Source organism: Scyliorhinus torazame, chromosome 21 (assembly GCF_047496885.1).
Source record: "Scyliorhinus torazame isolate Kashiwa2021f chromosome 21, sScyTor2.1, whole genome shotgun sequence".
Classification (NCBI taxonomy): Eukaryota; Metazoa; Chordata; class Chondrichthyes; order Carcharhiniformes; family Scyliorhinidae; genus Scyliorhinus; species Scyliorhinus torazame.
The window spans coordinates 85,162,145-85,291,279 of NC_092727.1; the positions used below are offsets into that span (position 1 = coordinate 85,162,145).

Genomic DNA, 129,135 nt, shown 5'->3' on the forward strand with positions numbered 1-129,135 from the left:
CTCTCTGATCCCTAGCGAGTCTCTACCTGATCCCTAGCGAGTCTCTCCTTATGCTGAGCGAGTCTCTCCCTGATCCCTAGCGAGTCTCTCTCTGATCCCTAACGAGTCTCTCCCTGATCCCGAGCGAGACTCTCTCTGATCCCGAGCGAGTCTCTCCCTGATCCCTAGCGAGTCTCTCTCTGATCCCTAGCGAGTCTCTACCTCATCCCTAGCGAGTCTCACCTTATGCTGAGCGAGTCTCTCACTGATCCCTAGCGAGTCTCTCCCTGATCCCTAACGAGTCTCTCCCTGATCCCTAGCGAGTCTCACCTTATGCTGAGCGAGTCTCTCCCTGATCCCTAGCGAGTCTCCCCCTGATCCCTAACGAGTCTCTCCCTGATCCCTAGCGAGTCTCTCTCTCCTCCCTAGCGAGTCTCTCTCTGATCCCTAGCGAGTCTCTCCTTCTGCTGAGCGAGTCCCTCCCTGTTCCCTAGCGAGTCTCTCCCTGATCCCTAGCGAGTCTCTCCCTGATCCCTAACGAGTCTCTCCCTGATCCCTAGCGAGTCTCTCTCTGATCCCTAGCTAGTCTCTCCTTGATCCCTACCGAGTCTCTCCTTATGCTGAGCGAGTCTCTCCCTGATCCCTAGCGAGTCTCTCCCTGATCCCTAACGAGTCTCTCCCTGATCCCTAGCGAGTCTCTCCCTGATCTCTAGCGAGTCTCCCCCTGATCCCTAGCGAGTCTCTCTCTGATCCCTAGCGAGTCTCTCCCTGATCCCTAGCGACACTCTCGCTGATCCCTAGTGAGTCTATTCCTGATCCCTCGCTAGTTTCTCCCTGATCCCGAGCGAGACTCTCTCTGATCCCTAGCGAGTCTCTACCTCATCCCTAGCGAGTCTCACCTTATGCTGAGCGAGTCTCTCCCTGATCCCTAGCGAGTCTCTCCCTGATCCCTAACGAGTCTCTCCCTGATCCCTAGCAAGTCTCTCTCTCCTCCCTAGCGAGTCTCTCTCTGATCCCGAGCGAGTCTCTCCTTTTGCTGAGCGAGTCCCTCCCTGTTCCCTAGCGAGTCTCTCCCTGATCCCTAGCGAGTCTCTCCCTGATCCCTAACGAGTCTCTCCCTGATCCCTAGCGAGTCTCTCTCTGATCCCTAGCGAGTCTCTCCTTGATCCCTACCGAGTCTCTCCTTATGCTGAGCGAGTCTCTCCCTGATCCCTAGCGAGTCTCTCCCTGATCCCTAACGAGTCTCTCCCTGATCCCTAGCGAGTCTCTCCCTGATCTCTAGCGAGTCTCCCCCTGATCCCTAGCGAGTCTCTCTCTGATCCCTAGCGAGTCTCTCCCTGATCCCTAGCGACACTCTCGCTGATCCCTAGTGAGTCTCTTCCTGATCCCTCGCTAGTTTCTCCCTGATCCCGAGCGAGACTCTTCCTGATCCCTAGCGAGTCTCTCCCTGATCTCTCGTGAATCTCTTCCTGATCCATCGCCATTTTCTCGCTGATCCCTAGCGAGTCTCTCCCTGACCCCTAGCGAGTCTCACCCTGATCCCGAGCGAGTCTCTCCCTGATCGCTAGCTAGTCTCTCGCTGATTCCTGGTGAGGCTCACCCTGATCCCTAGCGAGTCTCACCCTGATCCCGAGCGAGTCTCTCCCTGATCCCTAGCGAGTCTCTCCCTGATCCCTAGCGAGTCTCTCCCTGATTCCTGGTGACTCTCTTCCTGATCCCTAGCCAGTCTCTCCGTGATTCCTGGTGACACTCTCCCTATTCCTAGCGAGTCTCTCCTTATGCTGAGCGAGTCTCTCCCTGATCCCCAGCGAGACTCTCCCTGATCCCCAGCGAATCTCTCCCTGATCCCCAGCGAGTCTCTCCCTATCCCTAGCAAGTCTCTCGCTGATCCCGAGCGAGTCTCTCGCGGATTCATGGTGAGTCTCTCCCTGATCCCTAGCGAGTCTCTCCCTGATCCCTAGGGAGTCTCTCCCTGATCCCTAGCGAGTCCCTCTCTGATCCCTAGCAAGTCTCTCGCTGATCCCTAGCGAGTCTCTCCCTGATCCCTAGCGAGTCTGTCCCTGATCCCTAGCGAGTCTCTCACTGATCCCTAGCGAGTCTCTCCCTGATCCCTAGCGAGTCTCTCCTTATGCTGTGCGAGTCTCTCCCTGATCCCTGGTGAGTCTCATCCTGATCCCTCGCGAGTCTCTCTTTGATCCCTAGCCAGTCCCTCCCTGATCCCGAGCGAGACTCTCCCGGATTCCTGGTGAGTCTCTCCCTGATCCCTAGCAAGTCTCTCCCTGATCCCTAGCGAGTCTCTCCCTGATCCCTAGCGAGTCTCTCCCTGATCCCTAGCGAGTCTCTCTCTGATCCCTAACGAGTCTGTACCTGATCCCCAGCGAGTCTCTCCTTATGCTGAGCGAGTCTCTCCCTGATCCCTAGCGAGTCTCTCTCTGATCACTAACGAGTCTCTCCCTGATCCCGAGTGAGTCTCTCTCTGATCCCGAGCGAGTCTCTCCCTGATCCCTAGCGAGTCTCTCCTTATGCTGAGCGAGTCTCTCCCTGATCCCTAGCGAGTCTCTCTCTGATCCCTAGCGAGTCTCTCACTGATCCCTAGCGAGTCTCTCACTGATCCCTAGCGAGTCTCTCTCTGATCCCTAGCGAGTCTCTCACTGATCCCTAGCGAGTCTCTCTCTGATCCCTAGCGAGTCTCTGCCTGATCCCTAGCGAGTCTCTCCTTATGCTGAGCGAGTCTCTCCCTGATCCCTAGCGAGTCTCTCCCTGATCCCTAACGAGTCTCTCCCTGATCCCTAGCGAGTCTCTCCCTGATCCCTAACGAGTTTCTCCTTAAGCTGAGCGAGTCTCTCCCTGATCCCTAGCGAGTCTCTCCCTGAACCCTAGCGAGTCTCTCCCTGATCCCTGGTGAGTCTCATCCTGATCCCTCGCGAGTCTCTCTTTGATCCCGAGCGAGTCTCTCCCCGATCCCTAGCGATTCTCTCACTGATCCCGAGCGAGACTCTCCCTGATCCTTAGTGTGTCTCTCCCTGATCCCTCGCGAGTTTCTCCCTGATCCCGAGCGAGACTCTCCCGGATTCCTGGTGAGTCCCTCCCTGATCCCTCGCGAGTCTCTCCCTGATCCCTAGCGAGCCTCTCCCTGATCCATAGCGAGTCTCTCCGTGATCCCTAGCGAGTCTCTCTCTGATCCCTAACGAGTCTGTACCTGATCCCTAGCGAGTCTCTCCTTCTGCTGAGCGAGTCTCTCCCTGAGCCCTAGCGAGTCTCTCTCTGATCCCTAACGAGTCTCTCCCTGATCCCGAGCGAGTCTCTCTCTGATCCCGAGCGAGTCTCTCCCTGATCCCTAGCGAGTCTCTCTCTGATCCCTAGCAAGTCTCTCCCTGATCCCTAACGAGTCTCTCCCTGATCCCTAGCGAGTCTCTCTATTCTCCCTAGCGAGTCTCTCTCTGATCCCTAGCGAGTCTCTCCTTCTGCTGAGCGAGACTCTCCCTGTTCCCTAGCGAGTCTCTCCCTATTCCCTAGCGAGCCTCTCCCTGATCCCTAACGAGTCTCTCCCGGATCCCTAGCGAGTCTCTCTCTCTGATCCCTAGCGAGTCTCTCACTGATCCCTAGCGAGTCTCTCCGTATGCTGAGCGAGTCTCTGCCTGATCCCTAGCGAGTCTCTCCCTGATCCCTAACGAGTCTCTCCCTGATCCCTAGCGAGTCTCTCCCTGATCTCTAGCGAGTCTCTCCCTGATCCCTAGCGAGTCTCTCTGATCCCTAGCGAGTCTCTCCCTGATCCCTAGCGACACTCTCGCTGATCCCTATCGAGTCTCTTCCTTATCCTTCGCAAGTTTCTCCCTGATCCCTAGCGAGACTCTTCCTGATCCCTAACGAGTCTCTCCCTGATCTCTCGTGAATCTCTTCCTGATCCATCGCGAGTTTCTCCCTGATCCCTAGCGAGTCTCTCCCTGATCCCTAGCGAGTCTCACCCTGATCCCGAGCGAGTCTCTCCCTGATCCCTAGCGAGTCTCTCCCTGATTCCTGGTGAGGCTCTCCCTGATCCCTAGCGAGTCTCATCCTCATCCCGAGCGAGTCTCTCCCTGATCCCTAGCGAGTCTCTCCCTGATCCCTAGCGAGTCTCTCCCTGATTCCTCGTGACTCTCTTCCTGATCCCTAGCGAGTCTCTCTGTGATTCCTGGTGAGACTCTCCCTATTCATAGCGAGTCTCTCCTTATGCTGAGCGAGTCTCTCCCTGATCCCCAGCGAGACTCTCCCAAAACCCCTGTGAGTCTCTCCCTGATCCCCAGCAAGTCTCTCCCTATCCCTAGCAAGTCTCTCACTGATCCCTAGCGAGTCTCTCCCTGATCCCTAGCGAGTCTCTCCTTATGCTGAGCGAGTCTCTCCCTGATCCCTAGCGAATCTCTCCCTATCCCTAGCAAGGCTCTCCCTGATCCCGAGCGAGTCTCTCCCGGATTCATGGTGAGTCTCTCCCTGATCCCTAACGAGTCTGTACCTGATCCCTAGCGAGTCTCTCCTTATGCTGAGCGAGTCTCTCCCTGATCTTTAGCGAGTCTCTCTCTGATCCCTAACGAGTCTCTCCCTGATCCTGAGTGAGTCTCTCTCTGATCCCGAGCGAGTCTCTCCCTGATCCCTAGCGAGTCTCTCTCTGATCCCTAGCGAGTCTCTACCTGATCCCTCGCGAGTCTTTCCTTATGCTGAGCGAGTCTCTCCCTGATCCCTAGCGAGTCTCTCCCTGATCCCTAACGAGTCTCTCCCTGATCCCTAGCGAGTCTCTCCCTGATCCCTAACGAGTCTCTCCTTATGCTGAGCGCGTCTCTCCCTGATCCCTAGCGAGTCTCTCCCTGAACCCTAGCGAGTCTCTCCCTGATCCCTGGTGAGTCTCATCCTGATCCCTCGCGAGTCTCTCTTTGATCCCGAGCGAGTCTCTCCCCGATCCCTAGCGATTCTCTCACTGATCCCGAGCGAGACTCTCCCTGATCCTTAGTGTGTCTCTCCCTGATCCCTCGCGAGTTTCTCCCTGATCCCGAGCGAGACTCTCCCGGATTCCTGGTGAGTCCCTCCCTGATCCCTAGCGAGTCTCTCCCTGATCCCTAGCGAGCCTCTCCCTGATCCCTAGCGAGTCTCTCTCTGATCCCTAACGAGTCTGTACCTGATCCCTAGCGAGTCTCTCCTTCTGCTGAGCGAGTCTCTCCCTGTGCCCTAGCGAGTCTCTCTCTGATCCCTAACGAGTCTCTCCCTGATCCCGAGCGAGTCTCTCTCTGATCCCGAGCGAGTCTCTCCCTGATCCCTAGCGAGTCTCTCTCTGATCCCTAGCAAGTCTCTCCCTGATCCCTAACGAGTCTCTCCCTAATGCCTAGCGAGTCTCTCTCTGCTCCCTAGCGAGTCTCTCTCTGATCCCTCGCGAGTCTCTCCTTCTGCTGAGCGAGTCTCTCCCTGTTCCCTAGCGAGTCTCTCCCTAATCCCTCGCGAGCCTCTCCCAGATCCCTAACGAGTCTCTCCCTGATCCCTAGCGAGTCTCTCTCTCTGATCCCTAGCGAGTCTCTCACTGATCCCTAGCGAGTCTCTCCGTATGCTGAGCGAGTCTCTGCCTGATCCCTAGCGAGTCTCTCCCTGATCCCTAACGAGTCTCTCCCTGATCCCTAGCGAGTCTCTCCCTGATCTCTCGCGAGTCTCTCCCTGATCCCTAGCGAGTCTCTCTCTGATCCCTAGCGAGTCTCTCCCTGATCCCTAGCGACACTCTCGCTGATCCCTATCGAGTCTCTTCCTTATCCTTCGCAAGTTTCTCCCTGATCCCTAGCGAGACTCCTCCTGATCCCTAGCGAGTCTCTCCCTGATCTCTCGTGAATCTCTTCCTGATCCATCGCGAGTTTCTCCCTGATCCCTAGCGAGTCTCTCCCTGATCCCTAGCGAGACTCACCCTGATCCCGAGCGAGTCTCTCCCTGATCCCTAGCGAGTCTCTCCCTGATTCCTGGTGAGGCTCTCCCTGATTCCTAGCGAGTCTCACCCTGATCCCGAGCGAGTCTCTCCCTGATCCCTAGCGAGTCTCTCCCTGATCCCTAGCGAGTCTCTCCCTGATTCCTGGTGACTCTCTTCCTGATCCCGAGCGAGTCTCTCTGTGATTCCTGGTGAGACTCTCCCTATTCCTAGCGAGTCTCTCCTTATGCTGAGCGAGTCTCTCCCTGATCCCCAGCGAGACTCTCCCAGATCCCCTGTGAGTCTCTCCCTGATCCCCAGCATGTCTCTCCCTATCCCTAGCAAGTCTCTCACTGATCCCTAGCGAGTCTCTCCCTGATCCCTAGCGAGTCTCTCCTTATGCTGAGCGAGTCTCTCCCTGATCCCTAGCGAGTCTCTCCCTGAACCCTAGCGAATCTCTCCCTGATCCGTAGCGAGTCTCCCTTTGATCCCTAGCGAGTCTCTCCCTGATCCCGAGCGAGACTCTCCCGGATTCCTGGTGAGTCTCTCCCTGATCCCTAGCGAGTCTCTCCCTGATCCCTAGCGAGCCTCTCCCTGATCCCTAGCGAGTCTCTCCCTGATCCCTAGCGAGTCTCTCTCTGATCCCTAACGAGTCTGTACCTGATCCCTAGCGAGTCTCTCCTTATGCTGAGCGAGTCTCTCCCTGATCCCTAGCGAGTCTCTCTCTGATCCCTAACGAGTCTCTCCCTGATCCCGAGCGAGTCTCTCTCTGATCCCGAGCGAGTCTCTCCCTGATCCCTAGCGAGTCTCTCCCTGATCCCTAGCGAGTCTCTACCTGATCCCTAGCGAGTCTCTCCTTATGCTCAGCGAGTCTCTCCCTGTTCCCTAGCGAGTCTCTCCATGATCCCTAGCGAGTCTCTCACTGATCCCTAACGAGCCTCTCCCTGAGCCCTAGCAAGTCTCTCTCTGATCACTAGCGAGTCTCTCCCTGATCCCTAGCGTGTCTCTCCTAATGCTGAGCGAGTCTCTCCCTGATCCCTAGCGAGACTCTTCCTGATCCCTAGCGAGCCTCTCCCTGATCCCTCGTCAATCTCTTCCTGATCCCTAGCGACACTATCGCTGATCCCTAGCGAGTCCCTTCCTGATCCCTCGCAAGTTTCTCCCTGATCCCAAGCGAGTCTCTCCCTGATCCCTCGTGAATCTCTTCCTGATCCATCGCGAGTTTCTCCCTGATCCCTAGCGAGTCTCTTCCTGATCCCTTGCGAGTCTCTCCCTGATCCCTAGTGAGTTTCTTCCTGATCCCTCGCGAGTTTCTCCCTGATCCCTCGCGAGTCTCTCCCTGATCCCTAGCGAGTCTCACCCTGATCCCGAGCGAGTCTCTCCCTGATCCCTAGCGCGTCTCTCCCTGATTCCTGGTGAGGCTCTCCCTGATCCCTAGCGAGTCTCACCCTGATCCCGAGCGAGTCTCTCCCTGATCCCTAGCGAGTCTCTCCCTGATCCCTAGCGAGTCTCTCCCTGATTCCTGGTGACTCTCTCCCTGATCCCTAGCGAGTCTCTCTGTGATTCCTGGTGAGACTCTCCCTGATCCCTAGCGAGTTTCTCTGTGATTCCTGGTGAGACTCTCCCTGATCCCCAGCGAGTCTCTCCCTGATCCCCAGCGAGTCTCTCCCTATCCCTAGCAAGTCTCTCCCTGATCCAGAGCGAATCTCTCCCGGATTCATGGTGAGTCTCTCCCTGATCCCTAGCGAGTCTCTCCCTGATCCCTAGGGTGTCTCTCCCTGATCCCCAGCGACTCTCTCTCTGATCCCCAGCGAGTCTCTCCCTGATCCCTAGCGAGTCTCTCCTTATGCTGAGCGAGTCTCTCCCTGATCCCCAGCGAGTCTCTCCCTGAAGCCTACCAAGTCTCTTCCTGATCCCTGGTGAGTCTCATCCAGATCCCTCGCGAGTTTCTCTTTGATCCCTGGCAAGTCTCTCCCTGATCCCGAGCGAGACTCTCCAGGATTCCTGGTGAGTCTCTCCCTGATCCCTAGCAAGTCTCTCCCTGATCCCGAGCGAGCCTCTCCCTGATCCCTAGCGATTCTCTCCCTGATCCCTAGCGAGTCTCTCTCTGATCCCTAACGAGTGTGTACCTGATCCCTTGCGAGTCTCTCCTTATGCTGAGCGAGTCTCTCCCTGATCCTTAGCGAGTCTCTCTCTGATACCTAACGAGTCTCTCCCTGGTCCCGAGCGAGTCTCTCTCTGATCCCGAGCGAGTCTCTCCCTGATCCCTAGCGAGTCTCTCTCTGATCCCTGGCGAGTCTCTACCTGATCCCTAGCGAGTCTCTCCTTATGCTGAGCGAGTCTCTCCCTGATCCCTAGCGAGTCTCTCTGTGATCCCTAGCGAGTCTCTCCCTGATCCCTAGCGACACTCTCGCTGATCCCTAGCGAGTCCCTTCCTGATCCCTCGCAAGTTTCTCCCTAAACCCTAGCGAGACTCTTCCTGATCCCAAGCGAGTCTCTCCCTGATCCCTCGTGAATCTCTTCCTGATCCCTAGCAAGTCTCTCCCTGATCCAGAGCGAATCTCTCCCGGATTCATGGTGAGTCTCTCCCTGATCCCTAGCGAGTCTCTCCCTGATCCCTAGGGTGTCTCTCCCTGATCCCTAGCGACTCTCTCTCTGATCCCTAGCGAGTCTCTCCTTATGCTGAGCGAGTCTCTCCCTGATCCCTAGCGAGTCTCTCCCTGAACCCTAGCGAATCTCTCCCTGATCCGGAGCGAGTCTCCCTTTGATCCCTAGCGAGTCTCTCCCTGATCCCGAGCGAGACTCTCCCGGATTCCTGGTGAGTCTCTCCCTGATCCCTAGCGAGTCTCTCCCTGATCCCTAGCGAGCCTCTCCCTGATCCCTAGCGAGTCTCTCCCTGATCCCTAGCGAGTCTCTCTCTGATCCCTAACGAGTCTGTACCTGATCCCTAGCGAGTCTCTCCTTATGCTGAGCGAGTCTCTCCCTGATCCCTAGCGAGTCTCTCTCTGATCCCTAACGAGTCTCTCCCTGATCCCGAGCGAGTCTCTCTCTGATCCGGAGCGAGTCTCTCCCTGATCCCTAGCGAGTCTCTCCCTGATCCCTAGCGAGTCTCTACCTGATCCCTAGCGAGTCTCTCCTTATGCTCAGCGAGTCTCTCCCTGTTCCCTAGCGAGTCTCTCCATGATCCCTAGCGAGTCTCTCACTGATCCCTAACGAGCCTCTCCCTGATCCCTAGCAAGTCTCTCTCTGATCACTAGCGAGTCTCTCCCTGATCCCTAGCGTGTCTCTCCTAATGCTGAGCGAGTCTCTCCCTGATCCCTAGCGAGACTCTTCCTGATCCCTAGCGAGCCTCTCCCTGATCCCTCGTCAATCTCTTCCTGATCCCTAGCGACACTATCGCTGATCCCTAGCGAGTCCCTTCCTGATCCCTCGCAAGTTTCTCCCTGATCCCAAGCGAGTCTCTCCCTGATCCCTCGTGAATCTCTTCCTGATCCATCGCGAGTTTCTCCCTGATCCCTAGCGAGTCTCTTCCTGATCCCTTGCGAGTCTCTCCCTGATCCCTAGTGAGTTTCTTCCTGATCCCTCGCGAGTTTCTCCCTGATCCCTCGCGAGTCTCTCCCTGATCCCTAGCGAGTCTCACCCTGATCCCGAGCGAGTCTCTCCCTGATCCCTAGCGCGTCTCTCCCTGATTCCTGGTGAGGCTCTCCCTGATCCCTAGCGAGTCTCACCCTGATCCCGAGCGAGTCTCTCCCTGATCCCTAGCGAGTCTCTCCCTGATCCCTAGCGAGTCTCTCCCTGATTCCTGGTGACTCTCTCCCTGATCCCTAGCGAGTCTCTCTGTGATTCCTGGTGAGACTCTCCCTGATCCCTAGCGAGTCTCTCTGTGATTCCTGGTGAGACTCTCCCTGATCCCCAGCGAGTCTCTCCCTGATCCCCAGCGAGTCTCTCCCTATCCCTAGCAAGTCTCTCCCTGATCCAGAGCGAATCTCTCCCGGATTCATGGTGAGTCTCTCCCTGATCCCTAGCGAGTCTCTCCCTGATCCCTAGGGTGTCTCTCCCTGATCCCCAGCGACTCTCTCTCTGATCCAAAGCGAGTCTCTCCCTGATCCCTAGCGAGTCTCTCCTTATGCTGAGCGAGTCTCTCCCTGATCCCCAGCGAGTCTCTCCCTGAAGCCTACCAAGTCTCTTCCTGATCCCTGGTGAGTCTCATCCAGATCCCTCGCGAGTTTCTCTTTGATCCCTGGCAAGTCTCTCCCTGATCCCGAGCGAGACTCTCCAGGATTCCTGGTGAGTCTCTCCCTGATCCCTAGCAAGTCTCTCCCTGATCCCGAGCGAGCCTCTCCCTGATCCCTAGCGAGTCTCTCCCTGATCCCTAGCGAGTCTCTCTCTGATCCCTAACGAGTGTGTACCTGATCCCTTGCGAGTCTCTCCTTATGCTGAGCGAGTCTCTCCCTGATCCTTAGCGAGTCTCTCTCTGATACCTAACGAGTCTCTCCCTGGTCCCGAGCGAGTCTCTCTCTGATCCCGAGCGAGTCTCTCCCTGATCCCTAGCGAGTCTCTCTCTGATCCCTGGCGAGTCTCTACCTGATCCCTAGCGAGTCTCTCCTTATGCTGAGCGAGTCTCTCCCTGATCCCTAGCGAGTCTCTCTGTGATCCCTAGCGAGTCTCTCCCTGATCCCTAGCGACACTCTCGCTGATCCCTAGCGAGTCCCTTCCTGATCCCTCGCAAGTTTCTCCCTAATCCCTAGCGAGACTCTTCCTGATCCCAAGCGAGTCTCTCCCTGATCCCTCGTGAATCTCTTCCTGATCCCTAGCAAGTCTCTCCCTGATCCAGAGCGAATCTCTCCCGGATTCATGGTGAGTCTCTCCCTGATCCCTAGCGAGTCTCTCCCTGATCCCTAGGGTGTCTCTCCCTGATCCCTAGCGACTCTCTCTCTGATCCCTAGCGAGTCTCTCGCTGATCCCTAGCGAGTCTCTCCCTGATCCCTAGCGAGTCACTCCCTGATCCCTAGCGAGTCTCTCCTTATGCTGAGCGAGTCTCTCCCTGATCCCTAGCGAGTCTCTCCCTGATCCCTAACGAGTCTCTCCCTGATCCATAGCGAGTCTCTCCCTGATCCCGAGCAAGTCTCTCCTTATGCTGAGCGAGTCTCTCCCTGATCCCTAGCGAGTCTCTCCCTGATCCCTAGCGAGTCCCTCCCTGATCCCTCGCGAGTCTCTCTCTGATCCCGAGCGAGTCTCTCCCTGATCCCTAGCGAGTCTCTTTCTGATCCCTAGCGAGTCTCTCCCTGATCCCTAGCGAGTCTCTCCTTATGCTGAGCGAGTCACTCCCTGATCCCGAACGAGTCTCTCCCTGATCCCTAGCGAGTCTCTCTCTGATCCCTAGCGAGTCTCTCTCTGATCCCTAGCGAGTCTCTGCCTGATCCCTAGCGAGTCTCTCCCTGAACCCGAGCGAGTCTCTCCCTGATCCCTAGTGAGTCTCATCCTGTTCCTTCGCGAGTCTGTCTTTGATCCCTAGCAAGTCTCTCCCTGATCCCGAGCGAGACTCTCCCGGATTCCTGGTGGGTCTCTCCCTGATCCCTAGCGAGTCTCTCCCTGATCCCTAGCGAGCCTCTCCCTGATCCCTAGCGAGTCTCTCCCTGATACCTAGCGAGTCTCTCCCTGATCCCTAGCGAGTCTCTCTCTGATCCCTAACGAGTCTGTATCTGATCCCTCGCGAGTCTCTCCCTGATCCCTAGCGAGTCTCTCCTTATGCTGAGCGAGTCTCTCCCTGATCCCCAGCGAGTCTCTCCCTGAAGCCTACCGAGTCTCTCCCTGATCCCTGGTGAGTCTCATCCTGATCCCTCGCGAGTCTCTCTTTGATCCCTAGCAAGTCTCTCCCTGATCCCGAGCGAGACTCTCCCGGATTCCTGGTGAGTCTCTCCCTGATCCCTAGCGAGTCTCTCCCTGATCCCTAGCGAGCCTCTCCCTGATCCCTAGCGAGTCTCTCCCTGATCCCTAGCGAGTCTCTCTCTGATCCCTAACGAGTCTGTACCTGATCCCCAGCGAGTCTCTCCTTATGCTGAGCGAGTCTCTCCCTGATCCCTAGCGAGTCTCTCTCTGCTCCCTAGCGAGTCTCTCTCTGATCCCTAGCGAGTCTCTCCTTCTGCCGAGCGAGTCTCTACCTGTTCCCTAGCGAGTCTCTCCCTAATCCCTAGCGAGTCTCTCGCTGATCCCTAACGAGTCTCTCCCTGATCCCTAGCGAGTCTCTCTCTGATCCCTAGCGAGTCTCTCCCTGATCCCTAGCGAGTCTCTCCTTATGCTGAGCGAGTCTCTCCCTGATCCCTAGAGAGTCTCTCCCTGATCCCTAACGAGTCTCTCCCTGATCCCAAGCGAGTCTCTCCCTGATCTCTAGCGAGTCTCTCCCTGATCCCATGCGAGTCTCACTCTGATCCCGAGCGAGTTTCTCCCTGATCCCTAGCGAGTCTGTCCCTGATTCCTGGTGAGGCTCTCCCTGATCCCGAGCGAGTCTCACCCTGATCCCGAGCGAGTCTCTCCCTGATCCTTAGCGAGTCTCTCCCTGATCCATAGCGAGTCTCTCCCTGATACCTGGTGAATCTCATCCTGATCCCTAGCGAGTCTCTCTGTGATTCCTGGTGAGACTCTCCCTATTCCTAGCGAGTGTCTCCTTATGCTGAGCGAGTCTCTCCCTGATCCCCAGCGAGACTCTCCCTGATCCCCAGCGAGTCTCTCCCTGATCCCCAGCGAGTCTCTCCCTATCCCTAGCAAGTCTTTCCCTGATCCCGAGCGAGTCTCTCCCGGATTCATGGTGAGTCTCTCCCTGATCCCCAGCGAGTCTCTCCCTGATCCCTAGCGAGTCTCTCCCTGATCCCTAACGAGTCTCTCCCTGATCCATAGCGAGTCCCTCCCTGATCCCTAGCAAGTCTCTCCTTATGCTGAGCGAGTCTCTCCCTGATCCCTAGCGAGTCTCTCCCTGATCCCTAGCGAGTCCCTCCCTGATCCCTCGCGAGTCTCTCTGTGATCCCGAGCGAGTCTCTCCCTGATCCCTAGCGAGTCTCTTTCTGATCCGTAGCGAGTCTCTCCCTGATCCCTAGCGAGTCTCTCCTTATGCTGAGCGAGTCACTCCCTGATCCCTAACGAGTCTCTCCCTGATCCCTAGCGAGTCTCTCTCTGATCCCTAGCGAGTCTCTCTCTGATCCCTAGCGAGTCTCTGCCTGATCCCTAGCGAGTCTCTCCCTGAACTCGAGCGAGTCTCTCCCTGATCCCTAGTGAGTCTCATCCTGATCCTTCGCGAGTCTCTCTTTGATCCCTAGCAAGTTTCTCCCTGATCCCGAGCGAGACTCTCCCGGATTCCTGGTGGGTCTCTCCCTGATCCCGAGCGAGTCTCTCCCTGATCCCTAGCGAGCCTCTCCCTGATCCCTAGCGAGTCTCTCCCTGATCCCTAGCGAGTCTCTCTCTGATCCCTAACGAGTCTGTACCTGATCCCTAGCGAGTCTCTCCCTGATCCCTAGCGAGTCTCTCCTTATGCTGAGCGAGTCTCTCCCTGATCCCCAGCGAGTCTCTCCCTGAAGCCTACCGAGTCTCTCCCTGATTCCTGGTGAGTCTCATCCTGATCCCTCGCGAGTCTCTCTTTGATCCCTAGCAAGTCTCTCCCTGATCCCGAGCGAGACTCTCCCGGATTCCTGGTGAGTCTCTCCCTGATCCCTAGCGAGTCTCTCCCTGATCCCTAGCGAGCCTCTCCCTGATCCCTAGCGAGTCTCTCCCTGATCCCTAGCGAGTCTCTCTCTGATCCCTAACGAGTCTGTACCTGATCCCCAGCGAGTCTCTCCTTATGCTGAGCGAGTCTCTCCCTGATCCCTAGCGAGTCTCTCTCTGCTCCCTAGCGAGTCTCTCTCTGATCCCTAGCGAGTCTCTCCTTCTGCTGAGCGAGTCTCTACCTGTTCCCTAGCGAGTCTCTCCCTAATCCCTAGCGAGTCTCTCCCTGATCCCTAACGAGTCTCTCCCTGATCCCTAGCGAGTCTCTCTCTGATCCCTAGCGAGTCTCTCCCTGATCCCTAGCGAGTCTCTCCTTATGCTGAGCGAGTCTCTCCCTGATCCCTAGAGAGTCTCTCCCTGATCCCTAACGAGTCTCTCCCTGATCCCTAGCGAGTCTCTCCCTGATCTCTAGCGAGTCTCTCCCTGATCCCATGCGAGTCTCACTCTGATCCCGAGCGAGTTTCTCCCTGATCCCGAGCGAGTCTGTCCCTGATTCCTGGTGAGGCTCTCCCTGATCCCTAGCGAGTCTCACCCTGATCCCGAGCGAGTCTCTCCCTGATCCTTAGCGAGTCTCTCCCTGATCCATAGCGAGTCTCTCCCTGATACCTGGTGAATCTCTTCCTGATCCCTAGCGAGTCTCTCTGTGATTCCTGGTGAGACTCTCCCTATTCCTAGCGAGTCTCTCCTTATGCTGAGCGAGTCTCTCCCTGATCCCCAGCGAGACTCTCCCTGATCCCCAGCGAGTCTCTCCCTGATCCCCAGCGAGTCTCTCCCTATCCCTAGCAAGTCTTTCCCTGATCCCGAGCGAGTCTCTCCCTGATTCATGGTGAGTCTCTCCCTGATCCCCAGCGAGTCTCTCCCTGATCCCGAGCGAGTCTCTCCCTGATCCCTAGCGAGTCTCTCTCTGATCCCTAGCGAGTCTCTCGCTGATCCCTAGCAAGTCTCTCCCTGATCCCTAGCGAGTCTGTCCCTGATCCCTCGCGAGTCTCTCACTGATCCCTAGCGAGTCTCTCCCTGATCCCTAGCGAGTCTCTCCTTATGCTGAGCGAGTCTCTCCCTGATCCCCAGCGAGTCTCTCCCTGAAGCCTACCAAGTCTCTCCCTGATCCCTGGTGAGTCTCATCCAGATCCCTCGCGAGTTTCTCTTTGATCCCTGGCAAGTCTCTCCCTGATCCCGAGCGAGACTCTCCAGGATTCCTGGTGAGTCTCTCCCTGATCCCTAGCGAGTCTCTCCCTGATCCCTAGCGAGCCTCTCCCTGATCCCTAGCGAGTCTCTCCCTGATCCCTAGCGAGTCTCTCTCTGATCCCTAACGAGTCTGTACCTGATCCCTTGCGAGTCTCTCCTTATGCTGAGCGAGTCTCTCCCTGATCCTTAGCGAGTCTCTCTCTGATACCTAACGAGTCTCTCCCTGGTCCCGAGCGAGTCTCTCTCTGATCCCGAGCGAGTCTTTCCCTGATCCCTCGCGAGTCTCTCTCTGATCCCTGGCGAGTCTCTACCTGATCCCTAGCGAGTCTCTCCTTATGCTGAGCGAGTCTCTCCCTGATCCCTAGCGAGTCTCTCTGTGATCCCTAGCGAGTCTCTCCCTGATCCCTAGCAAGTCTCTCCTTATGCTGAGCGAGTCTCTCCCTGATCCCTAGCGAGTCTCTCCATGATCCCTAGCGAGTCTCTCCCTGATCCCTAGCGAGCCTCTCCCTAATCCCTGGCGAGTCTCTCCCTGATCCCTAGCGAGTCTCTCTCTGATCCCTAACGAGTCTGTACCTGATCCCTAGCGAGTCTCTCCTTATGCTGAGCGAGTCTCTCCCTGATCCCTAGCGAGTCTCTGTCTGATCCCGAACGAGTCTCTCCCTGGTCCCAAGCAGTCTCTCTCTGATCCCGAGCGAGTCTCTACCTGATCCCTAGCGAGTCTCTCCTTATGCTGAGCGAGTCTCTCCCTGATCCCTAGCGAGTCTCTCCCTGATCCCTAACGAGTCTCTCCCTGATCCCTAGCGAGTCTCTCTCTGCTCCCTAGCGAGTCTCTCTCTGATCCCTAGCGAGTCTCTCCTTCTGCTGAGCGAGTCTCTCCCTGTTCCCTAGTGAGTCTCTCCCTGATCCCTAGCGAGTCTCTCCCTGATCCCTAACGAGTCTCTCCCTGATCCCTAGCGAGTCTCTCTCTGATCACTAGCGAGTCTCTCCCAGATCCCTAGCGTGTCTCTCCTTATGCTGAGCGAGTCTCTCCCTGATCCCTAGCGAGTCTCTCCCTGTTTCCTAACGAGTCTCTCCCTGATCCCTAGCGAGTCTCTCCCTGATCTCTAGCGAGTCTCTCCCTGATCCCTAGCGAGTCTCTCTCTGATCCCTAGCGAGTCCCTCCCTGATCCCTAGCGACACTCTCGCTGATCCCTAGCGAGTCCCTTCCTGATCCTTCGCAAGTTTCTCCCTAATCCCTAGCTAGACTCTTCATGATCCCAAGCGAGTCTCTCCCTGATCCCGCGTGAATCTCTTCCTGATCCCTCGCGAGTTTCTCCCTGATCCCTAGCGAGTCTCTCCCTGATCCCTAGCGAGTCTCACCCTGATCCCGAGCTTGTCTCTCCCTGATCCCTCGGGAGTCTCTCCATGATTCCTGGTGAGGCTCTCCCTGATCCCTAGCGAGTCTCACCCTGATCCCGAGCGAGTCTCTCCCTGATCCCTAGCGAGTCTCTCCCTGATCCCTAGCGAGTCTCTCCCTGATCCCTAACGAGTCTCTCCCTGATCCCTAGCGAGTCTCTCTCTGATCACTAGCGAGTCTCTCCCAGATCCCTAGCGTGTCTCTCCTTATGCTGAGCGAGTCTCTCCCTGATCCCTAGCGAGTCTCTCCCTGTTTCCTAACGAGTCTCTCCCTGATCCCTAGCGAGTCTCTCCCTGATCTCTAGCGAGTCTCTCCCTGATCCCTAGCGAGTCTCTCTCTGATCCCTAGCGAGTCTCTCCCTGATCCCTAGCGACACTCTCGCTGATCCCTAGCGAGTCCCTTCCTGATCCTTCGCAAGTTTCTCCCTAATCCCTAGCTAGACTCTTCATGATCCCAAGCGAGTCTCTCCCTGATCCCGCGTGAATCTCTTCCTGATCCCTCGCGAGTTTCTCCCTGATCCCTAGCGAGTCTCTCCCTGATCCCTAGCGAGTCTCACCCTGATCCCGAGCTTGTCTCTCCCTGATCCCTAGCAAGTCTCTCCTTATGCTGAGCGAGTCTCTCCCTGATCCCTAGCGAGTCTCTCCATGATCCCTAGCGAGTCTCTCCCTGATCCCTAGCGAGCCTCTCCCTAATCCCTGGCGAGTCTCTCCCTGATCCCTAGCGAGTCTCTCTCTGATCCCTAACGAGTCTGTACCTGATCCCTAGCGAGTCTCTCCTTATGCTGAGCGAGTCTCTCCCTGATCCCTAGCGAGTCTCTGTCTGATCCCGAACGAGTCTCTCCCTGGTCCCAAGCAGTCTCTCTCTGATCCCGAGCGAGTCTCTACCTGATCCCTAGCGAGTCTCTCCTTATGCTGAGCGAGTCTCTCCCTGATCCCTAGCGAGTCTCTCCCTGATCCCTAACGAGTCTCTCCCTGATCCCTAGCGAGTCTCTCTCTGCTCCCTAGCGAGTCTCTCTCTGATCCCTAGCGAGTCTCTCCTTCTGCTGAGCGAGTCTCTCCCTGTTCCCTAGTGAGTCTCTCCCTGATCCCTAGCGAGTCTCTCCCTGATCCCTAACGAGTCTCTCCCTGATCCCTAGCGAGTCTCTCTCTGATCACTAGCGAGTCTCTCCCAGATCCCTAGCGTGTCTCTCCTTATGCTGAGCGAGTCTCTCCCTGATCCCTAGCGAGTCTCTCCCTGTTTCCTAACGAGTCTCTCCCTGATCCCTAGCGAGTCTCTCCCTGATCTCTAGCGAGTCTCTCCCTGATCCCTAGCGAGTCTCTCTCTGATCCCTAGCGAGTCTCTCCCTGATCCCTAGCGACACTCTCGCTGATCCCTAGCGAGTCCCTTCCTGATCCTTCGCAAGTTTCTCCCTAATCCCTAGCTAGACTCTTCATGATCCCAAGCGAGTCTCTCCCTGATCCCGCGTGAATCTCTTCCTGATCCCTCGCGAGTTTCTCCCTGATCCCTAGCGAGTCTCTCCCTGAACACTAGCGAGTCTCACCCTGATCCCGAGCTTGTCTCTCCCTGATCCCTAGGGAGTCTCTCCATGATTCCTGGTGAGGCTCTCCCTGATCCCTAGCGAGTCTCACCCTGATCCCGAGCGAGTCTCTCCCTGATCCCTAGCGAGTCTCTCCCTGATCCCTAGCGAGTCTCTCCCTGATTCCTGGTGACTCTCTCCCTGATCCCTAACGAGTCTCTCCCTGATCCCGAGCGAGTCTCTCTCTGATCCCGAGCGAGTCTCTCCCTGATCCCTAGCGAGTCTCTGTCTGATCCCTAGCGAGTCTGTCCCTGATCCCTAGCGAGTCTCTCGCTGATCCCTAGCGAGTCTCTCCCTGATCCCTAGCTAGTCTCTCCTTATGCTGAGCGAGTCTCTCCCTGATCCCCAGCGAGTCTCTCCCTGAAGCCTACCGAGTCTCTCCCTGATCCCTGGTGAGTCTCATCCTGATCCCTCGCGAGTCTCTCTTTGATCCCTAGCAAGTCTCTCCCTGATCCCGAGCGAGACTCTCCCGGATTCCTGGTGAGTCTCCCGCTGATCCCTAGCGAGTCTCTCCCTGATCCCTTGCGAGCCTCTCCCTGATCCCTAGCGAGTCTCTCCCTGATCCCTAGCGAGTCTCTCTATGATCCCTAACGAGTCTGTAACTGATCCCCAGCGAGTCTCTCCTTATGCTGAGCGAGTCTCTCCCTGATCCCTAGCGAGTCGCTCTCTGCTCCCTAGCGAGTCTCTCTCTGATCCCTAGCGAGTCTCTCCTTCTGCTGAGCGAGTCTCTCCCTGTTCCCTAGCGAGTCTCTCCCTAATCCCTAGCGAGTCTCTCCCTGATCCCTAACGAGTCTCTCCCTGATCCCTAGCGAGTCTCTCCCTGATCCCTAGCGAGTCTCTCTGTGATCCCTAGCGAGTCTCTCCCTGATCCCTAGCAAGTCTCTCCGAATGCTGAGCGAGTCTCTCCCTGATCCCTAGCGAGTCTCTCCATGATCCCTAGCGAGTCTCTCCCTGATCCCTAGCGAGCCTCTCCCTAATCCCTGGCGAGTCTCTCCCTGATCCCTAGCGAGTCTCTCTCTGATCCCTAACGAGTCTGTACCTGATCCCTAGCGAGTCTCTCCTTATGCTGAGCGAGTCTCTCCCTGATCCCTAGCGAGTCTCTGTCTGATCCCGAACGAGTCTCTCCCTGGTCCCAAGCAGTCTCTCTCTGATCCCGAGCGAGTCTCTACCTGATCCCTAGCGAGTCTCTCCTTATGCTGAGCGAGTCTCTCCCTGATCCCTAGCGAGTCTCTCCCTGATCCCTAACGAGTCTCTCCCTGATCCCTAGCGAGTCTCTCTCTGCTCCCTAGCGAGTCTCTCTCTGATCCCTAGCGAGTCTCTCCTTCTGCTGAGCGAGTCTCTCCCTGTTCCCTAGTGAGTCTCTCCCTGATCCCTAGCGAGTCTCTCCCTGATCCCTAACGAGTCTCTCCCTGATCCCTAGCGAGTCTCTCTCTGATCACTAGCGAGTCTCTCCCAGATCCCTAGCGTGTCTCTCCTTATGCTGAGCGAGTCTCTCCCTGATCCCTAGCGAGTCTCTCCCTGTTTCCTAACGAGTCTCTCCCTGATCCCTAGCGAGTCTCTCCCTGATCTCTAGCGAGTCTCTCCCTGATCCCTAGCGAGTCTCTCTCTGATCCCTAGCGAGTCTCTCCCTGATCCCTAGCGACACTCTCGCTGATCCCTAGCGAGTCCCTTCCTGATCCTTCGCAAGTTTCTCCCTAATCCCTAGCTAGACTCTTCATGATCCCAAGCGAGTCTCTCCCTGATCCTGCGTGAATCTCTTCCTGATCCCTCGCGAGTTTCTCCCTGATCCCTAGCGAGTCTCTCCCTGATCCCTAGCGAGTCTCACCCTGATCCCGAGCTTGTCTCTCCCTGATCCCTAGGGAGTCTCTCCATGATTCCTGGTGAGGCTCTCCCTGATCCCTAGCGAGTCTCACCCTGATCCCGAGCGAGTCTCTCCCTGATCCCTAGCGAGTCTCTCCCTGATCCCTAGCGAGTCTCTCCCTGATTCCTGGTGACTCTCTCCCTGATCCCTAACGAGTCTCTCCCTGATCCCGAGCGAGTCTCTCTCTGATCCCGAGCGAGTCTCTCCCTGATCCCTAGCGAGTCTCTGTCTGATCCCTAGCGAGTCTGTCCCTGATCCCTAGCGAGTCTCTCGCTGATCCCTAGCGAGTCTCTCCCTGATCCCTAGCGAGTCTCTCCTTATGCTGAGCGAGTCTCTCCCTGATCCCCAGCGAGTCTCTCCCTGAAGCCTACCGAGTCTCTCCCTGATCCCTGGTGAGTCTCATCCTGATCCCTCGCGAGTCTCTCTTTGATCCCTAGCAAGTCTCTCCCTGATCCCGAGCGAGACTCTCCCGGATTCCTGGTGAGTCTCCCGCTGATCCCTAGCGAGTCTCTCCCTGATCCCTAGCGAGCCTCTCCCTGATCCCTAGCGAGTCTCTCCCTGATCCCTAGCAAGTCTCTCTATGATCCCTAACGAGTCTGTAACTGATCCCCAGCGAGTCTCTCCTTATGCTGAGCGAGTCTCTCCCTGATCCCTAGCGAGTCGCTCTCTGCTCCCTAGCGAGTCTCTCTCTGATCCCTAGCGAGTCTCTCCTTCTGCTGAGCGAGTCTCTCCCTGTTCCCTAGCGAGTCTCTCCCTAATCCCTAGCGAGTCTCTCCCTGATCCCTAACGAGTCTCTCCCTGATCCCTAGCGAGTCTCTCTCTGATCCCTAGCGAGTCTCTCCCTGATCCCTAGCGAGTCTCTCCTTATGCTGAGCGAGTCTCTCCCTGATCCCAAGCGAGTCTCTCCCTGATCCCTAACGAGTCTCTCCCTGATCCCTAGCGAGTCTCTCCCTGATCTCTAGCGAGTCTCTCCCTGATCCCTAGCGATTCTCTCTCTGATCCCTAGCGAGTCTGCCCCTGATCCCTAGCGACACTCTCGCTGATCCCTAGCGAGTCTCTTACTGATCCTTCGCAAGTTTCTGCCTGATCCCTAGCGAGACTCTTCCTGATCCCTAGCGAGTCTCTCCCCGATCTCTCGTGAATCTCTTCCTGATCCATCGCGAGTTTCTCCCTGATCCCTAGCGAGTCTCTCCCTGATCCCATGCGAGTCTCACTCTGATCCCGAGCGAGTTTCTCCCTGATCCCTAGCGAGTCTGTCCCTGATTCCTGGTGAGGCTCTCCCTGATCCCTAGCGAGTCTCACCCTGATCCCGAGCGAGTCTCTCCCTGATCCTTAGCGAGTCTCTCCCTGATCCATAGCGAGTCTCTCCCTGATACCTGGTGAATCTCTTCCTGATCCCTAGCGAGTCTCTCTGTGATTCCTGGTGAGACTCTCCCTATTCCTAGCGAGTCTCTCCTTATGCTGAGCGAGTCTCTCCCTGATCCCCAGCGAGACTCTCCCTGATCCCCAGCGAGTCTCTCCCTGATCCCCAGCGAGTCTCTCCCTATCCCTCGCAAGTTTTTCCCTGATCCCGAGCGAGTCTCTCCCGGATTCATGGTGAGTCTCTCCCTGATCCCCAGCGAGTCTCTCCCTGATCCCTAGGGAGTCTCTCCCTGATCCCTAGCGAGTCTCTCTCTGATCCCTAGCGAGTCTCTCGCTGATCCCTAGCGAGTCTCTCCCTGATCCCTAGCGAGTCTGTCCCTGATCCCTAGCGAGTCTCTCACTGATCCCTAGCGAGTCTCTCCCTGATCCCTAGCGAGTCTCTCCTTATGCTGAGCGAGTTTCTCCCTGATCCCCAGCGAGTCTCTCCCTGAAGCCTACCAAGTCTCTTCCTGATCCCTGGTGAGTCTCATCCAGATCCCTCGCGAGTTTCTCTTTGATCCCTGGCAAGTCTCTCCCTGATCCCGAGCGAGACTCTCCAGGATTCCTGGTGAGTCTCTCCCTGATCCCTAGCAAGTCTCTCCTTGATCCCGAGCGAGCCTCTCCCTGATCCCTAGCGAGTCTCTCCCTGATCCCTAGCGAGTCTCTCTCTGATCCCTAACGAGTGTGTACCTGATCCCTTGCGAGTCTCTCCTTATGCTGAGCGAGTCTCTCCCTGATCCTTAGCGAGTCTCTCTCTGATACCTAACGAGTCTCTCCCTGGTCCCGAGCGAGTCTCTCTCTGATCCCGAGCGAGTCTCTCCCTGATCCCTAGCGAGTATCTCTCTGATCCCTGGCGAGTCTCTACCTGATCCCTAGCGAGTCTCTCCTTATGCTGAGCGAGTCTCTCCCTGATCCCTAGCGAGTCTCTCTGTGATCCCTAGCGAGTCTCTCCCTGATCCCTAGCGACACTCTCGCTGATCCCTAGCGAGTCCCTTCCTGATCCCTCGCAAGTTTCTCCCTAATCCCTAGCGAGACTCTTCCTGATCCCAAGCGAGTCTCTCCCTGATCCCTCGTGAATCTCTTCCTGATCCCTCGCGAGTTTCTCCCTGATCCCTAGCGAGTCTCTCCCTGATGCCTAGCGAGTCTCTGTCTGATCCCTAGCGAGTCTCTCCCTGATCCCTAGCGAGTCTCTCGCTGATCCCTAACGAGTCTCTCCCTGATCCGTAGGGAGTCTCTCACTGATCCCTAGCGAGTCTGTCCCTGATCCCTAGTGAGTCTCTCGCTGATCCCTAGCGAGTCTCTCCCTGATCCCTAGCGAGTCTCTCCTTATGCTGAGCGAGTCTCTCCCTGATCCCCAGCGAGTCTCTCCCTGAAGCCTACCGAGTCTCTCCCTGATCCCTGGTGAGTCTCATCCTGATCCCTCGCGAGTCTCTCTTTGATCCCTAGCAAGTCTCTCCCTGATCCCGAGCGAGACTCTCCCGGATTCCTGGTGAGTCTCCCGCTGATCCCTAGCGAGTCTCTCCCTGATCCCTAGCGAGCCTCTCCCTGATCCCTAGCGAGTCTCTCCCTGATCCCTAGCGAGTCTCTCTATGATCCCTAACGAGTCTGTAACTGATCCCCAGCGAGTCTCTCCTTATGCTGAGCGAGTCTCTCCCTGATCCCTAGCGTGTCGCTCTCTGCTCCCTAGCGAGTCTCTCTCTGATCCCTAGCGAGTCTCTCCTTCTGCTGAGCGAGTCTCTCCCTGTTCCCTAGCGAGTCTCTCCCTAATCCCTAGCGAGTCTCTCCCTGATCCCTAACGAGTCTCTCCCTGATCCCTAGCGAGTCTCTCTCTGATCCCTAGCGAGTCTCTCCCTGATCCCTAGCGAGTCTCTCCTTATGCTGAGCGAGTCTCTCCCTGATCCCTAGCGAGTCTCTCCCTGATCCCAAACGAGTCTCTCCCTGATCCCTAGCGAGTCTCTCCCTGATCTCTAGCGAGTCTCTCCCTGATCCCTAGCGAGTCTCTCTCTGATCCCTAGCGAGTCTGCCCCTGATCCCTAGCGACACTCTCGCTGATCCCTAGCGAGTCTCTTACTGATCCTTCGCAAGTTTCTGCCTGATCCCTAGCGAGACTCTTCCTGATCCCTAGCGAGTCTCTCCCCGATCTCTCGTGAATCTCTTCCTGATCCATCGCGAGTTTCTCCCTGATCCCTAGTGAGTCTCTCCCTGATCCCATGCGAGTCTCACTCTGATCCCGAGCGAGTTTCTCCCTGATCCCTAGCGAGTCTGTCCCTGATTCCTGGTGAGGCTCTCCCTGATCCCTAGCGAGTCTCACCCTGATCCCGAGCGAGTCTCTCCCTGATCCTTAGCGAGTCTCTCCCTGATCCATAGCGAGTCTCTCCCTGATACCTGGTGAATCTCTTCCTGATCCCTAGCGAGTCTCTCGGTGATTCCTGGTGAGACTCTCCCTATTCCTAGCGAGTCTCTCCTTATGCTGAGCGAGTCTCTCCCTGATCCCCAGCGAGACGCTCCCTGATCCCCAGCGAGTCTCTCCCTGATCCCCAGCGAGTCTCTCCCTATCCCTCGCAAGTCTTTCCCTGATCCCGAGCGAGTCTCTCCCGGATTCATGGTGAGTCTCTCCCTGATCCCCAGCGAGTCTCTCCCTGATCCCTAGGGAGTCTCTCCCTGATCCCTAGCGAGTCTCTCTCTGATCCCTAGCGAGTCTCTCGCTGATCCCTAGCGAGTCTCTCCCTGATCCCTAGCGAGTCTGTCCCTGATCCCTAGCGAGTCTCTCACTGATCCCTAGCGAGTCTCTCCCTGATCCCTAGCGAGTCTCTCCTTATGCTGAGCGAGTCTCTCCCTGATCCCCAGCGAGTCTCTCCCTGAAGCCTACCAAGTCTCTTCCTGATCCCTGGTGAGTCTCATCCAGATCCCTCGCGAGTTTCTCTTTGATCCCTGGCAAGTCTCTCCCTGATCCCGAGCGAGACTCTCCAGGATTCCTGGTGAGTCTCTCCCTGATCCCTAGCAAGTCTCTCCCTGATCCCGAGCGAGCCTCTCCCTGATCCCTAGCGAGTCTCTCCCTGATCCCTAGCGAGTCTCTCTCTGATCCCTAACGAGTGTGTACCTGATCCCTTGCGAGTCTCTCCTTATGCTGAGCGAGTCTCTCCCTGATCCTTAGCGAGTCTCTCTCTGATACCTAACGAGTCTCTCCCTGGTCCCGAGCGAGTCTCTCTCTGATCCCGAGCGAGTCTCTCCCTGATCCCTAGCGAGTCTCTCTCTGATCCCTGGCGAGTCTCTACCTGATCCCTAGCGAGTCTCTCCTTATGCTGAGCGAGTCTCTCCCTGATCCCTAGCGAGTCTCTCTGTGATCCCTAGCGAGTCTCTCCCTGATCCCTAGCGACACTCTCGCTGATCCCTAGCGAGTCCCTTCCTGATCCCTCGCAAGTTTCTCCCTAATCCCTAGCGAGACTCTTCCTGATCCCAAGCGAGTCTCTCCCTGATCCCTCGTGAATCTCTTCCTGATCCCTCGCGAGTTTCTCCCTGATCCCTAGCGAGTCTCTCCCTGATCCCTAGCGAGTCTCACCCTGATCCCGAGCGAGTCTCTCCCTGATCCCTAGCGAGTCTCTCCATGATTCCTGGTGAGGCTCTCCCTGATCCCTAGCGAGTCTCACCCTGATCCCGAGCGAGTCTCTCCCTGATCCCTAGCGAGTCTCTCCCTGATCCCTAGCGAGTCTCTCCCTGATTCCTGGTGACTCTCTCCCTGATCCCTAGCGAGTCTCTCTGTGATTCCTGGTGAGACTCTCCCTATTCCTAGCGAGTCTCTCCTTATGCTGAGCGAGTCTCTCCCTGGTCCCCAGCGAGACTCTCCCTGATCCCCAGCGAGTCTCTCCCTGATCCCCAGCGAGTCTCTCCCTAATCCCTAGCGAGTCTCTCCATGATCCCTAACGCGTCTCTCCCTGATCCCTAGCGTGTCTCTCTCTGATTCCTAGCGAGTCTGTCCCTGATCCCTAGGGAGTCTCTCCTTATGCTGAGCGAGTCTCTCCCTGATCCCTAGCGAGTCTCTCCCTAATCCCTAACGAGTCTCTCCCTGATCCCTAGCGAGTCTCTCCCTGATCCCTAGCGAGTCTCTCTCTGATCCCTAGCGAGTCTCTCGCTGATCCCTAGCGACACTCTCGCTGATCCCTATCGAGTCTCTTCCTTATCCTTCGCAAGTTTCTCCCTGATCCCTAGCGAGACTCTTCCTGATCCCTAGCGAGTCTCTCCCTGATCTCTCGTGAATCTCTTCCTGATCCATCGTGAGTTTCTCCCTGATCCCTAGCGAGTCTCTCCCTGATCCGTAGCGAGTCTCATCCTGATCCCGAGCGAGTCTCTCCCTGATCCCGAGCGAGTCTCTCCCTGATTCCTGGTGAGGCTCTCCCTGATCCCTAGCGAGTCTCACCCTGATCCCGAGCGAGTCTCTCCCTGATCCCTAGCGCGTCTCTCCCTGATCCCTAGCGAGTCTCTCCCTGATTCCTGGTGACTCTCTTCCTGATCCCTAGCGAGTCTCTCTGTGATTCCTGGTGAGACTCTCCCTATTCCTAGCGAGTCTCTCCTTATGCTGAGCGAGTCTCTCCCTGATCCCCAGCGAGACTCTCCCAGATCCCCAGTGTGTCTCTCCCTGATCCCCAGCGAGTCTCTCCCTATCCCTAGCAAGTCTCTCCCTGATCCCGAGCGAGTCTCTCCCGGATTCATGGTGAGTCTCTCCCTGATCCCTAGAGAGTCTCTCCCTGATCCCTAGGGAGTCTCTCCCTGATCCCTAGCGAGTCTCCGTTTGATCCCTAGCGAGTCTCTCGCTGATCCCTAGCGAGTCTCTCCCTGATCCCTAGCGAGTCTGTCCCTGATCCCTAGCGAGTCTCTCAATGATCCCTAGCGAGTCTGTCCCTGATACCTAGCGAGTCTCTCCTTATGCTGAGCGAATCTCTCCCTGATCCCTAGCGAGTCTCTCCCTGAACCCTAGCGAGTCTCTCCCTGATCCCTGGTGAGGCTCATCCTGATCCCTCGCGAGTCTATCTTTGATCCCTAGCAAGACTCTCCCTGATCCCGAGCGAGACTCTCCCGGATTCCTGGTGAGTCTCTCCCTGATCCCTGGCGAGTCTCTCCCTGATCCCTAGCGAGCCTCTCCCTGATCCCTAGAGAGTCTCTCCCTGATCCCGAGCGAGTCTCTCTCTGATCCCTAACGAGTCTGTACCTGATCCCTAGCGAGTCTCTCCTTATGCTGAGCGAGTATCTCCCTGATCCCTAGCGAGTCTCTCTCTGATCCCTAACGAGTCTCTCCCTGATCCCGAGCGAGTCTCTCTCTGATCCCGAGCGAGTCTCTCCCTGATCCCTAGCGAGTCTCTCCCTGATCCCTAGCGAGTCTCTAACAGATCCCTAGCGAGTCTCTCCTTATGCTGAGCGAGTCTCTCCCTGTTCCCTAGCGTGTCTCTCCCTGATCCCTAGCGAGTCTCTCCCTGATCCCAAACGAGTCTCTCCCTGATCCCTAGCGAGTCTCTCTCTGATCACTAGCGAGTCTCTCCCTGATCCCTAGCGAGTCTCTCCTTATGCTGAGCGAGTCTCTCCCTGATCCCTAGCGAGTCTCTCCCTGATCCCTAACGAGTCTCTCCCTGATCCCTAGCGAGTCTCTCCCTGATCTCTAGCGAGTCTCTCCCTGATCCCAAGCGAGTCTCTCTCTGATCCCTAGCGAGTCTCTCCCTGATCCCTAGCGACACTCTCGCTGATCCCTAGCGAGTCCCTTCCTGATCCCTCGCAAGTTTCTCCCTGATTCCTAGCGAGACTCTTCCTGATCCCAAGCCAGTCTCTCCCTGATCCCTCGTGAATCTCTTCCTGATCCATCGCGAGTTTCTCCCTGATGCCTAGCGAGTCTCTTCCTGATCCCTTGCGAGTCTCTCCCTGATCCCTAGTGAGTTTCTTCCTGATCCCTCGCGAGTTTCTCCCTGATCCCTAGCGAGTCTCTCCCTGATCCCTAGCGAGTCTCACCCTGATCCCGAGCAAGACTCTCCCTGATCCCTAGCGCGTTTCTCCCTGATTCCTGGTGAGGCTCTCCCTGTACCCTAGCGAGTCTCACCCTGATCCCGAGCGAGTCCCTCCAGGATCCCTAGCGAGTCTCTCCCTGATCCCTAGCGAGTCTCTCCCTGATTCCTGGTGACTCTCTCCCTGATCCCTAGCGAGTCTCTCTGTGATTCCTGGTGAGACTCTCCCTATTGCTAGCGAGTCTCTCCTTATGCTGAGCGAGTCTCTCCCTGATCCCCAGCGAGACTCTCCCTGATCCCCAGCGAGTCTCTCCCTGATCCCCAGCGAGTCTCTCCCTATCCCTAGCAAGTCTCTCCCTGATCCCGAGCGAGTCTCTCCCGGATTCATGGTGAGTCTCTCCCTGATCCCTAGCGAGTCTCTCCCTGATCCCTAGGGTGTCTCTCCCTGATCCCTAGCGAGTCTCTCCCTGATCCCGAGCGAGTCTCTCCCTGATCCCTAGCGAGTCTCTCCCTGATCCCTAGCGAGTCTCTAACAGATCCCTAGCGAGTCTCTCCTTATGCTGAGCGAGTCTCTCCCTGTTCCCTAGCGTGTCTCTCCCTGATCCCTAGCGAGTCTCTCCCTGAGCCCAAACGAGTCTCTCCCTGATCCCTAGCGAGTCTCTCCCTGATCCCTAGCGAGTCTCTCCTTATGCTGAGCGAGTCTCTCCCTGATCCCTAGCGAGTCTCTCCCTGATCCCTAACGAGTCTCTCCCTGATCCCTAGCGAGTCTCTCCCTGATCTCTAGCGAGTCTCTCCCTGATCCCAAGCGAGTCTCTCTCTGATCCCTAGCGAGTCTCTCCCTGATCCCTAGCGACACTCTCGCTGATCCCAAGCGAGTCCCTTCCTGATCCCTCGCAAGTTTCTCCCTGATTCCTAGCGAGACTCTTCCTGATCCCAAGCCAGTCTCTCCCTGATCCCTCGTGAATCTCTTCCTGATCCATCGCGAGTTTCTCCCTGATGCCTAGCGAGTCTCTTCCTGATCCCTTGCGAGTCTCTCCCTGATCCCTAGTGAGTTTCTTCCTGATCCCTCGCGAGTTTCTCCCTGATCCCTAGCGAGTCTCTCCCTGATCCCTAGCGAATCTCACCCTGATCCCGAGCGAGACTCTCCCTGATCCCTCGCGCGTTTCTCCCTGATTCCTGGTGAGGCTCTCCCTGAACCCTAGCGAGTCTCACCCTGATCCCGAGCGAGTCTCTCCATGATCCCTAGCGAGTCTCTCCCTGATCCCTAGCGAGTCTCTCCCTGATTCCTGGTGACTCTCTCCCTGATCCCTAGCGAGTCTCTCTGTGATTCCTGGTGAGACTCTCCCTATTGCTAGCAAGTCTCTCCTTATGCTGAGCGAGTCTCTCCCTGATCCCCAGCGAGACTCTCCCTGATCCCCAGCGAGTCTCTCCCTGATCCCCAGCGAGTCTCTCCCTATCCCTAGCAAGTCTCTTCCTGATCCCGAGCGAGTCTCTCGCGGATTCATGGTGAGTCTCTCCCTGATCCCTCGCGAGTCTCTCCCTGATCCCTAGGGTGTCTCTCCCTGATCCCTAGCGAGTCTCTCTCTGATCCCTAGCGAGTCTCTCGCTGATCCCTAGCCAGTCTCTCCCTGATCCTCTCCTTTGGATCCTCGCTGTCTTCAGGGGATGTCCCGGAGGACTGGAGAATAGCCAATGTTGTTCCTCTGTTTAAGAAGGGTGGCAGGGATAATCCCGGGAACTACAGGCCGGTGAGCCTTACTTCAGTGGTAGGGAAATTACTGGAGAGAATTCTTCGAGACAGGATCTACTCCCATTTGGAAGCAAATGGACGTATTAGTGAGAGGCAGCACGGTTTTGTGAAGGGGAGGTCGTGTCTCACTAACTTGATCGAGTTTTTCGAGGAGGTCACTAAGATGATTGATGCAGGTAGGGCAGTAGATGTTGTCTATATGGACTTCAGTAAGGCCTTTGACAAGGTCCCTCATGGTAGACTAGTACAAAAGGTGAAGTCACACGGGATCAGGGGTGAACTGGCAAGGTGGATACAGAACTGGCTAGGCCATAGAAGGCAGAGGGTAGCAATGGAGGGATGCTTTTCTAATTGGAGGGCTGTGACCAGTGGTGTTCCACAGGGATCAGTGCTGGGACCTTTGCTCTTTGTAGTATATATAAATGATTTGGAGGAAAATGTAACTGGTCTGATTAGTAAGTTTGCAGACGACACAAAGGTTGGTGGAATTGCGGATAGCGATGAGGACTGTCTGAGGATACAGCAGGATTTAGATTGTCTGGAGACTTGGGCGGAGAGATGGCAGATGGAGTTTAACCTGGACAAATGTGAGGTAATGCATTTTGGAAGGGCTAATGCAGGTAGGGAATATACAGTGAATGGTAGAACCCTCAAGAGTATTGAAAGTCAAAGAGATCTAGGAGTACAGGTCCACAGATCACTGAAAGGGGCTACACAGGTGGAGAAGGTAGTCAAGAAGGCATACGGCATGCTTGCCTTCATTGGCCGGGGCATTGAGTATAAGAATTGGCAAGTCATGTTGCAGCTGTATAGAACCTTAGTTAGGCCACACTTGGAGTATAGTGTTCAATTCTGGTCGCCACACTACCAGAAGGATGTGGAGGCTTTAGAGAGGGTGCAGAAGAGATTTACCAGAATGTTGCCTGGTATGGAGGGCATAAGCTATGAGGAGCGATTGAATAAACTCGGTTTGTTCTCACTGGAACGAAGGAGGTTGAGGGGCGACCTGATAGAGGTATACAAAATTATGAGGGGCATAGACAGAGTGGATAGTCAGAGGCTTTTCCCCAGGGTAGAGGGGTCAATTACTAGGGGGCATAGGTTTAAGGTGAGAGGGGCAAAGTTTAGAGTAGATGTACGAGGCAAGTTTTTTACGCAGAGGGTAGTGGGTGCCTGGAACTCACTACCGGAGGAGGTAGTGGAGGCAGGGACGATAGGGACATTTAAGGGGCATCTTGACAAATATATGAATAGGATGGGAATAGAAGGATACGGACCCAGGAAGTGTAGAAGATTGTAGTTTAGTCGGGCAGTATGGTCGGCACGGGCTTGGAGGGCCGAAGGGCCTGTTCCTGTGCTGTACATTTCTTTGTTCTTTGTTCTTTGATCCCTAGCGAGTCTGTCCCTGATCCCTAGCGAGTCTCTCACTGATCCCTAGCGAGGCTCTCCCTGATCCCTAGCGAGTCTCCCCTTATGCTGAGCGAGTCTCTCCCTGGTCCCTAGCGAGTCTCTCCCTGATCCCTAGTGAGTCTCATCCTGATCCCTCGCGAGTCTCTCTTTGATCCCTAGCAAGTCTGTCCCTGATCCCTAGCGAGTCTCTCACTGATCCCTAGCGAGTCTCTCCCTGATCCCTAGCGAGTCTCTCCTTATGCTGAGCGTGTCTCTCCCTGATCGCTAGCGAGTCTCTCCCTGATCCCTAACGAGTCTCTCCCTGATCCCTAGCAATCTCTCCCAGATCCCTAGCAAGTCTCTCCTTATGCTGAGCGCATCTCTCCCTGATCCCTAGCGAGTCTCTCCCTGATCCCGAGCGAGTCTCTGTTTGATCCCCAGCGAGTCTCTCGCTGATCCCCAGCGAGTCACTCTCTGATTCCTGGTGAGTCTCCCACTGATCCCTAGCGAGTCTCTCCCTGATCTCTAGCGAGTCTCTCCCTGATCCCTAGCAAGTCTCTCTCTGATCCCGAGCGAGTCTCTCCCTGAACTCTAGCGAGTCTCTCCCTATCCCTAGCGAGTCTCTCCCTGATTCCTGGTGAGTCTCTCCCTGATTCCTGGTGAGTCTCTCCCTGATTCCTGGTGAGTCTCTCCCTGATCCCTAACGAATCTCTTCCTGATCCCTAGCGAGTCTCTCCCTGATCCCGAGCGAGACTCTCCCTGATCCCTAGTGAGTCTCTTCGTGATCCCTCGCGAGTCTCTCTTTGATCCCTATCAAGTCTCTCCCTGATCCCGAGCGAGTCTCTCCAGCATTCCTGGTGAGTCTCTCCCTGATCCCGAGCGAGTCTCTCCCTGATTCTTAGCGAGTCTCTCCCTGATCCCTGGCGAGTCGCTCTCTGATCCCTAGCGTGTCTCTCCCTGATCCCTCGCAAGTCTCTCCTTATGCTGAGCGAGTCCCTCCCTGATCCCTAGCGGGTCTCTCCCTGATCCCTAGTGAGTCTCTCTCTGATCCCCAGCGAGTCTCTCCTTGATCCCTAGCGAGTCTCTCTCTGATCCCTAGCGAGTCTCTGCCTTATCCCTTGCGAGTCTCTCCCTGATTCCTGGTGACTCTCTCCCTGATCCCTAGCGAGTCTCTCCCTGATCCCTAGCGAGTCTCTCTCTGATCACTAGCGAGTCTCTCCCTGATCCCTAGCGAGTCTCTCCTTATGCTGAGCGAGTCTCTCCCTGATCCCTAGCGAGTCTCTCCCTGATCCCTAACGAGTCTCTCCCTGATCCCTAGCGAGTCTCTCCCTGATCTCTAGCGAGTCTCTCCCTGATCCCAAGCGAGTCTCTCTCTGATCCCTAGCGAGTCTCTCCCTGATCCCTAGCGACACTCTCGCTGATCCCTAGCGAGTCCCTTCCTGATCCCTCGCAAGTTTCTCCCTGATTCCTAGCGAGACTCTTCCTGATCCCAAGCCAGTCTCTCCCTGATCCCTCGTGAATCTCTTCCTGATCCATCGCGAGTTTCTCCCTGATGCCTAGCGAGTCTCTTCCTGATCCCTTGCGAGTCTCTCCCTGATCCCTAGTGAGTTTCTTCCTGATCCCTCGCGAGTTTCTCCCTGATCCCTAGCGAGTCTCTCCCTGATCCCTAGCGAGTCTCACCCTGATCCCGAGCAAGACTCTCCCTGATCCCTAGCGCGTTTCTCCCTGATTCCTGGTGAGGCTCTCCCTGTACCCTAGCGAGTCTCACCCTGATCCCGAGCGAGTCCCTCCAGGATCCCTAGCGAGTCTCTCCCTGATCCCTAGCGAGTCTCTCCCTGATTCCTGGTGACTCTCTCCCTGATCCCTAGCGAGTCTCTCTGTGATTCCTGGTGAGACTCTCCCTATTGCTAGCGAGTCTCTCCTTATGCTGAGCGAGTCTCTCCCTGATCCCCAGCGAGACTCTCCCTGATCCCCAGCGAGTCTCTCCCTGATCCCCAGCGAGTCTCTCCCTATCCCTAGCAAGTCTCTCCCTGATCCCGAGCGAGTCTCTCCCGGATTCATGGTGAGTCTCTCCCTGATCCCTAGCGAGTCTCTCCCTGATCCCTAGGGTGTCTCTCCCTGATCCCTAGCGAGTCTCTCCCTGATCCCGAGCGAGTCTCTCCCTGATCCCTAGCGAGTCTCTCCCTGATCCCTAGCGAGTCTCTAACAGATCCCTAGCGAGTCTCTCCTTATGCTGAGCGAGTCTCTCCCTGTTCCCTCGCGTGTCTCTCCCTGATCCCTAGCGAGTCTCTCCCTGAGCCCAAACGAGTCTCTCCCTGATCCCTAGCGAGTCTCTCCCTGATCCCTAGCGAGTCTCTCCTTATGCTGAGCGAGTCTCTCCCTGATCCCTAGCGAGTCTCTCCCTGATCCCTAACGAGTCTCTCCCTGATCCCTAGCGAGTCTCTCCCTGATCTCTAGCGAGTCTCTCCCTGATCCCAAGCGAGTCTCTCTCTGATCCCTAGCGAGTCTCTCCCTGATCCCTAGCGACACTCTCGCTGATCCCAAGCGAGTCCCTTCCTGATCCCTCGCAAGTTTCTCCCTGATTCCTAGCGAGACTCTTCCTGATCCCAAGCCAGTCTCTCCCTGATCCCTCGTGAATCTCTTCCTGATCCATCGCGAGTTTCTCCCTGATGCCTAGCGAGTCTCTTCCTGATCCCTTGCGAGTCTCTCCCTGATCCCTAGTGAGTTTCTTCCTGATCCCTCGCGAGTTTCTCCCTGATCCCTAGCGAGTCTCTCCCTGATCCCTAGCGAATCTCACCCTGATCCCGAGCGAGACTCTCCCTGATCCCTCGCGCGTTTCTCCCTGATTCCTGGTGAGGCTCTCCCTGAACCCTAGCGAGTCTCACCCTGATCCCGAGCGAGTCTCTCCATGATCCCTAGCGAGTCTCTCCCTGATCCCTAGCGAGTCTCTCCCTGATTCCTGGTGACTCTCTCCCTGATCCCTAGCGAGTCTCTCTGTGATTCCTGGTGAGACTCTCCCTATTGCTAGCAAGTCTCTCCTTATGCTGAGCGAGTCTCTCCCTGATCCCCAGCGAGACTCTCCCTGATCCCCAGCGAGTCTCTCCCTGATCCCCAGCGAGTCTCTCCCTATCCCTAGCAAGTCTCTTCCTGATCCCGAGCGAGTCTCTCGCGGATTCATGGTGAGTCTCTCCCTGATCCCTCGCGAGTCTCTCCCTGATCCCTAGGGTGTCTCTCCCTGATCCCTAGCGAGTCTCTCTCTGATCCCTAGCGAGTCTCTCGCTGATCCCTAGCCAGTCTCTCCCTGATCCTCTCCTTTGGATCCTCGCTGTCTTCAGGGGATGTCCCGGAGGACTGGAGAATAGCCAATGTTGTTCCTCTGTTTAAGAAGGGTGGCAGGGATAATCCCGGGAACTACAGGCCGGTGAGCCTTACTTCAGTGGTAGGGAAATTACTGGAGAGAATTCTTCGAGACAGGATCTACTCCCATTTGGAAGCAAATGGACGTATTAGTGAGAGGCAGCACGGTTTTGTGAAGGGGAGGTCGTGTCTCACTAACTTGATCGAGTTTTTCGAGGAGGTCACTAAGATGATTGATGCAGGTAGGGCAGTAGATGTTGTCTATATGGACTTCAGTAAGGCCTTTGACAAGGTCCCTCATGGTAGACTAGTACAAAAGGTGAAGTCACACGGGATCAGGGGTGAACTGGCAAGGTGGATACAGAACTGGCTAGGCCATAGAAGGCAGAGGGTAGCAATGGAGGGATGCTTTTCTAATTGGAGGGCTGTGACCAGTGGTGTTCCACAGGGATCAGTGCTGGGACCTTTGCTCTTTGTAGTATATATAAATGATTTGGAGGAAAATGTAACTGGTCTGATTAGTAAGTTTGCAGACGACACAAAGGTTGGTGGAATTGCGGATAGCGATGAGGACTGTCTGAGGATACAGCAGGATTTAGATTGTCTGGAGACTTGGGCGGAGAGATGGCAGATGGAGTTTAACCTGGACAAATGTGAGGTAATGCATTTTGGAAGGGCTAATGCAGGTAGGGAATATACAGTGAATGGTAGAACCCTCAAGAGTATTGAAAGTCAAAGAGATCTAGGAGTACAGGTCCACAGATCACTGAAAGGGGCTACACAGGTGGAGAAGGTAGTCAAGAAGGCATACGGCATGCTTGCCTTCATTGGCCGGGGCATTGAGTATAAGAATTGGCAAGTCATGTTGCAGCTGTATAGAACCTTAGTTAGGCCACACTTGGAGTATAGTGTTCAATTCTGGTCGCCACACTACCAGAAGGATGTGGAGGCTTTAGAGAGGGTGCAGAAGAGATTTACCAGAATGTTGCCTGGTATGGAGGGCATAAGCTATGAGGAGCGATTGAATAAACTCGGTTTGTTCTCACTGGAACGAAGGAGGTTGAGGGGCGACCTGATAGAGGTATACAAAATTATGAGGGGCATAGACAGAGTGGATAGTCAGAGGCTTTTCCCCAGGGTAGAGGGGTCAATTACTAGGGGGCATAGGTTTAAGGTGAGAGGGGCAAAGTTTAGAGTAGATGTACGAGGCAAGTTTTTTACGCAGAGGGTAGTGGGTGCCTGGAACTCACTACCGGAGGAGGTAGTGGAGGCAGGGACGATAGGGACATTTAAGGGGCATCTTGACAAATATATGAATAGGATGGGAATAGAAGGATACGGACCCAGGAAGTGTAGAAGATTGTAGTTTAGTCGGGCAGTATGGTCGGCACGGGCTTGGAGGGCCGAAGGGCCTGTTCCTGTGCTGTACATTTCTTTGTTCTTTGTTCTTTGATCCCTAGCGAGTCTGTCCCTGATCCCTAGCGAGTCTCTCACTGATCCCTAGCGAGGCTCTCCCTGATCCCTAGCGAGTCTCCCCTTATGCTGAGCGAGTCTCTCCCTGGTCCCTAGCGAGTCTCTCCCTGATCCCTAGTGAGTCTCATCCTGATCCCTCGCGAGTCTCTCTTTGATCCCTAGCAAGTCTGTCCCTGATCCCTAGCGAGTCTCTCACTGATCCCTAGCGAGTCTCTCCCTGATCCCTAGCGAGTCTCTCCTTATGCTGAGCGTGTCTCTCCCTGATCGCTAGCGAGTCTCTCCCTGATCCCTAACGAGTCTCTCCCTGATCCCTAGCAATCTCTCCCAGATCCCTAGCAAGTCTCTCCTTATGCTGAGCGCATCTCTCCCTGATCCCTAGCGAGTCTCTCCCTGATCCCGAGCGAGTCTCTGTTTGATCCCCAGCGAGTCTCTCGCTGATCCCCAGCGAGTCACTCTCTGATTCCTGGTGAGTCTCCCACTGATCCCTAGCGAGTCTCTCCCTGATCTCTAGCGAGTCTCTCCCTGATCCCTAGCAAGTCTCTCTCTGATCCCGAGCGAGTCTCTCCCTGAACTCTAGCGAGTCTCTCCCTATCCCTAGCGAGTCTCTCCCTGATTCCTGGTGAGTCTCTCCCTGATTCCTGGTGAGTCTCTCCCTGATTCCTGGTGAGTCTCTCCCTGATCCCTAACGAATCTCTTCCTGATCCCTAGCGAGTCTCTCCCTGATCCCGAGCGAGACTCTCCCTGATCCCTAGTGAGTCTCTTCGTGATCCCTCGCGAGTCTCTCTTTGATCCCTATCAAGTCTCTCCCTGATCCCGAGCGAGTCTCTCCAGCATTCCTGGTGAGTCTCTCCCTGATCCCGAGCGAGTCTCTCCCTGATTCTTAGCGAGTCTCTCCCTGATCCCTGGCGAGTCGCTCTCTGATCCCTAGCGTGTCTCTCCCTGATCCCTCGCAAGTCTCTCCTTATGCTGAGCGAGTCCCTCCCTGATCCCTAGCGGGTCTCTCCCTGATCCCTAGTGAGTCTCTCTCTGATCCCCAGCGAGTCTCTCCTTGATCCCTAGCGAGTCTCTCTCTGATCCCTAGCGAGTCTCTGCCTTATCCCTTGCGAGTCTCTCCCTGATTCCTGGTGACTCTCTCCCTGATCCCTAGCGAGTCTCTCCCTGATCCCTAGCGAGTCTCTCTCTGATCCCAAGCGAGTCTCTCCCTGATCCCTCGCGAGTCTCTCTCTGATCCCTAGCGAGTCTCTCGCTGATCCCTAGCGAGTCTCTCCCTGATCCCTAGCGAGTCTGTCCCTGATCCCTAGCGAGTCTCTCACTGATCCCTTGCGAGTCTCTCCCTGATCCCTCGCGAGTCTCTCCTTATGCTGAGCGAGTCTCTCCCTGATCCCCAGCGAGACTCTCCCTGATCCCCAGCGAGTCTCTCCCTGATCCCCAGCAAGTCTCTCCCTGATCCCTAGGTAGTCTCTCCCTGATCCCTAGCGACGCTCTCTCTGATCCCTAGCGAGTCTCTCTCTGATCCCTAACGAGTCTGTACCTGATCCCTAGTGAGTCTCTCCTTATGCTGAGCGAGTCTCTCCCTGATCCCTAGCGAGTCTCTCTCTGATCCCTAACGAGTCTCTCCCTGATCCCGAGCGAGTCTATAACTGCTCCCTCGCGAGTCTCTCCTTATGCTGAGCGAGTCTCTCCCTGTTCCCTAGCGAGTCTCTCCCTGATCCCTAGCGAGTCTCTCCCTGATCCCTAACGAGTCTCTCCCTGATCCCTAGCGAGTCTCTCTCTGATCACTAGCGAGTCTCTCCACGATCCCTAGCGAGTCTCTCCTTATGCTGAGCGAGTCTCTCCATGATACCTAGCGAGTCTCTCCCTGATCCCTAACGAGTCTCTCCCTGATCCCTAGCGAGTCTCTCCCTGATCTCTAGCGAGTCTCTCCCTGATCCCTAGCGAGTCTCTCTCTGATCCCTAGCGAGTCTCTCCCTGATCCCTAGCGACACTCTCGCTGATCCCTCGCGAGTCCCTTCCTGATCCCTCGCAAGTTTCTCCCTGATTCCTAGCGAGACTCTTCCTGATCCCAAGCGAGTATCTCCCTGATCCCTCGTGAATCTCTTCCTGATCCATCACGAGTTTCTCCCTGATGCCTAGCGAGTCTCTTCCTGATCCCTTGCGAGTCTCTCCCTGATCCCTAGTGAGTTTCCTCCTGATCCCTCGCGGGTTTCTCCCTGATCCCTAGCGAGTCTCTCCCTGATCCCTAGCGAGTCTCACCCTGATCCCGAGCGAGACTCTCCCTGATCCCTAGCGAGTTTCTCCCTGATTCCTGGTGAAGCTCTCCCTGAACCCTAGCGAGTCTCACCCTGATCCCGAGCGAGTCTCTCCATGATCCCTAGCGAGTCTCTCCCTGATCCATAGCGACTCTCTCCCTGATTCCTGGTGACTCTCTCCCTGATCCCTAGCGAGTCTCTCTGTGATTCCTGGTGAGACTCTCCCTATTGCTAGCGAGTCTCTCCTTATGCTGAGCGAGTCTCTCCCTGATCCCCAGCGAGACTCTCCCTGATCCCCAGCGAGTCTCTCCCTGATCCCCAGCGAGTCTCTCCCTATCCCTAGCAAGTCTCTCCCTGATCCCGAGCGAGTCTCTCCCGGATTCATGGTGAGTCTCTCCCTAATCCCTAGCAAGTCTCTCCCTGATCCCTAGGGTGTCTCTCCCTGATCCCTAGCGAGTCTCTCTCTGATCCCTAGCGAGTCTCTCGCTGATCCCTAGCGAGTCTCTCCCTGATCCCTAGCGAGTCTGTCCCTGATCCCTAGCGAGTCTCTCACTGATCCCTAGCGAGGCTCTCCCTGATCCCTCGCGAGTCTCCCCTTATGCTGAGCGAGTCTCTCCCTGATCCCTAGCGAGTCTCTCCCTGATCCCCAGTGAGTCTCATCCTGATCCCTCGCGAGTCTCTCGCTGATCCCTAGCAAGTCTCTCCCTGATCCCTAGGGTGTCTCTCCCTGATCCCTAGCGAGTCTCTCTCTGATCCCTAGCGAGTCTCTCGCTGATCCCTAGCGAGTCTCTCCCTGATCCCGAGCGAGTCTGTCCCTGATCCCCAGCGAGTCTCTCGCTGATCCCTAGCAATCTCTCCCAGATCCCTAGCAAGTCTCTCCTTATGCTGAGCGCGTCTCTCCCTGATCCCTAGCGAGTCTCTCCCAGATCCCGAGCGAGTCTCTGTTTGATCCCCAGCGAGTCTCTCGCTGATCCCTAGCGAGTCACTCTCTGATTCCTGGTGAGTCTCCCACTGATCCCTAGCGAGTCTCTCCCTGATCTCTAGCGAGTCTCTCCCTGATCCCTAGCAAGTCTCTCTCTGATCCCGAGCGAGTCTCTCCCTGAACTCTAGCGAGTCTCTCCCTATCCCTAGCGAGTCTCTCCCTGATTCCTGGTGAGTCTCTCCCTGATTCCTGGTGAGTCTCTCCCTGATTCCTGGTGAGTCTCTCCCTGATCCCTAACGAATCTCTTCCTGATCCCTAGCGAGTCTCTTCGTGATCCCTCGCGAGTCTCTCTTTGATCCCTATCAAGTCTCTCCCTGATCCCGAGCGAGTCTCTCCAGCATTCCTGGTGAGTCTCTCCCTGATCCCTTGCGAGTCTCTCCCTGATCCCTAGCGAGTCTCTCTCTGATCCCTAGCGAGTCTCTCCCTGATCCCTAGCGAGTCTCTCTCTGATCCCTAGCGAGTCTCTCGCTGATCCCTAGCGAGTCTCTCCCTGATCCCTAGCGAGTCTGTCCCTGATCCCTAGCGAGTCTCTCACTGATCCCTAGCGAGTCTCTCCCTGATCCCTAGCGAGTCTCTCCTTATGCTGAGCGAGTCTCTCCCTGATCCCCAGCGAGACTCTCCCTGATCCCCAGCGAGTCTCTCCCTGATCCCCAGCAAGTCTCTCCCTGATCCCTAGGGAGTCTCTCCCAGATCCCTAGCGACGCCCTCTCTGATCTCTAGCGAGTCTCTCGCTGATCCCTAGCGAGTCTCTCCCTGATCCCTAGCGAGTCTCTCCCTGATCCCTAGCGAGTCTCTCACTGATCCCTAGCGGGTCTCTCCCTGATCCCTAGCGAGTCTCTCCTTATGCTGAGCGAGTCTCTCCCTGATCCCTAGCGAGTCTCTCCCTGATCTCTAACGAGTCTCTCCCTGATCCCTAGCGAGTCTCTCCCTGATCCCTAGCAAGTCTCTCCTTATGCTGAGCGAGCCTCTCCCTGATCCCTAGCGAGTCTCTCGCTGATCCCTAGCGAGTCTCTCTCTGATCCCTAGCGAGTCTCACCCTGATCCCTAGCGAGTCTCTCCCTGATTCCTGGTGAGTCTCTCCCAGATCCATAGCGAGTCTCTCACTGATCCCTAGGGAGTCTCTCCCTGATCCCTAGCGAGTCTCTCTCTGATCCCTAGCGAGTCTCTCGCTGATCCCTAGCGAGTCTCTCATTGATCCCAAGCGAGTCTGTCCCTGATCCCTAGCGAGTCTCTCACTGATCCCTAGCGAGTCTCTCCCTGATCCCTAGCGAGTCTCTCCTTATGCTGAGCGTGTCTCTCCCTGATCCCAAGCGAGTCTCTCCCTGATCCCTAACGAGTCTCTCCCTGATCCCTAGCAATCTCTCCCTGATCCCTAGCAAATCTCTCCTTATGCTGAGCGAGTCTCTCATTGATCCCAAGCGAGTCTGTCCCTGATCCCTAGCAAGTCTCTCTCTGATCCCGAGCGAGTCTCTCCCTGAACTCTAGCGAGTCTCTCCCTATCCCTAGCGAGTCTCTCCCTGATTCCTGGTGAGTCTCTCCCTGATTCCTGGTGAGTCTCTCCCTGATTCCTGGTGAGTCTCTCCCTGATCCCTAACGAATCTCTTCCTGATCCCTAGCGAGTCTCTTCGTGATCCCTCGCGAGTCTCTCTTTGATCCCTATCAAGTCTCTCCCTGATCCCGAGCGAGTCTCTCCAGCATTCCTGGTGAGTCTCTCCCTGATCCCTAGCGAGTCTCTCCCTGATCCCTAGCGAGTCTCTCTCTGATCCCTAGCGAGTCTCTCCCTGATCCCTAGCGAGTCTCTCTCTGATCCCTAGCGAGTCTCTCGCTGATCCCTAGCGAGTCTCTCCCTGATCCCTAGCGAGTCTGTCCCTGATCCCTAGCGAGTCTCTCACTGATCCCTAGCGAGTCTCTCCCTGATCCCTAGCGAGTCTCTCCTTATGCTGAGCGAGTCTCTCCCTGATCCCCAGCGAGACTCTCCCTGATCCCCAGCGAGTCTCTCCCTGATCCCCAGCAAGTCTCTCCCTGATCCCTAGGGAGTCTCTCCCTGATCCCTAGCGACGCTCTCTCTGATCTCTTGCGAGTCTCTCGCTGATCCCTAGCGAGTCTCTCCCTGATCCCTAGCGAGTCTCTCCCTGATCCCTAGCGAGTCTCTCACTGATCCCTAGCGGGTCTCTCCCTGATCCCTAGCGAGTCTCTCCCTGATCTCTAACGAGTCTCTCCCTGATCCCTAGCGAGTCTCTCCCTGATCCCTAGCAAGTCTCTCCTTATGCTGAGCGAGCCTCTCCCTGATCCCTAGCGAGTCTCTCGCTGATCCCTAGCGAGTCTCTCTCTGATCCCTAGCGAGTCTCACCCTGATCCCTAGCGAGTCTCTCCCTGATTCCTGGTGAGTCTCTCCCAGATCCATAGCGAGTCTCTCCCTGATCCCTAGGGAGTCTCTCCCTGATCCCTAGCGAGTCTCTCTCTGATCCCTAGCGAGTCTCTCGCTGATCCCTAGCGAGTCTCTCATTGATCCCAAGCGAGTCTGTCCCTGATCCCTAGCGAGTCTCTCACTGATCCCTAGCGAGTCTCTCCCTGATCCCTAGCGAGTCTCTCCTTATGCTGAGCGTGTCTCTCCCTGATCCCAAGCGAGTCTCTCCCTGATCCCTAACGAGTCTCTCCCTGATCCCTAGCAATCTCTCCCTGATCCCTAGCAAGTCTCTCCTTATGCTGAGCGCGTCTCTCCCTGATCCCTAGCGAGTCTCTCCCTGATCCCGAGCGAGTCTCTCTTTGATCCCCAGCGAGTCTCTCGCTGATCCCTAGCGAGTCACTCTCTGATTCCTGGTGAGGCTCCCACTGATCCCTAGCGAGTCTCTCCCTGATCCCTAGCGAGTCTCTCCCTGATCTGTAACGAGTCTCTCCCTGATCCCTAGCGAGTCTCTCCCTGATCCCTAGCAAGTCTCTCCTTATGCTGAGCGAGCCTCTCCCTGATCCCTAGCAAGTCTCCCCCTGATCCCTAGCGAGTCTCTCTCTGATCCCCAGCGAGCCTCTCGCTGATCCCTAGCGAGTCTCTCTCTGATCCCTAGCGAGTCTCACCCTGATCCCTAGCGAGTCTCTCCCTGATTCCTGGTGAGTCTCTCCCAGATCCATAGCGAGTCTCTCCCTGATCCCTAGGGAGTCTCTCCCTGATCCCTAGCGAGTCTCTCTCTGATCCCTAGCGAGTCTCTCGCTGATCCCTAGCGAGTCTCTCATTGATCCCTAGCGAGTCTGTCCCTGATCCCTAGCGAGTCTCTCACTGATCCCTTGCGAGTCTCTCCCTGATCCCTAGCGAGTCTCTCCTTATGCTGAGCGTGTGTCTCCCTGATCCCAAGCGAGTCTCTCCCTGATCCCTAACGAGTCTCTCCCTGATCCCTAGCAATCTCTCCCTGATCCCTAGCAAGTCTCTCCTTCTGCTGAGCGCGTCTCTCCCTGATCCCTAGCGAGTCTCTCCCTGATCCCGAGCGAGTCTCTCTTTGATCCCCAGCGAGTCTCTCGCTGATCCCTAGCGAGTCACTCTCTGATTCCTGGTGAGTCTCCCACTGATCCCTAGCGTGTCTCTCCCTGATCTCTAGCGAGTCTCTCCCTGATCCCTAGCAAGTCTCTCTCTGATCCCGAGCGAGTCTCTCCCTGAACCCTAGCGAGTCTCTCCCTATCCCTAGCGAGTCTCTCCCTGATTCCTGGTGAGTCTCTCCCTGATACCTGGTGAGTCTCTCCCTGATTCCTGGTGAGTCTCTCCCTGATCCCTAACGAATCTGTTCCTGATCCCTAGCGAGTCTCTCCCTGATCCCGAGCGAGTCTCTCCCTGATCCCTAGTGAGTCTCTTCGTGATCCCTCGCGAGTCTCTCTTTGATCCCTATCAAGTCTCTCCCTGATCCCGAGCGAGTCTCTCCCGGATTCCTGGTGAGTCTCTCCCTGATCCCTAGCGAGTCTCTCCCTGATTCTTAGCGAGTCTCCCCCTGATCCCTAGTGAGTCTCTCCCTGATCCCTGGCGAGTCTCTCTCTGATCCCTAGCATGTCTCTCCCTGATCCCGAGCAAGTCTCTCCTTATGCTGAGCGAGTCTCTCCCTGATCCCTAGCGGGTCTCTCCCTGATCCCTAGTGAGTCTCTCTCTGATCTCCAGCGAGTCTCTCGCTGATCCCTAGCGAGTCTCTCTCTGATCCCTAGCGAGTCTCACCCTGATCCCTAGCGAGTCTCTCCCTGATTCCTGGTGAGTCTCTCCCAGATCCATAGCGAGTCTCTCCCTGATCCCTAGGGAGTCTCTCCCTGATCCCTAGCGAGTCTCTCTCTGATCCCTAGCGAGTCTCTCGCTGATCCCTAGCGAGTCTCTCATTGATCCCTAGCGAGTCTGTCCCTGATCCCGAGCGAGTCTCTCACTGATCCCTTGCGAGTCTCTCCCTGATCCCTAGCGAGTCTCTCCTTATGCTGAGCGTGTGTCTCCCTGATCCCAAGCGAGTCTCTCCCTGATCCCTAACGAGTCTCTCCCTGATCCCTAGCAATCTCTCCCTGATCCCTAGCAAGTCTCTCCTTATGCTGAGCGCGTCTCTCCCTGATCCCTAGCGAGTCTCTCCCTGATCCCGAGCGAGTCTCTCTTTGATCCCCAGCGAGTCTCTCGCTGATCCCTAGCGAGTCACTCTCTGATTCCTGGTGAGTCTCCCACTGATCCCTAGCGTGTCTCTCCCTGATCTCTAGCGAGTCTCTCCCTGATCCCTAGCAAGTCTCTCTCTGATCCCGAGCGAGTCTCTCCCTGAACCCTAGCGAGTCTCTCCCTATCCCTAGCGAGTCTCTCCCTGATTCCTGGTGAGTCTCTCCCTGATACCTGGTGAGTCTCTCCCTGATTCCTGGTGAGTCTCTCCCTGATCCCTAACGAATCTGTTCCTGATCCCTAGCGAGTCTCTCCCTGATCCCGAGCGAGTCTCTCCCTGATCCCTAGTGAGTCTCTTCGTGATCCCTCGCGAGTCTCTCTTTGATCCCTATCAAGTCTCTCCCTGATCCCGAGCGAGTCTCTCCCGGATTCCTGGTGAGTCTCTCCCTGATCCCTAGCGAGTCTCTCCCTGATTCTTAGCGAGTCTCCCCCTGATCCCTAGTGAGTCTCTCCCTGATCCCTGGCGAGTCTCTCTCTGATCCCTAGCATGTCTCTCCCTGATCCCGAGCAAGTCTCTCCTTATGCTGAGCGAGTCTCTCCCTGATCCCTAGCGGGTCTCTCCCTGATCCCTAGTGAGTCTCTCTCTGATCTCCAGCGAGTCTCTCCCTGATCCCTAGCGAGTCTCTCTCTGATCCCTAGCGAGTATCTGCCTTATACCTAGCGAGTCTCTCCCTGATTCCTGGTGAGTCTCTCCCTGATCCCTAGCGAGTCTCTCCCTGATCCCCAGCGAGTCTCTCGCTGATCCCTAGCGAGTCACTCTCTGATTCCTGGTGAGTCTCCCACTGATCCCTAGCGTGTCTCTCCCTGATCTCTAGCGAGTCTCTCCCTGATCCCTAGCAAGTCTCTCTCTGATCCCGAGGGAGTCTCTCCCTGATCCCTGGCGAATCTCTCTCTGGTTCCTGGCAAGTCTCTCCCTGATCCCTGGGAGTCTCTCTCTGAATCCTGGCAATTTTCTCCCTGATCCCTAGGGAGTCTCTCCCTGATCCCTGGCGAATCTCTCTCTGATTCCTGGTGAATCTCTCTCTGAGTCCTGCCGTGTCTCTGCCGTTTCTCTGTTACCTGGCTGTGTAAACAATAGTTAATCAAAATTTATTTTGGACGTTTGGGCCAAGCTGTTGTACAAGCCGGTGAATGGTGCTGTGAGCAGGGTGGAAAGCTGAGGGCAGCAATGAGGCAGCCAGGAGGGCTGGAGTAGGCCTGATCTGCAAAGCTCCAAGCCAATGAAGAAGGTTGTAGATAAACCTGTCCCATCAATATGCCAAGGGTGTGCAACGCGCACAACAACGGCATCAAAAATTTAATTTGCGTCATAAATTGGGGAAACAAGCCCCAAAGAATAAATGATTTGAAAACAAAATGATATTAAGTGGATGATTTTCAGCAGGGACTTACAGTAGATTCAACTCTATTCTTTGTTTTTATATTTTAGACATAAAATCCAGTTTTTCATTAACATTTTTTATGACCACATCCATGGAAGGCATTTCTTTTAATTTCTTGTGGACGTTAACCCTCAAATCACTCTTCCCTGGGTCGAATCTTTTCACCTGCCACTGACCCGGAAGAGATCCAGCCTTCTGGACAGAAGATTGCCTGGTATCTCCGGCCTAGCAGTCAGGATGCGGTTTTGTCATTTTCCTTTCCTACCTCTGGGCTGGTGCAGCAATATAGTTAGTGGAAGAGTCAACGTATTCCAATAAGATTCCTGTGGGAATCTTACACGGAACTCCGGAGACCTCTGCTCTTCCATTTCAAAAGCCTGCCTCTCAATCAAAGTATAACTACAGGTTTTATATTATTACCAAAGTGCAACACCTTAAATTTACTAACATTGAATCTGCCACTTTTTTGTCCATTCTGCCATCTTCTCAATATCTGCTTTCCTCCTATTTAAGTATCATTTGCAAATTTATGCACTATTGTCTCTAGTCTTATATTTAACCTATTAATGTACACAGGGAACAGAAGTGGTCATGTGTAATCATGCACTTTTAGAGAAAAACAGAAGATTTATTTACAAGAATCTACACGAGCGAGCAGCATGCCTGCCGTTCGTACTGGAATGTCTCTTACCTAAGAGAACTCTTCCCCCGGGATGATTCCCCACTCTGAGTCCCAATTAATCACCCAGGCCAGGTGACTCTAACTCTGCTGTGATTCCCTTAAAGGGACAATCACAAAATCGCAGAACCTTGTGGGACACCGGTGTTCCCCTAAAACCACTCTGAGCAACTTTCCTCAATCGCATAACTCTATTTGATCCCAATATAGCGAGCTTTTAATGCAATTCACTGCCTTTCCTCTAATTCCATATCATTACCCTCCTTCAACGGTCTTTTGTGAGGCACCCGGCCAAAGGCTTTCTGATAGTCCATGTAAACCACCAGCCATGTATTTCCCTCATCTACCACCTCGCCAAAGAGGTTTGTCAAGCACAGCTTGAGTCCCAGTTGGTTGCTCCAAACTATTTGCTCTCCCTCTGGATATTTAGCATTGTCAGCTTTAATTCAAAGTTTACAAAATGTTCAAAAGCTCAGAGAGTTCAGTGATTTGTAACCCCCCTGACAAGTCTTTACAAAACATCTTGTGCAGCACATCTGAATCCGAAAGTGTGTTGCACAACACATGCTGGCCGAGTACTGAACTAGTGGCCTTGCAGTTGTACATTCAGATTTTAAAAGAATGTATTTCTTTCTTGAGATGTGGGTGTTGCTGGCTCGGCCAGCGTTTGATTCCCATCCCCAATTGCTCTTGAGAAAATGGTGGTGAGCCACATCCTTGAACCTCTGCAGTCCACCTGGTGTAAGTACACCCACAGTGATGTTAGGAAGGTAGTTCCGGGATTTTGCCCCAGTGACAATTAAGTGATATATTTCCAGATCAGGATGGTGTGTGAATTGGGGGGGAACTTCCAGGTGGTGGTGTTCCCGTGCATCTGCTGCCTTGTATTTGCAGGTGGCAGAGGTCACGGGTCTTGGAAAGTGCTGTCGAAGGAGACTAGGTGAGATTCTGTAGTGCATCTTGAGATAGTACACACTGCTGTCACTGTGCATTGGTGGTGGAGGGAGTGAATGTTTAAGATGGTGGATGGGGTGCCAGTCAAATGGGCTGTTTTACCCTGGATGGTGTTGAGCTTGAGTATTATTGGAGCTGCACTTATCCAAGCAAGTGAAGAGAATTCCATCATAGTCCTGACGTGTGCCTTGTAGATGGTGGACAGGCTTTGAGAGGACAGGAAGTGAGTTACTCTCCACAGAATCCCAGTCCCTGGCCCGCTCTTCAAAGAATTGCAGAATTGTTACCAATTTCCTTTTGAATGCTTTGATCGAACCTCCACTACACTCTCAGGCAGTGTATCCCAAATCTTGACCACTCGTTGTGTGAAAAGGTTTTTTTCTATATTGCTTTTGCTTCTCTTGCCAATTGCTTTAAATCTGTGCCCCCTCACTCTCAGTCCTTTCACGAGCGGGAACAGTTTCTTCCTATCTTGTAGCCACAGTATTTATATGGCTGGTCCCGTTCAGTTTTCGGGCAATGGTAAGCCCCACGAAGTTGATAGTGGGGGATTCAGCAATGGTAATGCCATTGAATACCATGGGGAGATGGTTAGATTTTCTCTCATTGAAGATGGTCATTGCCTGGCACTTTTGTGGCATGACTTTTACTTGCCATTTATCAACCCAAGCCTGAATCCTGTCCAGGTCTTGTCACATTTGGACAGGGATCTCTTCAGTTCCTGTCATAGGCAGTTGTAAAATTGAATTCAGTAAATCTAGCAATTTGTGAACTGACACCAAAACACAATCTGATATCACTATTTGGTCCACCTTGGAGATGATTCCCATTGTAATGAGGTGGTTGATGGTTGTTCACCAAGGGGGGGTGACCAGGGATCCCTCCGGGGGAGAAAGTCACTTGCAGACTTTCAGGGAACAGCGCAGGAAACTGACAGCAGCAGCACCCGAGGGAGGGGGGGTGGGGGATGGGTGGGTGGGGTTAGAGCCACATTAATTTAGTTGAACACGTGTGGCATGGGCAAACAGAGCTGATATGGGAAGTGCCTTATTAACATGTTTATTCTTTCCCACTGTTCATTTTCTCTATGTTAAGGCTCTTTTCTCGGTAAATTTTACAAATTTGTTTTAAATTTTAAAAAAATTTAAAAATTAAATTAAATTTTAAAAATAAAATAAAGGATGTGAACACTGGACATTTAGAAAAGAATGGTAAATTGGGCAGAGTCAACATGGATGTATGAAAGGGAAATCATGTTTGATATACTTGTTGGAGTTTTTTGAGAACATTACTTGTAGCATAGATAAAGGAAAACCAGTGGATGTGATGTATTTTGATTTTCAGAAGCCATCTTGCTGCACACCCAAATGACCACCCACCCTGGCCCCTGGTTCTGCAGAGTGACATCGACTGCATGGGTGCCCACATCCCCGCACCCCACCCCTTGTAACACCCCACCCGGCCGCCACCCGCCGGCGGCCCATGCAGGGCAACATCCACAGTACCCCCTAATGGGGCTGTGGTGCCTACCCCCAATGGGAGAAATGCCCACCAATGGTATCCCTGGTATCAGGGACTGGAGCCAGGGCCAGAGGCTCCCATGGTGCCGGCCACCGATGGGGCTGGGGTAGGGGGACGGAGACAGATGCTGGGGCGGAGCCCGCTGCGTAAACCAGGGCCACCATTGAGTCTGGTGGACCTGGTTGGGCACGGGGCATGCACCATGCTGACATGTCGGCCTTTCACCCCCTGCAAACAATGGATATTGGTATTCAACCAGCAATGATGGCCTTCCTGCTAGTTGCCGCAACCCTGGCGATACACTTCGGCTGTACGAGCTGGAGCTGCTCAAGGAGGAGGAAGAGGAAGCTGCAGCAGTGGAACAGGAGGCAGCTGCCCAGGTTGGAGAGCCAGCCGCCCAATAGGCCGAGGAGGCGGAGTGCCAAGGAGGCATCAGATGAGGACTCATTCGAGAACCTGCCGGATTGGGTATGCCATCGAAATCTCCAGCTGAGCAGCGAGACAGTGAGATGTTGCTGCCAGAGGATGGCATGCCTGGCACCGAGGGTGGGTAGGGTTGTGGGAGTGGGTTAGTTCCAGGCGGACTGTGCTGCCTATTCACCCTGGCCGCCCTGAGGAGGTTGTGCAATTTTTTCAGGCACTGCTGGCTGGTACGGACGGTGTTGCCCATGGCGCTCACAGCCTGTCACCTGCGCCCAGGCACGGCGAACGGCGGCAGCTGGTAGCCTCTTTCCTGGACCATGGTACAGGGTAATCCACAGCTCCTCCACCGCGTCCAAGAGGGTCTCCAGCTCAGCATCTGTAAACCTCGGGGCTGCTCTCCTTGCTGCCATCTTGTTGACTGGGATGGAGTGGGGGGTGGAATGTGTATATACAACTGCAGCTTGTCAGCCTCATGAGTGTGAATCGTGAAACTGGTGAATCCGGCACCGTTTCTCATTGGAATCGACTGTGTTCCACGTGGTACCAGTGCTAACCCTTTAGCAGTAGCGGAATTGGTCCAGGTGTGGCACCAGTTTTTCGGTCATGAAAGTCCACAAATTCTGCATTGGCATCTCAGAAATGCTGGCTTGGAAGTCTAAAACCAGGGGACACCATCTTAGAATAAGGGGCAGGTCTTTTAAGACTGAGATGAGGTGGAATTTCTTCTCTCAGATGGTGGTGAATCTTTAGAATTCTTGACCCCAGAGGGCTGTGGAAGCTCAGTCATTGAGCATGTTCAAGACAGAATTCAATAGATTTCTCATGACTAATGACACCAAGGAATATGGAGGTAGTGCGGGAAGGTGGTATTGATGTAGATATTTGGAAGGATGGTGATACGGGCAGGGCCGTGCATGCACTAGAAGAGACAGAATGGGTAGACTGTGCCACCAGTCAGCGATCGGGCTGTCTGATTGCCCGACATTTTAGACCTTGTTAATGCTGTTTACCTACAGCTGAATTAGGGACTCCCATCAGTGCTATTTAAAGACATCAGCTTGAGACTTCCAGGTGAGGGGCTTTTGAGTTTCATTTGCTGTTACAGAGCAAGTGGAAGTAGAGTGTACGTGTGGTTGAGGGAGCTGACACATGTTGTTTGAGTCAGAAGGAAGTGGTGCTGGACCTTTGCAAGGATTTGAGTGGAATTTGATGATCTCTGAGCAGAAAGCTTGTTCACACTCATGTGGACTGGAGTTGCAGTTCCTCTTGGGCTATAGCACGCAGGTGAGATGGAGGTGAGGCCGCAGAAACAAGAAGTTTTGTGCAGTGGGAGATGGGCAAGGGTTCAAATCCCACTATGGCAGCATATGAAATATAAATTTGACTTTGTCCAACATCATTTTCAATAATACATACAAAACTGATCTATTCATGCATCTGCTTTCTCCTCGCCTCTGTGTGGTTGCTATGATCTAGCATAAACGTTCCAAAATGGGACTACATCAATGGCTGCAGCACGATTGCTAGAAGTCTTCCACTGATGGAGACATTGCAGGAGCTCTCAAGCAACAATGGGCCTTGTGGACCCAACTTTGGTCTGCACCACCTTGGCACGGCTGACAGCAGTCTGGACTGGCAAACAGGAAGGCATTGGTGCATTGCCAGCAGTGGAAGCATGAATGCTGGGGTCCTGACAGCAGGTGCATGCACCACAGAGTCACTGTCCTTGCAGCAGAGGCCTCATCATTCCTGGTAAGCCATTCGAGGACAGATTGCTGATCTGGTATGAAACCCTGCAAGCCACTGGGAGAACTAGCATTCAGAGATGTGATGGCAGCAGTCTGAGACTGGGCTGGGGTTGCATGGCAACAAACTGAGGCCTCATGATGTCAGTGCGATCTTCCACTGCAACACTCAGACATTGTATTCTACCTGTGCCGCAACAGCAGCTAAGACATTAGCCATCAGACATTGCATCATGGGTGCAAGTGCTGTTGTGAAAAGGCCATGCTGGACCTGATGGACCCCAAGCTCTGAGCGAAGCCCTCTGGAAGCCTGGCTCCTCCAAGCTCCTTGTCAGTGACCACAGGCTTACAAACGGGCCTGCCCTTGCACCATGTATTTCAGTGTTTCTGCCATCAGCCTTTTCCCATACGTCGTCCCATCAAAGTTCTCCGCCGAGTCCCCTGAAGCAGAACTTGTCTGGGAATTCACCCTCCAGGGAGCTGGCAAAAGCACTATCCTTTCCCCACATGAGTGGGCTGCTGCTGCCCACTCATGCCCAGTCTCTCGTCACGCGTTGTACACTAGCCTCTCAAGTATGTGCAGTGCCAGCATTGATGTGGTAGCTCCGAATAACTGTGCATCACAATCTCTGTGCCTGAAAATGGGCCACATACAATTTGTAATCCAGGAATTCTGAATGGCAAACTTTGTAACCTCCATTGTACTGGGCCTGAGAAAAGCACATCCTCTCCCAAATCCGTATGTCCAACTTCTTCTTTTGTGGAACTCAGAGACATATATTGTTACCTGGTATTAAAAGCAAAAGGCAGCAATTGTCTCTTGCGTTGCAGGTCGAAGAGGCAGTTTTTCTTCAATGTTATACATATTTAATGTAATTCTTTTAAAATTGTTATTCGTTCTATAATATGTTGTTCTCAAAGAGCAAAGCTGCCAACACGTACCCTACTAAGCTGTCTGATTGAGAATAAACAGTTTATAAACTGTCCCGATAGCAGTCTGGACTGGCAAACAGGAAGGCACTGGTGCATTGACAGCAGTGGAAGCATGAATGCTGGGGTCCTGAGAGTACAGCAGATGCATGCACCACAGAGTCGCTGCCCTTGCAGCAGAGGCCTCAACATTCCTGGTAAGCCAATCGAGGACAGGATTCATACATTATATGAACACCCTGGAGGCCCTTGTAGGTGAATAAACGTGAGTTTATTGTAGACATAGAAAGCACACTATCAGTCCCTGTTGGGACTATCAGGATGCCGGTCTCTGACCGGGCCCGCTTTCACATAGTCTGGTAACGAGCCCCAGCTGGGTGGGCCTCCACCCGATAGCAGGGAACCTCGTATTCCTTGATTCCCAAGGGGAGATTCCCTGTGGGCCTCGTGTGGGTTATTAAACAATGAAATTTGCTTGTTTTTCCAATTGATATTATTTTAATGTAAATTGTGCATTAAAAGCAGTGAAAGAGTGGGAGAAATCGAGGAGACGTCTAAAAGAACAAACTGGACTTTTGTGTCTGTTTCAAAGTGCGTCAAAAGTATTGTAGTGTAACAAGAAACATCCACATTATTTTGCTACAGTTTGCCTGCAAAGTACATGGTTCACTATCATTTCTGCCGAGTGAATGCGATGTTTCAGGTGAAGTAGGAAGAACTTTATTAGATTTGCGTACGTACATAATAGAAGATTAAAATGCCACAAATAAAGCTCTTGAGCGCTGATGGCAAGGCGATCGCAACCTGAAATGTTGGCCAACATTTTACGCCCTTGTTCGTGGCTGGGCTATTCCGGTGCCACTGAAAATGTTTGGAATTTTGGCTGGAACACCAAATTTTCCATTCCCACTCGCAAAGGGGCCCCGCCGCAGACAAAACCGGAGAGTCCCACTCGTTATCTCTATTTCATAGAATCATAGAATTTACAGTGCAGAAGGAGGCCATTCAGCCCATTGAGTCTGCACCGGCCCTAAAAAAGAGCACCCTACCCAAGCCCATGCCTCCACCCCATCCCCGTAACCCAACCTAACCTTTGGACACTAAGGGGCAATTTAGCATAGCCAATCCACCTAACCTGCACATGTTTAGATTGTGGGAGGAAGCAGGAGCACCCGGAAGAAACGCACGCAGACATGGGGAGAATGTGCAAACTCCACACAGACAGTCAGCCGAGGCCAGAATTGAACCTGGGACCCTGGCGCTGTGAGGCAGCAGAGCGTTAATAATCACTGTGCCACTGTGTCGCCCTATTTCATTAATTTTGATATTTCATTATTTCAGGGATGTGAGAATACTGCCGGTGATTAGAGGAACTACACGTCATTTATCCCAGTTGTCCAGTGATGGAAGTGCTTGGGAAAATGAAAGGAGCATTACTGTAAACGTGATCTTAATGGCTGGTCTTCACTTAGCCAACAAAGATGGGTTTATAGAACATAGAATTTACAGTGCAGAAGGAAGCCATTCGGCCCATTGAGTCTGCACAGCTCTTGGAAAGAGCACCCCACCTTAGGTCCACACCTTCATACTATCCCCATAACCCAGTCACCCCACCCAACACTAAGGGCAATTTTCGACACTATGGGCAATTTTAGCATGGCCAATCCACCTAACCTGCACATCTTTGGACTGTGGGAGGAAACCGGAGTACCCGGAGGAAACCCACGCACACACGAGGAGAACGTGCAGACTCCGCACAGACAGTGACCCAAGCCGGGATTTGAACCTGGGACCCTGGAGCTGTGAAGCAATTGTGCTATCCACAATGCTACCGTTCGAATTGCATGACAAGTTTGAAAACTAAATCATGTGACCAACAGTCTTAACTTGTTTCTTTCTCTGCAACTTGTAAGAGCAGCAGACGCCTATTTATGGAACTGTGTTCTGATGAGATTAATAAACTAATAAAGACATGTATTTGTACAGTGCTTTCAATGATCTCCGGCCATCTGAAAGCACTTTACATACAACAAAATACTTTTATAAGTGTAATTACTGTTGTAATGTAGAGATGGAGGCAGCCAATTTGAACACAGCAAGCTCCCACAGCAGTGGTGTGATAATGAACAGATAAATTGTTTATTTTTAGTGATGTTGATTGAGGGATACATACTGATCAAGTCACTACAGACAACTCTGTTGCTTTTCTTCGAAATTATCCCAGGAGATCTTCTGTGTCAGCTTGAGAGGACGTTGGTTTAATGCCTCAGCCAAAAGCTGGCAACTCCGACAGTTCCTCAGTACCATATAGTCATAGGTCATAGAGTTTTACAGCACAAAAAAGAGGCCCTTCAGCCCATCGTGTCTGCGCTGGCCATCAAGCACCTATCTATTCTATTTTGGAGTGTTGGAAGAAAAAAAGCAACAGTTTGCATTTTTGTAGCTCTTTTCAACAGCACCAGATATCTCAAAGTGCTCCACAGCCAATTAAGTACTTTTTGAGGTACCATTCTAATGTTGGAAACGTGGCAGCCAGTATGTGCACTGCCAACTCTCACAAACAGCAATGCAATTATGACCAGATAACTTTTTTTTTGTGATGTCGATTAAGGTAGAAATATTGGCCTGGACTCTGTGGATAACTTCCCTGCTGCTCTTCAAAACCATGCCAAGGGATCTTTTACATCCACCTGACCAGGCAGATGGGGCCTTGGTTTAACAATCACCTGAATTTACCAGAATGTTGCCTGGTATGGAGGGCATTAGCTATGAGGAGCGGTTGAATAAACTCGGTTTGTTCTCACTGGAACGAAGGAGGTTGAGGGGAGACCTGATAGAGGTATACACAATTATGAGGGGCATAGACAGAGTGGATAGTCAGAGGCTTTTCCCCAGGGTAGAGGGGTCAATTACTAGGGGGCATAGGTTTAAGGTGAGAGGGGCAAGGTTTAGAGTAGAAGCACGAGGCAAGTTTTTTACGCAGAGGGTAGTGGGTGCCTGGAACTCGCTACCGGAGGAGGTGGTGGAAGCAGGGACGATAGTGACATTTAAGGGGCATCTTGACAAATACATGAATAGGATGGGAATAGAGGGATACAGACTCAGGAAGTGTAGAAGATTGTAGTTTAGTCGGGCAGCATGGTCGGCACGGGCTTGGAGGGCCGAAGGGCCTGTTCCTGTGCTGTACATTTCTTTGTTCTTTGTTCTTTGAACATATCTACAATAGCTATTACTGCCTCAGTAATGCATTGGACTCTCAGCTTTGGTTTTTGTACTCAAAAGCCCTGGAGTCAGACTTAAACCCTAAACATTGTGAATCAGGGGGAGAGGGATACCAAACAAACCATCGCCGACACTCCGTTAACTGTAATTATGTGCTCTCATCTCCAGAGTGGGATTTGAAACCACCACTTTCTGACGCAGAGATCAATGTGCTGCCAGCTGAGCCGCAGTTAACATATTTCAATAAATGTAACCTGTCCTTTCCCCTTTAATTGTTGATAGATTTACCTTGCATTTGAAGCCTAACTCATTTTTATCTCTGGTTTCCAGAGTCTTTGGATTTCTTTATGCTTCGCTGCCTTTAAGTTATTCCTAACTGACTGCACAGGAGCATGAGGAAGTGTTCATGTTGAAGAAAATAGGCATGAAAAAAAATGTTATTTTTCTACTTTCCCGCTTCCACCTCCCACCTCCAACCACTCCACATATTTGAAGCAAAGGTCATGTTGAAGAATTTACAGTTTGTGTACTATTGACCTCTCTTCACTCGTGACTCTCAACTGTGATTGGCGGGAGCCCATTGGTCAAGGACCAATGATGTCATTGCACAAATGTTGATGTCCTCAAAGCAATCTGAGGACCCACAAATATCTTACTGGCGGATGGGGTGACGCTTACGTTTTTGTTTGCTCTTCAGGGCCAAGCTTCTGTAGAAACAGTTGCATATTTCAAAGTGACCTATTTGCTAAAAGCTACTGGGGCCAGGGGGTGGGGAGGGGTGAGTGCAGCCTGAAAGAGCTCCATTTTCTTTGTAAAGGTGCCAGTACTTTAGAGCAATCTAGGCACCTGTTCTGAATCTCCCATTTACTTGAATGTGTGGGAATGCTGAATTCACATAGCGCCTTTCACAGCCTCACAGCATCCCAAAGTTTTTGACAACCAATGAGGTGTATTCCCTGTTATAAAGCATAGTATGCAATAGGTAATGTTTCTATGAGTTGGACTCTTCCATTGGAATGAATGCAAAAATGTGACTCCCCTCCCTCCAACTTAGACCACAGATTTTTTTTTCAAAGGTGAAGGAATATTTTAACAAGAAATTGCTTTCCCCTAGACTTTGCATCAAGGAGCCCAAGTAAAACTGAAGTCAATGAGAATCAGTGGGAAAATTCTCCACTGGTTGGAGTCATACCTAGCACAATAAAAGATGGCTGAGGATGTCAGAGGTCAATCACATCAGTCTCACAACATCGCTGCAGAAGTTCCTCAAGGTAGTGTCCTAGGCCCAACCATCTTCAGCTGCTTCATCAATGTCCTTCCCTCCAGCAGAAGGTCAGGCATGGGGTTGTTTGCTGATGATTGCACAGGTGTTCACCACCATTCGTGACTCTTTAGATACTGAAGCAGTCTGTGGCTATAAGCATCAAGACCTGGACATTCAGGCTTGGGCTGATAAATGGCAATTTACATGCCAAGCAATGACCTCCAACAAAAGATAATTCAACCATCTCCCTTTGACATTCAATAGTATTACCATCGCTGAATGCCCCACTACTGACCAGAAACTGAACTTGACTAGCCATATAAATACAGTAGCCATGAGAGCAGGTCCGAGGCTGGGAAATCTGCAGAGTGTAACTCACCTCCTAATTCTCCAAAGCCTGTCCACCATCTGCAGGTAACAAGTTAGCAATGTGATGGAACACTCTCCACTTGCCTGGATAAGTCCAGCAGCAATAACACTCAAGAAGCTCAACATCATCCAGAATAATGCAACCAATTTTATTGGCACTGCATCCACCACCTTAAATATTCACTCCCTCCACCACTAATACACAGTGGCAGCAGTGTGTAGCACCAACATGATGCACTGCAGGAACTCACCAAATCTCCTTCAACAGAACATTTCAAACCTTCCAACCTGTGATATAAACATTGGCCCATAATTTCATTGAGTGGCAATCAGCATCGGATACTGACTTACCTGTCCTAAAATTCTGAAGCCCCTGTCTCACCCAACCTTCCTGACTCAGGGCAACTGAGATTCGCGCAGCTCACCCAGTCTCCAGCGAAGAAGCGGAGTGAAGGAGGCCCCATTACCTTTTTCATGGCACTAGCTGCTGTTAAGCAGCTGAGTTTAAAGCTCCCATTCAAAGTACCAGGCCAGGAAGAAGGCAAGTGGATGAAATACGGCACTATGTGTTCGGATATGGGTGAGAAGGGTTTGGACATTGGGGGCGTGTCGGACACCAGAAGGGGCTGGACATCAATGGGGATGTTGCACATCAGGGGCGTGGATATCGGGGGGATCAGATATTGGGAGGTGATTGGACATTATAGGGGTGAGATGTTGGGTAAGTGAGGGTGGGGGGGGGTGGAGAATGGGTCGGGCTGGGTCGAAAGGAGTGGAGTTTGGACTGGGTTGAAAAGGGTCAGCTCAGGACAGTCGAGAGGGATGGGGGTCAGGCTAGGTTGGGCGGGGATGCAGGCTCTGACTGGGCCAAGGGGGTTGGTGTTGTGTCAGGTCCGGGATGGCAAGGGTTGGGTCAGGCGCATGGGGCCAAGTCATGGTGGGGTGTCAGGTTGAGGGGGGGTGGGGAACACTATGGCGGGTATTTAGTGGTGACGGGGTAGTTGGGGAGTCCTGGGAGGGGGGGGGGATTAGGGGTCCTATGTGGGGCTCGGTCTGGGTGTTTAAAATAATTACTATGACGTTAAAAATGCTTTTATTTCTTCTAACTCTTTCAGAATAACTGTGAGGTTAAAACTGGCAGTACCATCTGAAGTTAGCGATTTAAATTGCATTGTTGATGGTTCCCAGGGCTACGCAATTTTCCAGATGAAATTATTGTTGCTGGGCAATTGCGGCATATACCCTTACCTGGGATTCCCAAGCGCTTCTTTTGGATATTATTATTTTGGATGGTGTGGTAGTCTGTGTCGAGGTATTACGGTACCTGGTAATGCTGGAACACCATTGGTAGATATTATATGTTTCCTATTGGCCAAGCTGTATGGTAGCTCCGCCCTGCAAGGCGGGGTATAAAAGCCTGTGCCGCCCCAGCAGCCTTCATTCTGTACCTGAGCTGCAGGGGGAAACATCTAGATAATTAAAGCCTTCAGTTGGACTACAACCTCGCTTTAGTAGTCATTGATCGTGCATCAATTTAATAAGCTAGATTTAAAAGGATGGAGCTCCGAATCAAGCCGGAGTGTCTGCAACTCAGCCCCCATGTGGCAAACTCAGCAGCAACCTTCAAGCACTGGTTGGCACGTTTTAAAGGATACCTCAGAACGGCCGAAAACACACCCACGGAAGAACAGAAAATGCAAGTCCTGCACTCGAGGGTGAGCCCAGAAATTTACACCCTCATCGAGGACGCGAAAGACTTCGATGCAGCAATAGAGCTGCTAAAAGGACATTATATTCGCCCGGTAAACCAGGTCTATGCCTGACATCTGCTAACAACGAGGCGACAAATCCCTGGTGAATCGCTGGAAGAATTCTACCGTGCGCTCCTGGTGTTGGGGAGAAACTGCAGCTGCCCGCAAGTTTTGGTCAGCGACCACACAGAACTCTTGATCCGGGATGCTTTCGTGGCAGGTATGCTGTCTTCCCAAATCCACCAGCGATTGATGGAAAAAGACACCCTAGGCCTCAAGGAGGCACAGACCCTTGCAGGCTCCCTGGATGTGGCCTCCAGAAACGCCCACACTTACGTTCCCGACTGCGCGGCAGTCCCCTGGGCAGTGTGGCACCCCTCCGCAGCCGACCCCAAGACATCCCCCAACCTCCCACAAGCTTGTGCTGCAAGGCGGCCTGGCAACCCCGGGGGCCCCGCCGCTACTTTTGAGGGCAGGCCAAGCATCCCCGGCAGCGCTGCCCGGCCCGCACATCCACCTGCAAGGGATGCGGTAAAAAGGGCCACTTCGTGGTGGTATGCCAGGCCCGTGCGGTCGCCGTGGTCTCCAGCGGCGAATGCGGACTGCCACCACAAAGAGATAAAGGGGTTTTGTGTAGCAAACCTCACAGTCCAGGGAAGGGAGTTTAAAAGTTACCGGCTCTACATCCTTCCCCACCTCTGCGCGGCCACACTCCTAGGTTTAGACTTCCAGTGTAATCTCCAAAGTCTAACTTTCAAATTCGGCGGCCCTATACCCCCCTCACTGTCTGCGGCCTCGCGACCCTCAAGGTGTGTTCCCTGTTTGCGAACCTCACCCCGGATTGCAAACCCGTCGCTACCAGGAGCAGGCGGTACAGTGCCCAGGATCAGATCTTTATTAGGTCAGAGGTCCAAAGGCTACTGAGGGAAGGAGTCATTGAAGCTAGCTACAGTCCCTGGAGTGCTCAGGTAGTGGTGGTAAAGACCGGGGAGAAGCATAGGATGGTCATCAACTACAGTCAGACCATCAACAGGTTTACGCAGCTGGACGCGTACCCTCTCCCCCGCATATTCGACCTGGTAAACAGGATCGCGCATTACAAGGTCTTCTCCACAGTGGATCTTAAGTCCGCCTACCACCAGCTCCCCATCCGCACTAGTGACTGCATATACACTGCCTTCGAGGCAGATGGGCGGCTCTATCACTTCTTAAGGGTTCCCTTCGGTGTCACCAATGGGGTCTCGGTCTTCCAGCACAAGATGGACCGAATGGTTGACCGGTACGGTTTACGGGCAATATTCCTGTATCTCGATAATGTCACCATCTGCGGCCACGACCAGCAGGACCACGACACCAACCTCCGAAAATTCCTCCAGACTGCAAAGATCCTTAACCTTACATACAACAAGGATAAATGCGTGTTTAGCACCGACCGCCTAGCCATCCACGGCTACGTAGTGCCAAATGGAGTTATAGGCCCCGACCCTGAACGCATGCGCCCCCTTATGGAGTTCCCCCTCCCTCACTGCTCCAAGGCCCTGAAGCGCTGCCGAGGGTTTTTCTCTTACTATGCCCAGTGGGTCCCCAACTATGCGGATAAGGCCCATCCCCTGATCCAATCTACAGCTTTTCCCCTATCGATAGAGGCCCGCCAGGCCTTCAGCCGCATCAAAGCAGACATTGCAAAGGCAACGATGCACGCCATCGATGAGTCCATCCCCTTCCAGGTCGAGAGCGACGCGTCTGACGTAGCTCTGGCAGCCACCCTCAACCAAGCGGGCAGATCCGTGGCCTTCTTCTCCCGTACCCTCCATGCTTCCGAAATCCGTCACTCCTCAGTCGAAAAGGAGGCCCAGGCCATAGTAGAAGCTATGCGACATTGGAGGCATTACCTGGCCAGCAGGAGATTTACTCTCCTCACTGACCAACGGTCGGTTGCTTTCATGTTCAATAATGCACAGCGGGGCAAGATAAAAAATGATAAGATCTTGCGGTGGAGGATCGCCCTCTCCACCTACAACTACGAGATCTTGTATCGTCCCGGGAAGCAAAACGAGCCTCCTGATGCCCTGTCCCGCAGCACATGTGCCACCGCACAAGTGGACCGCCTCCGATCCCTCCCGAGGACCTCTGCCACCCGGGGGTCACTCGCTATTTCCACTTTATCAAGACCTGCAACCTGCCCTACTCCATCGAGGAGGTCAGGACAGCCACCAGGGACTGCCAAATCTGCACGGAGTGCAAACTGCACTTCTACCGGCCAGAGAAAGCGCACCTGATAAAGGCTTCCCGTCCCTTTGAACGCCTCAGCATGGACTTCAAAGGCCCCCTCCCCGCCACCGACCGTAACACGTACTTCCTGATTGACGAATACTCCCAGTTCCCATTCGCCATCCCCTGCCCCGACATGACCGCAACCACCGTCATCAAGGCCCTCCATAGCATCTTTACACTGTTCGGGTTCCTCGCTTACATACACAGTGATAGGGGGCCCTCCTTTATGAGTGACGAACTGTGTCAATTCCTGCTCAGCAAGGGCATCGCCTCGAGCAGGACGACCAGTTACAACCCCCGGGGTAACGGACAGGTAGAGAGGGAGAACGGAACGGTCTGGAAGACTGCCCTACTGGCCCTACGGTCCAGGAGTCTCCCAGTCTCCCGTTGGCAGGAAGTCCTCCTGGATGCCCTCCACTCCATCCGGTCACTGCTTTGTACCACAACCAACCAAACACTTCACGAACGTCTCCTTGTCTTCCCCAGGAAGTCCTCCTCTGGGACCTCGCTCCCGACCTGGCTGGCAGCTCCCTGCTCCGAAAACACTTGCGGGCGTACAAGTTGGACCTGTTGGTCGAGAGGGTCCATCTTCTTCACGCTAACCCCCAGTATGCCTACATGGCCGACAAGATACGGTCTCCCTACTGTTGCTCTTTTTAGCCTTAGTTTTATTACCTCTGATTATGTCACCTTTGCTCACGAGTCGCCAGGTATCTTTCTGATACCGCCACGTGGTTCAAGCTCGAGTTATGATTAATAAGTCAGCACACCGCTTAGTAAGATTGAAATCAACGGTCATTATTATATACAACAATTAATGCTTACACAATAATCCTACTATCTATATCGAAACCTACCACTACTGGCCAATACTTAACTTTAGGAAGGGCCCACCAGGTCAGGGAAGCGAATGGCTTATCCAATCGGATCTGGCCCGCGGGAGTCAAAAGGCTGATACGGGTCGATGGCGAGGAGTCTTTATCGGGTAGCGATTGCTGGAGTCAAACTTACAGTTTCTGGTCGATGTTCTTGCGAAGGTCGCGAGCAGGAGAAGAAGGGAGAGCGAGAGAGATCTGAACTTGGCCCCTCACTTTATAGGGCCCAGGGGCTTCCCGCCTCTCGGGGCGGCCCTTGACCCTGAGTCCCAAGTGATTGGACTTGTTCCCAATCACTGGGTTCGATATGCTCCAATAATAAGGCGATTCCTCGATCGGGGGGTGGTTGTTCACCTGTCTTTGTTTCTGCCACTGCAGGCGCCGACAGGTCTGGCCCGGCATTCAATTGCTAATATGTTGCAATTGTTCCTGGGGATAGCCGATTAAACTGCAGATGTCTGGGTTGATGTGCTGCTAATAGTCTTGAGTATCGATCTGGGCTGACTTCCCCAGAGCCGAATACGCTATTCTGTCTGCAGCTGTCCGTTTGTGTCCTGTTCGCTGATTTTCCCATCAGCCTTTTCGGTTAGCCATTTTAAATCGAGTTTTGGCCAAATTAATAGGGAATCAGCCATTTTAGGTGGCTACACTACGAGACCTGCCGCCCGCCGGAGCCCCGCGCACACCCCAGCCACCAGTCCACACTCCCTCCCACTAGTGCACCTTACAGGAGGATCAGTCCTTCCGCCGGCCCCGTCTAGGCCCCCCCCACCCACTGACGCACCCGCAGACGCTCCCTTCCCAGGTCAACCGTTTTCCCCACCAGCGCCGTCTAGGGGTGTCGAAGCTGCCAGAGAGATCGAGGCCATGCCCCCGGAGTCACAAACGCCCGAGCCTCCACCGGAGTCACCATCGAAGCTTTGACGATCACAGAGGATGACCAGGGCCCCCGATCGACTGATTACTTCATTTTAAAGTGTATAGTTAATTATGAATCATAAATTGTAAATAGTAAATAGAATTGTAAATAGTTACAAAACGCTGTACGGAGGTATTACGGTACCTCCGTAACTATAATTTCTACCACGTTACCATGTTGTAATATCAGGCCACCACCCCCGCCGGACTCTTTTTTAACAGGGGGTGAATGTGGTAGTCTGTGTAGAGGTATTACGGTACCTGGTAATGCTGGAACACCATTGGTAGCTCCGCCCTGCAAGGCGGGGTATAAGAGCCCGTGCCGTCCCAGCAGCCTTCACTCTGTACCTGAGCTGCTGGGGGAAACATCTAGCTTATTAAAGTCTTCAGTTGGACTACAACCTCGCTTTAGTGGTCATTGATCGTGCATCAGATGGTTATCTCATTTTTTATTAATGGCACCAACCTTGTAAATATGTCATGTTCATTTTGAGCTTGCCTGATGCTAGCCAATTGGTCTGGAAAAAAGGGAACATCTTCAATGCTGTGATGTATGTATATATGTCTGAGCCTGGCAATTTAGAGACATTCCCTTAAAATCATTAGTTGCTGCAGCAACGTTGGAATTAGGCGACTGGTACACGTGTTTGTCAGCCTGCTGAGGTTCTCAAGGAGTTATTAAACATAAAGTCGATTGTTGCTTTACAATTTACTCTTGGTTGTGGGTGTCTGAGTAATGCGGCTATACCTGGGAGCCCTTCTGTGAATAAGCGAAAAACATCAGTGTTCTTGGACTGGGCTTAATTTCTTCCACTCATAGCAAGTATTGTTCTCAGAATATTGAATGCTCTATACGAATATTGGACAGTGTAAAATTACACTCGAACCGCGAGAGATGGAGCAATTTAGCTGTACAGGTTATTGGAACTGGTCTTGACCGTACACAATGACGGAAGGAATTTTTTTTTTATTGGCACATTAGCTTCAAACCGCTCGCTTTTGCTGCGAAGGGGATTTTTGTTTTGCAGGTCACACAGGGTTTTGACATCGAGAGAGATCTGTGATGTGAATTGAAACTATTTAATCAGCTTTGCGTTTGTATTTTGTACTGTTTGCTGTCCATTTGCACGACTGCCTGTCCTCGATGGCAGTGACTCTCCTGGAACGGGGCCAGCGTTGTTAGTGACAGCCCTGGTCACAGTGTTTATAAATAAACTGAGTAGATACAGCTAATCCCATCACATTTCCTGTAAAGAGGAGGAATGCCTAAATGGGTCGCCGGTTGAGGGAGTGAGCTTTGAGACACCGACGCGTGTAATAAACCCAGTTGGAGAAGTGAAAAGCTAATGGTAAAATTGAGGAAGAGGGACGCAAAAAACATGAGCTACGTGTCTAGCCTTCACATCCGACTGCAGAAACCCTCTCAGCAACCGGGCAGCAGACAGGAGACAGCCGACATGGCTGTATCGGCAGCAAAGTTTGGGATTGGAACTCAGAGAGCGAACAGTGAATGTACAGGTTAGAGGTTGTGTGCGTGTGTATTTTGGTTTATGGATCTCTATGCAGTGCATGTACCAACCGAGATGTCTGAAGGTATTGTATACATAATGCAAGTACAGGACAACACTTAAGGGAACTGATTACCTGCTTTATATTTAATGTGACGAACCTTTGAATTACAATAATCCGCAAACCCATTTTTCAAATGAAGCAAAATAGCACAGAGGAAAGGCAATACCAACAATTTACATTTTCAAGTAATTAGAATTAAGGAACTTTGAATTAAAAGGAAGAGGATATATATATACATTCAGCCATTTGCTTTGTAAAGTCAGACGCCTTATTATTTAGCTGCATACTGTGCATGCAATACTGATTTAATCTAACTAGAAGTATGTTTATATTGTGAATATTGGGGGCCACAGTATTTGTTTTTATTTTCATCAGTTTTGCAGGACGATTATTTTTATAAATGTTGAGCATTTTTTTGTTCTTAATTCCAATATTTTTGGGAAATGGACTCAGTACCTGAAAAGAAGTTCCTTTAAAATTGATTGTCCAGACATGTTTTTTAAATAAAGGAGGCAACAGCTATTTCGATCAATAAAACATCATTAAAAATTACCCCCACCAAAAAAAATTTAAAGGCAAAAACAATCCATATCTCTTCTGGTGATTAAGGCCACAGGTAATAATAACATAATCGCTTATTGTCACAAGTAGACTTCAATGAAGTTATTGTGAAAAGCCCCTAATCGCCACATTCCGGCGCCTGTTCGGGGAGGCAGGTACAGGAATTGAATCCGCGTTGCTGGCCTTGTTCTGCATTATAAACCAGCTGTTTAGCCCACTGTGCTAAACCAGCCCCTAGGAGGAGCCTTTCTTGGAACTGACCACCCTTGTGTTCTGTTTCAACAATTTTTTGGTTTTGCATCAAATTTGCAGCATTTTCCAATTGTTATTTCCAAAACTTTTTGGGTTCTGCATTCTGTGAAATAACAGGCGTTTATTTACTGGGTTTTTAAAAGGTGACTTCGGAAGCTTGTTGAGGCATTAAATATGATAAATACTCAGGAATGTAGTAAATAGTGAAGAGAATACCAGCAGATTTCAGGCTGACAACATGAGCCGACGAAGGGTAGATACGATTTAATTTGGAGGAATGTGAAGCGATGCATGTCTGTAGAAGATCCAGGTGCAAAACAAACTAAATGGTATAAAATGAACTAAATCAGATAATTTGAAATGAGGTGTAGGAGCAGAAAGAACTGAAGGTGGACATAGACAAGTCTTGGAAGTTGGCGGGACAAATTGAGAAGTTTGGGATTAAGGGAATATGGGTTTTATAAATAGAGGCATGGGAACATGTTATGAAGCTGGCAAGAGTGGGAACATGGCGTGTGCGGTGATTGCATTGGGCGGGATGTGAAATTTAGATTTCATGAGATGGGTTGAAATGCATGTTTGAGGAGTGTCGCATGGCCTGTGGCAGGTTTGTACTTGTAATACATTTCTATACCATGAAAACCCAATAGCGTCAAACTCAAAAAATATATACTCCTACCTTCAAGACAAAGGCAGCAAAAATTCTGTCACACCTTCCTCACGTTTGCTTACCGGTGACATGCAACCCCTGACTTTGTGTCTGAAGGCAGCAGTTGTCCTTGTTGAACTGTTTTGCACAAGAGAGGGGGGCAGGACAATGGCAACTTGCATAAAGGCTCCAGACCAACGTGGATGAGTGGTTGGTAAACGGGCTGCAGAGTGGGGTTGAACGGCTTTGAGGAATGGGAAGGGGATCTCAGGGAGGGCAAGAGGATAGTATAGGTGTCCCAGAAGAGTGAAGTGGGAAGGGACTGGGGTCCTGGGTTTGTGGCTCCGGGGTATGACAATGAGGTGCCCAAAAGGAATGTCAGTACTGTCCAAGTGTCGGTCCATTTGGAGTTTGCAAACCCCAAACAGACAGTCTGCCGAGGTGGGTCCCTGCCGCTGTGAGGCAGCAGTGCTAACAACTGTGCCACCGTGAAAATACCATGCCACCTTTGTGCTCGCAATGAGTCTTATGTCAATGCCAATGGAGTTGGGCAGGAATGATTTGGCTTTTGATGCAGAGCCTCATTGTTTGACCAGGAGAGTCTTGTAACCCACCTGTACCTGTTGTATTGTCAACTGACAGTGGGTTTCAACACTGAAAAGCATTCCCTGGTGCAGAATGGCACGTATGTCCTGTGCATGCAACCCACACTTTTAATTTTCGTTGTAGCGACATTGGAAGTGCTAAGAAGCAAGAGAACGGAAGTGGTGCACATTTCCAGTTCTGCCATCGGGAATGGCGCGCCGCTGAAAAAGTTCCACTCATAGAATACAAAAGCAAGGAAGTGGTGCTGAATTCTTACAAGACACTGGCAGGTGGAGTGTTTTGGTCAATTTTGGGAACCACGTTTTGAGAGGGATGTCAAGATCTTTGTGAGGCTGCACTTGGGATTTACCAGAATGACACCGGGATAAAGAGACCGTTATAGTATAGGAAATGCAGCATGCAATTTGTGCACAGCAAGCTCCCATAAACAAGATTGTGATAATGTCATGTTGGTTGAGGGATAAATATTGGGTTCGGTACTGGGGATAACTGCCCTGCTATTCTTCAAAATAGTCCCATGGGATATTTCTTTTTCAACTGAGAGGGCGGACTGCTAGACTTGCTCAGAGCCTGGAACTAATGCCTGAACCCCAGAGAAAACATTGCTTGATTTACAGTTCAGACATTCTAATCTCTGCTGTTAATTTCACAATGTCGATTTGCACATGATTAAGTGGTTTCAAGGGAGTACGGCTTTAATTACTGAGACTTCAAAGGGACAAGGTGATTGACACTTTTATTGTGCTGTTGTGAAATTATTTTTTTAGCATGGTGGAAAGTAATGGATAATTTTTTTTAAAGTTTTTTTTCTACTACCACTGTCACTGTAGGGTTTGCTCTTACTACAGTATATGGTGAGTGGCTGAAGGGGCATGGACGTGCCTTGGCTTGGCATGGGGGCAGAAGGGATCATGGGGGTGGATGGACTGCCTTCCTTTGGAATGGATGGCATGTGGGACCATGGGCAGTGGGTAGGGGCCTTACCTTGGCATGGGGTGGCATGAAGAGGACTTTTTGAACTTGCCTTTTATGACTCCACTGGAAGGTTGTGGACTAAGACTCTTCAAAATCCTAGTCTGACTCCGTGAAAATTGCGGAGGACTAGGATGTGCCCATTCCATAATGGAGCCGGCCAGATTGGGAGTGCCAGGTGCAGGCTTTTGACATGAACCAGCAGCACCTTCTCTTTAAAAGGACTCCTGAAAATTAGACAGCAGGGAATGGGATCAGGGTTCCTGGAATTGGGACCCACCCACCATTTTTAATGGGCTCCCGAGTCATTCCAAATCGGTGATAAATCCAGCCCAATGTGTCAGTTTTTAATGCTTATATAAGTTCTTGTTTGCGAACATTTAAACCTGTCATTTCAATCATGGTTACACTCTAAATGAAAGTCATTGATTGGGAAGTGCTTTGCGATCTCTGGAGGTTGTAAGAGGTTCTATAAACAGGCAGATTTCTTCTGTCTGGTTGCTTAACCAGCAGGAAAAAATTGAAAAGAGAATTATTACCTTTTTTATTGTCACTAAGTTGGTGAGCTTTGAACTTCCAACTTCAAGACTGATTGATAGCCTTTATTGGGTGGAAGTAGTAAGGGAAATGGAGCAAAGGTGAGTAAAAGGAGTTGAGTTACGGATTAGCCATAAAAAAGGAATTTGTTTTTCTGCAGCATTTTTATATAACATAAAATCTTTCAAGGTGTTTTAGAGTCATAGAATCAAAGAATCATAGAATTTACAGTGCAGAAGGAGGCCATTCGGCCCATCGAGTCTGCACCGGCCCTTGGAAAGAGCACCCTACACCACCACCCTTTCTTCATAACCCAATAATCCCACCTAACCTTTATTTGGACACTAAGGGCAATGTAGCATGGTCAATCCACCTAACTTGCACATCTTTGGACTGTGGAGGAAACTGGAGCACCCAGAGGAACCCCACGCAGACACACGGAGAACGTGCAGATTCCGCACAGACAATGACCCAAGCCAGGAATCTGGGACCCTGGAGCTGTGAAGCGACAGTGCTAACCACTGTGCTACCGTGCCACCCAGCATTTACAGCATTATGAAGCAAAATTGGACACCAAACTGCATTATAGATCAGATAGCCAAAAACGTGGTGAAGGAGGTAGGTTATTAGTATCATCTTAAAGGAAAAAAGAGTGATAGAGACACAGAGAACAGTTCAGGCTGCTGAAGGTATGGCCATTAATGATGGAGCAATTAATTTTGAGTATGCTCACATGGTCAGAATTAGTTGAGTGCAGGTATCTTGGAGGATTTGGTTTCTGGAGAAGGTTAGAGGTTAGAATGGGTGAGGCCACAGAAGCATTTGACAAGGATGAGAACTGTAAAATGGAGGTATTGCATGATAGGAAGCCAATGTAAGACAACAGCCACAGGAGTGAAGGGTGAAAAGAACTTTCCATGTGGGAGACATTGGTAGCAGAGCTTTGGCAGGCCTCCAGTTTATGGGAGGCCAACCAGGAGCACATTGTAATATTCAAGTCTAGACATAATGAAGAGAAGGATGAGAGGTTCAGCAGCAGGAATATGCAGAGGTCCGGGATGTTACGGAGGTGGAAACATGTCTTAGCGATGATGTGCTTCTCTGGTGAGAAACTCATTTAAGTGAAATACGATCAGTGCTCAATGGCAAGATTCACATCGCGACGTCTCGCGAGATCGCGTTAGATCTCATGAGGCTTGGCGGGCTGGCTGGGTCCCAGAGGAGGGATCTCTCGGCATGTACCAGCTGTGTTGCACCACGTCGCACTGCCTTTCAGGCGTAGTGTGGCCGGTAGATCACACCCTAACTGTTTTTGAATGCTTCATTTCAGATTTCCAGCATCCAGAGGATTTTATTTTTACCATAGAATCATAGAATCTGGACAGTGTAGAAGGAAGCCATTTGGTCCATCGAGTCTGCACCGACCATCTGAAAGAGCACCCTCCCTAGGCCCATGTTTCCCCCCCCCCCACATTCCCATAACCCCACTTAATGTTTGGACACAAAGGGGCAATTTAGCATGGCCAGTCCACCTAACCTGCGCACGTTTGGACTTAATACTTTTTAATGATGTTGCTGAGGGGCAGCGTGCAGATGGGAAATAGGAGGATCAAATTGAACAATGAAACAGGCTCAAGAGGCTGAGTGGCGTATTCCATGCAGTGCCAATTCACCATACTCATTGTGAGCAGAATTTGGTGGTCGGGGTGGTGGGGGAGTGGTGTCGCAGTTCAGGGTGAGGGTCAGGTTAGGTCTATGTGCTGGGGGGTTTCTGTTCTGCTGGGACCCATGAGGGAGATCCGAGGTGTGCAAGGGGAAGAGGTAAGTGGGGGTGAGGGGGGTGGTCCCCGTTCAGGAGGGTGGGAATTCAGGTCAGTGGTTGGGGGAAATTAGTTCAGGGGCGTTTTTGGTCAAGCCCATTGGTTGAGGGGATGTTGGGCTGGGGGACGGTGCAGGCCTGCAGGGTGGGGCCAACTTTGGAAGGTCAAGGTGTTGGGGAATACCGTAGTGAAGGAGTGGGGCTAGTCATGGGTGTGGGGCGGGGGGGGGGGGGGGGGGGAGGTGTTCCTATGGGACAATCTGTTGGATGTTTACAATAGTTGCCCAGAAGTTAGAAGAGGCCTTAATTCTTCGGGGTAACTAGTGGTGTAACCTTGGCAGAATCACCCAAAGTTAATGATTTAAATCGCATTTTGGATGGTTCGCAGCACAGGACAATTGTACAGAAGAAGTTAGCACTTCTGGAAAATGGCAAGCAGCCGTTACCTGAAAGGTTCCAAAAGGGTGCCCCAGCACATCTTCGCGGAACCCCCCTGCCCAAGCTGAGCACGGAAATTATGGCCCTATGTAGTCTTTGCCCCTCCTCTTCTGAAGTTCATGACTCCTGTTAAAGATGCGGTTCCACAGGCGCTGGTAGTCCTGTAGGCCTGAAGATTATAAATGTTATGCCACTGTTTGACAAGGGAAGGGGAAGAGGAATAAACTCTGATGTCCAGCGGTGGAGGACCTTTGGAAGATGGAAATGAATCGCCATGTGGTAAATTGTGGTCACTAAAATGAAAGTCAGCACGGATTAAGTGAAATCAAATAATGATTGAAATAGTGAAAAGGGTTTCTGAGGGTGGCGCAGTTGATGCTCATATGGGCTTTCCAAAGTTATTTGATGGAATACTGCATCATCGACCAGTTTGCAAAAGTGAAGGCCATGGAGTGAAAGCACAAATGGCACTGAGTGCAAAATTAGCTAAGGGGCACAAGCCAGGGGAAGTGAACAGTTTTTTGTGGGAAGTGTACACTGGTGTCCCCCAGGTGTCAGTATGAGTACCACTGTACTTTTTAATATGTATTAATCTAGAATTTTGTGCACAGGGTATCATTTGAAAGTTTGCAGATGACATGAAAGTTGTAAGTGTGAGAAACGATGAAGAGCAGAAAAAGTGGACTTCAGGAGGAGAAAGGCAGATTCGTGAAACGGGCAGACAAATGGCAGAGAAAATTTAACTCAGAGAGGTGTGAGGTGATACATTTTGGTGGGAAGTAGGAAGCGTGGAGTATGGACTGCATGATACAACTTGAAAGGAGATGCAGGACCAAAGAGTTCTGGGAGTTTGTATACACAGATATTTGAAGGTAGCAGGTCTAATGCCATATATGGTGACGTTGCTGGGTATATTTCCTCTGAGGTTTCCAGCTGGCAAGCTTGTGACTTCTCGTGACAGCCTTACCATCAAAGGAACAGATCAAAGCCAGGGTCCAAGTGCTTCCTTCCTCCTTCCCTTCCCAAAATTTACAACCCTGCACAGTTATACAGAGGCGTTGTGGCCTGGGAAGGTAGGCCGCTATTTTCCACCTTGCCCTTTGAGGTGATCACTCGTAGAGGGAAACATCACAGAAACACGAAACCCGTGCCCAAAATTAAAGGGAAACTGTTGAAGTTGAGCTGTTGCAATCGAATAATCAATGTTTTGAGTTCCTAATTCTGATAACTCATTGACCCTGTTTTTTAGCTTGTAGTGCTTGCTGCAAACTTTCCTGAAAAAAAACGCTGCATTGAGCAACACATTTTTACACATTTACTGAAACAGTTGAAGACAGTGCAGGTTTTGCAACTGTTCAATGAAGCTCCTGACCAATCAAATTAAATGTTACAATGATATTGCAACTGTGAAGCTGACTCCTTAAGAAACCGAAGATACAGAGCTTCAGAGTCAATGGTTATAACCAAAGGGGAATTGAAAAGCATCAGGGACTAATGAACAGCAATTGCAATTTAAAATACATGGTTAATTAGGAGTTCAGTCTTCACAGATAAATAAACAAAATCAACTTTGAGTTTTGATGTTTATGGAACATATACCTGCGTTAGACATACAATTTCAGAATTCTTTAACTGTAAGAAATAAAGAGCAGAATTTAATCGCTGCTTTTAGTTGCACTGACTATAAATTTGTTTGCTGTGGCAATAAATTGTTTGAAGTTAATTGAAGTTTGAAGTTAATTGATGAGGATAAATCTTGCCGTTGTTAACTGGGCACTCAGAGAAGTGGACTTGAAAAGTTTATGTTTTAAAGCACTTACTCTGGTGAATGTTACAAGCCAAGTCAAAGGCAGTGATATATTCTCCATCAGTTTAACTGTGAGCAACACCATCCCAGTGAGGTTGAGCGTAGTTTGAAGTAGCCTTTCCTGCTTTCCCTGAACCAATGGGATCAAATGGACATTCCTCATTAGGGATTCTTTCTGTGTTAAAGGAATATCATATCATGCCTACCTAATCAAATCGAGGGTGGCCCAGGATGGACGAGCAGCTCCACAGTCGAACAGGGGATTGATCTTGTGTGATCATCAAATATTGTTTCTACCACCTCTGTTGTAAATCTTTGAATAATGTCAGAAGTTGTGAACGTCTCTGCCTGAGTGACATTTCTAAGTCGGGTGAACATCCTTCACAATCACTTAATTGAATAACTTGCTTCCGAATAGAGAATAGAAACAAAAAATGCTCGAAGCAACTCCTCAACATCTGAAGAGGGAAAGGGGAACGCAAGCATGTGCAGATTCTTCACCCTGACCCGTGGGACCTTAGGGACCAAGCTGCAACATGGCTGAACGGGACAACTGATATTTTTCTATCATCTGCTAAAATGCATCATACTCCTACATGCAAAATGTTCATCTGTATTTCCCTTTCAGTTGCTGGCTGACTTACCAGGGGCGATTTTGAGCCCGTCTCTCTGTCCGTGACACAATGGCTCAAAATCCGGAGAGAAGCGAAAAATGCGATTTTCTCCAACTTGATTGGCTTTTGGAAATTTATTTCTTTCTTAAAAAATTTAAAGTGCCCAATTCTTTTTTTCCAATTAAGGAGCAATTTTAGCATGGCCAATCCACCTACTCTGCACATTTTTGGGTTGTGGGGGTGAGAGCACACAGACACTGGGCGAATGTACAAACTCCACGCAGGCAGTGATCCGGGAATGGGATCGAACCCAGGTCCTCGGAGCCATGTGGCAGCAGTGCTAATCATCGTGCCACCCTGGCTTCTGAAATCTTAACCCCCCTCTCCTGCCACCAGTGGAGTAGTGCGAGTGGCGGCTTGTGAGCCTGGGAACCTTACCATGTCATTAGCGAGCACTCTCTCCAGACCTTAAACACGGTACTTGGCACTGAAGATTGTCACCCTCTTACATTGTGGATTATATCTATATTCATATTTAAGGTTCCCTGATACATACAACCTTGCTTATTTTCACTCTCCCTTCTTGGTTTCTCAGAGAGTAAAAGAGAAATACGAGGGGTATCTTTAACCCCCCCCCCCTTAGATGGGTGACATTTTGGGTATCTGCCAAGCTATCTCTGGTTAAAGTGTCATTTTGAGAGAGGAGATTCCATGATAACCTTTTTTGCCCCAGTGCTGCTATCAGTCAACTGAAATCAGTCAACGAATGGCCTCCTTCTGCACTGTATGTTCTATGAAATCTATAAACAGTGCCCCCCCCACCCCCCAAAGGGCTATTTATCACTTGTTCTTAAGTTTTACTTCCACAGAGCGCTGACCCTTGTCCTGCTATTATCACATTCTGCTGTCTTACCTATATGCCATTATCAGCACCTGCTTTAGTCTTTAACACTACCATGAACACTCCCTTTGTCTTGTGCCCATGACATATTTGTCAAATCTCTCAGCCCAGACCTATTATCCCCTCTTATGATAAATTGCCCTTAGTGACCAAAAAGGTTAGGAGAGGTTATTGGCTTATGGGGATAGGGTGGAAGTGAGGGCTGAAGTGGGTCGGTGCAGACTCGATGGGCCGAATGGCCTCCTTCTGCACTGTATGTTCTATGAAATCTATAAACAGTATAAAATCCATCACATTTCTCCCCTCTCTTCGACTCTGAAGAGTCATAGAGACTCAAAACGTTATCTCCGTTTTCCTCTCCACAGATGCTGCCAGACAATGAGTTTTTCCAGCATTTTCTGCATTGATTTCAGATTTCCAGCATCTGCAGTGGTTTGCTTTTATTCATTTCATTTCTGCAGAGTTTGGGAGTAACGCCTCACAAGGACGACCTACATTTATATCACATTTTTAAACAATCCAAAAGGTTTCATAGAAGCACAATCGGATAATCGTCAACGTAAATCACAGGCAATAAGAAACGTGGGTAAAAATTGCCACACCCTATGACACCAACAGCCTGGATTCTGCTCAAGAATTCATGTCCGCTAGCTAAAGGGAAGGTGGTGGTTATCAGTAGAAAAGTATTTTGGTATTAGTAAACAGAATCAAAAGCCAGCAAAAGACACCAATAACTACAAAAATCTAGCTGCTGATAGTCTGAAACCTTGCAGATAGTCTTGCAGACTCTCTCTGATTTATTCAAGTATTATCTCAGGGAAGGCCCAGATCCTCAGCGTTCAGGGATCCAAGTCTGTAACCCCCTCCTGTGAGATTAAATTCATAGAATTTTCAGTGCAGAAGGAGGCCATTCGGCCAGGCGAGTCTGCACCGACCCTTGGAAAAAGTATCCTACTTAAGCCCACACCTCCACCCTATCCCAGTAACCCCACTGTTATAACCTGCCTGCTTACCATTGGCTGGGGACTAATGCAATCCCACAATCCTTTGTGAGCATGAGCTTCCCCAATGAGGGGGGGGGGGCAGAGAAATCATTAGCAGATTCCCTGCATAAATATAGCTGGCCAGTTTGGAACCAGCTAGGGAGGAGTGAGCAGCAAGGGAGTTGCTGCTGTTGTGTATATATGTTATTGTAAATAAATGTTATTTCTTTCTATCCTTCAACTCGTGCTGGATTCTTCGTGGCCCTCACAAAACTGGCAACGAGGGTTAAAGTGGACAGCTGTCTACGCTGCTGAAGCCACCTCACTGGATTTCTGTTGGATACAGGTTGGAAGTTGTTTTTCTGTTACACCATGCCTCTGTATGGACGTTTGGATGTTTTTGATGCTGCGCTGGAAAGTTGGAACCAGTACACACAACGGATGCGTTACTATTTCCGGGCAAACAACATCACCGAAAACGAGTGCCAGGTGATCATTTTGCTCACTGCCTGTGGCCCGCATACGTTTGGGGTGATTAGGAGCCTTACGTACCCAGCTGCACCGGATACCAAGGCGTTTGATGAACTTGTGGACTTAATGGGGCAACATTTTAACCCAACCCCGTCCACGATAGTCCAGCGTTACCGGTTTAATACCGCTGATAGGACCACTCCACATGTGGTGACTGGAGTAGCTCCCGCGGAACTCCTAATTGGGCCGGAGACTTCGCAGCCACCTTAGCATGGTTTCCCCAGACATTGGCGCAAAAGTACGCCGCACTCAAGAGCGGCAGGGACATGGTTTTTCTCGGCATCGGCCGATTTGGCAGTTTGCGCCTGGTGACCCAGTGTTCGTGCAAAATTGTGCTGGTGGTGCCCAGTGGGTCCCTGGCATTATCTTTCACCGAACAGGCCCTATCTCTTAGCAGGGGCAAGCCCAGGGTCGTCTCCAGCACAAGCATGTAGACCATGTTCGGTCCAGAAGACCATTTCTTCCAAAGATTCCACGCCCCCGGAGCTCATTTCTACAGCTACAGAGACCAGATACAGTGGAGAGTATTCCTCCCAATCTTCCTCTGGTGCTGCACTGAAAGCCTGCGCAGGTCGTTGCAGAACCGCATGGAGATAGAGACGCCGAGATGACGGAGGCAGCGGACTCTGACTCCGAGATGGAGACACATCAGAGGGGAGTCCTCAGGCCCATGGGCCGTGGATGTACACCGTTACGCCGTTCATCATGGAAACAATGTTCTCTGTCTCATTGCACACCGTCCGATCCAACGCCTCGTTCAAATGGTGTCCGGCCTGCGGAAAAACGAGTACAACGCCCACCTTGCCCGTCTTCGATGGATTCCTTCGACTTTGGGGGGATGGGATGTTATAACCTGCCTGCTTACCACTGGCTGGGGTCTAATGGCAATCCCACAATCCTTTGGGAGTGTGAGCTTTCCCAATGAGGAGGGCGGAGAAATCATTAGCAGATTTCCTGCATAAATAAAGCTGGCCAGTTTGGAAACAGCTAGAGAGGAGTGAGCAGCAAGGGAGTTGCTGCTGCTGTTGTATATATATGTTATTGTAAATAAATGTTATTTCTTTCTATCCTCCAACTCATGCTGGATTCTTCGTGGCCCTCACAAAACCCACCTAACCCTTTTTCGACACTAAGGACAATTTAGCATGCCAATCCATCTAACTTGCACATCTTTGGACTGTGGGAAGGAGCCGGAGCGCCTGGAGGAAACCCAAGCAGACACAGGGAGAACATATAGACTCCGCACAGCCAGTGACCCAAGTGGGAATCGAACCAGGGACCCTGGAGCTGTAAAGCAACAGTGCTAACCACTAAGCTTCTGTGCCGCTCTTGTTTACTGCAGTTCTTACTTGTTTACTGCAGTTTTCTTTCCCCAGGAAATTTGTGAGGGTAATGAGTTGTCCTGTTTACTGTTGATTTGGTGCTTAAAGGTTTAGAAATAGTGTAGTTCACACGTTTCTTGCTCGTTGAGTGACAGCGACGTCTCTCAGATAATTGTTCTTTGGGTAACTTTAACTGCTTCAGTACTCTCATTCAGTGCCACTTGGAAAGACAGAAGTTAATTTACACACCACACAAAGCTCCCAATGGTGCCAGTTATTTTGGCAATTCACTGTGAAGCATAACTCCTTTGAAGGTCGTGTGTGTGAAATGGGGCGTCTAAAATCCCTTCATTCAAAATTTTAAATGACATGTTTTGTCAATTTGAAGCTGGTGAAAATGTTTGCTTAATTGCTCCAAACATTAAGGCGAATATGGTTATGAACACATTCATTAGGAGCAGGAGTAGGACACTAGGCCTCTCCAGGCCTGCTCTGCCATTCAATAAGATTGTGGCCAACCTGATTGTAACCTCAAATTCACATTCCTGCCTACGTCTGATAGCAACAGACCCCAAACCCAACCCATCCCAGCTCATCAAGAATCTATCTATCTGGTTAGCACTGCTACCTCCCAGCGCCAGGGACCCAGGCTCAATTCCAGCCTTGGGTGACTGCGGAGTTTGCCCGTTCTACCTATGTCTGCATGGGTTTCCTCTGAGTGCTCCAGTTTCCTCCCACAGCTCAAAGAAGTGCTAAATTGCCCCTTAGTGGTCAAAGATGTGCAGCCTAAGTGGATTGGCCATGCTAAATTGGCCTCGCGGAGTTTGCACATTCTCCCCATGTCTGCGTGGGCTCCCTCTGGGAGCTCCGGTTTCCTCCCACACTCCAAAGATGTGTAGGTTAGGTCGATTTGTCATGCTAAATTGACACAGAGGGTCCAGGGGTGTGAAGGTTAGATTATGGGGTTATAGGGCGGGCAGTGGGCTTGGGTCGGGTGCTCTTTCAGAGGGTTGGTGCAGATGTCATGGGCCAAATGGTCTACTTCTGCACTGTAGGGATTCTAAATTGCCCCACAGTGTCCAAAGATGTGCACGTTAGGTGAGGTTATGGGGATAGGGCAGGTGGGGTGGGGGGTGGGGGGGGAGGCGAGGTAGGGTGCCCTTTTGGAGGGTCGGTGCAGACCCGATGGGCTGAATGGCCTCCTTCTGCACTGTAGGGGTTCTATGATTCTTAGAGGGTAAGGCATTTACTAGAATGGTACCAGGACTGAGAAGTCTGTCATGTGGAGAAAATCAAGAAGCTTGTGTTGCTCTCCTTCTAGTAGTGAAGGTTCGGAGAAGGTTTGACAGAGCTTTTCAAAATCATGAATAGTTTTGAGAAGAGTAAATAGGAGAAATTGTAGGCAGTGGCCGAAGGGTTAGTTAAACAGAAGATGCAGATTTAATATGCTTGGCAAAAGAACCAGAGGTGATAATAGGAAAGGTTCTAATAATCGGTCATTAGTCTGGCATGTTAACGCTATTTCCATCTCCACAGGTGCTATCCAACCTGCTGAGTGTTTAAAGCATTTCTGATTTTTCTTTTGGTAACATCAAGAAATTATTTTTGCACAAAGTGAGTTGGAATGTAGAATGCAAACCTAAAAAAAAAGCAGTGTTACTATGATCTGTCTAGAATGCTTGAAAGGGCGATGGAAGCAGATTCACTGATGGTTTCCAAAAGGAATTTCTTGAATAGGAAAGAGATGGTCGGCCTATGGGGAAAGAGTGAGGGAGTGACAATATTTAGATAGCTCAACCTGGGCTGGCATAGGTGCGAGAATTGCCTCCTCCTGGCTTTAATTGAATGATATGTTCTCTTAAAAGTTCCTTTGTACAGGTGATTAATAGGTTTGAATGAAAATGAGAAAACAAACAACACTGGAAACAAAACTGTTCTGAGCATTGCAAGAACATGTTTCCCAATTATTTTTTGAGATGCTGGAAGGGACAAGGGATTAGATTTAAGAGATTAGAAATGTTGAAAGATCAAGTAGTGACATGCTCCACTGAACTCTCCCTTTTGGCACGCTACAGTTCTGTATTTACTTATGCTTGTTTGGTGTTGAGGAACTTCCTTGCCTGCATTTCCTTGTTTGGTTCTGTTGGGGTGTTTTCTTTCGGCTGCTTGTCCAGTTAGCATCAATATTTACATACCTTCTTGCAATGGAACCTTATCTGTAAACATGCTTGAGCTGATTCTTGTTGTTGCACTTGTTAAATTAATTAACATCAGGGCAGCACGGTGGTGCAGTGGGTAGCACCACTGCTGCCTCACGGCGCTGAAGTCCCAGGTTCGATCCCGGCTCTGGGTCACTGTCCGTGTGCAGTTTGCACATTCTCCCTGTGTTTGTGTGGGTTTCGCCCCCACAACACAAATATGTGCAGAGTAGGTGGATTGGCCACGTTAAAATTACCTCTTAATTGGAAAAAAATTGGGTACTCTAAATTTTTTTTAAAAAATTAATTAACACCAATATTGCAGACAGTCTTCCAAGCAGTTCTGCTACCCCTTTTATCAATTCATCTGTGTCGCGTGTGCTACAAGTTGTGTCTTTAATGAACTGCTCTATTAGCAATGAGGGGCTTATCTTATGATGAAGGATTGAACAGATTGGGCCTATACCCATTTGGAGTTCAGATGCATGAGAGGTGAACGTTTGAAACATACAAGATCCTGAGAGGATTTGGTATGATCGATACTGGGAGGGTGATACGTGTGGGAGAGACGAGAACCAGGAGACACAGTTTAAGAATGCATTCCCACGATCTGCCCAGAGATTAGGGGCGGGATTCTCCAACCCCCCGCCGGGTCGGAGAATCGCCAGGGGGGGCGGCGTGAATCCCGCCCCCGCCGAAGGCCAAAGGCCTTTCACGGCAGCCGGCGGGGCGCCAACCACTCCGGGGCGGGCCTAGCCCCTAAAGGTGCGGGCTTGGCCCCTAAAGGTGCAGAGGAATACGAACCTTTGGGGCGGCCCGACGCCGGAGTAGTTCACGCCACTCCATCCCGCTGGGACCCACCGCCCCGCCAGGTAGGGGAGAATCCCGCCCTATGAGTGGAACAGAGGTTAGGAGAATTTCCTTTCTCTCCAAGGCTTCCCAGAGTGCATTTTAGGCTTGCCCATTGTAGCGCACAAAGACTCCCGAGAGACGAATAGAGGTGAAGTCGATGAGGCTTTATTAAGCGTGACTTGTTCCCCGCAGTTCAGTAACAGACTGGCCTGCGGGGGAGAACTCCTGGTTCTTATACTCCGCCTTCAGGGCGGAGCTAGAGGTCAACAGCCAACCAGGACCCGGGATCTGTCAGCCAATGACATCACGGCTTCACAGTCCCACATGACCCCTAATGCATACTACCACATTCACCCCTTGTTAAAAATGAACCCGGCGGGGTGGTGCTTTGCATGGTGGTAGAGGTTTACAAGGCTGGTCCTGGGAGGAAAAACTTTTGCATGTCATCACAGTATGTACAGGGTATTTTTTTTTGTTTTGAACTATTTACAGTATTCGTAAGAGGGAAAAAGGTAAAAAAGTTCTCGTTAAAGTCCACAACATTCTAGTGTTACACCGATGCCACAAGTCGGTCGGGCGGTCTGGTCGTCCTTGTCGATCGCCTCAGCCCTGGTGGTGGTGGTGCTTGTTCCAGTGTTGTCGCCTCCGGGAGCTTTACGGTTTCTGCTTCAGCTTCACTTCTGGTCGGACCTGGGAGGAGGACCGATCCTCCCGGGAAGGGGGCTGTCGCGGGGTGCGCCGGTGGCAGGGAGGGGGTGATAGGTGTCGGGGGGATGTGCGTGTTGCCAGCGGGCACCAGATCTCGCAGGGAGACCGTGTCCTGTCGGCCATCGGGGTACTCCACGTAGGCGTACTGTGGGTTCGCGTGGAGGAGGTGAACCCTCTCGACCAACGGGTCCGACTTGTGCGCCCGCACATGTTTCCGGAGCAAGATGGGTCCTGGGGCCGCCAGCCAGGTCGTCAGCGACATTCCAGAGGAGGACTTCCTGGGGAAGACAAGGAGGCGCTCATGAGGCGTTTGGTTAGTAGTGGTACACAGTAGCGACCGGATGGAGTGGAGGGCGTCCGGGAGGACCTCCTGCCACCGTGAAACTGGGAGATCCCTGGACCGTAGGGCCAGTAGGACGGTCTTCCAGACCGTGCCGTTCTCCCTCTCTACTTGCCCGTTCCCCCGGGGGTTGTAGCTGGTCGTCCTGCTCGAGGCTATCCCCTTGCTGAGCAGGAACTGACGCAGCTCGTCACTCATGAAGGAGGACCCCCTGTCGCTATGGACGTATGCGGGGCAACCGAACAGTGTGAATATGGTGTTGAGGGCTTTAATGACTGTGGCCGCTGTCATGTCAGAGCAGGGGATGGCGAAGGGGAAACGGGAGTACTCGTCCACCACGTTCAGGAAGTATGCGTTGCGGTCGGTGGAGGGGAGGGGCCCTTTGAAATCCAGACTGAGGCGTTCAAAGGGACGGGAAGCCTTGATCAGGTGCGCTCTATCTGGCCTGAAAAAGTGCGGTTTGCACTCTGCGCAGATGTGGCAGTTCCTGGTGACTGTACGGACCTCCTCCACAGAGTAGGGGAGGTTGCGGGACTTTATAAAATGGTAGAACCGAGTGACCCCCGGGTGGCAGATGTCCTCGTGGAGGGCTTGGAGACGGTCTATTTGTGTGTTGGCACATGTGCCGCGGGATAGGGCATCGGACGGCTCGTTCAGCTTTCCGGGACGGTACAAGATCTCGTAGTTGAAGGTGGAGAGCTCGATCCTCCACCTTAAGATCTTGTCATTCTTAATTTTGCCCCGCTGTGCATTATCGAACATGAAAGCTACCGACCGTTGGTCAGTGAGGAGAGTGAATCTCCTGCCGGCCAGGTAATGCCTCCAATGTCGCACAGCTTCCACTATGGCTTGGGCTTCCTTTTCCACTGATGAGTGGCGGATTTCTGAGGCGTGGAGGGTTCGGGAGAAGAAGGCCACGGGTCTGCCCGCTTGGTTAAGGGTGGCCGCTAGAGCTACATCGGAGGCGTCGCTCTCGACCTGGAAGGGGAGGGACTCGTCGATGGCGCGCATCGTGGCCTTTGCGATATCCGCTTTGATGCGGCTGAAGGCCTGGCAAGCCTCTGTCGACAGAGGGAAGGTCGTGGTCTGTATTAGGGGGCGGGCCTTGTCTGCGTACTGGGGGACCCACTGGGCGTAATATGAAAAGAACCCCAGGCAGCGTTTTAGGGCTTTTGAGCAGTGAGGGAGGGGAAATTCCATGAGGGGGCGCATACGTTCGGGGTCGGGGCCTATTATCCCATTGCGCACTACATATCCCAAAATGGCTAGCCGGTTTGTGCTAAAAACGCACTTGTCCTCGTTGTATGTGAGGTTCAAGGCTTTAGCGGTCTGGAGGAATTTTTGGAGGTTGGCGTCGTGGTCCTGCTGATCGTGGCCGCAGATGGTTACATTGTCGAGATACGGGAACGTGGCCTGCAACCCGTGTTGATCAACCATTCGGTCCATCTCTCGTTGGAAGACTGAGACCCCGTTTGTGACGCCAAATGGAACCCTTAGGAAGTGGTATAATCGCCCGTCTGCCTCGAAGGCTGTGTACTTGCGGTCACTTGGGCGGATGGGGAGCTGATGGTAGGCGGACTTGAGGTCCACGGTGGAGAAGACCTTATATTGGGCAATCCGATTGACCATGTCGGATATGCGGGGGAGAGGGTACGCATCTAGCTGTGTGTACCTGTTGATGGTCTGGCTATAGTCTATGACCATCCTTTGCTTCTCCCCTGTCTTTACTACTACCACCTGTGCTCTCCAGGGACTATTGCTGGCCTGGATTATGCCTTCCTTCAGTAGCCGCTGGACTTCGGACCGAATGAATGTCCGGTCCTGGGCACTGTACCGTCTGCTCCTAGTGGCGACGGGTTTGTAATCCGGGGTGAGGTTTGCAAACAAGGATGGGGGCTCAACCTTGAGGGTTGCGAGGCCGCAGATAGTGAGTGGGGGTATTGGGCCGCCGAATTTGAAAGTTAGGCTCTGCAGGTTGCACTGGAAGTCTAATCCCAGTAATGTGGGCGCGCAGAGTTGGGGAAGGACGTAGAGCCTGTAGTTTTTAAACTCCCTCCCTTGCACCGTTAGGGTCACTATGCAGTAGCCTTTGATCTGTACGGAGTGGGATCCTGCAGCTAGGGAAATCTTTTGCGCACTGGGACGGATGGTCAAAAAACAGCGTCTTACCATGTCGGGGTGGATGAAGCTTTCTGTGCTGCCGGAGTTGACCAGGCATGGTGTCTCGTGCCCGTTGATCAGCACCATTGTTGTCGTCGTCTGGAGCGTCCAGGGCCGTGCTTGGTCCAGCATCATTGAGGCCAGACATGGTCGTAGTGCTTCAGCGTCTTCCTCGAACCCCGTTGAAGCGTCGATGCTGGGGTCCATTGTTGCCGTCCAAGATGGCGGCGGGGGTGAACAAAATGGCCGCCCCCATGCATCGCACATGGCTGGGGGGTCACAAGATGGCGGCGGGGTGGACAAAATGGCCGCCCCCATGCGTCGCACAGGGCTGGGGGGTCCCAAGATGGCGGCGCCCCTCCTCCCCTCGTGGTGGCCAGGACCCAAAATGGCGACGCCTGCGGGTCGCACATGGGGCGCTGGGGGGGTTGGGGAGCGTTTGAAATGCGCAGGACTCCTTGTTCTCCGGGGACAGCGGTGGCCGGGGCCCAAAATTGCTGCGCCTGCGGGTCGTACATAGGGCGCTGGGGGGGTTGGGGAGCGTTAGAAACGCGCAGGACTGCTTCTTCTCCTGGGACAGCGGCGACCTCCCGGGACCGGCACACAGCCCTGAAATGGCCCTTTTTCCCACAGCTCTTGCAAATCGCTGTGCGGGCCGGGCAGCGCTGCCGGGGGTGTTTCACCTGGTCGCAGAAATAGCAGCGGGCCCCCCCGGGACGACTTGGAGCCTGAACCGCGCAAGCCTGTGGGGTGGGGGGGTTTGTCGCGACGGGGGTCCACGGAGCCCAAGGGGCTGCCGCGCGGTCGAGGCCGTACGCGCGGGCGTTTCGCACGGCTACATCCAGGGAGGCTGCAAGGGCCCGTGCCTCTGAGAGTCCCAGCGACTCTTTTTCCAAAAGTCTTTGGCGGATTTGGGGAGAGTTCATACCTGCCACAAAAGCATCGCGCATCAACATGTCCGTGTGTTCAATCGCGTTTACCGGCGGGCAGCTGCAGGCCCGTCGCAAAATTAGCAGCGCGGCGTAGAATTCGTCCAGCGATTCTCCGGGACTTTGTTGTCTCATTGCGAGTTGGTAGCGTGCGTAGATCTGGTTTACTGGGCGAACATAGATGCTCCTTAGTGCTGCGAACGTCGTCTGGAAATCCTCTGCGTCTTCGATGAGAGGGAAAATTTCCGGGCTTACCCTCGAGTGCAGGACCTGTAGTTTCTGGTCTTCTGTGACCCGGCCGGGGGCCGTTCGGAAGTATGCTTCGAAACAAGTCTGCCAGTGTTTAAAAACTGCTGCTGAGTTCACTGCGTGGGGGCTGATCCTCAGGCATTCCGGGATGATCCGGAGCTCCATAGTCCTTTAAGCACGCTTAATAAATTGTAGCGCACAAAGACTCCCGAGAGACGAATAGAGGTGAAGTCGATGAGGCTTTATTAAGCGTGACTTGTTCCCCGCAGTTCAGTAACAGACTGGCCTGCGGGGGAGAACTCCTGGTTCTTATACTCCGCCTTCAGGGCGGAGCTAGAGGTCAACAGCCAACCAGGACCCGGGATCTGTCAGCCAATGACATCACGGCTTCACAGTCCCACATGACCCCTAATGCATACTACCACACCCATTGAATTTATTCAAGACAGAGTCAGCCAGATTTTTTAGATAGATAAGGGAATTATCTGGGACAGACAGCAAAGTGGAATTGAGATCACAACCAATCAACCATCATCTTATTGAATAGTAGAGCAGGCTCAAAGGACTGAATGCCTACTCCTGCTCCTAAGTCCAATGTTCCTATGAACAATCATCCCTTCCCCTTTTCAGGAACAATGGGCAGGATTCTCTGTCCCATCGCACTAGTTTTCTGGTGCAGCGCAACCCTGCCAGTAGCGGGATTCTCCGTCCCGCCAGCCGGCTAATGGGGTTTCCCATTGTGGGCAGCCCCGCGGCGTCGGGAAATTCCTGGGTGTGGGTGTGCTGCTGTCGCAACGGAGAATCGCACCAGCGGAGAATCCAGACCCCTATTTTTGAAGTTTTATCCACAATCTGTCATTTTACCTAGTTTGCAAGAGTCTGAATGTTCCGGTTTCTTCTTCTTAGTTTCTTGCTTTCAGATTGTGGCATTGGTGCATTTTGTTCCACTCTGGCACTGCGGTTTCCGTGCAAATTGTGCCAGGGTCAGGTGTCAAATCTTGGCCTGGCACTAAGTTAACCCTCCAAAATCACTTTAACACCTGATTTACACCTTAGCATCAGAAAAATTCTGGTAGCACTTTGCAGATAGTCTATGGCATAGTGGTGATATGACTGGGCTAGTAATCTAGATAGAGGCCCAGGCTAATGCTCTGGCGATATGGATACAAATCCTACCATGGCAGCTGGTGGAATTTGAAAATTTGAATTCAATTAATAAACGTGGTGAGAAAGCTCGTCTCAATAATGGCGACCATGACAGCTATTATTTCATGTGGTGGCTTATAATATCCTGACAGAGGCTGATCAACGAATAATGGTTTATTAAAGTAATAAGATACAGAGAGTGAGATAAAACGTGACCATGTTCTAAGACTCCACATTGCGAACTGACTGGAGAAATCGCGCTCTGCCCCAGAGTTCGAACCCTCTGGTCCCATTAGCTAATCAGGTCACATGACACTCCAGAACTCGCCACTTAAAGCGGCATGCTACCACATCCACGCCCCTTTTCTAATTAACTTCTGCAATTAGCAAAGGAATTATTTACAAAAGTACAAAAGTGTCTCTCAAACCAGTCTCCTATAAGTTAAATTGGTCGGGTCTTGTTGATCCTTTGAGAGCGATGCAAATTCATTAATGGGTGCTTCAACAGTAGAGGTAACTTTGGTTTGAAACTCAATAGGTTGACTCATGAATTGCGAACGTGTATCAATAAAGATAATTTCCTCAGTTCCCCCAGGAACATTACTGAGTTTGTCCTCTGGATAGCTTCCGAAGGCAACAATTTTATTCGTGGCTGTGTCCCCGACAAGCCTACCGGGGTCAGGGTGTCGCACTGGTTCTGTGTACGGTTCTCTCCTCCTCATGTGGTCCAGGTTTTTTTTTTAAGCCTTCTCCCTTGAACATCCACCTTGTATGACACTGGACTTGTTTTTGCCGTGACTGCTCCTGGCACCAAAATTCTTCACATAAACCAGACCGTCCACCTCAAACATTCTTTCAGATTTCTTGGAGATGTGGTGCTTTTTCTGTTTGTTTTGTTTAGCCTCCACCCTCCCCGACAAATTTGGAAATGTAAGGCGTGATCATACGGCCTTGTCGCGCAACTCGGGACACTACGCGGCCATTAAACATCGCACGAGATTTGTGACGCTCGGGACGTTTCGAGAGATATAATGAGATCTCGCGAGATGTCGTGATCTGGGTCTCGCCCTCACTGGGTGGGATCCAGATTGCATATTTAAGTGAGCAGTTAGCCTCACTTAAATGTCTCCGCTGGAGTCTCTCAAGTCCCGGGATTGAAGGGCACAAGGTGGCACTGCTACCTCACAGCACCAGCCACCCGGGTTCAATTCCATCCTTGGGTGACTATCTGTGTGGAGTTTACAGGTTCTCCTCGTGTCTGTGTGGGTTTCCTCCAGGTGATCCGGTTTCCTCCCACAGTCTAAAAATGTGCAGGTTAGATGGATTGGCCATGCTAAATTGCCGCTTAGTGTCCAAAAGTTTGGGAGGGGTTATGGGGTTAGGTAGGGTGCTCTTCCAGAGGATTAGTGCAAACTCAATGGGCTGAATGGCACTGTAGTGAATCTATGAACACCTGCGCCTGGGAGATCTCCGTTTAATAATAATAATCTTCATTGTCACAAGTAAGCTTACATTAACATTGCAATGAAGTTACTATGGAAAGCCCCTAGTCGCCACATTCCGGTGCCTGTTCGCACGGAAGGAGAATTCAGAACCTACCAGCACATTTTTAGGGACTTGCGGAAGTAAACCTGTACAGACACGGGGAGAACGTGCAGACTCCGCACAGATAGTGACCCAAGCTGGGAATCGAACCTGGGATCCTGGCGCTGTGAAGCAGCAGCGCTAACCACTGTACTACCGTGCCACCCATATTTAGGGCATTGGGGGAGTCTGGAGGCCGCGGAGGGGGATTGAGAGACTGGGGAGGCATTTAAAAATGGTGTCTCAATCTCTTCCTGTCCAAAGAGGAAAGAGTCGAATTGGACCCCTCCGGAAGGCCGCTGCCCTAGACTTGACATGTATGCTCAAGCCGTCAGGAGTCGCGTGAATGCCAGATTCATCAGTCGCATTCACAGGACAGCCCCGAACGTCACCCAAGCACAACGCAACGCCATCCGCGCTCTCAAGACCAACCGCAACATCGTCATCAAACCAGCAGACAAAGGAGGGGCCACCGTCATACTGAACAGAACGGACTGCAAAGAAGTATACCGACAACTCAAAAACCAGGAACACTACAGACAGTTACCCGAAGATCCGACCAAGGAACACATCCAACTCAACAGACTGATCAAGATCTTGGATCCAGACCTTCAGAGCACCCTACGTGCTCTCATCCCACGTACTCCCCACATTGGAGATCTCTACTGCCTCCCGAAAATACACAAGGCCAACACACCAGGCCGTCCTATCGTTTCAGGCAATGGGACCCTGTGTGAGAACCTCTCTGGCTACATCGAGGGCATCTTGAAACCCATCGTACAAGGTACGCCCAGCTTCTGTCACGACACCACGGACTTCCTACAGAAACTCAGCACCCATGGACCAGTTGAACCAGGAACATTCCTCGTCACAATGGACGTCTCGGCACTCTACACCAGCATCCCCCATGACAGCGGCATTGCTGCAACAGCCTCAGCACTCAACACCGACAACTGCCAATCTCCAGGCGCAATTCTGCAACTCATCCGCTTCATTCTGGATCACAACGTCTTCACCTTCGACAACAAGTTCTTCAAGCAGATGCACGGAACAGCCATGGGGACCAAATTCACACCTCAATTTGCCAACATCTTCATGCACAAGTTTGAACAAGACCTCCTCACCGCACAGGATCTTCAACCGACATTATACACCAGATACATCGATTACATTTTTTTCCTTAGGACCCACGGCGAAGAATCACTGAAACAACTACACGATGACATCAATAAGTTCCATCCCACCATCAGACTCACCATGGACTACTCTCCAAAATCAGTTGCATTCTTGGACACATTCATCTCCATCAAGGACGGTCACCTCAGCACATCGCTTTACCGCAAGCCCACGGATAACCTCACGATGCTCCACTTCTCCTGCTTCCACCCTAAACACATTAAAGAAGCCATCCCCTATGGACAAGCCCTCCGTATGCACAGGATCTGCTCAGATGAGGAGGAGCGTAACAGACATCGACAGACGCTGAATGATGCCCTCGTACGAACGGGATATGGCACTCGACTCATCGATCGACAGTTCCAACGCGCCACAGCAAATAAACGCACCGACCTCTCAGAAGACAAACACGGGACACAACCGACAGAGTACCCTTCGTCGTCCAGTACTTTCCCGGAGTGGAGAAACTACGACATCTTCTTCGCAGCCTTCAACACGTCATCGATGAAGATGAACAACTTGCCAAGGTCATCCCCACACCCCCACTACTTGCCTTCAAATAACCGCGCAACCTCAAACAAACCATTGTTTGCAGCGAACTACCCAGCCTTCAGTACAGCGACCACAACACCACACAAGCCTGCCATGGCAATCTCTGCAAGACGTGCCAGATCATCGACATGGATACCACCATTACACGTGAGAACACCACCCACCAGGTACGCGGTACATACTCGTGCAACTCGGCCAACGTTGTCTACCTCATACGCTGCAGGAAAGGATGTTCCGAAGCGTGGTACATTGGCGAGACCATGTAGACGCTGCGACAACGAATGAACGGACATCGCGCGACAATCACCAGGCAGGAATGGTCCCTTCCAGTCGGGGAACACTTCAGCAGTCAAGGGCATTCAGCCTCTGATCTCCGGGTAAGCGTTCTCCAAGGCAGTCATCAGGACACGCGACAACGCAGAATCGCCAAGCTGAAACTTATAGCCAAGTTTCGCACGAATGAGTACGGCCTCAACCGGGACCTGGGATTCATGTTGCATTACATTCATCCCCCACCATCTGGCCTGGGCTTGCAAAGTCCTACCAACTGTCCTGGCTTGAGACAATTCACACCTCTTTAACCTGGGGTTACCCCAATCTCTGGATCTGTAAACACTTAATTAACTGCAAATGCTCACATTCTAAGCATTATCTTGCATCTTTGAATTTGTCTCTATATATGTTTCTGGAACCTACCTCTTCATTCACCTGAGGAAGGAGCAGTGCTCCGAAAGCTAGTGTTTGAAACAAACCTGTTGGACTTTAACCTGGTGTTGTAAGACTTCTTACTGTGCTCACCCCAGTCCAACGCCGGCATCTCCACATCATGGCTTCCTGTACTGTCAGTGCAGAAAATGAGAGTATGTGTGGCCTCGGCGGGCCATTCCTCACCGAGGCCAAAAGAAAAACAGTCCTGTTGGATAGCGGGATCATTCTCGACGCTGCAGGCGCTGAGAAAGACCCTACTAAACTTGCCAAAAACAGGACTCTTTTTCCTGTTAAATTGCGGCCATTAAGTTCAATCACATTCTAATACATCTGCCCATTAGTAACTCAGGGTATAACACTTGTGATGACATGAGATGTTGTTCTATAGGTGAGCAGGAACAGGGCCAGTCTGAGTTGTAGAGGGGCTGACGACTGTTTCTTCATGGTGGCTTTGAATGTTTGAATGGATCTCTTTGCCAGTCCATTTGAAGCAGGATTGCAGAGCTGCTTTAATATGTTGAATGCTGTTGGTTCTCGTAAAATGTTGGAATTCTTCACGAGTAAAAGCAGTCAATTATAGGAGACCAGAATCCTTGGGCAATCTGTGGACGGTGAATGGCTGTTGCAATTTCTCTACCTTCACTGGCGAGGCCGTTGACTTAATTTTGTGTATGTCCAACCATTTAGAGTGGGCATCTATGATGAAAAATAATTTGGAGTCCATAAGTGGACCCGCAAAATCAGCCTGGCCACTCCCAAGGGTGCATTAGGGCTGCGGATGGAAGTTCTGTTGCATTTGACGTTGGCCACATTGTTTGACCAGATTCTCAATGTCGATATCCATCCTGGGCCACCATATGTAATTGCATGTGAGCATTTTAATTTTGTCATCGCAGGATGGGCACAGTGTAGCTCCTGTAATAATAGCTTCTTAGCAGGAGTGGAAAAGACCACACTCCCCCCCCCCCCCCCCCCCCCCCCCCCATAACAATACACAGTCTTTACAACATAACTCATCTTTTCTTATCTGAAAGGGTCACAACTGCTCAGGCCTGTTATTATAATGCCATTATAATCTATTACAATCTTGTCTTGAGATAATAAGGGTTTTTTCTGGGTCTAAAGCTTGACCTGTCACACCAACACTGGCAATGTAGCTAGGAAGTGTAAAGCAAGAACAATTTCCTGTGACACTGGCGGAGGTGGTATACGGTCAGATAGGGGACGACAGCTCAAAGCATCTGCTTTTGAAATGTGGGTACCCGGCCTATGTTGAAACATGTATTCATCGGCTGCTAACAATAAAACCCAGCATTGGACCCGAGCTGAAACTATGGAGAGATTGGCCCCATCCGCTCTAAATAAGCCCAACAGAGGTTTGTGATCGATAACGACTAGGAAATGTTGTCCATAGATGTATCGATGAAACTCTTTAATTCCAAATATTACGGCTAGTCCCTTTTCAATTTGCGAGTTGAGCATTGGTCAAAATCCTCAAAGCACAGGCGATAGGCCTTCGTACATTACCTTCCATATTATGGGGCAAAACCACTCTGATTCTGCAAGGGAATAAGCAGATAAGAATGAACCCTTTTGAAGGGCCAAGGTGGAGCAAGAGACTGGATGACTGTAAAGCTAGTTTAACTTGATCAAAGGCTTCTTTCTGATGCACTTTCCAATACCATCCCTAGTGCATCTTCAGAAGTGAATGTAAGTGCGCCAACAATGTTGAAAGATTAGGAATAAGTCTGCTATAATAGTTTACCATTGCTAAAAAGGTTTTCAATTCTGATGTATTTTTGGGGGGCCAATGCTTACGTAATTGCTTTGATCTTGTCCTCCATAAGGTGCAGCCCTGTGACTTCTACCCTCAATCCTACGTACGCTACTTCCTTAGCTGGGAACTGTTTCTTTTCAGCCTAACTCAGACCTTCTGAAATATTTTTAAACTTCTACGAGATTTGCTCGGTGCTGCTCTTTGGATTCTCCTGTAATCAATACTGTTACAACCCCCTTGGAGATCACGGGTTATGCACCATCCGATTCTCCATGACCACAACAGAGTATGAACTCCCCCGGTAAAACAGGCCGGGATTTCCCCTTAACAAGGGGAAACCTCATTCGTATTTAAACCCCGATCTGCGTGCAAGTCAGGGAGGGTGACCCTTCAGGGTGAGGAGAGTAGCTGTGTCGTTAGCTGCTAGAACGAAAGGTCACAGATATAGGCTGAGAGGCAGTAGATTTAGAACTGAGATGAGGAGGCACTACTTCTCGCAAAGGGTGGTGAATTTGTGGAACTCGCTGCCCCATAGTCCGATGGAGTTTGAGTCATCAAATGGTTTCAAGAAGGAGAGAGATATATTTCTGATTTTAACAAACGGGTTAAAAGGATATTGGGAACAGATAGGAAGGTGGATTTGAGGCCAGGAATATTTGACACTCCCGGATTGCGTTGGAGTCTCCCAAAATGAATAAATGATTTCCTGAATGCTGCTGCTGGTGACTCGGGAGAAACATTATTCTGCATTCTGGTAGCATTTCGTAATGGCAGTTTTCAAGGGAATGGAGTGATGTGCATACATTTAATGCAAATCACAAAATTTTGACTAGTTTCAATAGTAACTGACAAATTATTCCTCTTCGTGGGCAGCACGGTAGCATTGTGGTTAGCACAGTTGTTTCATAGCTCCAGTGTCCCAGGTTCGATGCCCGGGTTGGGTCACTGTTTGTGTGGAGTCTGCACGTTCTCCCGTGTCTGCGTGGGTTTCCTCCGGGTGCTCTGGTTTCCTCCCACAGTCCAAAGATGTGCAGGTTATGTGGATTGGCCATGATAAATTCCCCTTAGTGTCCAAAAGGTGGGGAGGGGGTTACTAGGTTACAGGAATTGGGTGGAGGTATGGACTTGGGTAGGGTGCTCTTTCCAAGGGTCGGTGCAGACTCAATGGGCCGAATGGCCTCCTTCTGCACATGAAATTCTTCTCTTGCCCCATGGCTTATTGCCAATGAGTGTTCTCTGGTTACTGGTTCTGGACTCTGAAGATGTCCTACAACCATGACTCCGTGGGAATTGTCCGGAGTCGGGGGCTTTGGATGGTTCTGATTTGCTTCCCTGGAGAGTTACCTGGCAAATGTTGAATAGAAAAGTCCTGCTCTAGCTCTCCTGATGCACTGTACAACTGAGTCTCCCAAGCCGACCCGATAGCCCCTGGCCTGACAAAGCCTCCTGAATGAACCTGACTACCTCTGACCCACCATACCCACCTCACCCAGCTGCCACCCAAACACCACCTCTGCCACCTTACCCAGTTACCAACCTACCACCCCACCCCCTGCCATCCTACTCCCAGCCCACTCTATCTCCCCCACCTACACACTCCCTCATTTGCTCACCTGCCCATCTGCTGAAAGCCCACTCGAAAGCTGTTTGAATGTGCCAATGGTTTTCAGTGTGTAAGTTAGCACTAAATGGAATGCGCTACAGCTCCTGCTGTAAAAAGGGGCATGGCTCGTCTCTTTCTCCCCCCCCTCACCCCTCCCCTGCCTCCACCACTCCCCTCCACTCCTGATGATCCAGCGTTGGTGACTGCTGCCCATCAGAAGATCCGTGTTACTGTGTGGAACAAGTATTTTTTGACTTGTATTTTGAAGCAATACATTGATCACAGTGCTCAATAAGGGCATGTTTTCATTTAATAAATGCTCACTCGTTAGATATCAGATCTGTTTCTTCATGGTTTAAGAATCTTTCTGTTAAGAAACATTTTCTTATAGAAACTGGAAGATTTTTAAGCAGAAGTTTCAGCTGTATCTTGAAGCCATCGACCTCGAGGCCGCATCGGATAGCAGAAAGATTGCCCTCTTCCTCTCTACAGCCGGGGACCATGCTATCCACATTTTTAACGATAAAAGGCCCAGGGCACTTCAGGTGAGGACAAGACAAAGTTCAAAACAGTCCTGCTGAAGTTCGACAGCCACTGTGACATCGAAGTCAACGAGAGCTTTGAACGCTATGTTCCAGCAGAAGCTTCAGGGTAAGGATGAACCTTTTCAGTCCTTCTTAACCCATCTCCGTATCCTCGCGCAATCCTGCAACTACGGCTCCACTTCCGACTCCATGATCCGCGACCAGATCGTTTTCGGGGTACATTCCGATCCCCTTCGCCAGCAAGTCCTCAAAGTTAAACAACTCACTCTCATCATTGCCATCGAAACATGCATCCTACATGAGCACGCTAATGACCGGTACTCCCATATCAAGGCGGCAGAGACGGCGCGGCATGGCCCCCATGATGCGGAGCGGGTGCAGGCCGTAAAACAGCTCCAGGGCCTGAGTCTGGATGAGGGCAGCCATTTTGCGCGCATTTCCCGGGCTCCTGCGCATGCGCACAACGACTGAGAGGACGGCGAGGCCGAGGATCGAACTGTGCATGTGCGCACATCTTTCGACCGCACCGCGCATGCGTGGTGGTGCACGGAACGTCCTGACGTCGGCGTCATGACGTACAACAACTGTGGCTTCGCTCACTTAAAGCGGCAATGTCCCACGAAGTCTCCAGTGTGGCAAGCTTGCCCACTATGCAGCTCTGTGCAGATCTGCTCAACTGCCCACCACAAAGCGATCCCAGCCGCAGCGCAGGAACGTCCGGTCAATCCAGCAACCCGTTGTAGACTCCGACTCCGACATGGTTCCAGATCCCGACGCCAAGGATCTCACATCCCCATTCCGGGTGGGCATCATCACCAAGCATATGATGCTTTCCAAAAAAAAGGCTAATCCACTCCCAGTGCTGAGCATTGATCCGGACGACGAGTGGTGTGCCACCTTTACGGTCAACGAATATCGCATACGCTTCAGGCTGGACACCGGCGCTTCAGCGAACCTCATTTTGAAGTCTGACCTGGATACCATCCACGTCAAGCCGAGCATTCTTCCATCGGCCTGCCAGCTCATCGGCTACAATGGCAATGCCATTGCTGCCAGTGGCTCATGCCAGCTTGTGGTTTCTCATCGTTCCTCAAGAGCCACCCTGCATTTCAAAATAGTAGCGTCCAACAAAGCTTCCTTGCTCGGTGCTCAGGCCTGCAAAATCCTGAATCTTGTGCAGCAGGTTCACTCCATGTCGCCCGCTGAGGCATCAGCCTCGCCAGATGCCAACTTTCAAACCCAATTAGATGATGTCATAGCACGATACCACAGCGTCTTCGAGGGTATGGGCACACTCCCCTACACATACAAGATACTTCTGAAACCGAATGCCACACCCGTGGTTCATGCACCGCGTCGGGTGCCGGCACCCCTTAAGGACCGCCTCAAGCAGCAGCTGCAAGACCTCCAGGACCAGGGCGTCATTTCTAAGGTCACAGAACCCACGGACTGGGTTAGCTCCATGGTTTGTGTCAAAAAACCGTCAGGGGAACATCGCATTTGTATCGACGCCAAAGATTTGAATCATAACATCATGAGGGAACACTACCCCATCCTTAAGCGAGAAGGGCTCGCTAGCGAAATGGCTCATGCCTCACTAAGCTGGATGCCTTCAAGGGGTTTTGGCAGATACAGCTAGGCGCATCCAGTCGAAAGCTCTGCACTTTTAACACCCCATTTGGTCATTACTGTTACAACCGGATGCCCTTTGGCATCATCTCCGCCTCGGAGGTGTTCCACCGAATAATGGAGCAAATGATGGAGGGCATCGAGGGGGTTCGAGTGTACGTCGATAACATCATTGTCTGGTCCACAACTCCTCAGGAACACATCGATCGCCTCAAGCGAGTGTTCCATAGGATCCACAAGCATGGCCTCCGACTCAACAGAGCCAAATGCTCGTTCGGTCAAGCAGAAATAAAGTTCCTTGGCGACCATATTTCACAGTTTGGTGTGCAGCCAGATGCAGATAAGGTGTTGGCGATCAACGCCATGAAGAACCCGGAGGACAAGAAGGCGGTCCTCCGCTTCCTAGGGATGGTCAATTTCCTTGGGAAGTTTATCCCCAACTTCGCATCTCACACCACAGCTCTCCGCAATCTTGTAAAATAAAAACACCGACTTCAAGTGGCTCCCTGCTCATGAGCGAGAGTGGCGTGAGCTCAGGGCGAAACTCACCAAGGCACCGGTCCTGGCGTTTTTCGACCCTGCCAAGGAGACGAAGATCTCCACCAATGCGAGCCAGGCTGGCATTGGGGCAGTACTCCTCCAGCGACGAATTCCCCTCCTGGGCCCCAGTCGCATATGCATCTAGAGCCATGACCCCAACTGAGCAGCAATATGCTCAAATCGAGAAAGAGTGTCTGGGCCTCCTCACGGGGATTGACAAATACCATGATTATGTGTATGGACTTCCCAAGTTTACGATCAAAATGGACCACAGGCCAGTGGTTCACATCATACAGAAGGACCTCAACGATATGCGCCACGCCTACAGCGTATCCTCCTCAAACTCCGACGCTATGATTTCGACCTGGTCTACACCCCGGGCAAGGAGCTCATTGGGGCCGATGCACTTTCTCGCTCCATCACCACGCCGTGCGAGCAGTCGGTCTTCGTCTACCAGATCGACGTCCATGTTGAGTTCTGGGCATCCAACTTTCCGGCCACTGACGAAAGGGTCGTGCAGATTCGTCAAGAGACGGCCAGGGATCCTTTACTCCAACGGGTCATGCGCCACCTCACAGATGGTTTGCAGAAGGGCCAGTGCCCACAGTTCTACAATATAAAAGACGACCTGGCAGTGGTCGATGGCATACTAATGAAACTGGACAGGATAGTAATACCACAGAGTATGCGAGAGCTCGTCCTCGGCCAACTCCAAGAGGGTCACCTGGGGGTGGAAAGGTGTCGCTGGCGAGCCCGAGAGGCAGTATATTGGCCTGGCATCAATGACGACATCGCCAACACTGTGCTAAATTGCCCAACGTGCCAACAGTTCCAGCCGGCTCAGCCGAAAGAGACTTTGCAGCCGCATGAACTAGTGTCGTCCCCACGGACCAAGGTTGGCATTGATCTCTTCCTCGTGGACTATTTTTCAAATTACCCCGAGGTGATCAGACTGAATGACCTCACATCAGCAACAGTCATCAGGGCGTGCAAAGAGACCTTTGCCCGTCATGGCATTCCACTTACGGTCATGACAGATAATGGCCTGTGCTTCATCAGTTAAGAGTGGACGGATTTTGCCCGACGGTACAATTTCACGCACGTCACTTCAAGCTCCCACTACCCCCAGTCAAATGGGAAAGCAGAAAAGGGGATACACATTGTAAAACGACTGTTGTGTAAAGCTGCTGATTCGGGTTCAGATTTTCACCTGGCACTGCTAGCCTACAGGGTGACTCCTTTGTCTGCTGGCCTGTCCCCAGCACAGCTGCCAATGAACCGCACACTACGGACGATGGTGCCAGCTATCCACGTCCCGGACCTTGACAATTTTCCGGTCCTGCAAAGAATGCAACTGTCTCGGGCCCAATGCAAGTCGGCGTATGATGCCCATGCCACAGATCTCCCTGCTCTGGTCCCTGCTGAACATACAGAACACAGCAGCCAATCACCAGACAGGACACGGCCACTATAAAACCAGAGGGCACTAGTTTTCCCGCTCTCTTGGGATGCAGCCTCTGACACAGTCAGAGCCTGTGAGCAACAACTAGAATATCCACCATGTGGTAGTAAGATAATCTGGTCAGGTTAGTCTCAGGTCTCTGTATAGCACAGGGCTAAATCGCTGGCTTTGAAAGCAGACTAGGCCAGCAGCACGGTTCAATTCCCGTACCAGCCTCCCCGAACAGGTGCTGGAATGTGGCGACTAGGGGCTTTTCACAGTAACTTCATTTGAAGCCTACTTGTGACAATAAGCGATATTCATTTCCAGTCAACTCAGCATAGTGTCAACCCACAGTTCAAGCATGTTCAATAGTTAAGAGTTTAATAAAATAGAGTTGCATTTCGTCAAGTGTTGGAAGCCTGTCTCTCTCTCTGCTACAGTAAACGCAGTCCTCGCAGATCCAACTTACCCAACACAACAATCTCCACCTCTCTTACCTCGTTTAAGACACTTGTTAAAACCTGCATCATTAAGCATCTGCCACATCTGTTTATGTGACTCCGTGTCACTTTTGTTTTTGTTATATAACATTCCTGAAGTGCCCTGGGCCTTTTATGGTTAAAAGAAGCATAAAGAAAGCTATTGTAATATAAGGGTATTTGACATAGCAAGGGTTAATGTGGGACTGGGAAACTGTACCATCAACAGTGTGATGTAAAGTGACATATGACCTGAGATTAGGGTCAGTTGTGGATTGAACAGAGACCTGTGTAGAAGCAAGCATGGAGTCCTTTCTCACTGGAGCGAAGAAGGAAGAGAGGTGACTTGATAGAGGTGTACAAGGTGATGAGAGTGGATAGCCAGAGACTATTTCCCAGGGCGGAAATGGCTGTCACGAGGGGACATATTTTTAAGGTGATTGGAGGAAGGTATAGGGGAGGTGTCAGAGGTAGGTTCTTGACACAGAGAGTGGTGTGTGTGTGGAATGCACTGCCAGCAGAGGTGGTGGAGTCAAGAGTCATTAGGGACATTTAAGCGACTCTTGAACAGGCACATGGACAGCAGTAATATAAATTTAGAGTACCCAATTCATTTTTTCCAATTAATGGGCAGTTTAGCATGGCCAATCCACCTAGCCTGTACATCTTTTGTGTCGTGGGCTTGAAACCCATGCAAACACAGGGAGAATGTCCAAATTCCACATGGACAGTGACCCAGAGCCGGGCTCGAACCTGGGACCTCGGCGCTGTGAGGCAGCAGGGCTAATCCACTGCGCCACCGTGCTGCCCTGCAGTAGGGAACTGTTTAAAGCACTCTGCTTATGGGATGGAAGTTCTGTTTGGTTACTAGTTGTAAGTGTCTGAAATCAATGAATTTGGTTTTGATCCATTTCCTAGTGGGTATGGGCATTCAGTACAAATTGTTCTTAATTTACGTTTGCCTACCCAGTCAGAAGTCACAGACAATTTGTTGAATCGAAGTATAGTATTTGTACTGACTCTTCTGTACCGTGTCTGTTTGCAGAGTGTCCTGTATTCACACGGCCCCTGACAGATGTCACTGTGGATGAAAGCAGCACCATCACATTACAGGGCAAAGTTACTGGAACACCTCCAATCATCATCTCCTGGCTTCTAAATGGTGAGGTTAAACCCTGGCAAAATGTGTGTTCAGGTTATGGAGCCATTGGGAGTCTCTTATCAAGAGAGTGGCCACACTAAAAACGTTCTGATGTCCAAGCATGCAAAAGAATCAGAAAATGGCTTAGTCTGTAAGGGGCAGAAATCTGGGTTTTAAATCTATAAGTGAACGTGTTTAGATTGAGTAAAAATCTCACCCCAGTAGCAGTCTGAATGTGTGAGTTAGCTAACCTGGCTGTCTGCAGTCAGCTGTCCATTGATAATCCATTACTTGCAATTTCAGTGTTGAATATCCTCAATATGATAGTTATATGATTGTTTTCCCTTCATTGACTTTAGTATATTAGAACCCTTTGGTGTGAGAACACTTAAATTATATGACTTTAGTCAGCTATATTAATCGTTCATGGTGTCTATCAGCCATATGTAAAAATTTGACTCCACCCACATCCCAAGAAATAATATTGTCCAACAAAGTGTATCTGGGCAGTTGAATCAGTCCCTCCTGAACCTGAGAAACTTCCTCTTTCATTATGCTTTCAATTTATTGAATGATGGTCAAAGCTGTAATGAAGAGTTCAGTTCAGGTAAGGCAAATGGGAATTCTTAAAATAAATAATTTTGCCTTTTTTTGGTGGCCCCTGAAGAACCCTAAATGGTGTAGGCCCAATACCTGCCCTGCTCCTCACTGATTAATTTCCCCATGGAGAAGTGTTGTTAAGCCACTAATTTATATATTTAAGGATTATTGGAAAAAATGGTCCCCGTGACTTGAGAAGATTGGGCACAGGCAACCCTGTTCATAAATGACTGTGCATCATACCTGCTTCACATCCAAAAAATGGGCATTTACAAAAGCAACAGCTGAATTGTGAAGTGTTACAACTCCCCCATACACTTCGGGAATTATTGATGGTAACTATATGAGTAATAAGGCTACTAAACATGTTAATGATCAGCATGATCTCCCGTCCCATCGAAATGAGGAAAATATTAACGGGCCCTATAACCTTCATCACTGCATACAATTCCAAAGGTTTTTTCCAGTTTGACCCCATTTTAATGCAAAGAATTAATGTCACCCCTGAAGCCAACAAAAACAAAACAGCAATAAAGTAGCGTGGCAACATTCAGTATGGAATTAAAAAGGTTTGTGCATTATTGATCATGATATTATGCATCATGAAACACTACTTTAATTTACTTTGTCAATCATTTGATGTACTTTTATAGATTTCTGTCATGCTCTCTCTATTCCTCATGACACAAAACTCAGTGAAGACCCTCTCCTCCTGCTTTCTGGCCCAGGATCACAACCCATGCACCCTGCTGCACTATTCCCCCCTATAAAGGCCGTGGCTGTGCCAATGCCCTTCTGTGCTTTGCCCCCTAAAAGATGGCGGCCATAAACCCAGGCCTCTCATGGGGGAGAAATCCCACAGCTGCTGTCCCGCTGGGCGTAAATGCAGGACCGTTAGCTTCTTATTCAAGTTTTTCAACCGACACAATATGTTTATGAAGCTTCTCCATCCACCCAACAGCATTGTGGACAGCACAGTTGCTTCACAGCTCCAGGGTCCCAAGTTCGATTCCGGCTTGGGTCACTGTCTGTGCGGAGTCTGCACATCCTCCCCGTGTGTGCGTGGGTTTCCTCCGGGTGCTCCGGTTTCCTCCCACAGTCCAAAGATGTGCAGGTTAGGTGGATTGGCCATGATAAATTGCCCTTAGTGTCCAAAATTGCCCTTAGTGTTGGGTGGGGTTACTGGGTTATGGGGATAGGGTGGAGGTGTTGACCTTGGGTAGGGTGCTCTTTCCAAGAGCCGGTGCAGACTCGATGGGCCGAATGGCCTCCTTCTGCACTGTAAATTCTATGATCTATGATCCCTATCCCTGTCATGGCTCAGAGTGAGACCAGGAGAGGAGCAGGGCAAGGATAGGCCCGGATCCACCTGAGCCTCGGTGCTGATGTGGGCTGCAGTCTTTGAGAATGGAGATTCACGTCCCAATTTGCTATTTGTGGGACCCTAGTGGCAGTCATGACCCACAGTTTGGGAAGCGCTGCATGTCCATTTCAAAGATGCACAGCAAAGTACAGCTCTTAACCTTGTAAAACTTCAATAGAGTATGCATTATTTGATGATGTGGAGATGCCGGCGTTGGACTGGGGTGAGCACAGTCAGAAGTCTTACAACACCAGGTTAAAGTCCAACAGGTTTGTTTCAAACACTAGCTTTCGGAGCACTGCTCCTTCCTCAGATGACATTCACCTGAGGAAAGAGCTGCGCTCCGAATGCTAGTGATTCAAAACAAACCTGTTGGACTTTAACCTGGTGTTGTAAGACTTCTTACTGTGCATTATTTGATGCAGCCTAATTTTACTCATGTCAATGCTGATTCCAATCTGGTTTCAGGCAAAACAGCAAAGTTTGGGAGAGCTTCTTTCAATAATGGAGTCGCACAGTGGGTGGTTGAGGACTGTTTGCCAGAAGATGCAGGAATATATGAATGTGCCGCTGAAAATGTTGCAGGAAGAGCATCAAGCAGTGCTACAGTAACAATCCGAGGTGAGTGAGGACAATGAAAGTGCTGCTGTGTTACAAAGGCAGCAGGGGGGGTTGGCATTGAGACATGCTTCCAATGCTGAAAAACTCTCATATACTCCACTGCTCCAACTCTGGCTTCTTGTCCTTTCTCCCCTGCCATCTCCCACCAAACGCATGCCACCATTACCGGCCATGCCTTCAACCATGACGATGCCAACCTTTGAAGTTTCCTCTGAGCACTGTCTTCTCTGTCTCCCTTTAAGACCTTCTCTGAGCACTGTCTTCTCTGTCTCCCTTTAAGACCTTCCCCAAGACCAACATTTAGACAGCCCCTCTCCTCCCCTCTATTGTCTCATTTTCCAAATTTGTCTTGCCTCTGTGAAGTTCTTTGGAAGGTTTTTCTTTCCTTGAACCCGGAACGTTCACCAAGTCCATGTTATCTTCCTGCAACTCGTGCTCCAATTGATCCATTTAGGTTACTGACCCTATCACGGCATGGAAACAGTCCTAAGCAGAGTTATCCTACCACCGCCCCCGCCTCCCCCACCCTACCATCCCGCATCACCAACACCCCCGCTCCCCTCCCCCTGCTCCTCTAGGTCTCCTTTGAAAAATAACCTACAAACAGCTAAGCAATATCCAGCAAAATTCCCATGACTGGAACTGTCGTAGGGCTGACGTGATAATGATTAGGGTAGAGGATCAGAGAAAACCTGTTGAACACTTGATAGCAAGGCGATCATGGTAAGATTGTGAAATCTTACAATCTGCATCCGAGTGGTGTAGTTTGAACTTTTTTCTTGTTGGCCACCTGAATTGAAGGTGTATCGAGTTATTTCCTTTAGTAGTACCATTGTGACCACCGAGGAGTCCACACGAGAGGCGTGAAGGAACTGGTTATTTATGATCTAAGTAAGTATTTACTCCATGTACACAGTTCCCAGTCGGGACTTCTCTCCTCAGTTCCCACTCAGGCCAAGCTTTTAAACATGATGCCCATAGCTCTGCTGATGGGCCCCCCGCACCTCAATGGGGAAGCTTGTACTCAACAAGGCTCACTGGGAGACTAATTTGTCCCACCCCGTAGGTCTCGTGCAGGTTATATCAACTAAGTTTCAGAATGTTACATGTTGATTTCTTAGTTATTTGCCCCTCCCTTTTCTTAGCCAGTTCTGCAAAATTCCTTCATGTTTGTGCTGGTTCTGGTCGAATACAGACCTGCTCTGGTCTCTGCTTTAAACAGCATTTGTTTCTGCTCATACAGAGCAAATCAAAGGCACTAATCTTTTAATCTCCTTGGCATGTGACGTCCTCACATGAACAACTGGCTCAGTAATTCACAAGGTAAGCCAAAAGACAATCAGTAACACCAGTAATTGGACCAATTAGAAAAAGGATGGTACAGTGCTCTTTAGAAATGGAGAGGCTGCTTCAGTCATTCTGTCTACTATTGTAATTTGGAATGAATGCTAAGATGTGTCCTCTGTTTAATAGACTTTGAAATGCTTCAGCGGCTAAAACATTTGCCCACGCAAGCGAGAAACACTAACTGTGGCAGAATTGGTGAGAGTGACTCAGTACTTGAAAGTAAACATCATGGCACCGGGTCCAAGATCCAATTTTCAACCAATCTTTTGACTCTCCAAGAAGAGACACAGGAAACGAAGAACAGGAGCCTTCCTAAAGGTAATGTCAAAAATTTGTATAAAATGGGGGCTTCCGGTGACAATGGCACGTTGGAGGGCTCCTGCTCGGGAATAGAATTTTCAGGGTTTTAATGCTGAAAAAGTTGTAGGAAGACACAGTGAGGAGAAATGTCCAAGTTTTCGAAAAAACGGCCGTGAAAAAGGGGGCTAATGAAAGTGCTGGTGAGTGGAAAGGTCGGCGCGGGAAATGTAAGGAAAGTGGAGGCTGGGGCACCAGGGGAGGCCGAATTGCTCACGGCAGAAGGAATGACCAAGGTGATGGCCGTGCAACTTGAAAAACAATTCACAAAGCACATGGAAGCGATGAAGAAGGGGATAGAACATAGAATATTACAGCGCAGTACAGGACCTTCGGCCCGCGATGTTGCGCCGACCTGTGAAACCACTCTAAAGCCCATCTACACTATTCCCTTATCGTCCATATGTCTATCCAATGACCATTTGAAAGCCCATAGTGTTGGCGAGTCCACTACTGTTGCAGGCAGGGCATTCCATGCCCTTCTCTCTGAGTAAAGAACCTACCTCTGACATCTGTCTTATATCTATCTCCCCTCAATTTAAAGCTATGTCCCCTCATGCTGGACACATCACCACCCGAGGAAAAAGGCTCTCACTGTCCACCCTATCCAATCCTCTGATCATCTTGTATGCCTCAATTAAGTCACCTCTTAACCTTCTTCTCTCTAACGAAAACAGCCTCAAGTCCCTCAGCCTTTCCTCATAAGATCTTCCCTCCATACCAGGCAACATTCTGGTGAATCTCCTCTGCACCCTTTCCAATGCTTCCACATCCTTCCTATAATGTGGTGACCAGAATTGCACGCAATGCTCCAAATGCGGCCGCACCAGAGTTTTGTACAGCTGCAACATGACCTCATGGCTCCGAAACTCAATTCCTCTACCAATAAAAGCTAACACACCGTACGCCTTCTTAACAACCCTCTCAACCTGGGTGGCAACTTTCAGGGATCTATGTATATGAACACCGAGATCTGTCTGCTCATCCACACTGCCAAGAATCTTACCATTAGCCCAGTACTCTGTCTTCCTGTTATTCCTTCCAAAATGAATCACCTCATACTCTTCTGCATTAAACTCCATTTGCCACCTCTCAGCCCAGCGCTGCAGCTTATCTATGTCCCTCTGTAACTTGTAACATCCTTCCGCACTGTCCACAACTCCACCGACTTTAGTGTCATCTGTAAATCTACTCACCCATCCTTCTACACCCTCCTCCAGGTCATTTATAAAAATGACAACAGCAGAGACCCCAAAACAGATCCTTGTGGTACACCACTAGTAACTGGACTCCAGTCTGAATATTTCTCATCAACCACCACCCTTTGTCTTCTTCCAGCTAGCCAATTTCTGATCCAAACTGCTAAATCACCCTGAATCCCATGCCTCCGTATTTTCTGCAGTAGCCTACCATGGGGAACCTTATGAAATCCATATACACCACATAAACTGCTTTACCCTCATCCACCTGTTTGGTCACCTTCTCAAAGAACTCAATAAGGTTTGTGAGGCACGACCTACCCTTCACAAAACCGTGTTGACTATCTCTAATCAAATTATTCCTTTCCAGATGATTATACATCCTATCTCTTATAAACCTTTCCAAGATTTTGCCCACAACAGAAATAAAGCTCACTGGTCTATAGTTACCGGGGTTGTCTCTACTTCCCTTCTTGAACAAGGGGACAACATTTGCTATCCTCCAGTCTTCTGGCACTATTCCTGTAGACAAAGGTGACTTAAAGATCAAAGCCAAAGGCTCAGCAATCTCCTCCCTAGCTTCCCAGAGAATCCTAGGATAAATCCCATCCGACCCAGGGGACTTATCTATTTTTACACTTTCCAGAATTGCTAACACCTCCTTATGAACCTCAAGCCCTTCTAGTCTAGTAACCTGAATCTCAGTATTCTCCTCGACAACATTGTCTTTTTCCTGTGTGAATATTGACGAAAAATATTCATTTAGCACCTATCCTATCTCCTCGGACTCCAAGCACAACTTCCCACTACTATCCTTGACTGGCCCTACTCTTACCCTAGTCATTTGTTTATTCCTGACATATCGATAGAAAGCTTTAGGGTTATCCTTGATCCTACCTGCCAAAGACTTCTCATGTCCCCTCCTGGCTCTTCTTAGCTTTCTTTTTAGGACCTTCCCAGCTAACTTGTAACACTCGAGCGCGCTAACTGAACCTTCATGTCGCATTTTTACATAAGCCTCCTTCTTCCTCTTGACAAGTGTTTCGACTGCTTTAGTAAACCACGGTTCCCTTGCTCGACCACTTCCTCCCTGCCTGACAGGTACATACTTATCAAGGACACGCAGTAGCTGTTCCTTGAACAAGCTCCACATTTCCATTGTGCCCATCCCCTGCAGTTTTCCTCTCCATCCGATGCTTCCTAAGTCTTGCCTCATCGCATCATAATTGCCTTTCCCCCAGATATAACTCTTGTCCTGCGGTATATACCTATCACTTTCCATCACTAAAGTAAACGTAATGGAATTGAGGTCACTATCACCAAAGTGCTCACCTACCTCCAAATCTAACACCTGTCCTGGTTCATTACCCAGTACCAAATCCAATCTGGCCTCGCCTCTCGTTGGCTTATCTACATACCGTGTCAGGAAACCCTCCTGCACACATTGGACAAAAACATACCCATCTAAAGTACTCGAACTATAGCGTTTCCAGTCAATATTTGGAAAGTTAAAGTCCCCCATAACAATTACCCTGTTGCTTTCGCTCCTATCCAGAATCATATTTGTAATAGAATCATAGAATCATAGAAGTTTACAGCATGGAAACAGGCCCTTCGGCCCAACCAGTCCATGCCGCCCAGTTTTTACCATTAAGCTAGTCCCAGTTGCCCGCACTTGGCCCATAACCCTCTATACCCATCTTACCCATGTAACTATCTAAATGCTTTTTAAAAGACACAATTGTACCCGCCTCTACTACTACCTCTGGCAGCACATTCCAGACACTCACTACCCTCTGAGTGAAGAAATTGCCCCTCTGGGCCCTTCTGAATATCCCCCCTCTCACCTTAAACCTATTCCCTCTAGTTTTAGACTCCCCTACCTTTGGGAAAAGATGTTGACTATCTACCTTATCTATGCCCCTCATTATTTTATAGACCTCTATAAGATCACCCCTAAGGCTCCTACGCTCCAGGGAAAAAAGTCCCAGTCTATCCAGCCTCTCCTTATAACTCAAACCAACAAGTCCCGGTAACATCCTAGTAAATCTTTTCTGCACTCTTTCTAGTTTAATAATATCCTTTCTATAATAGGGTGACCAGAACTGCACACAGTATTCCAAGTGTGGCAGTACCAATGTCTTGTACAACTTCAACAAGACGTCCCAACTCCTGTATTCAATGTTCTGACCAATGAAACCAAGCATGCCGAATGCCTTCTTCACCACCCTGTCCACCTGCGACTCCACCTTCAAGGAGCTATGAACCTGTACTCCTAGATCTCTTTGTTCTATAACTCTCCCCAACGCCATACCATTAACTGAGTAGGTCCTGGCCTGATTCGATCTGCCAAAATGCATCACCTCACATTTATCTAAATTAAACTCCATCTGCCATTCGTCGGCCCACTGGCCTAATTGATCAAGATCCCATTGCATTCCTAGATAACCTTCTTCACTATCCACTGTGCCACCAATCTTGGTGTCATCTGCAAACTTACTAACCATGCCTCCTAAATTCTCATCCAAATCATTAATATAAATCACAAATAACAGTGGACCCAGCACCGATCCCTGAGGCACACCACTGGTCACAGGCCTCTACAACCACCCTTTCCTCTACATCTCAGGAACTTTTCGGAGGCCGATAGAAAACCCCTAACAGGGTGAAAAGGAACCTCAGCCCATACTACCTCAGGAGATGCGTCCTCATCAAACGTCCTTTCTGCCACCTTCACTGAGCTTACTGAAATATCTAAACCCCGGCACCTGCAACAACCATTCCTGTCCCTGCTCTATCCATGGCTCCGAAATGGCCACAACATCGAAATCCTAGGTACCAACCCATGCCGCACGTTCACCCACCTTCTTCCGGATGCTCCTGGCATTGAAGAAGACACACTTTAAACCACCTTCCTGCCTGCCGGTACACTCCTGCAACTTTGAAACCTTACACATGACCTCACTACTCTCAACCTCCTGTATACTGGAGCTACAATTCAGGTTCCCAAGCCCCTGCTGAACTAGTTTAAACCCTCCCGAAGAGCATTAGCAAATTTCCCCCCCAGGATGTTGGTACCCCTCTGGTCCAGGTGTAGACCATCCCGTTTGTAGAGGTCCCACCGACCCCAGAATGAGCCCCAGTTATCCAGAAATCTGAAACCCTCCCTCCTTCACCATTCCTGTAGCCACGCGTTCAACTCCTCTCTCTCCCTATTCCTTGTCTCGCTATCACGTGGCACGGGTAACAACCCAGAGATAATAACTCTGTTTGTCGTAGATCTAAGTTTCCACCCTAGCTCCCTGAATTCCTGCCTTACGTCCCTATCCCTTTTCCTACCTATGTCGTTGGTACCTATGTGGACCACAACTTGGGGCTGCTCCCCCTCCCCCTTAAGGATCCCGAAAACACGATCCGAGACATCACACACCCTGGCACCTGGGAGGCAACACACCAACTCTCTCGTTCCCACAGAATCTCCTATCTATCCCCCAAACTATGGAGTCTCCAATGACTAATGCTCTACTCCTCTCTACCCTTCCCTTCTGAGCAACAGGGACAGACTCTGTGCCAGAGACCTGTACCCCCGTGGCTTACCCCTGGTAAGTCGTCATCCCCAACAGTATCCAAAGCGGCATATTTGTTACTAAGGGGAACGACCACAGGGGATCCCTGTACTGACTGCTTCCTCCCAGCCCCTCTCACCATCACCCATCTATCTTGATTCGTCGGAGTAACTACATCCCTGAAGCTTCTATCTATGACCACCTCTGCCTCCCGAATGATCCGAAGTTCATCCAGCTCCAGCTCCCTAATGCGATTTCTGAAGAGTTGGAGATGGGTGCACTTCTCACAGATGAAATCAGCAGGGACACCGATGGCGTCCCTCACCTCAAACATTCTGCAGGAGGAACATTTCAGTACCTTCCCTACCATCCCCTCTAGATAAAAAAGAAAAAGAAAGAAAGAGCTTATCTGTTATTCACTCCCCTTCTCAGCAAGCACTCACTCAGCAACCTCTGCGCCCCGCACGATAACACCTGAGGGAAAATAAAAGAAAAACTACTTACCAGTCACCAGCCTTACCTGCAGGCTGTGACATCACGGTTGAACTTATTTCGACTTCTATCTGCCCTCGAGCCTTCCTCTTGATCTTTACAGCGGTTGGGTTTTTTTTGGTTAGAGGAGGCTGTAGGGAGGGAAACACTGAAGAAGTGTTTCGGGTTTAAGTGTCACTTGACAACAGCTCCTCCACGAACCACCTTCAAGTTACGGTGAGCACACAGATGTATGCTAATTTCCCCCGCAACAGCCAATCAGCAGCTCTGCTCTACTGCCCTCTGCTGGATGCTTGTCTTCACTTGAACAGCTACGGTCTCTTGCTCAGGTACACCTTCAAGTTAGGGTGAGCACATGGATGTATGCAAATTTCCCCGGCAACAGCCAATCATCAGCTCCGCTCTACTGCCCTCTGCTGGTTGCTTGTCTTCACTTGAACAGCTAGGGTCTCTTGCTCAGGTACACCTTCAAGTTAGGGTGAGCACACAGGCGTATGCAAATTTCCCCTGGAACAGCCAATCAGTAGCTCCGCTCTACTGCCCTCTGCTGGATGCTTGTCTTCACTTGAACAGCTAGGGTCTCTTGCTCAGGTACACCTTCAAGTTAGGGTGAGCACACTGACGTATGCAAATTTCCCCCGCAACAGTCAATCAGCAGCTCCGCTTCTACTGCCCTCTGCTGAAGATGGGGCGGTATTGAAAGTACTGGTGGAGGAGACGATTACACCGGTCAGGGCGGCGGAATTGAGCGCAGCGGCGGAGGTGCGGGAGCAGGGTGAGACACTGAAGGAAGTGGAAGAGGCATTATCGCAGCACAGTGATCAACCCCTCTCGATGAGAAAGGAGCTGCAGAGGGTGATAGAGACCAACAATGTTCTGCGAGCCAACATGGAAGACCTGGAAAACAGATCCAGGCAGCAGAATCTGAGGATCGTGGGTCTGCCTGAAGGGGTGGAAGGCCTGAGGCCGACGGAGTATTTTGCCATGATGTTGACAAATTGGGGGAGGGGGACGATCCCTCTCAATACGAACTGGATTGGGCTCATAAGTCATGGATGCCTATACCAAAGGCGAGTGAGCCGCCAAGAGTAGTGACTGTTTGTTTCCGTAGGTACAGCATGAAGGAGAGGTTCCTGTGCTGGGCAAAGCAGAAACGAGTGGTGCAGTGGGCTGGAGCTGGTATACGCATATACCAGGACTTTACGGTGGAGCTGGCGAGGAGGCGGGCGGCCTTTGGCCAGGTGAAGAAGGCACTGTACAACAGCAAGGTGCAGTGCGGCATAGTGTATCCAGCTAAGTTGAGGGTGACCTACAAATCCAAGGACTTTTATTTTGGGATGGCGGAAGCGGCGGAGGCAGAGGAGATGGCAGAAGGACTGTGGCAGAATTGAGAAATGGGACTGAGAGCTGGTCTTGTTCTGATGTAGTCTCATGTAACTTCATTTTTTTACTGCGTGTTGGTGTATGTACTAAATGAGTCGACGCTGTATATATTTGGACAAGGGAAGTGTTGGGACTTTCATTTGCAAAGATGGTTCTTTGGGGCTTGGGTGTGTATGCTGGGGTTGTGTGCTAAAGGGGATTTCTTTGTTTCCCTGGGACCGGGCAGGGGGGAAGGAGACTCTGGCGGGGGCCTCCACACTGGCTGGTTTAAGCCGGCCAGTGAACGGGAGTGAGGTGGGGGGAGGGGCTGCGGCCAGCGGAGCCTGGGAGAACAGGTTTCGATGAGTCTAGCCGGGGTGAAAAGTTGGGGCAAGGAACTGATGCTAGGGGGAGGAATTTACAAGAAGAAGCGGAGGGGAGGAATCTGTGTGTGTGTGTAGGGTGGGGGGGGGGGTCTATAATTCATGGGTGTCATTCACAGCACACTTTCGGGGATTGGATGGCTTTGAATATTATGGGAGGGGGTTGGGGGGGTGGAATATATATGTTCATGGGGGCTGTTTAGCACAGGGCTAAATCGCTGGCTTTGGAAGCAGACCAAGGCAGGCCAGCAGCACGGTTCAATTCCCGTACCAGCCTCCCCGAACAGGCGCCGGAATGTGGCGACTAGGGGCTTTTCACAGTAACTTCATTTGAAGCCTACTTGTGACAATAAGCGATTTTCATGTTTCATGGTGACCATAGGCGATTCCTTTTTCTTTTTTCTTTTTTTTTCTTGGGAGGTTTCTTGTTATTCGATGCTTATGTTGTCATGCGGACTGTTGTTTGGGGGTTGGTGGGAGGATGGGATCGTTGTTGTTAATAAGTATTGTATTCGTTACCTTTTACTGTTTGTTGGTGTGTAAATTTTGAAAATGTGAAAAAGGAGAATAACTTTTTTTTAAAAAACTTGTATAAAATGAGTGTAATTTAATTTAACAATAATTGCTACTGTACTAACATTAGTGTCAGACGACATCTATTCTTCTCAGTGCTCGTACTGTTTACCATTCAAATCAGCAAGTCAGTCTTCTCATTCTTCCTCATCGAATTACTGATTCTCCAATTTTATGCTGCACTAGCCCTGTAGATGTTGATGTGTTTTGTTGGGTTATGTTTGCAAAAACACCATCAATACCACTCGTGCCTCATCTGACTTACCATTCTTAACTGCTGCAGGTTAGTGGTGAACCATAGCGCATTGATAATTGCAATGCACTTGCCAACTATCGTTTCCTTGGATGGCATGCAAGTTGGTGGCCAGTCAGAAATTAGCAACATACGTTGATGTTCTCTCTGGTCAAAGTCCTGTGTGGTGTTTAAATGGTTCACTGCTCCAAGTACATAATGCATCGAGCAAATGACAGGTGAAATGGGTCCCATTTCCTCATGAAGCTGGTCCATAGGTCAAGTCACTGGAAATGTACAGCACAGAAGAGACCATTTGGCCCATTGGGTTTGTGTTGGCGAGAGAAGTGCTATGCAGCCTAATTCTACTTTCCAATTACTCCGTGGCCCTTGTAGTTTACAGTTCCTCATGTGCGTATTCAAGTTTTTTTGGAATAGCACGAGGATTTCTGCCTCTCACCCTCTTTGTCAGGCAATCGGCTTGAGCTACCTGAATGCTTTAAATTGCGCCCTTAGAAATCTTTTCATCACTGGGGAGCTGAACTCGCCGGCGAGACGGGCACCTCCGAGATCAAGCTGCCATTTTTAAAGCATGCCCCATCTCTAAATAAGCTTGAGGGTCCCCCACACCTCCACCCAAGGACAATTTCACCACCCCCGCAGCACTCATGAGCATTACCATGTCCCCCCTCCCCAAATGAGGTGACCCGGCAATGGGGTCGCTGAGGGGCCCCCCTTTTCAGGACACCCATCCCCCCAACCTTTATGAGGCACACTCATACCCACCCTTCACTCCCCAACCCTTCATATGCCCCTCACGTCCTCTTTCATGGGCGTGGCCCCATCAGGCCCCAGCTGTTTGCAGTGCCACTTTGGCACACAAGCATCTTGGAACTATCACCCTGGCAGTGCCCCTGTGAGCCTAGTAGTGCCACCCGGGCACCTTGGCAGTGCCAGGGCAGCAGTGCCAAGGTGCCACCCTGGGTGCCATCCTGGCACCTTGGCATGCTCCGATTTGCGAGTGTTGAAAATCTCGCGAGCGGCCTCTTGCAGGATTTAATGGCCTCACCGCGTCCCGAGTTGGGCGGAACAAGGCCGTTCAATTGGGCCCTGTATTTCAGAACTACTTCATTAGATGTAATATACTATGGGACATTGAGGTCATGAAGCAAGTTAAAGGCATGCAAGTTCTTTTTCCCAGGAAAAGATTAGAGGGTGGGTAAAACACTTGGCATTAACCAATGAGTGAATCTGCAACCATCTAACCATCAATTAGAGAACTGATTGAAAAGCAGGCCTTGGGCCCACCCCTTCTCAAGCAAAATCATTGAGCCATCAGGAAACTCTTTTTCCTAACTATTGGCCAATTTTATTGAAGGACTTGCTATTGACCTTTGTTAAACTCTCTAATTTATCATGTGGTTGGTACACAGGAATAAACATGCTGGTGTGATAGCCGGTAGATAACCGAACATTTGACAACCCCTTTAGCCTGCGGGCATACGAGTCTGAAAGTGTCCTTTCTTGTCTGATCTCAGAACCTAAGCAAACTCAGGCCCAGTTAGTACTTAGATGGGAGATTTCCTGGGAATACTGGGTGCAGTAGGCCTTCTGTGGCTACATTTGTGGCTGAGTGTCCCTGGAGAGGGAGCATTCACTGTACAATGGCACCATCAAGACCTTCTGTGCCATTGGGCACCGCAGGGGCTGGGTGCTTTATTGACCCCTTTAATCACATTTTGATTTGATATTTTAAGTCTCATTTGTGATTCGCTTTTTGCTTAAGGCAGTTTCCCTTTAAGGGACTGTCCTTTTAATTTGTCCCTCAGTTTATTTGATTTAGTTTACTTGGTCATTTGTGTTAATCAAAATGGTTGAAAACCCCTTCACTTTTAATTCTTCACTTTGCTGAAGCATGTGAAACATTTTGATGCTAAATGAATGAGGCAAACTCAGGAATGAGGTAAAATCTAGCAATGAGCAATCCTTAGTAAAGCATTAAGCACTTCACTCTGAGATCATTAACATCCACCCCTTTTGGCATGTTTAGTTTATCTGTGGTAGTCACCTATTGTGTGTATGCATACCTGTGAGTTTTTCTTTACCTGGAGTATGTACCATCCAATGAAAGGAAAGGGTTCTTAGAATTCTTCTGTCAGTGTGTTGCTCTCATTTCAAGGTGGCTTTTTAAATATTACCTTATTGACCTCCTTCATTTCTACACGAACAACACTCAATTGTGTGAAGTCTTGGTAGTGTTTACTGTGTATGAACATGTTAGTAGATTCATTGCACTGTTTAAGCAGGATTACTTCTGGAATGTTACAATTTAAAGGCTTACCAGTTAGTTTGTTCTAACCAAGGCATACATATTCCGGGGACTGGCTCTGGTACCCCCACTGCTGCCTAGAGAAAAGCCCTGGATTTAGAAACATAATGAAAGTTGCCAGATTCACAGATGTTGGAAGCAACCAAGGAACTATAGCAGGGCCTGCAAATATCATAGAAGTGCGAAGAGGTTGTTAAGCGATATTCTTTCACAGGATATGCTATACCAGCTAGCAGACCCAGGGCTGATGGACTCCACACTGATCCTATCTAGCTATTTTGGAGCAGGATGGACCAATCAAAAAGAATGTTCGAACCATATTTCCAAATGGCTATTCTGCTGCTGAAGCTATCTATTGCTCAGGCTGGGTGATAGCTTGATTCAATGTTGAGTCGTGTTACCCTCAAAGTGGTGGAGGAAAGGGTCTTGAGGCTAATGTCAAAGGACTCAATTATAAGCAAGTGAACAATTTGAACTCTTCAGCGGGAAAGAGAGGAGTTGGAGTTATTTCAAGAGGTAATTGTGGGGTAACTGTCACTTTCTGTGGTATATATGGGAAGCCATTCTGATTGTATTATCCAAAAGCAAAATGCTGCTGTTGGAGATGTCATAACCTGAACTCTTTCTGTCTCCACAGTTGTTGCCAGGCCTAATGTGTATTTCCAGCATTTTCTATGTTTAATTCAGAATGTGTTTCTGTTAATTAACTGTATTCATGAGTGAATATTGTGTTCACTTCCTCCTCCACCCACATCACTGACCTTCAATTGTGCGTTTCTTTCATTCACCTATTCAGTCCTGTTCTTAGTACTTTTTCAAAATCTTCTTTCAGGTTCATCCCCATCGAGGAAGAAGATGGCTTCTAAACCAGGTGATATTTCTGACTTCCGGTTGAAGAGTTGTGATTTCACGTTTATGGATGGGGACCACAGTACGGGCCATGGTTTTTCAGGGAGGGGGAGTTTGGAGTTGTGAGTTTCGCAGTTGGCTCTGACTGTGCTCCAGTGGGTTAAATGGAAGGAATGAGCTCCACACTTAGCATTGCATGAAGCTCCTAGGAATTGGATTTCTTGTGCAGCTGACATGTTCGGCACGATTCAAATAAAAGGGAACAAAGTCCCATAGGGAACGCATTTAGCCACCTGTTTCACAGCGCTCGCAGTGCAGAGAAACACACGGCAAAACAACACCACTTGCATTAAATAAGGGGCCTCAGCGGGGAACGTGTGGTCGAGGCCACATAGCCCCGTTTCCAACTCCTCAGTATGGCGAGAGATCACAATGCCATTTTTAAATGCCATTCCAATTTCCGAGGCCCCCAAGGGGACCCCCGGCAAGCCCCAACGCGCTATGGGAAGGTCCCCCCCCCCCCCCCCAACACCGCAGCAGGGCACTCTTGGCCTGATCAGAAAACACAAAAAGAACAGTTTGGCATCTTGGCAGTGCCAACCTAGCACCCTGGCAGTGCATCTGCCTGGCAGTGCAACCTGAAAGTGCCAGGGTGTGTGGGCTACATCAACAGTGCCAGGTTGTCCAAAGGGCAAACGGCTGGGGGCCTCCGAAGCCCTGGGAGACCCCCATGAGTTCCGTTCCATCTTGTCTCCGTGGGGACCAGTACTGAACAGCACTCACCCGAGGTCTCCGACGTGAAGGGAATAGATTCAAGGCCTCGAGCACCTCGGGAATCTGCATGTTAAAGTGAGACTAGTTGTCTCGCTCTAATAACAGATTTGCTCAAAAGTGATCCCACTCATAATGGGCAGGATTTACATCGCAACTCCTCACGAGATCGCATAAGATCTCATGAGGCGTTGTGAGCAGGGTAGATCCCGGGAGTGGGGTCTCGTGGCTTTTATCGGCCATGCTGTGCCGCAGCGAGCTGCTTTTTGGGTGCAGCGTGGTCATTGGATCGTGTCCATTGTATCAGTTTGTTTCTAAAATGCTTTCCCAATCTCTCACTGGAATGTGAGGAAAGGCAGTTGTTAAATTGTACAGTCATTGGGGGTGCACAGTCATTGAGGGGGGGTTCGGTTAGCTTAGTTGGCTGGATAGCTGGTTCGTGATGTGGAGCGACGTCGACGGCGCAGGTTCAATTCCTGCTCTTGCTGAGATTATCCATGTAGGTCCCGCCTTCGCAACCTTGCTCCTCACCTGTGTCTGGTGATCCTCAGGTTAAATCACCACCAGTCAGCTCAAAGGGGAGGGCAGCCTATGGTCCTTGGTGACTCTCATTTTCACAGTTATTGAATATAGTTAATCATTTGACTGTCACAGTTTCAGTAGAATCTGACCAAATTTCACAGTGAGACGATGACATACAATTCAGCTCCTGGATGGACCAGACGAATAATCTTCCACTACTTCCTTATAAACAATCCTCATTTATTATCTTGTGTGAACATTTATCCAACATGGCAATCTAACCATACAAAATAGAAATATCAGTTTAGACCATTTCTGTAATCAACAAAACGTGCAATTTCAACAAGTTTTAATTACAGTTTTTAGAAGAAGTTGAGTCACACAAAATGACATTGACATGTTATGGAGTAATTTTGGTTGATCGGATGATTTTCACATGTGAACATGAATCATTTTTCCCTCATTTCCAATGAATTATCTTAACTCCAAACTCCTACAACATAGATCAATTTGTTTCATTTCATAACCCATTGCGATTTGTCAGAGTTGCAGTTAGTTTTACTATCTCCAGGTCCTGTGCTTCAAAATAATTAATTGCTTTAAGATTTTACTATGAGATTATCTAGAAAGGTGCAATATAAATACAGGTCTCTTTATGTGCGAGACGTTGACACTGGCTGGGATTTTGTTCGCTGTGGGTGCAAATGACAACGCGAGCACAAAATCCCACGAGAGTCAAATATATGGAAATCTCGCCAGTGAGATCTTGCGGCATGATTGTCCCCGCCGCCCGTCAGTAAGGTTGGAAACCTCACTTAAAAAATTTACATCTGATTAATAATCTTTATTAGTGTCACAAGTTGGTTTACATTAACACTGCAATGAAGTTACTATGAAAAGCCCCTAGTCACCACATTCTGGCGCCTGTTCGGGTACACAGAGGGAGAATTCAGGATTTCCAATTGACCTAACAAGCACGTCTTTCGGGACTTGTGGGAGGAAACTGAAGCACCCGGAGGAAACCCACGCGGATACGGGGGAGAATGTGCAGACACCACACAGGCAGTGACCTAAGCCGGGAATCAAACCCGGATCTCTGGCGTTGTGAAGCAAGTGCTAACCATTGTGCTGCCGTGGCGCCTGCTGCATTGTCCAGCCCACATTGGGATTTCCCCCCTCGCCAACATGACATCAGGTTGGTGAGGTTTGCGACAGATCTGGCGTATTGTGAACCAGGTGAAGAGACCATGCCGGGGACATACAGGTAGATATTGCCACCGGGAGAGAGGGACATGCCTAGGCACTGCCAGGGGATAGTGCTGGGGGCAGTTCCCGGGGAGGTTGCCCATATCTTTTTTTTTGAATAGGAGATCGGGGTGTTCTTTATAAATGGAGTCCCGACTCTGGAAACTCGACGTTGCTGGCTTTGTTCTAGCCCCGCCCACCAGTGTGACATGCCTGTTGACTTTATCCGCTCTTAAGTTCTGGGCAATATGGTGAGAAAAACTGGCTTTGCAGCCAGCGAGCTACATGCTGATTTTCCTCATCCGAACCAGCACTTAGACGGAAAATATGAAAATTCCACAAATTGTCTGAATTAATGTCCTTTTACACTTGACTTTACAGGCCGTTTGGCACCACAGGATTGGTAACAGGATAATTGGGAAATCATAAGCGGCAATGACAACACTGTTAGGTGGATTTCCAGAAGGCATTTGATAGGGTGCTGCCCAAGAGATGTTATACAAGATTAGGGCTCATGGGATTGAGAGTAATATGTTACAATCAAATGCAGATTGTTTTCTGTTTGTTAACCAGAGTGTTAGAATCAACAGCTCATTCTCAAGATGGCAGGATGTAATCGATGAAATGCCACAAGGGTAGAACTTTTTCTAAATTTACAGTACCCAATTATATTTTTCCAATTAAGGGGCAATTTAGAGTGGCCAATCCACCTACCCTGCACATCTTTGGGTTGTGGGGGTGAGACCCAAGGAGACACAGGGGGAATGTGCAAATTCGACATGGACAGTGACCCAAGGCCGCGATCGAACCCAGGTCCTCGGCGCTGTGAGGCAGCAGAGCTAACCACTGTGCCACCGTGCCGCCCTATGCCACAAGGATTGATGCTTGGGCCTCAGCTACTTACAATTTCTATCAATGGCTGGGATGACGAGGCTGAGTGAAATAGATCCATGTTTGCTAGCAATAAATACTTAAGCTGCGGGAAGGATTCAGAGGCCCAAATTAAGTGAATGGGGAATAAGGTGAGAGATGGATTATAATGAGGGGAAGTTTGAAATTGTCCACTTCAGTAGGAAGAATTCAAAAGCAGGATTGTTGTAGAAGGTGGGAGAATAGCAATTATTGGAAATCAAAAGGATTTGGCGTTCTTGTACATGAAAAGTTAACAGACAAGTACATCAGGTTAGGAAGACAAATGGCGAGCCTTTATTGCAAGGGGTTGGAATAACAGTGAGGAAGTCTTGCTGCAATGTGACACCCCATTCAGTGACACCACGAGTACAATGTACAACTTAGCTCTGGGTAACTCTGTTCCACAGGCTCAGGATCAGGCTGGGACCCAGCTGGGGCTGGGATCCAGCAGCTGTCTGACTGTCTGGAAGTTCCTGCCTCCACCTGATGTACATCAGCTGCAGTGTGGTGCTCACTAGATTGTGCCCCCGAAGCCTGAACACTAACGCTTCCCACCAAGGTGTGTGTATCTGCACTGGTGGAGGGTGGGGATGGCAGCTGTGCCACGACTATAATGGTGGCAGCCTCGGTGCACTCCTCCGAAGTGGTCTCCTGAGAAGCTGGAGAGGGGCTGCCCAGAATAGGCCGGCACTGTCGGCTGGGGGAGATTGGACATGTGGTTAGTTGGAGGGATGGGTCAGTCAATAACAACTCGTGTATGACAGGTCCTTTGGCTGGGGCCCGGTGGTTCCTTACCTCTGTGGCATCCGCCAGCCTCCACGTGAGTGATCGATTTGTCCTCGACCAGACTAGTCACCTCCAGGACACACACCTCGAAGGTGGTGAAGATTCTTGGGTTTGGCAGCCCTCTGCCAGTCTGGGACCTCTTCGGGAGAGGTTTTCCTGAGGAGACACGGGGAGCATCGTTAGCCACATGCGTGGTTCACAGTGGTGGGAGGGTGGGTGTGTAGGGAGGGTTGGGTTGGGGGGTAGGTTGAAGGGAGAGGGGGGTGGGTTGTGGATCACATCTAGAGTTGGGGCGGGGCGGTGTGGATGCTCCCTGAGGAGGGGGGGGGGGATATTGGTGCCTACTCACTCATGCTGCCCGGTGTAGGTCGTTGACCTATTTTCGCCACTGGACTGCTCACACTCACTGAGCTCACAGCGGCCACCACCTCTGCCCAGGCAACACTTAATCTTTCCGGAGAATCGCGCCCTAATCTCGTGTTGTCAATATCTCCACTGAGACTAGGCTAGATCCCATCATTTTGCTGGAAGGAAATTTGGGAATCGCAATTGAAATTATACCGTGCATAAAAGATTTTCTGGATTTAAGGCTCCTTTCGCAAGGCAGCATGTTGTAAATGTAATTCTAATCTCCATACCTCACCATAACTTCAGGGGATAAATAGTATTAACTAGTATTTTAAGCCCTACGTGAACAAATGCCTTTAGTGGAAATGGTAAATGAAACAGCTTGAATGAGTTTGACCTTTGTTTGTCCTTCCGTTACAGTGGAGCCTCCTCAGTTAGTGGATCTCCAGACACACTTGAAGGTAAAGGCAGGACAACAGGCAGAGCTGTATGTTGGGATTATAGGAGCTCCGCCCATTGCTGCTACATGGCTGAAACAGAAAGACCAGGTATACAAGATTAGGCCATCCATGATACAAGTTATATCATCATATCCTCGAGCAATTACATTCGAAAATTCCGAGGCAGAAGAGAGCGATTGGGAGCTCAAATCTGCTCCTTCCTTGGACCATGTAGAATTTACCTTATTGTGGAGTCCACTCCAATCATTCAATTTGTGCCAGAAGCTTTTCAGCCCTGCAAGCACTCTTGACTCAATTCAGTCCAAGACTGGATTATTGCTCCCTGCACATCTGGAAAGATTCTTAACAATTGGCTTCCAAATTTTTGGTATATTTTGTGTTTTTCACTCTCCTCTGTAATCTCTTGACTTCTTTCTTCTTATTATCCCTCTGGCTTGTGTGTTCTTTCTCTCGCACATGCTCTTGCAGTCTTTCTCAACCTTTGTTGCCTCTACCTTGCTACAAATGTGTCTGTGCTTTCCTGAACTTTCCTTTCCTCCTCCTAATCTGAAAGCATATTGTCTTCCTGTGCCACACTCCTTACACTGTCAGGTATTCCAGGAGTTCTTTTCCCAAGAACTTAGAACTAAAGAGTTCCCCGACTCCCAGTTGATTCCTCCTTCTATGACATTGAGTCTTCAAGAATGAAAGTATGGAACAACTTAATTGCTAATCACGGATTCAAATTGTCTTCCTCCTGCATCTCTTAAAGATCTGCATGAGTGTTGCTGTTGAATAGCTTTGGATTGAGACTGGGGAGTGGAAGCTCCAACTGGGACTCCATCTTAGTTTGGCATCATTAAGCGGCGCTGAATCAGAAACACTCAAGTTTTTTTCACCATACATTTGCACAACCCTTGGAATTTCTATGTTAATGACTATGGGCGAGATGTAACTGCCTTGTTGCGCCAAACTTGGTGACGTGGCAAGGCCGGTGAATCTCACGAGAGGCCTCTCACAAGATTCTCAACGCTTGTTACTCACTCACGATCTATGAACCTTGTGAAACATTGTGATTAACATATTTAAATGAGCTGTACGGCTCATATACAGCTCCCATTAGATTTCACAAGGCATGGCGAGCCGGGTAGATCCCGGAAGAGACGCTGCCGATAGTTTGCACTCCCAGTGCAGTGTGGATCTCAACCAAATTGACATTTTGAAATATTTTGGTTGAATCATTTATGGTTGAATCGCGCATGTGTATGTATTGTAGGAATATTCCTTCAGGTTGTATTACATGGATCTGTTATTTTGCTTTTTATCTCAACTGTTCACCATTTTCCGGTTTAGCTCAGTTGTCTGGACAGCTGGCTTGTGATGCAGAGCGAGGCCAGCAGTGTGGGTTCAGTTCCTGTAGCTGCTGAAGTTATTCATGAAGGTCCCACCTGCTCAATCTTGCTGAGGTGTGGTGATCTTCAGGTTAAATCGCCACCAGTCAGCTCTCCCCCTCAAAGGGGAAAACAGCCTCTGGTCATTGGGAACTATGGCAACTTGACTTTTACTTTTCACCATCTTCTCCTCTCATCAATTTACTTCAGATCTTGAATAGTTCTCGGACTTCTGTGGACACAACAGATACTGGGACCAAACTGATGATAAAGGATGTGCAAATGGATGATGCAGGGCATTACACATTAGTGGTGAAAGATCGAAATGGGAATGTGCAGCATCAGATCAGTCTGGCTGTCGTAGGTAAGTTGAGTACCAAGTGTGCGGAGGAAACTAACGTGGTGAGAAAGAATAATGATTGAAGGATGAGGTGCAAACAATTTGAGCTATTGAATTTCCACACATCTCAAGACTGCCTGCAGAATTTTATCCCAAGAGTGTGAGAAATGTTGAGCATGATTTAATGGGGCAGAAACAGTGTCCGTTTTGGACCCGTTTAGCGGGGAGTTTCTTGGTACCTGCAACGCCAAGAAAGACACCACTATTTAACATTTTTCTGGCCTCGATGAGAAATGCCCCGCCGAGGCCACACTTAACCTTCATTTCCTGCACTAACGATCACAGATCGCCAGTGCAGGAAGAGTATTTGCAGATCGGGGCACCATTTTAAATGCCACCCCAATCATTTGGACCCCCCCTCCCACTACACCCAACCTATCTCTTACGGGGTTCTCGAGCCCCCCAAAACCCACCCCAATCCCTGGCAGAGGCAATCTGACATCTTGGCACTGCCAGCCTGGCACCCTGACAGTGCCCCTGCCAGCCAGGCAGTTCATGATTGACATTACCAGGGTTCCTGGGTGGCACTGCCAGAGTGCCAGGCTGACAGTGCCAAGGAGCCTGCATTTCAGTGGGAATGTGAGGGTACCACTCTGCCCAGAGCCCGGCCTCCCAGGGGCCTCCGATGGCCTGGGAGACCCCCCAGGTGCTGTTACGCCTGGTTCACGCTTGTGGAAACCAGTGCTAAACGGCGTCAAGGCAAGGTCTCCCAGGCTCGATTGTTAGTTCCTAGGCCTTGAGACTACACAACGCAGGCATATTTAAATTAGCCTAATGGCTCACTTAAATATGCTAATGAGGGTGAGATCTAGATCGCGACTTCTTGCAAGATTAAATGACCTCGTCAAGCCACCAAGTTGGGCACAATGTCGCCATTAAATCACACCTGTTGTTTTTGTATATAACACAGTATAACTGCAGCTTAATAGATGAAGTTGTGGATTGAATGATTGATGATAACTGAACACAAAGTAGATTAGATCATGGAACAAATGCCAAATCATGTTAAAATCTAGTTTACCACTTTCCTCAGACAGGCCGGAGCCTCCAGCTGGGAGACCCTGTATCTCGGAGTTATGTCGGGATTCCCTCACCCTGTCCTGGTCTGGTCCATGTTATGATGGCGGGTGCGCTATCACGTCCTACATCATTGAGATGAAGCAATCTGGAGATTTGGAGTGGAAAACGTTGACGGATTCGTGCAGTAGCACCTCTTATCAGGTGAACTGCCTGAAGTCAGATGGAGAGTACAGCTTCCGCATATACGCAGTGAACTTGTATGGCGTTAGTGAAGTGGGCAAGGAATCCAAACCTGTTAACCTAAATAATGCAGAAGGTAAGATTTTGAATCCTATGATTTATTTTATTCTGACATGATTGACACATCTAAGTGCAGACAAACACACACAGACAGACATGCGCACACATGTGCAAATTTGGTTTATGAAAAAAAAAACTTAATTCACAAACGTTTTCCAAGTGTGTGGGATTTGGAATAGAGTTGAGTTGTGGTATTTGTTCTGCTTTGTTCATTTTCTTTTTTTTTTATAAAAGAGTAGCCAATTATTTTTATTTTTCCAATTAAGGGGCAATTTAGCATGGCCAATCCACCTAACCAGCACATCTTTGGGTTGTGGGGGTGAAACCCACGCAGACATGGGGAGAACGTGCAAACTCCACACGGACAGTGACCCAGGGCCGGGTCCTCAGTGCCGCAGTCCCAGTGCCACATGCCGCCCTGCTTTGTTAATTTTCAATATTCACCCGACACTCTCCGTAGAGAAGACTACTAACTGTTTGGGAAGAACAATTGAACAGATAGTACATCTTGGGACCTTTAGCAATACCTAATAAGTTATTAGTGATCCAGTGCACTTCAGACCACGGGACGTCTGAGTGAGCAAAGTTCCCGGTTCTCTCAGCCTATCTTCTGCTGTGTCATGATGCCATGGTCCCTGTAGCATCTCTGTAATCTGAGTCAATCTTTTAGGAGCCCACAAGAGATAGTGGGAACATAATGAGCTGATTTTCCCCTGGTCTGGCCTACATGTGATTTCACATCATGTTCCGTAACCCAGCCCCACATTTATATTTAAACATGATGAAGATAAGTTTCTTCTGACATAACTACTGCAGAATGAAATAAAAAATTACTTCTTTTTGTCTTTTGCCTTGTTCAGACTGGAACTTCCGCCACCTGCCACAAGGCATTTGTCTATCTCAGTACGCCGAGTATAATTCTCAGCGAATATATTTTTGTTAGGGGGTACAAATTGTAGCATTCAGGTTGTACTTTGGTAGATTGAATGTAGTGAAAATTCTGTTTGGTTTCCTGAGGAAAAGCAGTGCAGCGAAAGCACTGGGGGAAGGGTTCGAAACATCAATGTTTGGCCTCTTACAAGTAGGTGACCGTACCTGGCCCATTTCTGAAGTGAACTTTAAGTCTGAGACAGAATGGGCTGTTGGGAACTGTTGCTGCCATATCACTGTTCTCTTAATGCAGTAATCTATTTTCTATTTGAAGAGAAAGAAGACGAGAAGGAAGAGACAGCGTGTTGTGTGACAATAAATACGTCTCAGAAGTTGACAGATTTATACATACAGCAAGAGTGTCTCGGTGTGTAAGTGTCAACACCTTTAATTCATGTACAACTTGCTTTTTGTTTTTAATGTGGTACAAAAGCATGCTGATGTTTTAGTGCTGAGCTCCTGATGCACCGTAAACTCTCTGGTCCGGAATGCTCGAGACCAAGACGTTTGTGGATTTCAGAATTTTTGGATTACAGAATTACATTAGAATGCCTAACCACAATAATGTGAACTGGAAAACACCAGGGCCGATTCTCCGTTTGGGAGACTAAGGCCGTGATTTAACCAAAATGTTTTTGGGTGTGATTTTGGGAGAATTTGGCTGGGTGACAGCCACACTGCTATTCAACCACATTTAGTCATTTTTTGGGGCCTTGGGGAGTTTCTCCCCAGTCAAGCCCACATGTAGAAAGTTTTTCAGCACAGGGAGCTAAACCCACCGGTGAGACTGGCTCCTCCAAGATCGGGCTGTCATTTCTAAGTGAGCTTGTGGGTCTCCCACATAGCCCACCCATGAGCAGAGGGCAGTAAAGCGGAGCTGCTGATTAGTGTTGCAAGGGAAATCTGCATACCTCTGTTGTGGTCACCCTAACTTGAAGGTGTACCTGAGCTAAAGACCATAGCTGTTCGAGTGAAGACCAGCATCCAGCAGAGGGCAGTAGAGCAGAGCTGCTGATTGGTGTTGCAAGGGAAATTTGCATACCTCCGTCGTGGTCACCCTAACTTGAAGGTGTACCTGAGCTAAAGACCCTAGCTGTTCGAGTGAAGACAAGCATCTAGCAGAGGGCAGTAGAGCGGAGCTGCTGATTGGTGTTGCAAGGGAAATTTGCATACCTCCATCGTGATCACCCTAACTTGAAGGTGTACCTGAGCTAAAGACCCTAGCTGTTCGAGTGAAGACAAGCATCTAGCAGAGGGCAGTAGAGCGGAGCTGCTGATTGGTGTTGCAAGGGAAATGTGCATACCTCCGTCGTGGTCACCCTAATTTGAAGGTAGTTTGTGGAGGAGCTGTTGGCAAGTGACACTTAAACCTGAAACACTTCTTCAGTGTTTCCCTCCCTACCCCCTCCTAACCAAAAAAAACAACCGCTGTAAAGTTCAAGAGGAAGGCTCGAGGTCAGGAAGAAGTGAACCGTGACGCCACAACCTGCACGTAGGGATTGGCTGGTGACTGGTAAGTAGTTTTTCTCTTATATTCCCTCAGGTGTTATCGTGCAGGGCGCAGAGGTTGCTGAGTGAGTGCTTGCTGAGAAGGGGAGTGAATAACAGGTAAGCTCTTTCTTTTTATTTTTTTATCTAGGGGGATGGCAGGCAAGGTAGTGCAATGTTCCTCCTGCAGAATGTTTGAGGTGAGGGACGCTGACAGTGTCCCTGCTGATTTCATCTGTGAGAAGTGCACCCATCTCCAGCTCCTCAGAAACCACGTTAGGGAGCTGGAGCTGGATGAACTTCGGATCATTCGGGAGGCAGAGGTGGGCATAGATAGAAGCTTCAGGGATGTAGTTACTCCGAAGAATCAAGATAGATGGGTGACGGTGAGAGTGACTGGGAGGAAGCAGTTAGTACAGGGATTACCTGTGGCCGTCCCCCTTAGTAACAAGTATACCACTTTGGATACTGTTGGGGGGGGGGAGGGGGGGAGACTTACCAGGGGTAAGCCATGGGGTGCAGGTCTCTGGCACAGAGTCTGTCCCTGTTGCTCAGAAGGGAAGGGGGGAGAGGAGTAGAGCATTAGTCATTGGAGACTCCATAGTTAGGGGGATAGATAGGAGATTCTGTGGGAACGAGAGAGTTGGTGTGTTGCCTCCCAGGTGCCAGGGTGCGTGATGTCTCGGATCATGTTTTTGGGATCCTTAAGGGGGAGGGGGAGCAGCCCCAAGTCGTGGTCCACATAGGTACCAACGACATAGGTAGGAAAAGGGATAGGGATGTAAGGCAGGAATTCAGGGAGCTAGGGTGGAAACTTAGATCTACGACAAACAGAGTTATTATCTCTGGGTTGTTACCCGTGCCACGTGATAGTGAGATGAGGAATAGGGAAAGATAGGAGTTGAACGCGTGGGTACAGGGATGGTGCAGGAGTGAGGGTTTCAGATTTCTGGATAACTGGATCGCATTCTGGGGTCGGTGGGACCTCTACAAACGGGATGGTCTACACCTGGACCAGAGGGGTACCAATATCCTGGGGGGGAAATTTGCTAATGCTCTTCGGGAGGGTTTAAACTAGTTCAGCAGGGGCTTGGGAACCTGAATTGTAGCTCCAGTATACAGGAGGTTGAGAGTAGTGAGGTCATGAGTAAGGTTTTAAAGTTGCAGGAGTGTACCGGCAGGCAGGAAGGTGGTTTAAAGTGTGTCTTCTTCAATGCCAGGAGCATCCGGAATAAGGTGGGTGAACTTGCGACATGGGTCGGTACCTGGGACTTCGATGTTGTGGCCATTTTGGAGACATGGATAGAGCAGGGACAGGAATGGTTGTTGCAGGTGCCGGGGTTTAGATATTTCAGTAAGCTCAGGGAAGGTGGTAAAAGAGGGGGAGGGGTGGCATTGTTAGTCAAGGACAGTATTACGATGGCAGAAAGGACGTTTGATGAGGACTCGTCAATTGAGGTAGTATGGGCTGAGGTTAGAAACAGGAAAGGAGAGGTCACTCTGTTAGGGGCTTTCTATAGGCCTCCGAAAAGTTCCAGAAATGTAGAGGAAAGGATTACAAAGATGATTCTGGATAGGAGCGAAAGCAACAGGGTAGTTGTTATGGGGGACTTTAACTTTCCAAATATTGACTGGAAACTCTATAGTTCGAGTACTTTAGATGGGTCTGTTTTTGTCCAATGTGTGCAGGAAGGTCTCCTGAAACAGTATGTAGATAGGCCAACGAGAGGCGAGGCCGTATTGGATTTGGTACTGGGTAATGAACCAGGACAGGTGTTAGATTTGGAGGTAGGTGAGCACTTTGGTGATAGTGACCACAATTCGATTACGTTTACTTTAGTGATGGAAAGGGATAGTTATATATCGCAGGGCAAGAGTTATATCTGGGGGAAAGGCAATTATGATGCGATAAGGCAAGACCTAGGATGCATCGGATGGAGAGGAAAACTGCAGGGGATGGGCACAATGGAAATGTGGAGCTTGTTCAAGGAACAGCTACTGGGTGTCCTTGATAAGTATGTGCCTGTCGGGCAGGAAGGAAGTGGTCGAGCAAGGGAACCGTGGTTTACTAAGGCAGTCAAAACACTTGTCAATAGGAAGAAGGAGCCTTATGTAAAGATGAGACATGAAGGTTCAGTTCAGGCGCTCAAGAGTTACAAGTTAGCTAGGAAAGACCTAAAGAGAGAGCTAAGAAGAGCCAGGAGGGGACATGAGAAGTCTTTGGCAGGTAGGATCAAGGATAACCCTAAAGCTTTCTATAGATATGTCAGGAATAAAACAATGACTAGGGTAAGAGCAGGGCCAATCAAGGACAATAGTGGGAAGTTGTGCTTGGAGTCCGAGGAGATAGGAGAGGTGCTAAATGAATATTTTTCGTCGGTATTCACACAGGAAAAAGACAATGTTGTCGAGGAGAATACTGAGATTCAGGCTACTAGACTAGAAGGGCTTGAGGTTCATAAGGAGGAGGTGTTAACAATTCTGGAAAGGGTGAAAATAGATAAGTCCCCTGGGCCGGATGGGATTTATCCTAGGATTCTTTGGGAAGCTAGGGAGGAGATTGCTGAGCCTTTGGCTTTGATCTTTAAGTCATCTTTGTCAACAGGAATAGTGCCAGAAGACTGGAGGATAGCAAATGTTGTCCCCTTGTTCAAGAAGGGGAGTAGAGACAACCCCGGTAACTATAGACTAGTGAGCCTTACTTCTGTTGTGGGCAAAATCTTGGAAAGGTTTATAAGAGATAGGGTATATAGGTTTTGTGAAGGGTAGGTCGTGCCTCACAAACCTTATTGAGTTCTTTGAGAAGGTGACCAAACAGGTGGATGAGGATAAAGCAGTTGATGTGGTGTATATGGATTTCAGTAAAGCGTTTGATAAGGTTCCCCACGGTAGGCTACTGCAGAAAATACGGAAGCATGGGATTCAGGGAGATTTAGCAGTTTGGATCAGAAATTGGCTAGCTGGAAGAAGACAAAGGGTGGTGGTTGATGGGAAGTGTTCAGACTGGAGTCCAGTTACTAGTGGTGTACCACAAGGATCTGTTTTGGAGCCACTGCTGTTTGTCATTTTTATAAATGAGCTGGAGGAGGGCGTAGAAGGATGTGTGAGTAAATTTGCAGATGACACTAAAGTCGGTGGAGTTGTAGACAGTGCGGAAGGATGTTACAAGTTACAGAGGGACATAGGTAAGCTGCAGCACTGGGCTGAGAGGTGGCAAATGGAGTTTAATGCAGAAAAGTGTGAGGTGATTCATTCTGGAAGGAATAACAGGAAGACAGAGTACTGGGCTAATGGTAAGATTCTTGGCAGTGTGGATGAGCAGAGAGATCTCGGTGTCCATGTACATAGATCCCTGAAAGTTGCCATTCAGGTTGAGAGGGTTGTTAAGAAGACATACGGTGAGGAGTTTTCGTTTTTCTCCTATGTACATAAAGTATTTTCACGAATAAATTTTTTTGTTTTGGGAAGGGCACTGATCCCAAAGGTGACGGGGACGGAGTACACGGCTATAGCCATCTCAGATCATGCTCCACACTGGGTGGACCTGGAGATAGGGGAAGAAAAACAACAGCTTCCACCCTGGAGAATGGACATGGGATTATTGGCAGATGAGGGTGTGTGTTTAAGGGTGAGGGGGTGTATTGAAAGGTACTTGGAAATTAATGATAATGGGGAGGTACAGGTGGGAGTGGTCTGGGAGGCACTGAAGGCAGTGGTTAGACGGGAGCTGATATCGATTAGGGCACATAAAGGAAAGCAGGAGGGTAGGGAAAGGGAGCGGTTGTTGAAAGAACTGCTGAGGGTGGACAGACAATACGCGGAGGCACCGGAGGAGGGACTATACAGGGAAAGGCAAAGGCTACATATAGAGTTTGACTTGTTTACTACGGGTAAGGCAGAGGCACAATGGAGGAAGGCACAGGGTGTACAGTACGAATATGGGGAGAAAGCGAGTAGGTTGTTGGTCCACCAACAGAGGAAAAGGGGAGCAGCGAGGGAGATGGGGGGGGGGGGGGGGTGAGAGATGAGGAGGGGGAGATGGAGCGGGAAGCGGAGAGAGTGAATGGAGTGTTCAAGGCATTCTATGAAAGATTATATGAAGCGTAGCCCCCGGACGGGAGGAGAGAATGATGTGCTTTCTGGATCAGCTGGAATTTCCTAAGGTGGAGGAACAGGAGAGAGTGGGGCTGGGAGCACAGATTGAGACGGAGGAAGTAGTGAAAGGGATTGGAAGCATGCAGGCGGGGAAGGCCCCGGGACCAGATGGATTCCCAGTTGAATTCTATAAGAAATATTTGGACTTGCTGGCCCCGCTACTGATGAGAACCTTCAATGAGGCGAGGGAAAGGGGGCAGCTGCCCCCGACTATGTCAGAGGCAACGATATCGCTCCTCCTAAGAAGGAAAAAGACCCGCTGCAATGCGGGTCATACAGGCCCATTTCCCTCCTGAATGTGGATGCTAAGATCCTGGCCAAGGTAATGGCAATGAGGATAGAGGATTGTGTCCCGGGGGTGGTCCGTGAGGACCAAACTGGGTTTGTGAAGGGGAGACAGCTAAATACAAATATACGGAGGCTGCTAGGGGTAATGATGATGCCCCCACCAGAGGGGGAAGCGGAGATAGTGGTGGCGATGGATGCCGAGAAAGCATTTGATAGAGTGGAGTGGGATTATTTGTGGGAGGTGTTGAGGAGATTTGGCTTTGGGGACGGGTATATCAGGTGGGTACAGTTGCTGTATAGGGCCCGATGGCGAGCGTGGTCACGAATGGACGGGGGTCTGACTATTTCCGGCTCCATAGAGGGACGAGGCAGGGATGTCCTCTGTCCCCGTTATTGTTTGCACTGGCGATTGAACCCCTGGCCATGGCACTGAGGGGTTCCAGGAAGTGGAGGGGAGTACTTAGGGGGGGGAAGAACACTGGGTATCTCTATATGCGGACGATTTGTTGTTATATGTGGCGGACCCGGCGGAGGGGATGCCAGAGATAATGCGGATACTTGGGGAGTTTGGGGATTTTTCAGGGTATAAACTGAACATGGGGAAAAGTGAGTTATTTGTGGTGCACCTGGGGGAGCAGAGCAGAGAGATAGAGGATTTACCGTTGAGGAAGGTAACAAGGGACTTCCGGTACCTGGGGATCCAGATAGCCAAGAATTGGGGTACATTACATAGGCTTAATTTAACACGGTTGGTGGAACAGATGGAGGAGGATTTCAAGAGATGGGACATGGTGTCCTTGTCATTGGCAGGTAGGGTGCAGGCGGTTAAAATGGTGGTCCTCCCGAGATTCCTTTCTGTGTTCCAGTGCCTCCCGGTGGTGATCACGAAGGCTTTTTTCAAAAGAATTGAGAAGAGCATTATGAGTTTTGTGTGGGCTGGGAAGACCCCGAGAGTGAGGCGGGGATTCTTGCAGCGTAGTAGGGACGGGGGGGGTTGGCACTACCGAGCCTAAGTGAGTACTACTAGGCCGCCAATGTTTCAATGGTGTGTAAATGGATGGGAGAAGGGGAGGGAGTGGCGTGGAGGAGAATGGACGAGGGCGTCCTGCAAGGGGACTAGCCTGCAAGCAATGGTGACGGCGCCGTTGCCGTTCTCACCAAAGAAATACACCACAAGCCCGGTGGTGGTGGCTACATTGAGAATTTGGGGGCAGTGGAGACGGCATAGGGGAGGGACGGGAGCTTCGGTGCGGTCCCCGATAAGAAACAATCATAGGTTTGTTCCGGGGAGAATGGATGGAGGATTTGGAGCATGGCAAAGAGCTGGGGTAGTACAATTAAGAGATCTATTTGTAGATGGGACGTTTGCGAGCGCTGACGGAGAAATATGGGTTGCCCCAAGGGAATGCATTTTGGTATATGCAATTGAGGGCTTTTGTGAGGCAACAGGTGAGGGAATTCCCGCAGCTCCCGACGCAGGAAGTGCAGGATAGAGTGATCTCAGAGACATGGGTGGGGGACGGTAAGATAGCGGACATATACAGGGAGATGAGGGACGAGGGGGAGATCATGGTAGATGAGCTGAAAGGGAAATGGGAAGAAGAACTGGGGGAGGAGATTGAGGAGGGGCTGTGGGCGGATGCCCTACGTAGGGTAAACTCATCGTCCTCGTGTGCCAAGCTAAGCCTGATACAATTTAAGGTGCTACACAGGGCGCATATGACTGGAGCACGGCTTAGTAAATTTTTGGGGGTAGAGGATAGGTGTGCGAGATGCTCGAGAGGCCCAGCGAATCATACCCACATGTTCTGGTCATGCCTTGCACTACAGGGGTTCTGGGTGGGGGTGGCGAATGTGCTTTCGAAGGTGGTGGGGGTCCGGGTCGAACCAAGCTGGGGGTTGGCTATATTTGGGGTTGCAGAAGAGCCGGGAGTGCAGGAGGCAAGAGAGGCCGACGTGTTGGCCTTTGCGTCCCTTGTAGCCCGGCGCAGGATATTGTTAATGTGGAAGGAAGCCAAACCCCCGGGGGTGGAGACCTGGATAAACGATATGGCAGGGTCATAAAGTTAGAACGGATTAAGTTCGTGTTAAGGGGGTTCGGCTCAGGGGTTCACCAGGCGGTGGCAAACTGTTCGTCGACTACCTCACAGAAAGATAGAGGGAATGGAAAAGAAATAGATAACAGCAGCAACCCAGGGGGGAGGGGGGGGGGGGGGGGAGGGGAGGGAGGAATCGGACGGACTCTCAGGGATGTTATTGTACATGTATATGTAATTGTATATTGGACTGTTGGACTGTAATTTTGGAGAGTATTTATTTTGGACAAGGCAGTT

At 50.8% G+C, this 129,135-nt stretch overlaps 1 protein-coding gene across 1 annotated transcript; it reads left to right on the forward strand.

Annotated features, from left to right (window-relative positions):
* Nucleotides 1–61,897: 61,897 nt before the first annotated feature.
* LOC140398060 (myosin light chain kinase, smooth muscle-like) lies at nucleotides 61,898–121,246 on the forward strand. The gene is made up of 9 exons (XM_072486272.1): nucleotides 61,898–62,727; nucleotides 96,438–96,554; nucleotides 98,965–99,117; nucleotides 100,591–100,782; nucleotides 111,790–111,828; nucleotides 116,811–116,938; nucleotides 118,432–118,585; nucleotides 119,655–119,957; nucleotides 121,146–121,246. The coding sequence occupies exons 1-9, from the start codon at nucleotides 62,556–62,558 to the stop codon at nucleotides 121,244–121,246; spliced, it is 1,359 nt and encodes a 452-aa protein (XP_072342373.1). The 5' UTR covers nucleotides 61,898–62,555.
* Nucleotides 121,247–129,135: the final 7,889 nt, after the last annotated feature.

Excerpts from the sequence above, each read along its gene's own strand:
- LOC140398060 (XM_072486272.1), top strand. The coding sequence starts at position 62,556 with ATGGTAAAATTGAGGAAGAGGGACGCAAAAAACATGAGCTACGTGTCT. Across the intron at positions 96,555-98,964 it reads CATCTCCTGGCTTCTAAATG|GCAAAACAGCAAAGTTTGGG; the intron begins GTGAGGTTAAAC and ends ATCTGGTTTCAG. Across the intron at positions 118,586-119,654 it reads GATCAGTCTGGCTGTCGTAG|ACAGGCCGGAGCCTCCAGCT; the intron begins GTAAGTTGAGTA and ends CACTTTCCTCAG.